General features: G+C 36.9%; 2 protein-coding genes and 1 long non-coding RNA gene across 10 annotated transcripts in view; 2 read left to right on the forward strand and 1 right to left on the reverse strand.

Moving 5' to 3' along the window:
- The first annotated feature begins 11,048 nt into the window (after positions 1-11,048).
- On the forward strand, positions 11,049-78,135 carry ACVR1C (activin A receptor type 1C). 5 transcript variants are annotated; one of them, XM_019636800.1, is made up of 9 exons: positions 11,049-11,357; positions 33,259-33,489; positions 54,424-54,663; positions 59,179-59,409; positions 61,938-62,105; positions 65,303-65,459; positions 67,211-67,335; positions 69,483-69,613; positions 73,829-78,135. In XM_019636800.1, exons 1-9 carry the CDS (start codon positions 11,285-11,287, stop codon positions 73,952-73,954), a joined length of 1,482 nt encoding a protein of 493 aa, XP_019492345.1. In that variant the 5' UTR covers positions 11,049-11,284; the 3' UTR covers positions 73,955-78,135. The 5 variants fall into 5 exon arrangements, with proteins under 5 accessions (XP_019492345.1, XP_019492348.1, XP_019492346.1 ...); XM_019636801.1 differs by lacking the exon at positions 11,049-11,357 and adding an exon at positions 26,122-26,172; XM_019636802.1 differs by lacking the exon at positions 11,049-11,357 and adding an exon at positions 27,376-27,396.
- Positions 78,136-106,096: 27,961 nt separating this feature from the next.
- The window catches only part of CYTIP (cytohesin 1 interacting protein), a 68,624-nt gene continuing 30,541 nt past the window's right edge, over positions 106,097-144,179 (forward strand). For 2 of the 3 annotated variants that reach the window (XM_019636869.1, XM_019636871.1), the window contains exons 1-2: positions 106,097-106,204; positions 107,829-107,944. Coding sequence is in view for 1 of the 3 variants with exons in the window: in XM_019636871.1 (XP_019492416.1) it covers positions 107,942-107,944 (3 nt within the window). In the remaining 2 variants the exon portion in view is untranslated. The other variant, XM_019636870.1, reaches the window with a different exon arrangement.
- Positions 129,693-144,179, reverse strand: part of LOC109379872 (uncharacterized) — a 23,403-nt gene continuing 8,916 nt past the window's right edge. For both annotated transcript variants that reach the window (XR_002123297.1, XR_002123296.1), the window contains 2 exons: positions 130,553-130,888; positions 129,693-129,865 (listed from right to left, as the gene is read on the reverse strand). This is a non-coding gene — a long non-coding RNA (uncharacterized LOC109379872). The remainder of the gene's footprint in view (positions 129,866-130,552; positions 130,889-144,179) is intronic.

Genomic DNA, 144,179 nt, shown 5'->3' on the forward strand with positions numbered 1-144,179 from the left:
AGGTTCCCTTAGGCTATCTCATCTAAAACATTAGAGTCGGGCATCTAGCCATGCCAGATTTTAGCTGTTAATTAAGTCACGCCAACGCAGAGCCACATATTTGGCCACAGTGACAGTCTTCCCTCCACTACTCTCACCTCATGGAATTGCTGTTATCGAGTTATTTTTGGAATCATGTCCTAATCTTAAATTGAAGAATGGTACTAGAAATAGCTGTATAAAATCTATTATTGCATTTACTTTAGGGATATTTTTGAGTGTATTTTTAAATTTCTCTTTCAGTGTCTTCTAAACAAAACCCCAAGCAATAAATTAGTTTTAGAAAGAAGAAAATATCTTTCTTATGTGTAACAAAGAACACAATGGTTTATCCCTTTACTCAAGGGGTAAAATGTCAGATTCAAATCTACACCAACCTTAATACCTGTGGGGGGTCTTTGGGCTACATATTTGCGTTTCACCTTTCCCTAAGTCATAGCCATTTACTCCAATTTGTGTTTTCCCTGATTTGACTCTATTATCTATCTATCTATCTATCTATCTATCTATCTATCTATCTATCTATCATCTATCTATATTCTAGTAAGACATTTCAAATTATTGTGGAACAGAGGTATATAAATTAAAAACCTAACTTTTTCTCCTTCTTTCTTCTCTATCATTCCATGCTTAAAATTAGGAAGCAGAGCTTTGAAATCTTGCAGAAATTTGTTCTTTAATGCCTTAATCTTCAAAGATGCAAGGAAGTGATTTCCAGTTAGGACAATATAGCAGGCTAAAATAATACAAACACCTTTAATGACAAACACTTTTCTTACTGATTAACTTAGTAGAGGACTGTATCTTGCTTTCCCACAAATACTTACCTCAGGCAGAAATGGATTTCTTTCATTCATGATTAGATTTTCTAAGAAGTCCTTGTACTGTAGCTATTTTGTGTTGTGAATTGGATGAAAGTCATGGTTTAACTCCAGATCTGAAGGGGCGAAGTTCTCTTTCAGTTGTGTGCACTTGAGTACATGAATGTGAAGTCTACCCCAGTCAAAAGATCAACATACCATACCAGGAGTTGGCCAATATAGTGGTATTCACACATAAAGTCAACATTTTTCTCAGCAAATAACTTTGTGTTTTCTTAAGCAGTTACAATAAGTAATTGGTTAAGAGCCTTGGTGCCATAGAGCATGACTCTTGAAAACATTTAAAGTCAGGTTGAATCAATTGTGAGCTTTGCTGGCAGACAATAAAAAATCAGGGAAAACCTTAAGACAGCTTCAGTTGATGTCTAGTCTGAAAGCATGTATCCAGAAAATCTCATCCACAGCCTTGGTTTTAATTTACCTCCTGCATACCTACAAAACTCAATGTTTTGCTTCTAGTCAAGACCAGTCATATAATCCCTAGACCTATATAACTACTGCCTCCTCAGCTCTAACTGATGTCTCACAGTCATTCCAAACTTAGTATCTGAAGTGGAATTCATACACACCAACCTGATTCTTCTGTGTTCCCTCTCTAAGTAAATGGTACCTACCTAATCTGAATGCTTCAGACTCATCACTTCCCATATTTTGCCACATTGGCCTTGTTCAGGTTCCTCTAAATCCAAGTGACTTCTTGCCTTGAGACCTTCACACACACACACACACACACACACACACACAACTAATTTATCCTCTATTAATCTTGCAAGCTCTTCTCAACACAGTTCCTAACAGAAACTTTTTTGTTACCTCTTACAGATTCATTCCATTATAATTTTTGTAGTAACATGTATTTGCCCTTTCTAGTACTTATCATACTTTAATTAATTAGGTAGTTGGTTGTTGAAGATCTTTTTCTTTTATTTGACATAAATTCCATGAAAAGTGGATGGTGCTACAGTGAATTGGGTCCCTCACTCCTTTCTCACTTGCTTCCTTTCTCTCTCTCTCTCTCTCTCTCTCTCTCTCTCTCTCTCTCTCTCTCTCTCTCTGCTTTGGATTCTGATGTGGTTTTCCCGTGAAGTGGTAAGGCCACATCTGTGTGGGTGGGAGGAGAGTGACGGTCTCACTTTAAAGAGTTTGATATTCCTGGAGTCAATAAGGTGGTACAGAGGAAGATTCTCGGGGAAAAAGATGAATATTTAGAGGTGGGCTTTAGAAAGATGTAAGAGGGAATGTCTATTGCTCTCATGGGTCAGCCTATCCCTCATTGATGAGGGTTTCTGCCACACGGGCCACAGGGAAATGAGCCTGGAGCTGGGGGAAAATGCCTCTTTAGGAGATAAAACATGAGCAAATGATATTTTAAGAATTATGTTGCCTGGTTGTATGTTCCCATCTGGTTTTGTTTCCCTTTTTATTATATCTGAGCTTTAAGTGGAGTTTGTTTAAATGCTACCGCCCTGTGTCAGCTCTGGTATTAGAAATGTAGAGAACAGTTGTGTTCTATATTTGAGCTGGAGTATTACAGGGTAAACTTTTCCTTCTACTTGTGTCCCTCATGTCCCCACTCTCTAGGCTGTGTGGTGATGGCAGAATTGATTATTGAGAAGTCTGTCCATCTGCCTCTTCTCCATATGACAATATACTCTCCATTGAAACCTTAGAAGATATCAGACTTTATTAAGCTAGACTCTGGTCTCTTTAGAGGAATATCTTGAAAGTCTTCTTTACAGTGAGATTTTGAATTTCTCCATAGCCCTCAGGTTTCTCCCGAATCATATTGCTGTTATCTGAAAGTCATTTAAGAAAAGCATTTGTCTTAAAAAAAAAAAAGCTTAAAGTCACAATATATAAATAGCTGGCTATAGCAGTGACCTGGTAGAATTTCGTTCAGTCTGAAATATAATTTATCAACCAATAAACATATGACTTCATAACCTTTCTTCTTTAAATGGGAGCAATTGATGGGAGACTCGGAGCCCTTTGTGTAGAAGAGAGGGAACATAAGGGTGGGAAATAAGGGAGGCTAGAAACATTGAAGACAAACTGGGGTCACTTTTTCTTTTTGCCTGGAGCAAAGCATATTTACTTTCAACTGGATGTGGGGCTACAGGCCCTGCTCTGAGTCCTTTTGCCCTGTGTAGGAACTGATAAGCTATGAGCTTGGTTTTGAGTGATGGACCAAGTATTGGGTGACTTTTTCCTCCAACTACAGCAAAGTTTCTTAAGAAGAATCTGATACCCAGAGAATTCATAAATAGAGATATCAGTGTATTTTATGTCTCTACAGAGTAGATAAGAAGAAGGGGAGCATCAAGGAAAAAATTTACCCTTTGTGGTTTGCTGTATAGTTAATAATGCTAATGTAGAGGTCATCTAGAAGAAAATGGATTGGTCGATAGTGACTGATTATGAACTTTTAAGAACAGAGACACATTTGGGGGCCCTTATGGCAAGTATCTCATTTGGCAGCGGGAGAGTAAAAGCTATTGGGTCACATTGATAATCCAGCAGGAAACAATTGAATTCAGATTTCATTGAGATTCCCCAGCGTCCTTCTCTTCACTCTAAAGTTGTACGCCTGGAGCTCCCGGCAGTAGTGCTTCCCATTCATTGTGCCCTTCAGTTTCATGTCCTGATAAATTCTAGAAGAACTGACTTCTGAATTTTGGGGCAGGTGGCTTACTCTGAGACAATAGACACTGATTATTTTTGGTAAATGTTTTTTAGGGCTTTTGTCATTTGCAGTCTTTTATTTTGTACATTTTATGTTTTATATTTTGTTTTGAAAAACATGGAGACCAAGGCCCTGCCAGACAAACAGGCAAACACAAAGAAACAAACACAATCATGTGGTCTCTTTCATTTGGAAACAAGTCACCCATGACAACCAATATTTGTACATAAACTTTATTTATTATCATAGCAGAGAAGGAAACAAAGATCCTGTATTTTCCAAAGAATTTCATCAACAATACTAAGTCCTTGTAAGTTGTAATTATATTTAAGTGTTGAATTCCTTTCTTTCTTACACAAGTGATTAAAAATCTTATATTTGTCCTACATTTTTTTTAAATTTAAAAAAACTTCTATGCAATCTTTATCACATTATCAAAGGTTTTGTGCATGGGAAAATATCCCCATTTTCTGATAATAATAGTGTTAAAACATTATATTTCCATAATAGTCTAATAGCATCCCATTCACAAAAATAAGCCTTGAAGATAATTTCCCCATTTTATAGATGAAGAATATAAAATGTGGTCCATTGTGGCTAAATAGGGCTTACAGGAGGTCTGAATTTCTGACTGTAACTTCAGAAAGGTTAAGTAACTTGTCTAAATTCTGGAAAAATGGGATTGGAATCTTGGGCTTCCAGATCCCAGCTTGTTGTTCCTTTTGGACCACCAGCACCTCTGAACATTGATATTATTTGGAGGGAATTCCCTACCTTATGAATTCCTACCTCTCTATATAAAAGCCTGATGCTCTGCTCCCAAGCCTCCCCTGAAGCTGCAGTTAGGCTGAAAAAAGCCAGAGCTAGTGTTCAGATGCAGCAGCTGAGAAGTTCTAGCAGAATTGTAACACTGTCCCACCTCAGGGTGCTGATGGAACCTGGTGTACTGTCTGTGCTCAGTGAAGGGACAGGGGCAGAGCACCTCTGAGGCCAGTTCTGTGGCAGGATGTGGCTGGCAGTTGTCCCTGGCTGTGTAACTTCCACACCTGGTTCATAGGCTTTTCTGGAGAAGTTATGAGCTACTTCATATTCTTTAATATAGTTAATTCCTGCTTAAACTTATTAAGGTAGGTTTCTTTTATTTGCAACTAAAAACCTTGATTGCTAGAGAGCTCAAATTTCTTTTACTGGAATGACTTAGCCCCCAAGCCAGAGAGTTCCCTAATGAAAATTATTTGGCCACTTTTAAGGTTTACTCACTCTGTTTTATCATTCACTCTCACTATCTGTACTGTACCCAAACTACTTTCTCTGGTTTAGCAATGTGAATACAAAAGGGGTGAATCATTAGTTATAAAATTGCTGCTGTGTTGAGCTAACTCATTTATTCAACAAATTTAGTGTTAGTGTGTGGGGCGTGGAGGGAAAGATGGAGATACACTTGGAAAAGGAAGTTTGGGGCAATAGGTTGAGGGTCGTAAATGTCATTTACTCATTCATTCAACAAGCAATTATTGAGTGCTTATTACTTGCCAAGCTGATTTCAGATGCTGATGTCAGAACTGGCAATGTGTTTTAGCTAGCTTTCAGTGAAAGAATCACATTTGAGATATAAAAAGATCACTCTGGCTGAAGGGTTGGAGGGAATAGATTGGAAAGGAGTGAACTTCAGGGAAAGGAGATCAGTTATGTGCCTTTTTGACATTTCAAATAAATGAAGATGGTGGTCTGAATAGGATGGTGGCAGTGAGGTAGAAAATAGTGAAAAAAATGGAGAGATTTTTATAAAAGAATCCACAGACACTGCTGATTAATTAGATGTGAAGAATGAGTGAAAGGGAAGAGATGAGGGAGAAAATTAAGTATCTGGCTTGGGTGGTGACAATTACTGAGATAAGTAAGACAGGAGGAGGAGCAGGTTAGGGGAGTGGGTTCTGTTTTACATGTTGGTTTTGACCACCTTTGGGCTATGTAGGTAGAGATGACAGTAGGACATATGAATCCAGAGTTCAGGAGCAAGGTCAGGGCTACAGACAGAAATTTGGGTGTCTTGAGCACATAACACAGAAATAAACATTGAAATCATGGAGATGGATAATATCGCCTATGGAGAGTGTAGAGAAATGAGCTCAAGGTGTTTCTCAAGGTGTGGTTCAGGGACCCTGTGGGTGCTCAAGACTTTTTCAGGGGCCCACAAGGTGAAAACCACTTCTGTAAGTAATACTAAAATGTAATTTGTCTCTTCCGCTCTCATTCTGGCTCATATGTACAGTGGAGTCTCTCAGAGGCTATATAACATGTGATGATGTCATCACTCTGAAGGCTAATGGAATGTGTGCTTGTGTTTTAAGAATTTCTCAATTTAAATTTCTAATACGGTAAATCTTGATAGATATTAAGTACTTAAACATAAGTTCTATTGGGTCCTTGGAATTTTTGAAGCGTAAAGGGGTCATGATAGCAAAAAGTTTGAAAACCAGTGTGCTAGAGAAGTTAGCCTCGATTCTGTAGGCAAGAGTGGTCATTAAAGCTATGTAGGCAAAGAGAACATAATCAGAGTCATGTTAATGGAAAGTTGTTGTATTGGAAGCCTTGAGGATACACTGTGATGGGGATAACATGAAGTTGTGGAAGTGATTTAGTTGGAATTACAACTCAGGTATGAAGTTACAAGGGGCTTGGACTATGGAAATAACAGTTGAATGACAATGGACAACACAAGAGAAAAGTAAATGTGACTTTATTATTAACTGAATATGAGTTGCTATTAAAGGGGTGCAAGGAGTAAAGATGATTAAAGTTGGACTTGTATAAAAGGAAGAAAGTTCTGCTTCTCTTATCATTTGAAGTACAGGATAAATGATACTTGATACCTAAAAAGAATTCATGAGATGAGTGTTGTCCAATAGCAATACAATGAAGACTACATTTATAATTCTAAATTTTCTACTAGCACTATTAAAAAAGTAAAAAGGTGAAGTTAATTTTAATAACATATTTTATTTAACCCAGTACATCCAAATATTATTTCAACATGTAATTAATATTAAAAAATGGAGATTTTTTTGGTGGGGTTACTAAATCTTTGAAATTCAGTGCATATCTTATATTTATAATACATATCAAATCAGGCTAGTCACATTTCAAGTATTCCATAGCCACAAGTGGCTAGCTTTAGACACAGTAGCTTTAGACTACTCTTTTTCTTGAGTCAAGGTGATCAGAACCCTAATGTCAATTTGTCTGGGGTTGAAAATAACTCTCTCCTTTTTGAGTTATTTACCCAGAAAGGGATGGATTTGTACTGAGTCATTTAACTCTCTTCCTTCTTTGTGATCTCACTGTGGTGTAGTATAATTACCTAAGGAAATGATCCAAGTAGTGGTGGCTTGCTTACTTGGAACTGATTCTCTGACCTGCCTTTTATAGATAGAATCTGGGGCCGGCCGAGTGGCTCAGTTGGTTAAGAGCTCGCTCAAGAGTTTGAGCTCTGAGCAACAGCAGTTCGAGTCCTGGCCCGAGCTGAGCAGCCGCTGAGCTGCCAACAGGTGGCAGGATGGCTCAGCTAAAAACAAAACAATACAGATAGAATCTGTATTGAATGTAGCTAATAAGCCCAGTACACTGATATTTGTCAGAGGAAGAGAAAACAGACAAAGTTTGAATTATGTGCAAAGACCATATTAATAGTTTTAAAAGGTTAGGAAAATCAATGAAAGAGGGCAGCCATTTGGGAAGGTAAGGAAAACAGATAATGTAAGTATTATACTTTTAAAAAGTTTAAGATTTTAGCAGTGGCAGATGAGCTAAGACACTGTTTGATATTCCTCATTATCCATGTCCATGAGGTGTCATTATTTTCCTTGTTTGTGAGACCTGAACTGTTCCATGATGTAAGCACATTGTAGGTACATATTGTGAAATCTCAATAAAGATCCCAAAACATATGACTATTTTTATGGAAAAGAATTAACAATCGAAAGAAGAAGGAGGAGGAACAAAAGGAGAAGCCAAGTTTCGTAATGCAAAGATTTCTGGGATCAAACAATGAGTGGAGATGTGTCATGTATTTCTTTAAGGACAATGTGAGTTTAGGATGGGAAAACATAGTAAAATGAGAAATGATTTGACCTTGATAGTATATAGCAAATTATCATAGTATGCCTCCTAACCATATGCTCATTCCATGATAAGTTCATGTTCCAAGGTGCAATGAGAAATTAAGAATGTATAACATTGGGGATTCTGGAAAGAATAATAACAAAAGAAACCTGTATGATAAAAAAATTTCCAAACAACCACATCCAATGAATAGGCATTTTCAAAGTTCAGTTATGACACACATTTATTTGCCTTATTAATTTGGAAGGTTATTCTGCAAATGTATAAGATCTTTGTAATTTCAAGTCCCTATTCCTGCTGCCCTTGTTATGTAAGAGTTGCTTAAAGTCTTTTTTGCCAATGGGTTATGAATTCCTTGATTATTTGTTGTCGTTGCTTTCTTTTGATTATGAGAATCCAGGAGTCATGATGTAATGTTGCTATGGTAATGAATATGTACAAATAGATGATTAAGGGTGGGGAGAAGGTTAAGTTTTGTGACACATTTGCATTTAAATTTTAGTGAAACAAAAACGTCTTGCATTTAAATGTTTTCCTGTTACGTACAAAAAATATGAAAGATGTGTTATAGCACATCTTGAACAATGTATTTGTATTGCTTATATTAAATAACAGGAGTCAGTCAATGTGCTCCAAAAAGTTATTTTCTCAATACTATTTCATTTAAAAAGATATTGTATAAAGATTGGATTAATTTCCATGTATTTATTTATATATGTATGTATAAATAAAGTATACTTCTTAAGTAGAAATTGGGACATGTTATAAGGATGAGGATCTTTTCTTGATTGCCTTAAAGGTGGCCTTAAAGGCTCGAGCATATAGAACTATTTATAAGTGCCCATAAATATACTTTGTCAGCTATTGAGATTGAATATATTGAGAGTAGTTAACTTCATACTTCAAAATTTCTGTAGTATTGATGCTGGAGGAAAGACATGCATAAGAGGACACAAGGAAATAGTATTTGAAGACCCAGTTTAAACTACTCCTATAAATTAAGAATTTAGATATTTGACATATTAACTTTGTTGTTGTTACACCACAGAACTTTGCACCAAGAATTCAAAAGATCCTGATTCTTTCATTGGCTGACCATAGGTTGACTGGCAAGGTACCTAACAACTCTTTAGGTTTTTTTTTACTGTGCTGAAGACAAAGATCTTTGCTATCTGTTGAGGATTCATTAGACTAGCACTGTCCAATAGAGATATTATTTGAGCCACATAAATAACTTAAAATTTTATAATAGCCATATTAAAGAGTAAAAAGAATTAGGTGAAATTAATTTTAGTAATATATTTTATTTAACCCATTATGTCCAAAACATTATCATTCAACATGTAAGCAATAAAAAAATTAATGACATATTTTACATTCTTATTTTGTATTAAGTTTTTGAATTCCAGCATGTATTTTATACTCACAGCATGTGTCAGTTTGGACTAACACATTTCTAGGGCTTACTATCTACATGTGGCTACTGAGTACCACACCATGTGGACAGTGGATACCATCGTGGGCAATGTACCATTAGACTAAGAGGAAAGCATGGAGTTTGTTAGAATATTGAAGTTATTCAATATCAGACATCTCAGGATAATAACCTGGCTTTCTTAGAAGATGAGAGCTTTCCAACCTGCAGGGATACTACTTACTATATTCAAGAGACACAATAAATATGTGGGGAATAAATACCTGACATTAATGTAATGTCTTATAGTTTGACAGTGTATTCACATTCACTACCTTTTTTAACCCCAGTCATGGGTATGAGAAATAAGAATGAAAGTTCCATTTCCTTTTGAGGAATCAGGCCCATAGAGGACACTGAATCCTGCTTGTTCACCTCCAAATCTCATGATCCAACCGTAGATCCCAACCTAGGGTACAGTTACCAAATAATGAGCATGCCAATGCAAGAAAAATATAATGTGTCCTAGCAATTTGTTGCCTTAAAAAAAAAAGCATCTGTTTTGTGGGTGTGTAGAAGGGCTCAGGCTTGTCCCAAATCTCCTTTTTTTTTAATTGTTTACTTGGATCCAGAATAAAATCAGAACAAAGTATTTTTATGCTTAGGAATGTTTAAATTCATCCAAGGTGGTGGTGGTGTGATCCTTAGGACTGTTTACCATCATGCATCGAAGTCCAACAAGCATTCCCACCCCCGTACTGTGGTCCTCTGTTGGTAAAGTCATTTGTATACCTCATTCCACCATAGGTCTTTCATAGACCTTTTCAGAAAGAACAGTTGCATTATTTAGAGCTGAGCTAGGTGGAAAAGCAAGTAATATTTCTTACTCTAAAGCAATTAATTTCTACGACAATCACTTTTCAAGATGCCCCGTAACAACAGCAATAACACTAGTATTGGTGTCTTGGCTTTTTGTGTCGTTTAGGTTAAAATAATACCATTTACTTTAATGTACGTATAGACTACATACATGGATTAAATTTAGGCTGATTTCTATTAATTGGTAATGTTTCCCTTGTATTTTGAATCACAGTGCACATAGGACGAGCACTCCTTAGGTAATACGCTTCCAGGAATTTAAACACTACACAAATAAGTTTCTAATATATAACTTTAAATCATTCTTCACCTCCCCTTATTTCGTGTGAATGATCTCCCCCTAGCCCCACTATTTTTCAATTGCTGAAACGGTAGCTGATTATCTTCCATAGGATGGGTTCTCATGCTCCAAGTATGAATTACACATTGCAGATGACCACATTACCTGACGCAGGTGGCCTAGCTTTGGTCGTCATTCATAGGGAAGAGGGTCACAGGAAGACATCAGCCAAGAGATGAAGTTTGTTAAACCAAAGCTACGGAGAGCCAACGCAGTCGACCAGTTGGTTATTTTCAGGACTGGACAGAGAGGGCGCCCTTCCACCGACGTGCGCACAGGCAGGACGCGGCAGTGGAAGGAGTCCGGCAGGAGTACCTGGGGGCGTCTCATGTCTCAGTCTAGCTAGAAAAACCTTCAGGGCGCTAGACTACAAATGAATGTCAAGAGACCTGGACCGGTGGATCTTCTGTGGAAGACTACAGAGAGGACCCCAGGAAGCAACTCCTGCAGGGCTTATGTTTTCCTAGTCTTAGTAGGGCTTTCCCTCTCACCCTGACCCCTACCTCCAGTTTTGGGGAGCTCCACGCCACCCAGTCCCTTCCTTTCACTCAGCTCTGGGAGATCTCACTGCCTCGCCATCGGCCGCCTTTTACCCCCCTGCTGGGCAGCACCAAGCCGCAGGCCTCTGCGAGAGGGCACAGGGGGCGGAGGCGCGGCAGGGGCGGGCTCGTCACCCCTCCGCCCCCCTCACAGCCCAGCTGCTGGGGCCAGTGGCAGGAGCGCCGCACGCTGCCAGCCGCAAGGGGCGTGGGATGTGGGAGGCAGAAGAGGGGGCGCCGGCTCGGATCAGAGCCAACCGCACACTTCAAAAGGCTGTGGGGCTGCGCTTCCCTCCTGCGCCCCGGGAACTTCAAAGCAGCTGGCACTGTCCCGGCGCCTAGCTCCGCTCTGTGGCCTCGCAGCGCCAGCGCGGCCGCTTGGTGGCCATGACCCGAGCGCTCTGCGCAGCGCTCTGCCAGGTTCTCCTGCTGCTCGCCGCAGCCGCCGCTCTCTCAGCAGGTACACGGGCACCCCTTCCCACGCGCCCACGAGAGTGGGAGTCGGGGGCAGTCTGCGGGTGGGCACGCGGGCGGAGGAGGAAGGTGCTCGGAGCAAACTGACCTTCCACAGGGCAGAGTGGGAAGCGCAGGTGGACTGAGGGGGCGTGGGATAGGGTGCAGCGTGGGCACCTGACGTCTGGCAGCTGTAGGGATAGACAGGTGTGTCGAAGCCACCAGGAGGAGGGAAAGAGAGACAGGGACATAGGAGTATGGGTTGTAAGCGTGGTGAGGTGGATGACAAATTTGGGGCAGTTTGCAGCGGAGGGAGAGTGTGTGCTTAGAAATGGGAGTTCGGTGGCACCATGAGTTCACTCTGCGAGGGCTTCGGGACGCTCTGTGCTGTGCTCCGGAGAGCTGAACAAGGAGGATGGTTGTGGTGGTGGTGGGAAGGTGGGGAGTGGAGGTGGCGATTCAGCCTGAGTTTGAGGAGGCGAAGGATACCTCCAAAGCCGCTGGTGCCAAGCTATGTGGGCGGGAGTGGGAGCTTAAATCTGCGTGGCTTGCAACGCACGTTGCTTTCGAGGTATGATCTTTACTAAGAGTTGCAGGGGAAAAAAAAATCTGGCAAGAGTCCCAGCGTTTATAACAGGTCTGTTCCTTGATAGGCTAAATAGAACCCTCGCCCAAGCTAGGAACGTTTCTTCATAATGTTTACTAGAAACTGGGGTAAATGTGTCTTTGGTAAAATCATGATATGCTATGACGAAAACCTCTTTGACTCTAAAACTAGTTTCTTTATAACATTGTCCTGGGTTATGGAGACCCAGGAGCAGATTCCTTGCTAAGTCAATTTAGAAACATTTCAAGCAGACATTTGAAACACTTGCATGTAAAAAAACCTGGTGTTTTTCCGTAGAGCTGTGCTTTGTCCGAAGCTGATTTTGATGTATTTTTATTTCAAACAGATGACAATCTGTTTGACATTAATAGCTATACTCCAGGATGGGCAGTCTTCCTCTTAGTGATGTGTGCAGGAGAATGTTTTCAGTAGTATGATTGCTGTCATGTACAGATTTCAGTGTTTCAGATGGCCTGAGCAAATCACTAAAAACATATAAGTGAAATTTTGATTATTGGAAGGGCTTAATTAGGAAAGCAGTTATCCAGACACTGCCAGGAAGATGAGATAAAGTGAAATATTTACATTCAGAGTTATAAATGCATCAGTGGGAAGTAAACTATGTGAAGTCTTTATAAGAAATGGGTGGAAACTCTGCTAACTTGGAATACTCAAAGTGCTCTTGACGAATTGAATAATAAAAATTAAAAAAAAAGTCTCCCAGATATTTTGACTGAGCACCTATGAAATTGCCTCTGCAGGCTGCCCATACAGCTCTATTTATTTTGGGAAGCTAATAACTTACTGCAGACATTTAAAAAAATAGACTCATTTGTCTTTTATCTAGTTTGAAAAGTATATTTTTTAATCTGACAGAATCTTTTAAAAAATTTCAGAGACCCTGGGCATAGCAACATAGCAAAACATGCCCTACTATGTTCTTAAAAAGGCATGGGAAGTTTTGAACATTGAAATGTGCAAATACAAAAGAAAGAAAAGAAAAACAGAAAGAAAAAAGAAAATAGATTTTCCATTCAAATTTGATTGTTTCTTCAAAAATTGAAGGCTAAGAAAAATTCCTAATAGGGCAATAATGTGTCACTATAATGGAGAAGTACTTATCAAAATCAAACATTTACAATGAACTTTTGTATGTGAAATGCAAAAAAAAGCTTTAAGAAACTTGACCCCTCTTTGTAGTCCACAGAAAAAATGTCTATTGTTCTCTACATTTTTTATTCTCAATTTTTGTACAAATCTTTGATTCTTTGGTAGATGGATTCAAGGTAGTTTATTTGTTTACTTATTTATTTCATCTTTTAAATTGTTTTTCTCATGTGGTTACCTACATTATTTTTGACCTGGTCACTTTTACAAATTACAATATTAATCATGTGCCATTTTTGAAAATGTACACACTATTTTTGACATATTATATAGGAAATTGCTGTTGACATGATGACATAGCAAAACTGCATGACAAAAAACACCATCTTCCAATTTGGCTCTGCTGAGGACCAGGCCTAGAACCTTAAATATCTGAAGACATTCGTAAACCAGAATAAAAGCTTTTTGCTTTGGCTGTTTTTTCCAGCATGTCTATCACCTTAGATGTGTCATGTGTTAACAGCAGAGTAGAAACAATTGCTCCTTGATGAGAATCCCAGAGGGTAACCACTGGTGGAAACTTGGAGAAAATATTTTTTGGTCTGGACTGGCTAAAATATTAGGCTACTCTGAGTTGTTTTAATGATCCAGTCTCTGGGTTCCTTGATGTTTGATAAGAAAGACCTGACATGACCTCACCACAGTTATCATGTGTACTAGATGAAGGATTGGCAGGAAATGTCTCAAACATGAAGCTGTGATTTCAATACTATGTAGATTTACTCTACTAATTTTATGAAACTCCTTGTCTTCTGGTTGGGAAAGAATAACCAAGTCTGGAAAACTAGATGTTATTACTCTAAGAGAGGAAAGATAACAGTTTCATTTGATAACCAGGGTGGGAAGGGGAGTTTCAGATAGCCAGATTTTCTTTTCCCTCCTAACAGCAGTTAGTACCTCCCACTATACATTTTAAGCTGTTCTGGAAGTGAAAGTGAAAGCCATGGACTGAGTCACACGATAAATGCAAAAGGTGTTGTCACCTTTGCCCTGCTTTAAGCACAATCATTTATTGGTTGATTGACACAAATGTACAAGCAGCTCCCTGGTTCCGAGGAAGAAATTTCTCTAGTCCAGGAGAAATCCTGTGCAGAAGTCCTTGAGGGCATATTTCTTCACTGACTAGACTGCCTCAACCTGTTTTCTAGCCTCACACTTAGAAAGTATAGAATAGAGAGTTCCTCTGCTTTGCTACAATCATATAAAAATAAAAGATTTGAGATGTGAGAGAAAGAGAAGAGCAAGAGATGACACCGAAGCAATGGAAGAATAGACCATGAAGTGGGGTGAGCCCACCTATAGGAGGAACAAGTCTGGGGAGAAAAAGGGGACAGTGTCAGATAGCTGGAGCCCAGCTAGGAATATGCTGTTTAAAATGCCTGTTAGACACTAAAGTGGAAATGTCAAGTAAGCTATTGGTTTTATGGGTCTGGAGTTCAGAGGATAGGGCTGGCCTGAGGATAAAAAACCGAGAGCCGAGGGCAACTTACAGATCATTTTGATATAGCAATCACAGAACACCCAATTAAATTGCATCTCAGGTAAACAACAAATAAGTTTGAGTGTAAGTATGTTTTAAACATGACAAGGGACATTCATATATTAAACAGTAATTGCTGTTGAATTCTACTTTAACTGAACGTCCTGTATACTTTTTTTTATCTGGCAACGCAACATTAAAGAAATCTTGTGGTGAGATGGCCAGCTTCTGATACAGGTATTCCCAGCTCCTGTATTAGGAAGAGAATCATAGACCTATTTTCTAGCCCTTGCCCCTTTAAACTTCTGTTCTAGCTCTGCTGCCATCCCATCTGCAGCTCCGAATGCTGGATCCCGAAAGAGTGCGGGCCTCTTGGTTCTCTAGAATCTGCATAATCCAAATCACTAAGCCTCTCACACGGGGATCCAGTAAAAAGGAAAAGGGAGGGAGAAGGTGAGTAGGAGTGCAAAACAGACAAGAAAGACTTTATTTCCATAGAAGCCCACACTCGGCTATTTCTCAGGGGACTCTCCCTTGCCTTATCACTTGGCTCTTAAATTCATCTGCTTGACTGGCAAACCAAGCTAACAAGGTTGTGCTCTGTCCCAATTCTTCACTTTTTTCTCCTCTGGAATAACTCTCCTTTTCTGTGGTTCTCTTCTGGGTTTTTTTTTTTTTTTTTTTTTTTTACAGTAAGTATGTGAAGATTCTGTTTCTTTGGAACTGTTTTAAATTAATCCCCTCAAGAATTCATGGGTGAATCATTCAGAATGACTCAAGAGCTTAGCTTATTATTTTTTTTAAACAATTTAAATTTGCCAGTGACTTAAGCATCCCAAATTAGATCAGTCTATTTTATTTTATTAAACTTTTCACATCAAGAAAATGATTAGGTTGCTCTAATTTTGAAAGTGAAACACATACATTTTCTTCCGATCTATTTTATCATCCTTATCTCATGACAAGGTAAAATGACAGGGATAGAGGTAACATTTCTGTACGTTGATTAAGGTTTTTAAAAATTTTTGTTCAAAGCCATGATTGACTGAAATAAATACTCTAGTCAAAAATAGGATTAGAAAACAATGTAATCCATCAGGATCTGGACAATGATCATTTTAATGTAAAATGTTTAGTTTCCTAAAAGCATGCTTACCCAAGAGAAATGAACTCAGAGAGTGGTAATCCAGATTAACACAGCTTTAAGGAACCAGATTGTTTTAAAACAGAGCCGAAATAGATTAAAGAGTATTAACTCATCACATCTCACAATATTATCTGATGACATTTTCCTGGCCTGCTTCCCTAGTAGTGTTTTTTTCTTTTTTTCTTTTCTCTATCCCCATTATTACTGTTCAAGAGTAAAGAACTACTCTGTGAACATTTGCCTGCTTTAATAATCATACTGTGACAGCGTTCTCACTCAACCTCCACTTACATCTGTAGTGTGTATTTCCAGGAAAGAGACAATATACTGTAAATTTGAAACACTGAATACAGGACAATTATGTAATTAGCTGAAGGTTCTTTACAAAATAATAAAATGCATAATTGAATGAACCTCTCTTCCTTTTTTCCTTTCTTCCTACAGCTGTTCTCTAGCTATACTGTATTAGCTAAATTATATTAAAAGGCCATTGCTTTTTTGCACGGAGATGAAATTGACTTTGTTAAAACAACTGTGTACCCCTTTAAAAGTATTGAGACTTATTGTGCCAAACCAAGATGAAGATGTTCCTTTAGGATTGCTTTTCCTGAACTCTGCTTTGGTTATTGCCATTTGTATTGCCATCATAACGTTTTTCATAAAATTTTTTTATTATCTTTTTAATATCTATAGTATTTGTTGTGCTGTTCCCTCTTATATTCCTGACAATGGGAATTTGAATGTTCTCTTTTTACCTTGATTTGTTTTTTTGTTTTTGTTTTTTTTTAGCTGAGCCATCCTGCCACCTGTTGGCAGCTCAGCGACTGCTCAGCTCGGGCTGACTCGAACCGCTGTTGCTCAGAGCTCAAACTCTTGAGCGAGCTCTTAACCAACTGAGCCACTCAGCCGGCCCTTACCTTGATTTGTTTAGTTGGAGGTTTATCAGTTTTATTGATTTCTTTCAAACAAATAACTTTTGGTTTTATTGATTTACTCTGTTGTTTTTTGTCCAGTTGTTTTCTGCTCTTCATTATTTTGTTTCTCTACTTACTTTGAATTTATTTAATTTATTTTTTATTCTAGCTTCTTAAGTTGGTACCTTAGAATAAGAGTTGGCAAACTTTTTCTTAAGGGGTTGGATAGTACATAGTTTAGGCTTGTGGGCCATACAGTCTCTATTGCAACTACTTAATTCTGCCATTGTAATGTAAAAGCAGACATAGATAATACATAAACAGGTGTTGCTGTGTTTCAATAAAACTGTTTTTACAAACGGGCCAACCAGTGGGATGTAGTTTGCTGACTCTTTTTCAAATCATTCATTTAAGACCTTTCTTCTTCTCTAATATAAGCATTTAAAGCTCTAAATATCTTTCTTGGTAACTGCTTCATTCAGCTCATCCATAAATGAGGCTATGTTGTGTTTTCAAATTGAAGATGGAATAATAAAAATTACATTATAATTGTGTGATATACTATTATAAAGTCATTACACTAAAGTGGATGGTGTTAGGAGGTAAAGAGGGGAGAATGAAAAGAACCAAAACAGAGCATGCAAGAGGTGAGAGACAAAATCAAGTGGTATAACATGTAAATGGAAGTCTAGATATGAAAAGACAGAGAAAGGGCTAGAGGAAATACTTGAACAGATATTGGTTGATAATTTTCCAAATATAATGAAAGACATCAAATCACATTAGAGGGAATCAACAGTAGATTAGATGATGCAGATAATCAAATCAGTGATTAAGACAAGTAGCAGAAAACACCCAATCAAAACAGCAAAAAGAAAACAATCCAAAAAATGTAGATAGTTTACCACCAGGATAATATTGTGCGTACAAATATTCACATTAAGGGGTACCAGAAGAATAAGAGAGAGAGCAAGGAATTGAATTTGAAGAAATCATGGAAAACTTCCCTAACCTGGTGAAGGAAATAGACATAGAAGCCCTGGAAGCTCAGAGTCCCAAACAAAATGAACCCAAACAGGCCCACACCAGACATATCATAATTAAAATACCAAAGGTTAAAGATAAAGAGAATGTTAAAAGCAGCAAAAGAAAAGCAGTTAGTTACCTACAAGGGAGCACCCATAAGACCGTCAGCTGATTTAGCAACAGAAACTGCAGGCCAGAAGGGATTGGCACGAAATATTGAAAGTGATGAAAAGTAAGGACCTACAACCAAGATTATTGTGCCCAGCAAAGCTATGATTTAGAATTGAAGGACAGATAAAGAGCTTCCCAGAACAGAAAAAGGTAAAGGAGTTCATCAACGCCAGATCAGTATTACAAGAAATGTTAATGAGACTTTTTAAGAAGAAGAAAAAAGAAAAGGATAAAAAATATGAATAATAAAATGGCAACAACTACATATCTATTAAGAATTACTTTCAATGTAAATGGATTAAGTGTTCTAATGAAAAGACATAAGGAGGCTGAAGGGATAAGAAAACAAAACCTTTACATAGGCTGCCTACAAGAGACACACTTCAGATCAAAGACTGAAAGTGAAGGGATGGAAAAAGATATTTTATGAAAATGGAAATGGTAAAAAAAATCTTGGGTAGCAATACTTATACCAGACAAAGTAGACTTTAACACAAAAGCTATAAAGAGAGAAAGAGAATCCAAGGATTCTACTTCTGGATGTTTACCTGAAGAAACCCAAAACACTAAGTTGAAAAGACATATGTATCTATATGTTCACTGCAGCATTATTTACAATAGCTCAGATACAGAAGCAACCTAAGTGTCCATTAATATATGAATGGGTAAAGAAGAGGTGGTACATATATACAGTGGAATATTACTGAACCATAAAAAGGAATTTTACCATCTGCAACAAAATGGATGGACCTAGTGGGTATTATGCCAAGTGAAATAAGTCAGGTAGATAACTGCATACCATATGATTTCACTTATATGTGGAACCTAAAAAAAAAAAAACAACCAAATGAACAAACATAACAGAAATAAACTCTTAGATACAGAGAACATTTTGAAGGTTGCCAGATAGGAGGGAATTTGGGGGCATGGTTGAAAAAAGAAGGAATTAAGAAGTAGAAATTGGTAGTTAAAAATAGTCATGGGGATGTAAAGTACAGCATAGGGAATATAGTCAATAATATTGTAATAACCATGTTTGGTGTCAGATGGGTCCCAGATTTATCAGGGTGATTGACCACTCTGTAAAGTATATAAATGTCTAATCACTATATTGTACACCTGAAACTAATATAATATTGTATGTCAACTGTAATTGAAAAATAATTATTAAAAAACTTAGAAGGAAAATCTTTTCATCTTGGGTTAGACAACATTTCTTAGATGACAGCATCAAAAGCACCATTTATAAAAGAAAGTATTGATGAATTGGAATTCATCCAAATTAAAAACTTCTATTCCTTGAAAGATGATAAGAGAATGAAAAGACAAGCCAAACTGCATGTTGGCAGATAGTATATGCAGGACACATACTTGATAAAACACTTGAATCAGAACATATAAAGAATTCTCAGAACTCAATTATAAGGAAACAAAAAACCCAATAAGAAGTGGGCATAAGTTTTGAATAGATATAAAGAAGGTATTTGAATGGACAAAAAACACACCAAAAATGCTCAGAATTGTTAGTCATTGAGGAAATGCTTATTAAAACCACAGTTACATGCCACTGAATACCTATTTGGCTAAAACAAAACAAAACATCCCAAAACAAGAAACAAAGATGACAATACCAAGAGCTGGCAGGAATGCTGAGCAACCAGAACTCATACATTACTGGTGATATTTAAAATGGTGCAGCCACTTTGGAAAATACTGGGGAAATTTTATATAAAGTTAAACATATACTTTCTATAAAACATAGTAATCCCACTCCTAGATAATTAAAGAGATATGAAACTTATTTTATATAAATATCTGTATATTAATATTTATTATAAACTTCCTAATCAGCAAAAACTGGAGGAAAAATAATCCTTTAGTGAATGAATCAACTGTTGTACATTCATTCAATGAATTAGTGATATATGCAACAACGTGAATGACTCTCAGATGTCTTCAGACAAATGACTGAAGCCAGAATCAACAGGCCACATTCATTTTTCATTCTAGAGAAGGCAAATATATAGGAACAGAAAACATTGCTTGCCATGGGCTATGGCGGCAGTAGGTGTTGTGTAAAAGGGTATAGGAGGAAATTTGGGAGGAAGGGTGATTGAACTGCCCTTGTCAAATCTGATGAGACTGTGTAACTAAAAAACGATGAATGCTATCATATGTAAATTACACCTTAATAAACTTGACACTCCTCCCCAAATGGGAGGGCATGTGTGTGAACTAAGAAGTCTTATATAAATTAGTAATTCAGCAGATGATGTTTCAAATTGGTTAATCAAGAATAGCAATATATTTTTAGAGTTAATGTCCTAAGATAATGTCTTTAAAGAACAATAACAAAAATAGTTAAAAGTGAGTGCCTCTGGGAAGTGAGACTTGGGTAGGTGTGCGTCACTAGACAGATGACGTACACTTTAATTCTTCCTATACTATTTTTTTTACTATGCATTTATAACATTGATTAAACAAGTAAAATATTTTAACATTAAAATAATTTATTTACTTTTGTTATATAACTTCTATGTAAGTAAGCAATTTCTGTATATATTAAAATGTGTTTTGTGTGTATCATCTCCAGTCTGTAAATGGCATAAAGTAGATAGAAATGAAATCAAAATAGGATAAGGTTATATTATGCTCATTAGCATGGAGTAGTAATTTCTTCTCTTAGCAAAGTAAACTGCAACTGAGGAACATTATCCATACATAGATAAAGCCCTTTGTAAATGCAACATTACTCACCTGCTCTTTTAGGTGAAATCATTTAGTTCAACTTGAAAGGTCATTTATCACCTACACAGGGAACACTTATGGGCTGTTTCGGCTCTTTTAGTTGGTTTACTATAGCATTAAGCTTGCTTATGGAGAATTTTGCTTGCATCTGCAGTCTATACACAGCCTCATTAATGCATTAACACACCTCATTTTGCTAAGTCATGTTAGAGGTACACTTCTTCAGTATAGTGTAATGCACACAGTGGGCAGTCAGCATTTTCTTGATTGTCTTCTACAGTCAGGGAAAGTCACTATGTGGGTTTTGACCCTCTTCCAAGACAAATTAAAGGATGAGATAACAAGTAACAGGAAGATCATCAGGCTAAGCTAGCTTGTTGGTTTATGTCCCAGAGATCAACTAAGTTTCCGGTGTACAGTGGGAGTCATTATGTGATACTCGTGTGTCTGAATTTTCAGAGACAGCCCTGTGTTCAAACATGCTAGCCTGTTTTTAGACCATGAGTTGCATTTTTTGGTCTTGAAAATAGAGCTGCTGTAAGTTGTAGGATAACATGGCAGCCAGCACAGCATGTGGGTGTTCACCAGACTCCACCATCGGTGTTATTTTAAAGTTCTATGCAGAAGAGTTGACTGAAGAGATAGATCCCCGTGATATTCTCAATGATAACCTATTAACTAAATACAGTAATACCTCGGTCTGCGAGCATAATTCGTTCTGGATACCAACTACTCGTATTGCAAGACATCACTTGTTTACAAAGTTAAAATGTATTAAGTTGGTGCAAATGTAATTGCAGTTTTAAGCCGCAATTACTTTTGCACCAACTCAATAGAAATGTTTGCTTGTCTTGTGGAACACTCGCAAACCAAGTTTCTCGCAATCCAAGGTTTTACTGTACTTTGAAGGAGCAAGAAGTGACCTTAACAGAATAATGTTATTGTTAGTTTGTGATTATTTTTATGTGTTTATTATAAGAAGTTAGGGGAAAATATTGAAAATTGTGAAAGTCATCTTTAGTTTGATAACCTCAGATATCATGACTATTAATATTTTAATGTACCTTCTAGTTTTTATTTCTATATGTATACATGTAATTTGAGATTATATCCTGTATGTTTTATGATTCTACTTTTTATTTCATATTCATAATGAGCAATATTTACTCTAATTAAATATAATTAAAAACAGGATATTTTGCCATCATATGTATTATCAAAATTTATTTAAGTGTGTTGATTTGGGGACTTTTAGGTTATTTCCATGTTTTACTTTTGTGAATAATACCTCTACCGTGGAAATTTTAAATAAAACTTAGTTTTTCTGATTGTTTCATATACAGGAAATGGAAATACCACTCAAAGATCATAAGCATTTTTAGGACTCTTGAGACAAATATGTCATGTTGTACTCCCAAAAGTTTGTACCAATTTATACTCTACCAACTGTGTATAGAGATGAAATTTAATTGCTCCCTCCTTGCCATTTCTGGGTACTATAATTTGCAAAATAATTTCCAATTTGGCAAATGAAAATTATGTCTTTGTATTAATTTTCCATTTAGTATTAGTGAGATAAATCCTTTTTTTAGTTTTCGTTTGTGTTCATCTACTTCGTCCATTTTTCTATTGACATATTTGTCTTTTCATGTTGATGTATTTGTTCATCTCCTTTTCCATTTTATTATTAACGTACATTTGTCAATCTCAAGAAATGATTGAGAAATGAAAAGAATTAGTATAGTAACCAATATGAGAGTTCTAGGTGTTCCTTCTGTTTGACAATGCTCAGATGCTGAAGTTTTGTTCGGGTTTTCTAATTTTTTTTTTTTAACGAGAATGTTTATTTTGTTTTGGAGCTGGTGATTTTATCACCTTAGTGTGGCAGTGTCAGTACCAAAGAAAAAGTTCACCAAAGTCAGAAAGGATTGTCAGAAAAACGGACAGTTATTTTTGAGGAGTGTGGTTTAGGTCTTGAATGTTGAGCGCTCAGCAGCTCATAACTTGTAATAACAGGAGCTTAATTTTTATTTTTTTTAACTTTTTGTGTGTCAAAAGTTTTTTCTAAAATATCTTTTAATCACATAAAAACTCTGTGAGATGGGAATTATTATCTGTTCTTCACCAGTGGGTAGTCACCTTTAAGGAGGTGGAGTCACTTTCCAGGTCACGCAAGTGGTTTGCAGAGCTCAGGGTTTCAACTACAGATGCGGAGTCATCCAAAGCACAGGATCCTTGCACTATACCTTGCTGAATTCTAACAATGTTATGCTCAATGAACAGAGCTAAACAGATATGGTTGTTGTTTGTCTCTTTGCTATTGTTTTGTGTTCTGTATTGTTTTATACTGACTTACCACAAGAGAAGCAGCAAAACTCAGACAGGACAACCTACCCTTTTGTTCTGGCTAATATGAATTCTCTCAGACTTCTCTGAGGTCCTCCAATTTTGTTTTATATTTCTTCACTGTTATTTTGTTCAATGACGTTTTGATAAACAAAAAGAAAATATAATTCTAGAAAAAGTCCTGTAAACCACCACCTAATGCAGCTATGAGCTATGATAATCCTGGAAGTTGGAAAATGATATATATCTTTAATAGTATGGATTTAAACATTTTATCTCCTACTTCTCAGCTCCCACCCCCACTCATCTTCTTTGAGCAGAGGAGCAGGCGATGCTGCCCTGTTTTATGTTTGCACAATATGAGTTCTGCAGAGCATCTCAGCTAAACTTTTGAGCCTTGGGGTCAGTGTTGGAAAGAGGCCCAGTTGGAATCAGCTTTAAAAACTTGCCCTACATCACTTGCCCTTCTCTTTGCCTTTCAACTCCTCACTTGCTACTCTATTTTTAGTTAGATCAGCTTCTTACTTTGTATAGTTTCCTTTTATTTCTAGATTAATAGTTACCTAATCCTTCCCATATCTGATCATATAAATGAATAGCTGTGGATTGTGATAGAAATTTCTGACAAGTGAGCCCCTGAGAACTCTTGAGGATTTTAACTTTTCAATTTTCTTTGCTACTTTCATTCTAAACTTGAGACAGTTTTGTCTCTTTTTCTATCAGCATGTGCTCTTAGCCTTGTTCAACAATTCATTATTGATTATTTACTTTTTCCTTTATTGATTATTTTTAATTGCCTCCTTTAAACAACTCAGAGCTTCCTTAGCTTTTAAAACCTTATGTTTTTATCATTGACATTTTTTGTATTTTATTCCTTGTTTCCCAAATAGATTATGTCATATGCTGCTGTCCTCCTTTCATTACCAAATTCTCTGTGATCCTCTTGCATTTGTTTTCTGTCTTCTCTGCTTCACAGATTACAAGTATAAAACTAGACTTCTATGATTTAATGGACCTGCGAAGTATGAACTCAGATTATTCACTCATTCTTTATCAGGCTGATATAGTATTGTCCTGAACAATTTTTGTTGTGAACTCTGACTCTAGGACAGCAACTTCTTTATTCTCTGGGTATGTAATCTCTCAGAAAACTCTTTCTGTTACTGTGTGGTGGCTATTGGTGCATTCATCTCTTAGGGTCACAGGACTTAGAATAGTTAGAGATCACCTTTAAATTCTTTCTTGGGCAGATCAATTGAGGACACAGAAGCCTCAAAGATTACATTAATAGAACCAGGATTAGAACCCCAGGTCTCTGAACGTGGATCCTAAATGTGTCAGACTGGATCAGAACTGCACGTTTATTTTCTTCACTCACGTTCATTTCTGCACACAACAGAGTAGCAATCTCTGCTTATTATTACAAAATGTTTCTGGAAATGGTATCCAGAAGTTTGTTGTAATTGGTTATAATTTCCCATGGAAATGATATTAAAATAATATGGTATGATCCCTGTCAAGAATTAATCAAGTAAATCATAGGTTTGACAAGCAATATATTGAACACAAGCCTATAATAATCTAAAAGTTGTATCTCATCCTCGAAGTCCTGTAAAATAGACCTAAATGTGCAGGTTGATCAAATTAAGCTCTGTGCCCCAGCACTGGTGAAGGCATTGCAAGGTGCATTCCTGGAATATTTGCCTAGTGTGAGCTCATTGAGTTGAGCCCAGAAGGCCCAGCAGTCCATTCCTTAAGCAAGGAAGTCCCTCGTTAGCCAGACAACTAACTGATCTGCCACTGTTAGCATTCTTGGTAGCTTGGAGTGGGTGGCCATTATTATTTGTCTTTTTTCAGCTTCCCAGAATATTTCATATTGAGTAAAAAATGCACTATGGAAGATTGCCTTTTCTATTTTAGAGAACATTCCTATGTGGACAGTGGCCATTGATTGTGAACAAAACAAAGTACAGGAACAGGTTGGGCACTCATGTTCCACTTTCTGGTGTACACTCAGCCCCCAGATTAACAATTTATATCATAAAAAGTCAAAATAAATGTAACATTATAAATACAATTGTTTTTCAACATTTGAAGTTTTAAAAAGGTAACCTTGATCTTGGTAAAATCAGTCCTCATTTCTGCAGAGATTTATGTCCTTCCTTACTTGGTTGGTATTATAATACCCTTCCCAATTTCATTTTTGAAATGATGGTAATAGAGCATTCTTGTTTTTATTTTTTCTCCAATGTTCTTCCTAGAGAAAGCAAACATTTAGGGCTACCCTTGATTGAGTTCCAAAATTATTTTTGAAATTAAACTGATGGGCGAAATCCCCCAATCTGGTAACCACTTCTATCAAGTATGGTTTCATGTGTAGATTAACGTAACAGCTATATGACCAACAGGACCGAAATGAATAGGCAAATTGTAATAAGTAGTAACGGCTTAGTTTTTCATATAATTTGGAAAGACTTCATTAGCTGTTTGTATTACGGCAGTTGGAATCTTTTGGTTCAAGCAAGAGTTTTCTCTGAATAAATTCTGATCTATCAGGCAGTGGCTTTCAAAACCATTCCCCCAGGCTAGAACGGTGGTATTTAAAGGGATCAGAGAGCAGAAGACCACTTTTCAAATGAAAGAGCACATTCAAGTCACCACTGGGTTGATTTGTTTCTAGATAAGCTATAGGTTTTATTTTAAAATCTCAAACGAGAAAACTAAGGGTGTGAAATTTTAATGTTTATTTTAAGGATACACAGGTCTTACAAATGTTTGAGAAATGCTACACTTGAGTTGAGATCATTCTGTAAAAAGTAGCCCGAGTCCTCTTTCTGCTGTGGCTAGATGTTACCTGGGTGCGCAGGCAAAGCATCCAAGGAGTAAGCCTCTTTCATGTGGGCAGGGGACGAAATTAGCCAGGAGCTGATGGTGGTTGGAATTCACTCATGCCAACACCTGGGTGAAAGCCTTCAGGCTCCAGGAACCCCACGGAGGGCCTACAAACTGATCAGGCAAAGAAGAGGTTGAAGCCCCTGGGCCCTGCATGGGGAGAGGACTCTCAGCCCCAACCTGCAACTCCAGGGAAGGTGGCCAAAACTTCCCCGCCAGCTGCAGACTCCAGTGCCCTGGATGCCGAGATGCCGGTTGGGACCTGGAATGGTATTCCATCTGGGGAATGGATGTGAGAAGAACCCATTTGCAAATTGGGAGCAGGTTAGTGCCCATATATTTCAGCCCCACAAAAGGAGATATTTCTCCACTGTCAGATGGGTGAGGACTGCTGTGGTTTTCCCAGGCTGGTGGGGACTGACTAGAGGGTCTTTGAGGCCTGCTGAGAGGGTGAGGTGGGGCTGGTACTGTGAATGGGGGAGGGGAGGGGCCTTGGGGATGATGAAGGACAATTGTGCTCCTGAAAACTCACCTCAAAGACACCTTTCCTACCTACCATTGCCCCCAATCCTAGCTGGATTAAGCAGTGCTCAGACTCTGCCTCCCAACACACCATGTGCACATCCCCGACTTAGTTTGTCCAACTATCATAATATCCTTCAATTCTACAATACCTTTAGGGAATGCTCTTTTGGCTTTCATCCCTACCTTCCTTCCTTAACTCTTACCATAATATTCGACATGTAGTAAATACTTGTAATGGTTTATTTTATGTGTCGACTTGGCCATAGTAGCCAGATATTTGGTCAAACACCAGTCTGGATGTTGCTGTGAAGTTTTTTTTAGTATGAGATTAACATTTAAGTCGGTAGTCTTTGAGTAAGGTAGATTATACTCCATAATAGGATGGGCCTCATCAAATTAGTTGAAGGCCTTAAGAGGAAAACAAACTGAGGTCCCTTGAAACAGAGGGAATTCTGCTGTAAACTGTCTTTCAAACTTGAGTTGCCACATCTGCTCTTCCCTGGGTCTCCAGCCTGCTGGCCTACACTTCAGATTTTGGAATTGTCAGCCTCCATTATTCACTATCTGTGGTGGTGACATTTGAGCTGAGACCAGAAGAATTAGATAGAAAAGAAGAGCATGGTGGGCAAAGGGAACCGCCAGAGCAAAGACTGTGAGGTGGGATAGAACTTGTTATTTAGAGGGATAAAAAGGAGACCAGTATGTCTGGGGGGGTGGTTAGTTATAAGAAACGAGGTTTGAGAAGTGGGAAGAACACAAACCTGCTAGCCTATTAGGTCAATAATGATTGTGGAGTTTGTTTTATTCTCATGTAATCGGGATCCATTGAGTATCACTCTTCTCCTAGGTAAAAGACAGTAAAGTATCTCATGATTGAGGGAACAAACAGTTTGATGAGGAACCACTTTGGGTGTCGATGTAAGAAGATAACATCTCAAATTCAGTAGGAATTGTATAGGAAGGCAGCAGAAGAAATGTGTCCTGTGTTTAGAGACACTGTTTTCTTTGATGTGATGCTTTGAGGTAGGAGACCATAAAAAGGGTTGCTTTCTGCTGTACATGGCTACAGTCCAAGTCTAAAGTTGTGATTGTGTATATACTGTGATTGAGGGATTAGACAAGTCTGGATGTCTAGCCCAACTAAGAAATGCTGTGAACTTTCCTTCGATTTCCCCAAATTATCGTGCTGATATTGGAAACAATATTAAATTCTCATATGATATAGGACAAGGCAAATCATCTTTAATATTGACCAGAGAAGTTTTGTTGGATTATAAACCAGTAGCCTCTTCTCACCCACTGAAATATCAGTGTATGAATTTGGGGTGCAAATCTGACCTTCTGTGATTGCTCATATTTCAACACCAGCTCCCTCTTTTTATCTATCATAGAGAAGTTCACCCTAAATTTGCTTATATTGAGAATTGAGATGCAAGCTCAGAGCACCAGAGGGCTCTAAAATGGGAGAAGTCTTTAGAAGTCTTCTAATCTACATACTGACCTTATGATATTTCAGGTGAAGAATTTAAAATGTGGAGAGGTTGAGACATTTGTCTGAAGTCTTAGGTGATTTATGGTGGAGGTGGTGGGCTGAAACCTCCAGTTTTATTTAGTGCTGCTTTTGGACTGAGGACATTCAGAATGGCTAGTACTATAATTCAGAATGCGCTGGAGTCTGCCTAAATGGGGCCCTGCAGCTAGAAGTGGTAGCCATTCTCCTGGACAGAATCCCTTTAGTTAGGGTGGTTGCATCCCTTCTCAGCCAGAAGGGTGAGGTCCTTTTGAACAGGGAACCTAATTGCTACTTTGCACAAAGAGATGATTTTCCTTTGTGCTGGGTATCTGCCTATATTTTAGGAGTTCTGAATTTCCTTGGATACAGCCTCACAACTAGAATTTTGGGAAAATGCTTTTGAATAACCCCAGGACAAGAAAACAAAGTTTGAAAAGGAATAGAAAAGGAAAAAGATCTTTGCTGATTTCCTTTGCACCTATCTGGCTTTGGCTCACGTGCACTGGTGCAAGTGTCCTGGCTTCTTTCCTGGTGCCATACTTTTCATGTTCAGCACACTGATGAGTTTGAATCGTTCCCTTTGTTAACTCAGAAACCTACAAATGATGCAAAGATTACATATTCAGTAGGTCAAATTTAAGAGTTTACTGAAATTAAAAAAATATTTTGTGTTTAATAGCCTGCTCTAAAATTAGGGAAATTGAATCAACTAATGTCTGGAAAAAAGGAAAGCATCTGTGTCAGAAATTTATGTAACGTACTGGTCCATAGATATTTTATCAGATAGACCCAAAATGTAGGAAACCTAGGAAATATAAAACCAACTTAATTAAAAATCATATCTCATTCAAAACAACTAATATTTCCCAAGCAAATATTTGACTTTTTAATAGAAACATCATGTAAATACAAATTGATAAATTTTCTTTTCTTTTTTTTTTTTCAGTCTGATAGTTTTCACATTTCTGGAACCAGGGTGTGCTTCGTATCACATGTAAATATGGATGAAAATTTATTTTCTGGTTGATTAGGAATGTGCACATCCTTTGGTTTCATGTGGGTAACAGATGTCTTGTGGGTAACAGATGTCTTGGCTTTTAGAGACTAATTGGCAAAATGGGGGAAAGGAGATAATTAAAGGGGTGGGAGGAGACACAGGGAAAGTGCAATCTTCCTTGTGGGGAAAAATCTAATAGACCTCCTTATTACGGGTAATTACCTCTTTCTTCAACTTCATTTGCTATCCCTTTCCATATGACTCAAGTACAGTAAATGGGAAAGTATAAAATAAAGAAGCATAAGGCTGGACTACTGTCTGCTAACAACCAGATTTATCCTGTCGTGGAATATTCTAGTATAATTGACTCATTTAACAGCAGTTTTTAAAGAAACAAAATATGAAATCGTAAGTCTAATCACTAATGGCAACTTATGTTTTAATTGGCAGCACCAGGGTTTATGTTGAGGATGGTTGACATAAATATAGTTTAATTATATGTCAAATGTGGCCATATAGTGGATTGGAGGGAAATGAAAAAAAATGCAAGACTGAATATGCTGTCTGTTAGAGATACATCATAGGCTCTTCTAGTTTGCTGTTTGTTTCCTGTTAGTGCTATAGTACTGCCAATTGACCTGGAATAAATGAGAACATTTAGCAGATGTTTGAAGCCATTATCATCAACAAATTCTCAATTTTGTCACTGTTTTCCATTGTACAACATTTAAAGTAAAGTGTCATTTACTATATCTTAACTGTATTACCTAAGTCCATATTATTTGTCTGATTGATACCTTTTACTTTAAAGTGAAAAACATTTTTATAGCCTGTTAAACAGTGAGTAAGTAGTCATATTGTTCCTTGAGAACTATTACGTAATCATTTTTATAAAGAGCTAGTAGAGAGAACATACCAGGTTAGGTACTTACAAGCTTGCACTTAATACAAAACTCAGACAACCTGAAAGGTAAGATTATTTATGCTTGATACAAGGCACATGCAATTGACTTTTATTGGACCACCTGTCCCCTCAGAAAATAGGGAGGTAGAATTTGTTTAAAAAATATCAACTGTTTTAAAGGATAATTAGGACAATACAGATCAAAATCTCAGTTATGAATTAACTATTACTATCTTTCTGCTGTCTTATAATTCTATTTTATTCACAATTGTTAGAAACTGGAGAGGTGGGAGAATGGTTTCTGTTCCCATTATTTAAAAAAAAAATCAGTTTTGGTAGGATAGAAACCACATTGCTTGAGTAGTCTTATGGCCACATTAATTCAGTCACTTGATGTTTTTGAGTCTTATTTCATTATCAATAAAATGTAGATGGTGACAAGTAACTCCCACAGTGGCACTGGGAATTACACGCAATGCTAAACATACAAGAAGCTAACATATGTTTAGTTGTTGAGTACTTTACGGTTGTCTTCACTCAGTGGGTCCATACTTCTTAGTTGCTTTGGTTTCCAGGCTAGGCTTCCCTTGGAAATAGAAAATTCAAGGAGATTCTGATGAGGAGTCTAGCAACAAATGCTTTTAGATTGTGTGTCAGGAGAATTAGTCTTCATAACTTCAGCCCCTTAAAATATAAGATCGAAGAATAACCACAGTGGGGCCGGCCGAGTGGCGCGTTGGTTAAGAACTGGCTTGGGACGCCAGAGGGCCCCGGTTCGGATCCCCCATATGAGGGCCAGTGACACTGCCCTCCACAGCTAAGATGCTGAACAACAGCTCAACCTGGAGCTGGGCTGCTGTGAGTCGACGGTGACGGTGTAGGCTACAGCCTCTGCTGCAGTGGGTTGCCACGGGCTGCCGTGTGTAGCCAGCAGCCAGCATGAGCAGCCGTCCAGAAGCCGGCGACTGATCTGCCTCGCCCGGGAAGAGCACAATGATGGTGCCAACTTGGGCCAGTGAGGCAACCTCCTCCACAACTAGACTGAAGAACAAAACGACAGCAACTTGTCTGTTCCCCTTTCCCCAATTCCCCAATAAAAATCTTTAAAAAAAAAAGAAGAAAAAAAAAGAATAACCACAGTGGAGTCAATTTCCTGATGTCAAAGAATTTTCCATATTTTTAAATTGTGAAAATCCATAAATTATAAATTCATAGAGTCACAAAATGTTGGCATCACATGAGACTCGAAGACTTCTGGAACCACTACCCCTCCCCCAGCTTATTTCCGGTTTTCAGAGGAAGGCACTGAGACCCTGTAAGGCTAAATATCTTCTTTAAAGTCAATCAGCAAATAAGTGACTGAGCTAGGATTGAGACTTTCATCTTTTCCTGAACTTTACCTGGACTATCACCAGACACCACCCTGCTGTGTGACTGTCTAGGTTTTAGCCTGAACCATGAAAAGAATGAGAATATTGAACTTTCTTGGCAGAGCAGAAAGAAATGTATTTCTTGTAATGCCTTTTAAATAGTCTGGTTCATTCAGCCATTTCTTTACACATTACAAATATATTTCGATTATTTGCATAGGATAACTAGCTTTATCTCCTCCAGTAGGAGAAGACATGGTCACTAATATTTACATAGTACTTCCTAAATACCAGGCATTGTTCCAAGGACTTTACATATGTGTATACTAACTAATTTATTCTCTACAACAAACATTATAAGGAGGTCTATTCTCATATCTTTCATATGAGGAAATGGAGGCACAGAGGGAGCAAGAAATGCCCAAGATTACAGAGCTAGTATAACCATGATTTGAAGGCCTTTGTCAGGTTGGAATTGGAAGATACTAGAGAGAGAGATTTTGCTTTCAGAAGACACCTGGGTGGATGGATCCTTATTATATGAGTTGTCTTTTTTTGCTAGGAAAGTGACCTAAAACTCACATCACCTAGATTTTATATATCTAGTTCTGGTGGATCCCAATCAATCCAGAGTATAAGATTCTACTCTTGCACATAAATATCAGCATCAGAGTATATTTATTTATATTGATCACCATTGAAAAAAATAGAAGAGTGAGCTATTATGCTTGGTCCAATGTTGATAACAAAATAGCATTTTATTTTGGTTGTATTTCTCTTAAACATAGGAATAAAAATGTTTAAGAGGATGATGTTTTGCTGGTCAAGAAAAATTATCAAAAGAAGAGATAATTTCTATTACTATGTAATTTGTTCTTTCTTACTCACTTATATAGGAATATTATCCATATTTGCTCTTATATTGGTATTTGAAGTAGAGTAGAAAAATTCCCATTTATGTATCAGGTATTTTATAGGTATAAAATAAACTCCAATTTGACTAATTAGCTAGTAATTTAAAGACTTTGATTTGAATAAAAATGATTGTATGGTAAAGTTGGACATTCAGGTATTTGTGGTGGGCAGGTATGATTTAAGAAAAAGTTAAAGTAATGCAAAAGGCTCATCAGTATTGTACTATGTAAAAACAATATGATTAAGCAAACTTAAGTAAATTGCTTACAACCACTGGACTTTTCATGCTGACAGATATTTTACATCAGAACAGACGTGCTGCACCACTTTGAATGTGTAAGATAATGTATGGTGTGTGTATGTATGGTAAATGGGGAATGTGGAGAAAACATATGTAGTAAACAGGTTAAATTTAGCAAAGCCTAATTTTTGAAAGTTTCATTGCTGTAGGTATACGAGATTCTACAATCGATGTGTTTTGCTTTTTTGAATAGATGTGTTCATTAAAGAAAATTGCCTGAAGGTCATGGTCTATGTTCAAATAACTCTCATTCTAAGATGTATTGTTTAATGAAGAGGGGGAAGTATAATGGCTTATCAATGCTTTAAAAGTACTATGACAATAACAATAATGTTAAAATATCACAGAATATACAACATGTAAAGAATCACACTATTTTTTTAGAGCTGTAAATATCTATGTTTGGGTTTGTGCTTAGCACATACAGGTTTACAGGAGAAAGAATAAATGAACAGAATACACTGAATTGTTTGGTTACACAGGTGCTGTAACCACACTTTAATATTCTATAAGTGGTGCCAGACAATACCCCTTGGTTGCTGTGTTACTGTATCCTAGTGATTCATAGAAGCTATTGATTTAGGAATGAGCTGACGAAGGTTAAGAAGGAGGGATTTTGACATTGGATGAGAAAATTGTTTTAAAATATAATAGCAACTGTATAAATTCATACAAATACAAGCAAAGTAAATGATGATTGGTCAACCTGTTTTAAGAAAACACACGACTGAGCAGAAGTAACAGCATTAGCATGTGTTTATCTAGTGCTGATTATTTAAACCCTCCCTCCATTTTCATTAAGAGTTAGTGTCTACACTCAAGTATTACGAAACAGATTTGTGTGATGTCTTTTGTATGTTAATCTTTTTGCCTTTCGCTTTCTAGGACTGAAGTGTGTATGTCTTTTGTGCGACTCTTCAAACTTCACCTGCCAAACAGAAGGAGCATGTTGGGCTTCAGTTATGCTAACCAACGGGAAAGAACAGGTGACCAAGTCCTGTGTCTCTCTCCCAGAATTAAATGCTCAAGTCTTTTGTCATAGTTCCAACAATGTCACCAAAACCGAATGCTGCTTCACAGATTTTTGCAACAACATAACACTGCACCTTCCAACAGGTAAGGGTTTTACTTTTGTTTGTTCCAAATTTCATTCTACTCTTGGGAAATCATAAGCATGGTGGAAACTAACCTGTTTTATGTTTCTTTAAATAAGAAAACCAGTTTTACTGTTCTGTAAAACTGTAGAGCCTAGCTGAGGTTGATTTTTTTTAATTGCACAACACTGTCAAAATATTCATAACAACATTACAATTTTGAAGAAATTTGTCCATGTGAATTATATTTTTGGAAGTGATTAGTGGATCTAAAGTGAATGTACACTGTTATGGATTCTTTAAAGGAAATCTATTGAAATATACAATACAGGGGAAAAAGAAAAAATAGCAAACCTAAAAATAGTAGATTTCCAACTTTTATGGAGACAGAATCTGTTGTTTTATGGTTACCTGTGCATAACTTCTTTACCCACACTTAAGTGAGAGCACTCATTAGCAGGAAGAGGTAGAATGGAATTATTGTTCAGGTATATTCCTGCCATTCCCCCAATATCATGGCATTTATCCCAATTTATATGATACTGAAAATCTTAATCTTGCCTTTTATCAGTAATCTGGAATCTGAAAATTTGGGGGATAAACAAAGGGCAAGTAATTGAAATGAAAAACTAACTGATGACATGAAAATATCGTGTTAACTTTTTTCAATATTTATTTATTCATATGTTAATAATTCAGTGCTTATTGATATTTATTTTATGGTAATAATTTAATGCTTATTAATATGTTAATATATTTACTTTTCCTTAAAAATTAACATTTTAATGTACTGTTATCCAGTTTCAGGTGTTCATATATCATCATATCAATATTCCACTATAGTATTTTAAACCTATTTTTAACATAAATTATCTGCCTCCCTTTTTTACTAAAGATCATTTATTTTATGTAGATCCTTGGACTCCCTACCACATATGAAAAATAAGTTTATTTGCCATAAATAGAGGATAACTACATAAACAAACAAACATTTCTATTGTGTTCTAGTTAGATATTTTTTGTATTTTTGTTTTTAAGAGAGAAGTTGGTGTTAAATATATATTTGCATGAAATGGGGCTTTTTGATACATAATCAAAAACTAGGAAAACTAGTGGAGGGGAAGGCAGGGGAACAGGGGAGAAGCGGGAGGGAGCCCCGGCTCGAGGCAGCGGCGCCCCTTCCTCCAGCCCCGCGACGCACAGGCGCCGGCGGGGAGGGCTGTGGACCCCACTTACCTATCTCCAGGACAATAAAGACGACATCTAAGTTTTTCAGTCCGGCCTTAATATCTTTTATAAAAAAAGGTGGGTCATTGACCCCATTCATATTGAGGCAGGTGCGGCTACGGCTGCGGAGACGGGGTGGGAAGGGAGTGGGACAATGCTTCCATCCCTCGTGGGCTAGGGGCGAGGACGGAGGGGCGACCTTGGGCGCGGGTGGCGAGAGAAAGCGGTTAGTCAGGGGCCGAGAATGCCATCCCAGGTGACACTGAGCCTAAAAAAAAAAAGAAAAGAAAGAAAACAAAGGGCTCATAAGTTTAAAAGAAAAGAAAAAAAAAAAGGCGAATCACTCCGCACACCAACCCCGCTCCCAACCCGCAGACAGGAAAGAAAGAAAAAAACAAAAACAAACAAACAAACAAAAACAACCTAGGAAAACTAGAGAAGAAATCATCATGAGATTCAATGTTATTTAATATCATATTTGGTTTACTATTCCTGTTCATCTCAAGAATCCTTAAAATCATGTCATGTACCACTGGTGGTACTTGTCCAACCCTTGGGGAAACACTGTTCTGACCTATATATTGCAACCTGAGAAGTCATACTTGGCATATTTCATCCCTCAAAGCTACTTACAATCTTGCTTATTGAACTACACGTATTCTCTCTGTCTCAGATTCCATAGGTTCCTTGGTTTGGTAGTGACCTGACATCTATTGGGTTGTTGGAAAAGTCATGTTGCATGTTTGCAACAGATGGCACTAGTTCATTTTTGGAAGTACTAGAGTCACTTGCATCTATGTTATTGCTATGTCATTTGACAGTTGACAGTTCTAGCTTCATCCTAAAAAAAAACAAACAGCGTTTGGTTGAGTTTTGGAGATTTTACAACAAGTTGAAAATGGAAGACCAAACTGCATTTTTGCCATATTTTACTGTTTTATTTCCATAAAGGGAAGAATGCGCGTCAAGCTTGTGAAAAGTTGCATAAAGTTTATGGTGGCAATGTGCTATAAGAATGTCAGTGCCAGTGACGGTTCATGAAATTCCGTGCTGGTGATTTTGATTTCAATGACGCTCCTCGGTCAGGGAGGCCCACCGAGGTTGATAACAACAAAATAAAGGCATTGATTGAGTCAAACCCATGTTACACGACACGAGAGATTGCAGAAACAATGAACATCCATCATTCAAGCATACACGACCACCTGAAGATGCTGGGATATGTAAGCAAGTTCAATATTTGGGTTCCGCATGAACTCAAAGAAGTTCATTTGATGGTGCGTATAAAACATCTGCAGTATGCTCATTAAAGTGAGGAAAATGATCCTTTTTTGAAGAGACTGATAACTGGTGATGAGAAGTGGATTGTTTACAACAATGTGGTTTGCAAACGGTCTTGGTCCCAACGTGATGGTTTGCCTCAAATGACATCGAAAGCAGACATTCATCAGAGGAAGGTTATGCTCTCAGTGTGGTGGGGTTTTAAGAGTGTCATGTTTTTCAAGCTCCTACCAAGGAACCAAACAATCAATTCGAATGTGTACTGTAGGCAGTTGGACAATTTGAACAAATCCATCATCCAGGAACGTCCAGAGCTTGTTAATTGTAAAGGAGTTGTGTTCCATCGCAACAACGCGAGACCACACACAAGTTTGATCACCCGTCAAAAATTATTGGAGCTTGGATGGGATGTGTTGCCACACCCACCATACTGGCCCAACCTTGTGCTGTCAGACTTCCACTTGTTTCATTCTCTTCAAAACTCTTTGCGTAGTATAACGTTCAATTCAGATGAGGCTGTAAATCAGCACCTTGTTCAGTTTTTCGCCAATAAAGACAGGTCCTTCTATGAATGAGGAATTATAAAGCTCACTGAAAGATGGCAAAAGGTTATCAAACAGAATGGGCAATATATCATTGATTGATCTTTGTTCTTTATATGAATAAATGACCCTTGAAAAACATAGACAAAATATGTCATGACTTTTCCGACAACCCAATATTCTGGACACTTCTCTTTCTTTACATTTTCTCCCCTAGTTTTCTGTGGACCAGAGACACCCTAAAGTGAAGCCTCCCTATATTTGATGCTTGTCTTACCCATGACCAAGATCTAAAAGATCAAGGAGGGGAATGGAAGGAAGTCTCATGAGTCCGTGGTGGCAGTGGCTCATTTAATGTGTCTTCTCAATAATGAATTATCCACAAGACCGCATTCTGCCAGGCAGTAGGGGTACAGGACAGTACTTTGACTGCAACAAAAGGGCTTTTAGGACAAATTAAATGTTCATATGCATGTGGGCAAATTAAAGGTACTTAATGTAGCAGGAATGTAGGGCCTTCCCATTCCCAACCCAACTGTAAACTCAGCCTAACTACTGAGGAGACAATATTCTACTCTCAAGTCTAGACAGGAACCAGTCTTTCTTATTAAAAACAAATTTTATTGAGATATGATTTAGATATAATGAAACACACACACATTTTAAGTAGACAGTTTGATGGATTTTGACACTTACATACACCCATGTAACCACTACCACATTTCCATTACCTCAAAATGATCTCTCAATCCACACTTTCCTTACAGCTGGATGACTAATCTATTTTTCCATCACTGAAGACTAGATTTATTTTTCCTAGAGTTTCACATAAAAAGAAGTCCTATGGAACATATTATTTTGCATTTGGTTTCTTTCACTCAGCATGTTTTTGAGATTTATTCGTGCTGGGTATATAAGTAGCTTGTTCCTTTTTTAAGTCTCTTGGTAATATTCCACCTCAGTTGTTTTTTATTTATTTTTGTATCCATTCGTTCATTGATGGGCAGTCAGATTGTTTACACTTTGGGACTGTAATTAATAATAAGTTGCTGTGAACATTCTTGTGCAAGTTTTTCTTTTTTATTAGTTTCAGATGTACGAAACAATGCAATAGTTATCCTTTTCACCCCTCACAAAGTGACAACCCCTCAACCCCCATCCACTGCCCTCCCACCCCTAATATCATACATATCTATTACAATTCCATTGACTCCATTCCCACACAATAGTCCACATCCCATGACTATATATGTATTAAATTATAGTTGACATATTATATTATTCAACGGCAGCTTCAGATGTACAGTGCAGTGGTCAGGCCTCTACACAATCCAAGAAGTGGTCTCCCTAACAAGACATGAGACCATCTGGCCCCCTAAAAAATATTTACAACGTTATTGATTATATTCCCCAAACTGTCTTTTCTATCCCTGAGACAATATTGTAGTTACCAATTTATATTGTCTTGTCCCTTCCCCTTCTCCCTCATCCCCACCCCCTCCCAACTAGCAATCATCAGTTTTTCCTGTGTCTCTCAGACTATTTCTGTTTACATTTCTCATTTATTCAGTTCTTTAGATTCCATAGATAAGTGAGATCATATGGTATTTGTCTTTCTCTGACTGACTTATTTCACTTAGCATAATGTTCTCTAGGTCCATCCATATCGTTGCAAATGGTATGATTTTCTTCTTCTTTATAGCTGAATAATACTCCATTGTGTAAATGTACCACAGTATCTTAATCCAGTCATCTACCGATGGGCATTTCGATTGTTTCCAAGTCTTGGCTATTGTAAATAGTGCTGCAATGAACATAGGGATGCATATATTTTTTTGAATTAGAGTCTTGGTTTTTCTGGATAAATACCTAAGAGTGGAATTGTTGGGTTATAAGGTAGTTCCATTTCCAGTTTCTTGAGATACCTCTATACAGATTTCCATAATGGCTGCACCAATCTGTAATCCCACCAACAGTGCACCAGGGTTCCCTTTTTCCCACAACCTCGCCAACACTTGTTGTTTGTCGATTTATTGATGATAGCAATTCTGACTGGGGTAAGGTGATGTGACCCATGCACCAACCTAGTGTTCCTGACTCGTCAGCCAGGAACCCACCAAAAGGGTACCTGAGAGGACTGGGTGGGAGACTGGAAAAGAAAGAGACTAGAGATGAAAGCTGGGGACAGGAGGCCCACCCAATCCTGATGGCAGAGAGTGGCCTCATTTATTATTTGTATACAGCTTTTATAGCATAGGTAACTTTCTTAGGGTAGGGGTTTTTTTGGGGCCTTGAGGGAGTAGCCCCCTCCTCTCAGGGAAAAAATTCCTTGGAAGCAATCTTTCCAAAGCGTGACAAAACAAAGTATAGCAAGCAGAAACTGTTAACAGGATGGCCTTCCACTCTAGCTTTCAAGGCCATTGGTTGTTTTCTCCTCCATGGCCAACCTTCCCACACTGCTCACCCGGGCCTGAGAGCCTGTCAGCCTGCCAGCTTTCAGGCTTAACTCTTACTGCCGACTTCCAGCTCTCAGGCTTAACCCTTATTGCAGAGCTCCAGCTCCCTACATCTCCCCCTTTTTTATTTATTACTTAAAGGCAAACCTCTGATTTACTGAGGCTGCAGTTGGCTTTGCAGCAGCTGTGTCTGCTTTGGGTTGTCCTCCTTGAGGAATGGAATCTTACCCATCATGGGCTAATCAGCCATCTTACGACTGGTGCCTGTCTTAGGTTGTTCCTTCCTGGGGATCTTACCCGTCATTGACTAACCAGCCATCTTATAGCTGGCCCTCTACGACGGCACCTGGCTTGGGTCGTCCCTCTTCCAGGGAACTTACCCGTCTTTGGCTAACCAGCGATTTTGTGGGGCCAAGCTTGTGGAGCCAAACCTGGGGGTGGAAATGGAGCGTGAGCATCAGACACAAAAGAACTTTGTTAGAGGGTGAGCAGTGGAGTCATATGGAGAACTAACAATGTCGCGGATGGGGATATTTAATCTCTATAATGAGTCTTGTGTGATGAGCCTCTAGGCTAAGAGCTTGAAGGTGAGATTTTAAAACTGCTTGGCAAACTGAAATAAAGCATAATATTAGAAGCAAGAGAACCACAATCTCTACTAAGGTCAAGGTGATAAATTGAACAATGGAAATTGGTTTGAACTTGTTGAATGTGTTAATTATATCTTTAACTAGATTCCCTGGGTCAGTAATATCCAATTTACTATTCTGTATGGTAATATTTTTTTTGTGTGAAGCAAGTCGAGGTCGATGCCAAGATTTGTACTATGCCAAATGTCCTGAATTTGATTAGAAATGGTCTTCCAATTTTACTGGGTATTGTTATACTTATAATGAGTGACGCAAATCCCTTGATACTTAGCATGACATCAGAGGGCAAGATGGTGGCGTATGGCCTCAACCTCATTACCTATCTGAAAAACAGCGTCCTCCAACACACTAAGGTGGAGCTCAACTTTTGTATCTATATATTCTTGAGTATGGAGCGCTGAGGAAGCATTTTGAGCAAGCTGCTCAACATAATCCACTGTTTTGATAGAATTAGTTAGGGATACAGTGGCTGTGATTGCCGTAGCTATGATAGAATAACTGCTGCAAGGCTGTTATGAGGAGTCTGACTACCCATCGTTTTCGGCTTAAACCTTTGTTTATTTCCTCGAGGGCTTGTATCCCTGGATCATCATACCAGGATCCCTCAATAATGGTAGGAATTATAATATAAGATGGTTGGCATAGGATTAGAATCCTTTGCCCTTTGTCTTGTGGACCAATACAATTGGTGATATGGCAATTTTGACAAGAAATATTATAGATAGCTTTAGCTATATTGATTTGGAAGTTTCCAACCAATAATCTGAGGCTGCCCACAATACCCAAATTTCTCTTTGTATGACATTGAAGCTTATAATAAGAACAGGAGCAGCAAAATGTCCCGGGAATGAGGCACTTTTGTCTGTATATTTAACAGACCAATCATAGATGTAAAAAAGAGTATTACATAATTGGTGTCTGGTAATGGTGGGCTGTCCACAATCCCTCCATTGTATATTTTTGTGTGTATCTTGGACAGTGTTGTTGCAGGATGGAAGTGGCGGGGGTGAGACATTTCCCCAGCTGAATCCCCGCTCAGGTTTCCTGTTATGTGAATCAGTGAACATCTTTGTTGTTTAAGATATTACTATTAATTTGTTAATACTTTTATTTGATTCTTTTTTTCTCATGTGTGTCTTGTTTTTCTAATAAGAAAAATGTTGGGTTTTGTTATTAGGGATCTCAAGGTTTAAGAAAGACAAAAGTTAAGAAACATGGTTTGTTCAAATAGCATTGTCCAATACAAACCCCCATGTTTAGTAGAGATATCATAGATCTCTTTCCTTATTACAAGTTTAAACCAGATGTAAGCTCTTCTCCTTCAGACCCCAAGGAGGAGGCTTGGGCTTATTACTAAGCAGAGCAGGAGAAAAAGAAAGAAAAACAATAACACCATAAAAAACAAACAAGAAGACTTGTTCCTGAGGAGCTGGAAACATAGCCTGGCCATCATACAGATTTTAGACTTGAGTTCTGATTGCTTGAGTGATATGGGGACTCTCCAGAGGAAAACAAATCTTTAACGTAGTCCCAGACTATTAGTTCCCCCAGATGGTTGCCTGAAGAAAGTACAAACTCTCTAGATGAAAGAACTTTAATATTGTGCCTCAAAAAGACACAACAAACACTTTTGCAAGTACACAGTGAAGAATAAGCACCCTGAGCACACAGAGATGAAAGGCAGCATGAACATTAACCAGAAGAAAAGATCACAGGGTAGAAACAGATCACAAAGTTTCCATATGTTATGATTATCAGATAATAATTATAGAGCAATTAATCTTCTAATTATAAAAAATCACAAGGCAAGTTGGGAAATACTTTTAGAAAAATAAGAAATTGTAAAAAAGTAACCTAGCATATTTGAATAACAGAACAAAACTATTTAACATTATAAATACAATAACAAAATTTAAAAACTTAATGGATAGGTGTAACAACAATTGGTATAACAACTGAAGGGAGAATAAGGATTTAAATACAGGTCAGAAAAAATCATTTTGTGTGCAGCATATAGAGAATACATAATGGAAAATATAGAAAAGAGGATGACAAATAGAGGAAAGCATATGAAGGTTTAACCTGCTTCTTTACATAGTGGTTCATAAGGAGAGAAGAATTGGTCAAAAGTAGTATCTTTAGAGATAACACTCATCATTTTCCAGAATTGAAGACACCAGTCTAAAAATCCAAGAAATTCAGTGAATATGAAGAGGAAAAATAAAAAATCAAAACCTTTACATAACATAGTAAAACTACAAAACACCAAGTACAAATGGAAATGTTAAAATTTGATGAACAAAAGGTAAATGGAATTCAAAGGAATTACAGAAGAATTGAGATTATTTTAATAGCAAAGTGTAAAAAGTGAAAAAGTGGACTTATATCTTCAATATTCTAAAATAAAATAACTGGTCACCCAGAATTCTGTACTCAAGAAAAATATCTTTAAGAACGAGGTAAAGATCTCAGCTGGTCAAGATGGTGGAGTAGAGAAATGTTGTGCTTGTGACCTCCCATAACCACATCAAAATTACAACTAAACTACAGAACAACCATCAATGAGAATCACCTGAAGACTTGCTGAACAGAAGTTCTATAACTAAAGATATACAGAAAAAGTCACATCTTGATTGGTAGGTAGGAGAGGTGGAGATGCAGAATGGGCTGATCCCAGATCCACATGTGGAGGTTAAAACTCAGGAGGGATACCTCAGCTGCAGAGGTCTTCCCTGAGGAGCAAGGGTTCCCAGCCTCACACCAGCTTCCTCAGCCCAGGGTTATAGTACTGGGAAAAGAAGTCCCCATAAATTCTAGCTGTGAAAAACAGCCAGATTGTAGCTGAGTGAGAATGAGGGCTATTGTAGTCCTTGGCTTCCTCTTAAAGGGCCCATAATGGACTTACTTGCTGATGGTCTCACTCACTCTGAGCTCCAGTGCTAGGGCAACAGCTTGAAAGGTGCCAGGGACATATAGGAAGGAACTGAATTGTCTGGCTTCAGAGCAAGGTCTGGAGGGGCAGCTGTCTCCCAGATGGAAGTGCTGGCAAAAGCTGTTGTTTCTTTGTTGAGCCCTCCCTCTCTCAGCCTGCCATATCTGAGTCTTCACCAACCTAGCCAATAGCATTCAAACCAACCTGGTGATTCCCTGAGACTCTGTCCCACCCAACTTGTGGACCCACCTAATCAGCTTCCAGTGGTTTTTCCATACAAATGGCCTTCCTTGGCTCATGCTGCAGACTTTCCTATAATCTCTCAAAGGTTCAAAAGTTCCAAACGAGTGGCACCTGGCCTTGGCTTGCCCACTACCACTTGATAAGCAGCCCCAAGCCCAGAACTAGCAGTAACTGGTCTTGGTTTGCAGCCTAGACTCTCCCAGGCACCTCCAAGCCCAGCACAAGTGGCAACCATGTGCAGATCACATTGTAGCTCATACCAAGTAGCCCTGGGCATGGCACAGGCAGTGGCTGACCTTGATCTGCATTAGAGCCTTCCTGAGAGGCCCAAGAACCAACATATCCAGTGCTCAGCTTCAGACCACACCAGAGCACCCCCAACCACCTCCAAAAACAATGCACCCAAAGGGTATATTCCACATGCAACAGAGCCCTGCTAAAGTGAATCCTGCTCTGTAGGGCCAGTTCCTGCACAACAGCTCCTCCACTGTAATTATGGCCAGTCCTCACAACAAAATAGCCTGAGGGTCATTCCCTCCCATTAATGTGCAAATAGCAACCAAGGCTCAACTACAAAAGAAGTACACACATACCCCACATAAGGGACACACCTGGAGCACCTAGCTCAGGTGATCAAGGAAACTGCCGCTGGGCACCACAGGACACCTAATACATAAAGCCACTCTATTACTACAGAGAGACGTAGCAGCTCTACCTCATACATAGAAATAAACATGAGGGGAGACAGTCAAAATTATGAGACAAAGAAACATGTCCCAAATAAAAGAACAGAATGAAGCTCCAGAAAAAAACTAACAAAATGGAGACAAGCAATCTACCAGCTGCAGGGTTCTATTAGGTTGCCGGAAAAGTCATGACATTTTTTTCTGTTTTTCATTGCAAAAATGTGTCATGACTGATGATCCAATAAACACTGGTTATAAGAATGGACGCTCATTGATCTCAGTGAGAACTACAACAAAGACATAGGAAACATCAAAATGGAGATAGAAAACATAAAAAAATAACCAGTCAGAAGTGAATAATACAATAACTTAAGTGAAGAATACATTAGAGAGGATCAAAGGTAGATGAGAGGAAGCAGAGGATCAAATTAGTGATTTGGAAGATAAGTAGCAATAAACACTCAATCAGAATAGCAAAAAGAAAAAATGTAAAAAAAAATGAGGATATTTTAAGGGGTCTCTGGGACATCACATGTATCAACATTTGCATCACAAGGGTACCAGAAGGAGAAGAGAGAGAGCAGGAATTGAAAACCTATTGGAAGAAATAATGACTGAAAATTTCCCTAACCTGGTGAAGGAAATAGACATAAAAGTCTGGGAAGCTCAGAGAGTCCCAAGCAAGATGAGCCCAAAGAGGCTCACACCAAGACACATCACAATTAAAATGCCAAAAGTTAAAGACAAAGAGAATGTTAAAAGCAGCAAGAGAAAAGCAGTTAGTTACCTACAAGGGAGCTCCCATAAGACTGTCAGCTATTTTCTCATCAGAAATGTTGCAGGCCAGAAGGGATTGGCATAAAATATTCAAAGTGATGAAAAGCAAGGACCTACAACCAAGATTACCTGGCAAAGCTATCATTTATAATCGAAGGACAGGTAAAGAGCTTCCCAGACTAGAAAAAGCTAAAGGAGTTCATCATCACCAAACCAGTATTACAAGAAATGGTACTTCTTTAAGAAGAAGAAAAAATCATCAAACATGTGAATAACAAAATGGCAATAAATACATATCTATCAAGAATTACTTTCAATATAAGTGGATTAAATTCTCCCATCAAAAGACATGGGTAATGGATAAGAAAACAAGACCCTTACATATGCTGCCTATAAGAGACTCACTTCAGATCAAAACACACACACAGAGACTGAAAGTAAAGGGATGGAAAGGTAATTTATAAAAATGGAAATGAAAAAAAAAAGAAGCTGGGATAACAATACTTACACCAGACAAAATAGACTTTAAAACAAAGCCTATAAGAAGAGGCAAAGAAGGACCCAGTAATCCTACTTCTGAGTATTTATCCAAAGGAACCCAAAACACTACTTTGAAGGGATATATGCATCCATATGTTCATCGCAGCATTATTTACAATAGTCAAGACATAAAAGCAACGTGTGTGTCCATCAATAGATGAATGGATAAAGAAGAGGCGGTACATGTATACAATAGACTTATGAGCAATCTAATTTTTAGAAAATTATAACTTGCCAAACCTGAATATTCTTATGACATTAAAGAACTTGAATCAGTAGTTTTTTTTTAAAAGGTAATAAGAAATATTCCCGAAAAGAAAATTTTAAAGCCCAAGAGGCTCTATGAGAAAATTCTGCTAAACTTCCAGGAACACATAATTCGTACACAAACTCTTCCAAAAGATAGACAAAGAGGAAATACTCCTAGCTCATTATATGTATAACCTTGGTATCAAAACCCAACAAAGACAGTATGAAAAAAAAATTACAAGCTATTCTCATTCATGAATATGCATGCAAATGTCCCAACTTCAACCTGGAACCATATAGGACAAGGGGTTCTGGGAACCACAGTACAAGTGTGAGGAAATGTTTATTCTCCAAATCAGGATAAAGGTTACCCTGAGGGGCGGGATAAGGTTGTGCTCATGTGAGAGTGTCTCATATTGGGGAGAATGGGGAAAGGGGGTGAGTGGAGTGGTGATACATGGGAGTTTCTAATTATTTCTATAGTCAACCTATATATTGTTTATACTTTTCTGTATATTCATTATATTTCACAACAAAAGAAGAAAAAAAACATTGTTTCAAAGTAATCTTTGAGTATAATAAATTTATGGAAATTACACATTCTATTAACACCTGGTGTTGGTATTGGAGAGCCAATAGGCTAAGGACATTATTTAACCCTTTTCTTATAAATTCTTATACCGTCTGACTTGTTTTGTTGCACATGGTCTTTTTCTAATAAAATCTAATAGATCATAGTTTACTATGACTATAAATAAGTGTTTCAAAAACATCTAGTTTCCTCTCATACCCATTTAGTAGCATAACCTAGACTTTTAGGTCTTTGTATGGCTGTTTACCTAACAGACAATATTTTCAGGTACTCTTATAGGTTAAGTGTGGCCATGTGACTGAGTTCAGGCTAATGAGATAAGTGGCAATGTTTCGGAGAGCTTCAGAGAAGACTCATTAAAATAGCACTGGCACATTGCTATGCCATCCTTCACCACACTGCCTGGAACTAAATGAAGGATGGAGTTGTAGCAGCGGCCTTGAACCATGAGGATAATGGTGACACCATAAGGGTGGCAACAGGGGAGATGCAAGGAGCCCTAATGAATGCTTCCTGGGCCATGCTGCTAACATTGGACAACCCATCTTCAAATTCCTTTTACATGAAAGAGGAAAAAAATGTTTGAGGTCCTCTGTTATTCGTAGCTAAACCCAATTCTAGTGAACATAGAAACAGCAAAACAAGTCACCCAGAGTTCCACCTGCTTATTTTCGCTGGCCCACAGACAGGTTTTGTTTGATCTACATAGTTTCTGGAAGAGAAAAGTAAATGTACTTATGTTAAAAATCAAGAGTCTTAATATAAAAATCCAGATGTCTGGCTTGTCTTGAAAAATCAGAAGATGAGGCATCCTTGAGGTCTCCCTCTTGTTATCAGCCAACTGACTTCCTTATCGGGCATAGTCTTTCCCTCTTCATTCATTCATTCGATATGTGTTGAGCTTATATCCACTGGCCTAGAGTTTCCACTATAATAGTTTAGTATCTTTTCTATCGAAGTATAGTTGAGTTATTTTGTCTAATGCAATTCTATATCTTCTTGCCCTTATTTTTAAAACATATACCTTTTCCTTTGTGAAGGAATCACATTTTGTTGCTTGATTCTTTCATGGCTACATTACATTTTGGTTTGTAACAGAAATGATTTCTGATGACTCTAGGTGACATCAGAGACATGCTCAGAGAAATAGCAGTGATGTAAAATGGCACTAAGGGAACTCTAGAATTGTCTGTGAAAATTCATCCCAGGTAAGATCTAGAAGCCCGGCTAGTGAAGCTGGTTATTTAGAGGGTTAATTTTGATAGGCATGTCTATTTAGTTCATACTTGCACTAATTACCACCCTTCATATGGAAATAAACTGTTCAACAAGAACATTCAAGTTCAGGCAACTTTGTTCCCACTTTGCTACCAGAACATACAATGCTTGAAAGGGTAAGTGTAGTAATAATTTCTTATTTTCCCTTTCAGATTTCAAAACATTGTTTTAATAATGCTATTATATTTTCAACTAATTGAAATAATTAGTTTCAATAAAGAAAATACATGTACAACATTTAAACGTAGGTGCTTCATTAAACCTCAGTACAATTTCCACCTTCCTGTTCTGTTTTCAGTTGTGGAAAGAGAAAAAGAAAATTGATTATATTAGGGTAGGTGAACAATGCATATTGATTAGGCACATGTCTAAATTAGACTTCAGTATAAACCAAACTGAAGGATTACATCTGAAGGAAGATAACCTGCTAAAACATTAGAATTGAATATATCAAAAATTAATAATTTTAAAGCATGCTATGGTATAATTATAAAAATTGCAGACTCATAGTATTATTCTTTTGGGAATTTAAATGTCTTGTTATTTTTATTTCTTAAAAAAAATATATGGTTGTTTCTTAACTTTTATGGTTTTCTATTTTAAACATAAATTCATTGATCTAGTCTGTGTAAGGTGACATCTACATGCTGAGAAATGCTCATGGGACCCCTTGTGGAATTGTTCTGCTATCACATGAACAAATCCATTTATAGCTCATTCTCTGAGGATTCAGTGCACACCTGACAGGTGTGCCAGATGGGTTTTTTTCCCCCAAAAAAACTGAAAGCTCCTATGATTTTTATGATTTAGAAAGTGCTATGAAATATAAGCATACAAAGGAGTTAAATTTGTGCTTTAAAAGTTTAATATAGGAAGTTAGGAAGCATTTTTTATCTCAAGTACAGTGATTGTGATTATGAAATTTTGTTCACAGGGATATGATAAGAAGTAGAAAGTAAAATTTATAACCAATTCTAAATTGCAGATTTTACATTATGTAAGCCTCTACTTTCCCAGTTGTGTGAATAATATTACCAGTGTATTCAAACATTTTGGGGAATGATTACCATGTACACACATTGAACTGGATCAAAATAGGATTATCTCACATCAATTTCTTGTAAGTGGACCATCTGCTCTATGTGAACGTGTTAACTGTGGGAGAAATTATATTAGCATGAACTTTAGGACAGCGAAGTTTAACTTTTCCTCTTTCATCAATATTTTTAGTGCCTTCTCTGAACAAGGCTCTCTGTTGTGAGCTGGGGAAGCAGAGATAAGAGATACAGGTGCTGCTTCCAAGGAAGTTTCACTTTTCCCATATAAAAATATTAAAGAAAAATGCTAAAATATTCGATCTATTCTATAATTACTATCTCATTTCTTTACACATATGTATCATTTAAGGATATGTGTTTCAATGACAGATTAAGAAGCTAATCTCTGGGTGCATGCCCTGAAATTAAGAAAAATGGTAGAGCCAATTTAACTTCTTCCTATGTTTTATTAATCTCACTTCTGCATGAGTCAAAGTTCTTCATACCCCTCATGCCAAAGATTATAGTCTTCAATCCATCATTCCATTTCCTTACGATATAAAAACATTATTATTCTTAAATTCAAATGCTAGTGGACAAGGGAATATGTGAAGCTTCTTGGTGTTCCCCACACCCTCCCAGAAAACCAGCAGCACAAAGAACAGTTCAGGAAATGTTTTTATGTGTGCTGATCCCTGCCTGCCATACACTCAGGAAATCAGACCAGGTGAAGACAGTGTATGCAAATAGCCGTTTATAGATTGAATACCGAACAGTGAAGTGGCCCCTTGATAGCTCATCTGATTCATTTAAAAGGCAGAAATAATTCCCATGCTATTTCTGTCACTCATGGCTCAGTTGAATCTAGATTAGAATACATAGTCTGCTATCGTTCAGTACTTGAGGTTCATGTTGATCAAAAACAACCCGTTTGACATGATTATTCTCGATCTATGAAAAAGGGAGACATTTTGCTGCTTCCTATAGTGGAGAATGTTGGAAGGATGTAACTGAATTAACTTCTAACTGGGTTATTCCTGGTGACATTTATAAGGGTCACTGTGAAGAAGTAGGCGGCTAGGACAAGCTCGGGGTGGGGACGAGCTGCCTGCCACCAGCGAGTACAGAATTACATGGGAGTGTTAAACAAATAAAACCTGTATTTGTGACTTAGTTCCTTGGGCCTGTTTTGCTTCACGTGTATGTACTTCACACATGTAAGTGTAGTTACATATTCTTTTATATTGGATGAATTTATTATGACTGGAACTCTTCATGATGATCTTTTTCTTATCTCCCACCTCCCTTGCTCTTACATAAAATTTTCTCCATATTTTTACTCATGAAGTTGCTTTGGAATTGTTCCCTAGATGGGTCGTGTATTCCTTAGAAAATTTTAAATTCCACAAGGATGTGGGACATGTCCCATTTCTCTGACCTTCTTCCTAGAGAATTGTTCTTAGTGTAACATTATGCAAATCAATCAACCTGGACCCAGTCTTTGTACCAGCAAGTAAAGCTACAAGAAACTCATTAGAAATGTATTTTCATTACCATCAAGCTAATGTGTGAAATGATGGTACCCCCATTTAAGGATGCTTCGAAATGGCAGGTTAAAGGAAGTTCACCATAAAGATTTGGGAGATTTCTCATTGCTTAGCATGTCACTCTGATTTTGACAAAAGAAATTATTCCTGTTGAGCTAATTAATGATGTCGCTTTGAATGTCTTAGAGATAATGTATTCTCTCTCTTCTGTTTTACCTGCACATATCATTTCCTCCCAGAAACTTGTGAACTGAACAGATGCTCTTTAATTGAAATCACAGGGTTGTGTCATAGAAGGTTTATGAGAGAGGTGGATGAACAGAACATCACTAGGTCATTCAGTTGACCCTGGTAGCATGTCTTCTAGGTGCCAGGACAGAAACAGACCCATCAGAAACATCTCAAGCCACATTCTCTTTTTGGTTAATTTATTAATTGAAAACATTTCAAAGCCACAAGCTGGAGAAAGAAATGCTTCCATTTTTTGAAGGTGTGGGGAACCAGTTGGTGATTTGATATTTATACATTCATAGATGCAACCTCGAAAAATGGTATTTTTTTTTCACTTGGAAAAAACATTTAATAAAAGGAAGAGGAGTGGTTTTAATGCTAAATTTGCCTGTGGTTTGTTTAGGGGTGCTTTGCACACTCTAAAATTTCTGTAGCTGCTTGCCTCAGCAACTTTTGGGAAGAAAGCATTAACCTTGAAATGTTTCACAAAAAAGCATTTTGTTTGGATGAAGATCTCTCTTTTCTTTACCTGAGTGTGTTTTTAAACAGCCATCCAGCCTGTACATGTCTCTTCAGGTACTCTAGCCTCAAAGAGTTTCTATACCTTGCTCCATTGTTATGTCTTAGTTTATAGCCACTTGAATGCCATTCAAAAATAGTGAAGAAATGTGTCCTTAAGTTGAATATAGATATTACACTACAAAATTTTTGTGCCTATGGTCAATGTAAGTTATTTGAAGTCATTTATCAAGTTCATATCTCCACTTAGTACCCCTCCTAAAGGCATATATTAAGGAATTATAAATAGGTAATTAGAAGGTCATGTAAATCTCATAAATAATATCAGTAATTTTTCACACTTTGAATAAAGAAAAAGAGGTCAAGGGGAGGAAACCTGGAGATCATCTTCTCACCTTTGTCTTTTTGTCTTGAGGCGTTTGTGTCCCTCAAACCAGAAATAAGAAGTAACAAGGTGGTAAAGGGAGGAAGGGACTGTCCAGGGAGAAGTTGAGGCGTCTAAACTGGTTCCAGCTTTTTATCTGGGCAGTGGCAACTACCACTGACTTTCATCCTCACCAGTTCCTCTCAGGTCTCTAGAGGAAGTTGCAAAATTCACAGGGACAACTTAAAAAAAAATTATTCTTTCCTTCTTTTCTTCCCTCCTTCCCTCCTTCCTTCTTTTTCTGGTTTTGTGTTTTTTCCCTCATATTACCTTCTTACATTCTTTTCCTTTTACATGACTCTCTCCAGTTGTACCCAAGCTCCCACGCCATTCAGGTCAACATACCCTTCTCCCTGCCTTGTTAGTAGGTCTGTCCTCTGCGTTGTCTTGCTTTCATGTATTGTAGAATTTATATAGAGGAGATATTTGTGAGCTAGGTTCTCATCCATCTGGGCTAGGGCTTTTCTCTTTTTTACCCGCATCCTCTTCTATTTAATTTACTAGGGAGTGACATAACTTGAAATGGCAATGCAGCTCTACCCAGACCTCACTTTCAGGATTCACATATCCCCCCATGAAGCTACTTATTCCACGGAGACTACATCGTGGTTGAAACAGACAATCTCAAAAATTGGAAATTATCAAATAATAAGAGCTCTCTTATGATCAAAAGCATAAAACCTCTTACAAAAATTCATGTGCTCATCAGAGGTATCTTATTAAAATGTCTTCTTAACTGCACTACTATCTCCTTTTATCATGACTCATGGGGGTGTAGACTACAGTTTTTCTTCATTTATCTACTATAGAGATTACAATCAACATGTGGTTTAGAAGATAGTTTTACAAATGTTTGCTTTAAAAATTGCTCAGTGTTTAAGGAGCTCTTTCTGGATGGTGTTCCTAGCCTTTTTCTAGCTGAGTAATCTTTTTTTCTTACTAATTTGTATCAGTAAATTTGTTCACAAGAGAAGAAACATTGCCCATCTGTAGTCAATATCCCTGAGAGCAGTAGTCGTCACTAGAGCAGTGCACTTTTATAGAGATTATTTTCAGGGTTGCTGACCTTTTGTTTCCTTATTGGTTGCCATAGTGATGATCTGAGCTCTGCTTAAGAGAGCTTTACTAAAATGAAGGCAATCAATAAGCTTTTTAAGTGTAATGTTTATTTTGATAGCTCCTAATAACATATATCAAAATAAAACTTAGTTGTATAAATGTATCCAATAGTGGAATCTTATTTTTAAAAACATGTTCTAAATAGATGTTTATATATATTGCAAGTGATTGAGTATACTCTGTGGCTTTCTTAGAATACCTTTGTGAAGACATAAAACTGTAGACATAACTTGAAATGCAGATTTGAAAGATTATTGTGAAATGGATAATAAAACTCATTTATAAGTAAACTTTAGAAGTTGTAAGTACTATGGTTAATGATTCTACTAGCACCTTGTCATAAGAATACTCAAGGTCAAGCTTACCTCATATGCACCTGTACAACTTATAATGATTTCCAAGGAATCCTGCAACACTCACAAGGCAATTTGGTGATCTGCCAAAACTCACTAGGCAAAGTAGAAGGGCATGGGTTATGTTTGTTTCCAGAGTTCACTGAACAGTTTTAAATCTTTTACCCATTGGCTGTAGATAGACGGCCACTTTTAGGATTACAGTGAAACTTCTATGAACACAGTTTTGAGGAATTTGATTCTTTTTCTGTTAGAATTAAATATTTGTTTTCAAATTGTGTTCACATATTTTGGTTGAAACATTGTAGGTAAAATGTAAGTACACTTAATATAGTAAACTATGATTGTTGTTGCATAGAAGGAAGTCTGAGGAATGGTTGAATTCACAAGGTTCATTATCACTGTAACTTGTCCAGATTCTAAGGTGAAGGTATTAGTTTATTGCTTTCTATGCATTGTCTCTAAACCTCTCATAGGCCTCAGCAGAGTCCCCTGGGGGGTGCTGGGGGCAGGTACAGTTTGCCCAAAGCTCAATAGCCACCTGTAACTCTTCTTTCTCCAAAGCCTTCATTCTTCTACTTCTCCTTGATGTTTGAGAATTCTGTTTCCATATTCTAGCAGATACACCCCAGCATTTATTAAAAACAAAAATCAACATCCCCAATGGTAGACCTTGGAGATAAAATTAAATTGACGCTGAGGCTGTCTATAGTGAATGAAAAGAAAATGAACTATGTGCTCATAACAAGTGACAAAATAAGTACTTTGAAGTACACAGGAAATATCCGTCATCATAGTTTTTTTATGTATCACTGTCTTTTTCTAAATTAAAAAGATTTCTTAAATGCAGGATGAACTTTAAAAATTTTGGCTATATGTGTTTTAAAATGAGAGTGACAAATTTAATTATGTCTTTGTGTTATTTGGTTTCAATTATCATATTTTTCCAACAAATTTAATTATATCTTTATGTTATTTGGTTTCAATTATCATTTTTCTAAAACGAAAAATCTTCTCCTTTACTTATAAAGAACAAAACTAGTAAAACTTCTCGTGATTCTGCTACTTAGGAGCTATTTATTGGTCATCGCCCATTGTAAACCCTGGGATGTAGTTGGGAACAAAGCAGGCAGAGTTCTTCCCCTCATGAAGCATATGTTCTTTGGAGGGAATCAGATAATAGATAAAAGAATATATGATGTGCCCGGGGGTGATAAGATCCAGGATTTAAAATAAGACAGGAAAAGCACACAGAGAGTAAATGGGGAATGAGAAGGAAGGGCTATTTTAGATAGCACTGTCAGCCAAGGCCATCGTTTCCTGCCAGGATTGTTACATTTGGTTTCTAATTGGTCTTTGTTTTTACTCTTGTGCCCCTAGTGTCTTCACACAGCAGCCACACCGAAGAGAAGTTAACTTACATCTTTCGCCTGCTCAAAACCCTGTAACAGCTTCTACTTAGAATAACATTCACAGTCCTCCTTTTAGCTTACAAGACCCCATATGATCTTTCTCTTTTTTTATCTCCCTGACCTCATTTCCTTCTATCTTTCTCCTCATTTACTGCACTCTTGGCACAGGTTGTTTCTGAACATGCCAAGTAGGTCTCTATCTCAGGGCCCCTTACCCTTGCTGTCCCTCAGCCAGACACATGGTTGCCTGTGACACCTTCCATTGTTGCTCTCTGACAGCTCCCAGAGTGGCCTTCTGGGACCACGCTATCTAAAATGCCATCCTGCCACCACTCCAGTCTCTTTCCTCTGCTTCATTGTTCTTCATGGCACTTACCACGTTCTGCTTTTGCATTACATACCCACCTATTTAGTTGGTGCCTGAGAACATAAGCGAGGATTGGGCCTCTCTCACTCAACACTGTTATCTCCACACCTGGAATGGTGGTGACATATTGCAAGAACTCAGTAATTATTTGTGGTGGGAATGAATGATCTAAGGATGAACTGCTAAAAAAATACTAGAAAAATGGCAAATGCTTGGAGGTTTTAAAAAGGATCCTCTAGTGCTTTCCATGAGCCTTCCTTCCATTGTCACCTGGCGTAACCATTCCTAGCTGCTGCCTAACCTCAGGTCATTTTCCCCATCTTTGCTTACTACACAGAGAGTCTTTGCCAACTGACCCAGGGTACACTGTGTGGCTGCATTACAGATGTGAAATTTGGGTGATTGTCATTTCCAATTTCTAAAATATATTAAATGGGTTGATTTATGGTCATGTTCTTTCATCCTTCCTTTCTTTCTTTTTTTTTTACCTGAAGCATCAACAAGTGCCCCCAAACTTGGCCTCATGGAGCTGACCGTTGTTATTACAGTGCCAGTTTGCCTCCTGTCCGTAGCTGCAGTGCTGACCATATGGGCGTGCCAAGGTCGACAGTGCACGTACAGGAAGAAAAAGAGACAGAATGTGGAGGAGCCCCTCTCTGAGTGCAACCTGGTCAATGCTGGAAAAACTCTAAAAGATATGATTTACGACGTGACTGCCTCTGGATCTGGATCTGGTATGTGCCATGGTCCATTTTTCAGTAAGAAACCTTGTTTAAAACTAAATAAAAACCATTTTTAACAAAAAAAAACGGCCCCACTATTATGAATTACCTCATTTAAATGCTTGATATGGTACAGGCTAAGTTCTGGTATAGAAACTTGTTTTAAGAGTTGATGAAGAGAAAGAACTGTCATGGCTGAAAAAGTCTTCTCAATTGGCTTGTGTGCCTTTAGGTATTCTGATTCTCATTTTGACATCCCTTCAGAATTGATTTCTGAAGCAAGAAATAAATTCTTTCCCCTCTCTTCCACGACGATTAGTAATAATCATTGTTGCTCTCTTGGTAGTGTTTCATGGGCACAAAGGAGTCACTGTATTTAAGGAGCTGAGTTCTGGGGATACTTAGTTATACAAATCAGTATTCGTAGAGCACCTTTGATTGTGACCATTGAAGGTCTTTGGAATCGGTACACACCCCCTAGGATGTGTGAATGAAGTTACCAGGGAGCTGACCTGAAATTAAAATCAAGGATATGTTTCTTTTAGAGCATAGAAACGAAAGATGAAAGGGAGCAGCACAGCATTCCTGGCTTTCGCTGCTAAGGTTGCATGAAAACTCTCTTCCTTTTTAATGGAACTCTGGAACAACCTGGTGAAACAGCTCAAAGTACCAGGTTGCATTTTGGCCTAAATGAGCTTCTCATAGCACAAAGCTTCTGAGGTTCTTTTTTGGGTTTCTGGTGACGGAGCAGAGTTTCCCCTGTAATAACAAGCTTCTTAAAATGGCAGCAGACTCCCTGCTGTCATGCATACACGTTAGGTCCAGCAATCTTGTCCACATGTGGTGGTGCAGAAATGGGAACTAGAGCAAACCTAGGTGAGCTACTTGAGAAGCCCCTGCATTCCCTCTTGCTTTGGAAGGATCACAGAGGGTGATGATTACCCCAAACAGATTTTAAGGAACTCCCGGCTCATGGCCATTAGGAGCACACAGGCAGGCATGGTTAACAGGGGCAGACGACAGAGAGGCATTCGCATCTATGTGAGATTTCATATTTAACATGATGCACCTGTGGACTCACCAAAGAGTCCAGAAAAGAGAGGTGCAATCAATTCATCCAGAGGGCACAGATAGTTTGCTGCTTCTGGGGTCAAAATTGCCTGCTCTCTTACTGACCAAAATTGCCATGTTTACACCAGCACTGCACCGATTAGGTGGCATGTTTTCAAGGAAGGAATATTGGAAAAATGTCTCCAAACTGCAAAGTTTAGAAAACTGAAATCCAAGTTAAATTTATTGGATAGAAGACTAGCATTATTTCTTAAGAAAAAAAAGATGTACAGATTCAGTGCTCTTTCCTTTCCTGAGTATTACATTTTGGGGCCCTGTGTGCCCTAATTTCTTGAGCACTGGCAACATTCTAGGCACAAAATATGTGCACAGAGAGATCTGATTTGTGCCAGCTCCTTGAAACCTTATGTAACTTTTCAATGAGATTCAAGTCATTAAATAACCATCTGTGTAATTACCACCAAAACAGTTCATCTGAAGATGTTAGGTAGAAATGTGTATTTTGGAGCAACTCCTTGAATATATTTAATATGACCAAGGATTTTCCTTTTCAATAAACATAATAGAGATTTTCATAACTGGAGACTGTATATTTAGTTTAAGAAAGTAGTCATGAGCCAAGGCATAAAATTAAAAAAAAATTAATGTTAAGTTTTTGGTAGTTTTGTGCATCTTTAAATGCAAATCTGGATTTATTGACTGCTGGACTCTCTCCTCTTTAGATTATTCTGAGATTTCTCTTAAAAAGAAAGCTGCAAATGTGCCCAAGCATGGATGATTTTTTTAATGAGCAATTTGAAGGAGTTTTAGACATGTTCCCCTAAAGTTGCATATGCTTGGCAAGGGACCACTGGCTAAAAGTAAGTGACGGCGGCACTGCCTGTGATAATCAGAAATGGGTCTATCTGCAACAAGGCTGTTGCCACAAGAGCACAAGCTTGGGGAGGGGATCAGGCCATCCTGCTTCCCTCCCCTCTGCTTCTCTTATTATTGCCAGTGGCCTTAGAGGAGAGTCAACTTTCAGATGTTGAGAAACAAAAATTGTGAAGCTTATCCTTGACCTGATTGATCATGGACACATTTCAAAGAGATATAATTCCTGAAAGAGAGGAAAATGCACTGATGTTTTACTGGGCTGGCTTTGAGAGTGGAGTGTGTCTCAGGTGGCTTCTAAGAGACTGTATAGCCTGCTGCTTTCCTCTCATGAGATAGTACTTCTGACATTACTGAAAGGTGCCTTTCCATCAGACAGACATCAGCTTCTACTTCCCTGGTAAAAAATGAGTAAAATGAGCCTACAGAGAAAAGCAAAGCCCATGTATCTTCAAATAAAATTTCTTATTGTATAATACAAGAATGAGATTAATTTGGGTGGCTGCTTTGAAAGATACTGAAGCAACTTTTATTGAGTTTTACTGTCTCAACTTAATTGCCGTATTGAGTGCCTTAGATAATGTTGGCTTACTTTGTCTCTGGTCTGTGGTATTGATCGCATGCCTGATCAATTTTCAGTTTGAAAACATTTGCTCATCCAGTTCCCTAGCTAAATATCGTTGCATTGTTGTTGGTAGTAGTGGTTGGTGGTGATGTTTTTGTGAGTGTGTGCGTGCAAGGCAGGGGAGAGAGGAGATAGGTTGAGATTACTATTTGGCCTAATCATTGTTAGTGCAACTTTTGTTGTGAGTGGTCAAGTAGTAAAATTGACTGTAGCCTATCAAAATAACCCATATAGTTAGCTGCTAGAAAGCTTCCCAGTAAGAGAGATCTGCAGCCATATTCATTAAATGGTGAGAGAACAAGGGTTTGGACTGAGACCAGTGTTTTAGTTGTAGGTCTGCCTCCCACGAGCCGCTTATTCCCAGGTAAGTCTTTGATCAACTTGAAAGTGATAAAGTTGAACCACATGATCTCAGAAGAACTTTCTGGCTGTGGGGCTTTGTGACTAATGGTTGAGACCCATAATAGCAAGCTTATAGTCCGTGCTTATTTAGTCTTAGTGGGTGGTTCTCATGATGAGAACATCTGAATAAACCATGGCTCATTTCAGGAGCAGAGGCAGAATCCTGCAAGAGCTTATAGTTGTTGCTATGAGGGTTCCTCAGCCATCTGAGTGCAATGACAGCAACTAAACATGGCTTTGCAGAATAAATCATACTGTAACCCCTTTAACTATTTTCCTCTAATTGTAAGAGTAATAAATACCCATTGTGGAAATTAAAAAAATGTACAAAATTAGAAAGAAGCATGTCTCAGTTCATCTCGAATCCACTCAATAGAAATAACCATCATAGCATTTAGCATGTTTCCTTTTCAGTCTTTTTCCTGTGCATATTTTGAATAGCTAGGATACACTTATTTAGATGGATAGAATTTACAGTGCTATTCCTATTTAACATGATGGTAAAAGTATTTTCTCATGTTATTAAGACACCTCTTCATAAGCAGTATCATTATTATTTACTCTAAGTAATTCATCCTAAGACACAATATAAAGGACTAACCATTATTGAGCATGTAATATGCCCGATACTGGGCTAAGTTCTTAACATGCTTATTAATTCTCATAGTATCCCTATGATAAGTAATATTATACCCTGTTTTTCAGACAAGGAAGCCAAAGCTCAGAGAAATTCATTAATTTGCCTATGGTTTCCACATAGCACAGCTAAAATTTGAACTGAAGCCTTTCTTATCTGTGCTCTTAATCTCTGCACTATATTTAACAATTTCTCTATTATCGTGTTATTTTTTCTATAAGTAATAATAATATCTTAAATATTTTGACTTTTTTTGCATTTTGCATTAAATCATTAGTGTAGAATTCTAGGGGTGAGTTATTGGTTCAAAGAATCTAAACATTTTACATACACTCAGAATATATTTTCATTGACTTTTTGCATTCCACAGAAAATATCCATTGGATATTGTCTATGACTGTACCTTGCTTTTAGTGTAACATGATTACCTCACTTAATTGTTGAATTTGAATCTTCACTTTCCAATTTTAGTTTTTGTTTTACTTCTCCAAGAATTCTTCTGCTTCCCAGTTGTACTAGGGACCATATATTTTATATTAGAGGCTAACATCCTATTTTTTTAAAACCTTTGTATATTTAGTAACCTGACTGGCTTTAATGCACAAATCAGGAAGATTTGCAGCAATTCTGGAAAATCAAATATCTACAGCAGCAGGCTATGTTCAATAAATTTGAACATATGAATGTTGTATTTGTGAATATGGGAAGAGAAATTCACATTAAGAATTTGGAATATTTTTTGAGTATGCTTTGACATTAAATTAAAGTTTGATATAAAAGTGCTTAGTTTTTCAAAATCGGTAAAATTATTGAAGTACTTAAATGTTTGCTTTTTTATGTGAAAATAATGGTTATTCTGACAGTTCTTTTCTGGCACTTACTTGCTTTTAATCATCAATTCCATCTTTTCTTTGGTTAGGTCTACCTCTGTTGGTTCAAAGAACAATTGCCAGGACGATTGTACTTCAGGAGATAGTAGGAAAAGGTAGATTTGGTGAGGTCTGGCATGGAAGATGGTGTGGGGAGGATGTGGCTGTGAAAATATTCTCCTCCAGAGATGAAAGATCTTGGTTTCGAGAGGCAGAAATTTATCAGACGGTTATGCTGAGACATGAAAACATCCTTGGTTTCATTGCTGCTGACAACAAAGGTATTTTCAATTTATATGGTTTCAGCAAATAAAATGTTGTCTCTTATCAGATGAGAATAAACCATCTCATTGTTTTAATAAAATCTAAGTAAAAGTGTCATTTCTTTATTGAGGAAAGAAAATGCTTTCCTCTTTTCCACAGACAAATTTTCATAACTATATAATAAAGCAGGGCAAATGTGTGATATGAAATCATGATGACACTATAGCCAGGTTGATATTTAAAATATCTGATGACTGGTATGGTGCAGGAACCACCCAATTAGAACAAAAACTTCAACTTGAACAGAGTCCTGGGAGGACCCTGCATGCTGGGTTTTCTCTTTAGTTGCTGGGTCACGAAGAGATCTGGGGCCATCTTGGTGGGGGTGTTGCTTTGGGTGTGTAGGCAAAGTAATGTTGCTGGGAGTTTTCAATAGCAGCTGTGAACTAATCAAGACAGAAATATTTCCATAGTTTAATAACTGGTACCGACATGCCAATGAATGCTAGCTGAATATTCATCTTTGGTAGGACTATACTTTTCATCTGTACAACAGGCTTCGATTCTAGGACTCAAGCTTTCTGTGAACATTACTGGAATGGCAGCAAGCAAGACAATTTTGGTGACATGTTCTATTAATGTACTTTGAGTATGATTTGTATCTTGAGGTTTAACAGCCCCAAAGAACATTACTTTTTGAGTTTTGTGGAACATGAGAGAGCACCAACTTTCTGGTATTTAAGTCAATATTCATAAAATATTCTATATATCCCTGAGTAATCAAGGACTGGATATAAAGTTTGTGGATTACCTATGCTCTCTTTTCTCTTTTTGCTTGGCTTTTACTCAATTAATTGTGCATAAGTTCCCTTAGAGAGAGACAGGAAACAAAGGTGAGCAAAATTCCAGTCAGTTTTTGTTTTTAATTTGATTAGTAATACAAAAAAAATTGGAGAGGTAGAGATTGTAACCTCTAGCTAACAAATTACCTGTGGATATCAGGCATCCACCATTACCTATGAAAGTTAAAAATCTATGGTTATTTTTATCTAATATAATCTCAAAACTGTTCATTATTAATTAGATGGCAAAAGAGAAGCTTAATGTTATTGTACATTTTGGCCATAATTACATTTGCTAATGATTTGTCTTATCTAATTTGGTAGGGAGAAACTGAGCATAGCCAAGATAAGCTTACAAAAAAAAAGATTCTTCCCAATTCTCAACTGTATATTTTTTGAAAATATATCCAGCCTTTTGAAAATGAAACATTTCTTACGAAACTGTTAGAAACTACTTTTTTTCCTTCCTAATGTTGAACTAAACTACCTACTGGTTAGATTAATTAGCAATGTTGTGAAAGCAGTAATGACTGTAATTATATGGATCATCTTAATGAGGCTAATTTGACAAAAAAGATCATCCTTGAGTTTCGCTTTTTCAGATAACTGGTCTACCTGTGTCAATGGCTCACTTATCAGTAGCTTTGTGCCTGATTCTAAATGGTCTCTAACATCACTTTCATCTTCATGAATTTCTGGATCTTTTGCATTGCTTACAGTTTCACTTTTTAGTTAACTGTCCAACAAAGACTGATGTGAGAGGCCAAAGATAGCCTGTTCTAGTGTTTAGCTAGGAGAGAGGTGTAAATAAGGGTTAGTTTTATATTTGGTCAGTTTATTAGTGAATTTTATCATGTTATGTTGAATTTTGCATTCCTAGGAAATTTTTATCACTACCCGGATTTGGAAATTAAATATTTGGGTAACAAGGAGCTTTTGTACATAAAACACTAGGTAGAAAAAGTCCTTAGCAAATGTTCATTATAGGTTCCTTTCTCTGAGCATTAGAGCTGGTCAGGACTGCCCAGGGCTATTATAGACACTTCATTCTAAAAACAAAAGCTAACTCTAGGGACTCATACCTAGAGAAATTTTAAGCTAAAAACCTTTTATCAGCTTGATTAGCTTTTGGTTAAATGAGGTAAATTATTTGAAAGTGCCTAGTAATTATCTTTGGCTCTTAATATAAGCTTTTGGGCAAAATCATCGGCTTCATATGTTGAAAAGTAAATAACATGAACATTCTTAGAATGTTAGAGCTTTTGTAATGGTAAGAATACTTTGCATAAATTTGTTATATTTCTGTTTTTTATTGATACAGTCTTTCTTAAAAGCACAAGAGTAATTTATAACGCAACACTGAGCCTAAATGCATCTTTCAGTAGTTTCTCCTGTAATGTGGTTGCTGTTACCAGCAGGTATAGATATAGAGGGAATAAGAAAGGAGTTGTTTGGTTAGAATCACTGCCTCACAGCTTCTTTTAAGCCATGGTGGGTCCATATAACAGGTCCTAGTATATCAGTATCTTCAGGAATTCACTGACGGTTTTTACTTTAATAACTTGGACTGAAAGCATGATCACTGCAGGAGTTAACTTTGCTTTGTAAACAATACAGATTTACCTTAAACCCTGACATTTGTTAAAAGCTGTTGGCTCCTTTCCCATCATATATTCACAGCAATACTTTTTTTTTCCTGTTAGATAATGGAACTTGGACTCAACTTTGGCTTGTCTCGGAATATCATGAACAGGGCTCCTTATATGACTATTTGAATAGAAACGTAGTGACAGTGGCTGGAATGATCAAACTGGCGCTTTCAATAGCTAGTGGCCTGGCTCACCTTCATATGGAGATTGTGGGTACACAAGGTATGTATTTTCTTTCTAACTTTTTTCTACTTAAACATGAGGGTAGAAACATTAAGTTGTATGTTAGTGTTTAGTCATATTCTAGTTTATTACAATTCTCAAATGTAAAGAAACACTAAAGGCATTTTATAAAGCTGAAGATTTTGTCATGATACTGTCAGTTCTCATCTACATACTTGTCATTTTGTGTACTATTCATAATACTATTTTTATTCCTGGTGGCTCCATCTTGGCCATTTAGCATATATACCTGAGAGATCTTGCACTGGTGGCAAATGCTCTATATTCAGAGAATGCAAATAATTTAAATATTTACATTTGATAATTTAAAAAATTGGAAAGGGTGATGTAATCTTTTAAAATTATTTTTATTTTTATTTATTTATTTTTTAAAATTAATTTCCGGTGTACAACACAGTGTAATAGTTATACTTTTTGCCCCTCAAAATGACAACCCCCTCCAATCTGTCGCCCCACTCCCCACCCCCGATATCATACATATTATTACAATTCCATTGACTCCACTCCCACACTATACTCCACATCTTGAAAATGTATTTATATATCATGTACTTCAAGGCCAAATAATACTCTTTTTTTATATTTATTGAAAGTTTATATATTGTACGAAGCCTACATTAAAATATATTTCACTTATACCTGATAATACTTATGAGGGAGGCACTGATTTTTGCACTTATCTTTTCAAAATTCTCAGAAGTATAACTAGGCATATCCATTGCAATGTTCTATGTTCTTAGTTTCCAAGAGCTATTTTACATCTTTTTTGATTCAATGCTACAAACGTGTTAACGTTTAGCATGTACAGGGCACTTTAAGGGATAAAGATATGAATAATAGATGTTCTCTACCCTGTCGTGTGTGATGTTGATGTACGTGTATTGGAAGGGCAGAAGAGGATCCATTTTGTAGTATGATTGCAACTAACTCTTCTAACTAAAGTGAGCTATGTTAAGTGCTAAAAATGAGGTCTAAACAAAGCACCTGGTGGCCTAGGAGCAAGTGATTCTGACCTTGGGTGGGGCAGTGGTCAACTGCAGTCCTTGTTGCCAACAGCTCGAGGTCTATATCATGAAGACCTTTACAGCCTTGTTGAGGAATTTGTGCTTTATTATCAGGTCAGTTGGGAATCTTTGAAGGTTAGTTGTGTGTGTGTGTGTGTGTGTGTGTGTGTGTGTGTGTGTGTGTGTGTGTGTGTGTATGTGTGTATGTGAAGACTTTTATTAGCTATTTTGTTTTGCTTTGGTTTCTCCCCTCAGAATAGTTTCTCAGAGGTGGAACTGCTTGATCCAGAGGAGAAACATTTTAAGATTCTTAAAACACACTGTCAAATTGCTTCCCATAAAATGTAGTGCATTCATAGGGCCTCTCCCGTGTGTGGAAACATTGGCGTCTCTAAAGGTATGAACCAAGGAGGCTTTTCCCACAGCCAGGGCACTTGTGAGGTTCTGCTCCTGAGTGAACCTCTGGTACTCAGTAGATCTAATGTTGACAGGTTCCTCCAGGGTGGAGTTCTCTGGGTTCTACCTCCACAGAGTGATTATGATGATCTATAAACTTTGCTACATCTGGGGATTTCCACATTGATTTTCTAAACATTTTTAGTCTTGTTTTGTAAAATAGAACCATGGACAGCATTCCCCTCTAAAGGAACAATAAATGGATGCAGAGTTCCATTTTTTTCTGCTTTGAAGAAGCTTCTTCATTTTCTCTCCTGATCTCAAAACCTGTCTTGAAGTCAAATAAGTGGTTCACCCCTTTGGAATCCCTCAATCCTTTCATCCATGTCATATTGCTATGCTCCACTGGGAAGCTCAGGCCAGACTGTGGTACTAGATATCTTTTCTTAACTTACTTTTCACCAAAGCCCTAAAGTAGTGGCTCTTAATATTTTTGGTGGTTTTGAGAACTTGATAAAAACCATGGGTCCATTTCCTGCTTGTGTTCTGTGAAGCATCAGAGCCTACCTTTGCCACAATGACTTGTGGACCTGTCTTTTTCCCTGTGAGTGAAGAATTTCTTGGTGAAGTGGAATGTTAACAATTCAGATTTCCAGGCCCACCCTGACACTTTGATGCACTGGATCGCCTGTGGCCTGAGAGTTTGTATCTTAGTAAGCTTTCTAGGGAATTCTGACCAGGTAACCCACTGGTCATAGCCATTTTGGGATTATTTTCCATAAATCGATTTAGGGACCTTGTCCCTGCCTGTGGCCAATCCTAGTGACCCCTATTGTCTTTTCTACTTATTGAGTTAATAAAGAACTGGCTGTAGGAAGTCATTAATCTAGTCAGAGGAGTGGATCTCAAATTGAGATTCATAATTCCTTTAAACTCTTAAAATTTTTAGGACCCCAAAAGTTTTTGTTTATGTGAGTTATATCTATTTACTATATCAGAAAATAAAATTGAGAAATTTAAAAATACTTAATTTACTTAAAATAACTAATTAATTAAATACTAATATAAATAACATATTTTTAAAAATTTTATATAATTTTTATAATACAAACCAATCTAGTAAAAATTATAGTTTTGTTTTATATTTTTGCAAATCTCTTTAATGTCTGGTTTAATGTATTGATTTTTATACTGCTCTTCATTCAATCTCTTCCAATATGTTGTTTTGGTTGAAGTATGTTAAGAAAAGGTGACATCACATAGATTTATAGTTGTGAAACAGTCTCAAGGGCCCTCAGGGATCTTTAGGCCACATTTGAGAACTGTTGGTCTAGGGTAGTAGACGTTTGAAACTTGTTTTGTAAGAGAATATTTGCTATGTTTTTATGTGTACACAGCAATGCTAATTCTGTCCCTATTCATTGAACAAACATATATTAGTGGCTACTAAATGTTAGATACCTAATGATCTAAGTAGTGGAGGCATGGTAATGAGTAATACACAGACTCTGCCCTAATGCAGTTTGCAGTCTAGGGGAGAGAGAGAGATAATTAAACATGCATGGAAATGAACAAGATAATTTAGATATTGATAAGACCTATGAAGAAGGCAACATGGGATACTCCGATGGAGAAAGACTAGGGGTGTGGAATGGGTGGTCAGGGAAGACCTCTCTTAAGAGGTGCCATTTGAACCAACTCCTCAGAATGATTCCTTTTGGAGAGATTCAAACTTCGGGAATGAAAAAGTGAATATGCTCTTCTTATGCTTCGTAGGTAAACCTGCTATTGCTCATCGAGATATAAAATCAAAGAATATCTTAGTGAAGAAATATGAAACTTGTGCCATAGCCGATTTAGGATTAGCTGTGAAGCATGATTCAATACTGAACACTATTGACATACCTCAGAATCCTAAAGTGGGAACCAGAAGGTAAGGTGACTTACTTTGGTAGCACACTAAGACTTATGACTGCCCCATAAACATGAGTGCCTGCAATGTGGGTATGGGGCAGGGGACAGCAGGTCCAAAAGAGAAATCATTAGGCCCAAGAAAGCAAGAAGTCTTCTCTGGGTCACTGAGAAATCAGTGGCACAATGGTTATAGAGCAAGGAGAGTTGGCATATTGGTCATAAAGAAGTAGCCATTTGGGTGGGGAGGTCAATAGAGAGGAGTGGTGGAAGAGATGGTGATATATTGTTTTTAGTGTGCCATATGCTGAGAATACATTTTCCTACGGGGTGTGTGTAGGGGGGAGTGTCAGCCATGTATAGCTTCTCCAAAGCCTTTGTACCCTGTAAATGAACTGAAACTCAAGGCTAGTTCTATATGTTCAGCTTCTAAGCAACAGATACAGAATCAATATAGTGGACTAGATAGGTGAGGGACTCTATATAATACATACATGTATGTGTATAATAGTCTATTAATATTTAAGAATATTATGTAACAATTTATGTTTTTACCTATTGCTGTATTTATCTTTAAGTCTCCCACATTGATGTGTAGTAAGGTACTATGAGTTTGGACACAATTCCCACTTTTAAGGAACAGACTTTCTGAAAGTTAAGAACAAGCATGATAGAAGCATAGCATACCGCACATGTCAGGACAGACCCATGAGTAATGGGATTTCTGGTGTTTTCTTGTTATGGCCAGCCCGTGGCCGTAGGACCAGCATACTTCCATTGCCCTTTATCTGAATTTCAGGCTCTGTGCCACTTTGGCATGATTCCACATTTCTTGACTTCGAAATCAGAAACAACCAAGGCATTTCCTGGAGTAGTTAAAGGCTCTTGAGAGTAGAGAATTTCTAAGTTGGGATAGTTGGCCCCCACGCCGTATTTGAGAGCCCAGGCCAGTCCCTCTGAGTCCTTCACTTGGTTCCCTGGGAGACTTTAATGAGGCCTGAGAATTAACTGTCCTGAAGTGACAGTTTATTCAGACTGGGCAGCCCTAAGGGACCTCTTTTCTTTTCCCTATAAAAAGCAAGGTGTAACTTACCCATCTGACTATCCCCACCTTAGGACGGTCAGGGGAGCCTTGGGTGCCAGATTCCCTTAGAGGGTCTGAAACTTTTACAAGAGTTTGGGAGAGTGTTGCATCCTCACCTCAGTATTCTGAGGAAATCTTCAAATTCTCCCTACGACAACAAGGCTCAGTCAGGTCCCATGGACTGTAATTTTCTTTGATTTAGTCCTTTCAAACAAAGCTGTGATTTTCTTGGAGCCAATGCATAATAAAATTGTTTATTCAGAACAGGTATTCGTGGAATGCTACTGAGTAATGTGTTGGAGTACTGGGCCCACCTTGATGAATAAAACATACTCTTTGCCCTCCAAGTGCTTTCCTTGGCAATCAACTACTGGTGGAAATTGAGTTCCATTTCTCCTATTGAGTGTTTTGCTTACTGAATCTCCTCCGGCTATACTTTTCAAGTATTTGGCTCCTGGCACACATGCTTTCACACAGAGGAGGATGACCTCTGGTTCTATTTAAAATGTTTTTAAATTATGGTTGAGCCATAACTGTATTACTTAATTTTACTCTATTAGTTTCTCAGATCTAACAGTAAAGTTAATGTAAGTTATCATAAATTATATTTTATATCAGGATTTAAGATTGCGTTTTACTGGAGTGCTATAAAGTCATCCATAGCATCTGAAATGTGCATGTTTTTGAAGGTACATGGCCCCTGAAATGCTTGATGATACAATGAATGTGAATATCTTTGAGTCTTTCAAACGAGCTGACATCTATTCTGTTGGTCTGGTGTACTGGGAAATAGCCCGAAGGTGTTCAGTTGGAGGTAAGATTTTTGACATATTCTTTGTGTCTGCCTTTCCTTGATACTCTGAATATGATATATGATATTCTATCTTTTTCCCCCAAGCACTATATTGAATTATTTCTTAATATTTAAAAGAATACCTTTTGGTTATATCTTTTCAGTGGCAAAAATGGAGCGTCCTGCATATAATGGAGATTTTATATTAAGATTACTGCTTAGGTGGGAGTGACAGTTCTGATAATTCTGATTTCCATAATGATAGTTTGCAAAGCACTTGAAAATTTTGAGTTTGTATGCAGTTAGCTGGATCTCTACTTTATACCAGAAATGAAACCCAAAGAAGGTAAATGACTTGCCAAGGCCACAGGACTGGAACTGAAGTCTTCTGGTTCTCAGGCTTTTCTTGTTTTCTTTCCTGTGATGATGAGGAATGTGTGAGGGACAGACAAAGTGGAGAGCGGAGGTGAACTAAGTTTCTCAATCTACTGCTCCCGGCAGCTTGGAAATTAATAGTGACAGGAAGATTTTGAGAGGATGAAATCCTACACATACAGTCTGGTGGACCTGTTGTGTCAGTGGAGAAAGGTTAAACACTGGGAGAAAATGATTTAAAATTTTCTCCTTCAAGTGAGACGAATCTAGTGCTAAGCCTTGGTATAGCGACTTCCTGAACCTCTGACTTTAGGCAAGTTACTTGGTATCACTTTCCTCATTGGTAAAATGAAAAAATAATAAAACTGACCCCTTAGTTTTTGAGGATTTAATGAATTAACTCAATGAGTTCATGTGAAGCTTTTAGTACAGCATGCTCATAGTAAACATTCAATGAGAGAGCTGTCATTATTAAACCACTGTCAGTTTTTGTATTTTGCGTTGATGTCATTTTGCCTTACATCAGTCTCATTTTTTTTTAAATGAAAAACTTACAAGGTTAAAATTATATTTGAATGAGAAAACAGACTGTTTCCCTTTTATTCATAGATGAGATAATAAAGCATTCAGGAAGATAAAACTATTCATAAAAGCAGTAGAAATATAGTGATGTAGAACATGGATGCTGGGATCCCTGAGCCTGGGATTCAGTTCCAGATCTGACACTTACTAGCTGTGTGATGAGCAAATTCACAACACTTTTTTGTGTCTCAGTTTCCTCATTTTGTAAAATAAGGATAATATAGTACCTTTTTTAGTCAGTGGTTTTGAGGAATGACTAGTTAAAACATGTGAAGGACCGGCTTAGGACAGTTTTGGTAAATAGCAAGATTCAAACATATTTGTTACTATTTTTAAAATTTTATATTGATATTTGTCTAGATTTACTTTTAGGATTTTGTCAAATTTTCTTCAACTATTAAATATAAATTTAGTTAACATGATTTGAAGTTAATATTCTAAAATTATGGCACATCTTAAATATTGTAAATTAAAAGGACTGTAGTTAATTCAAATGATTTTTATAAGGAAATTCTTGAATTCAAGTAATATTCTGATAAATAAGGTCAATTCTTTGTCTATGTATTTGAGACTCTTTAAAATATTAATCTTTATGTTGAACCATCCATTTTCAAATACTTTTGGCTGCTTCTTTGGAACATATTCAGGTACAGTAGGTATAAATTCCAAATGTAAGACTCTCAGCTTTTGAAAGATTACCTAACAATTTTAAAAAAGAGAAAGCTATTTTGTTTTGAAAGGTTATTTAATGGAGAAATATACTTCATTCACAGAGCAATACATTTTGCAATGAGGTATTACTTTGGAGTTCCATGGTGGCATTATATGTAAATCAAAATTTATATAATTTTCATAATATAAATTATGTTTTATGTAATTATTAAAATTATATAAATGTAATATATATAAATTATGTATAAATATAGTCATATAATATGTTGTATAAAATAATTACATATAATTTTATTTTATATAACATTTATGTAATTATCAGTATTATATAAACTTTCATTATATAAAATTTTATAAACTTATATAATAACTATTCAACTGAGTGCATTAGATGTGTATCCTGGTTTTATAGTGATACATAATTTTAATAAATGTGACTTTACAGTTTTCCATGGTTCCACTTGTGCCTGATTGGTGTTATTTTGAAAGAAGCATCTTTGTTATTCACATGGAAAATTTATAATGCAAATTTCTTATAGGAACTGTTGAGGAGTACCAGTTGCCTTATTATGACATGGTGCCTTCAGATCCCTCAATAGAGGAAATGAGAAAAGTTGTTTGTGACCAGAAGTTTCGACCAAGTATCCCAAACCAGTGGCAAAGCTGTGAAGTAAGGCTATGTTCTTATGTATTTTTTTCCTATCAGGAAAGATTTTCAGAGACCATATCATTCTTTTCTCTTAATCTAGACAGCCAATTCATTCCATATATGTAGGTATATATATATTTGATTTTATTCCCTTTAGCTGTATGTATCCATAATGCTGAATTATGTGGCAGTAACAATCCCTGACATCCCAATGACTTTACACAATAGAATTTTATTTCTTGCTATGCAAAGTCCCCTAAATGTGGGGACTATGTGCTGCTATCTCAGGATGTAGTTTTTAGGTGTCTAGGTGAGGAGAAGAGAGGAACTGGAGGGTCACACACTGGGTCTTTAATGCTTTGGCTCCAAGTGAATCATATTTTTTTCATTCATCGTTCATAGATTAGAACAAGTCACATTGTCCCATTTAACTTGCAGAGGCTGGGAACTGTGGGGAGAACAGGCATAGTCGGTGGGTATTCAATATCTATTCCACATAGAGTATTACAATTTCAACCATCCTTCTATTCCATAAATTATTCCTAATCCCAAACCCTGCTAAAGTTTGAGTTTATTCTCTCTCATCAGAAAAGCTTCCTTTTCTGGCAGGTACCTTTGTTGTTTATGTCCTCAACCCAACAACGCATGTAGTAACCATCATATAGTAGACACACAATAAATGGTTAGCAATGCTTGTTCTGCCTTACAGGAAGGTAGAGACTTTTTTAGCTCCCACAGGTAGAAAGGAGACAAGGTGGGGGAAAGACTATAAACCATCTAACGAATTACAGAACTATTTTAATGCTATAATCTCCTCAGTCCTTGTTATTACTGTGTATCTTCTGCCATATTTGAATGTAATTCTTGAGGCCTTTTTTAAGTTTTGGCTTTGTCATAGAGATTATTTTATACAGTTGCTTCTCCCCCCTTATCTTTTCCTCTTCTTTATATTTCACTCAACTCTGTTTCTATTTAAGGCAAGATTTATGTCTCAGCATCTCTATTTCGTGCACCTACATACTTATTTTGAAGTATGCAGAATTTGAGGCATTTACAACCAAGTTGAAATTAAATTAATTTTTTTCTAATATTGACAGTTTCATGCATGTAAAGGAATAAATGACAAATGAAAAGTTTAAAGTACAATAATAAAATGAAAAGCAGTGAATTCACTACCAAGTTTAAAAAATGGAACATTTCCTGTGACTTTGAATATTCCTTTCCTCTCTCAGAGGTTACTATTACAATTATTTATTATCATCTTGCTTTTCTTTAGAATTTTGCCATACGTATTGAAAAATGTATTGCTTGCTTTTCTGTATTTGTAAAACTTATATTGAAACTCACTCTAGATATTCTTAAATTGTTTTTACTTTGTCTTATATGTGCATACCTAGAATCTGTTCATTTTCATATCTGTGTAGTATTCCATTGTATGGACGTAGCACAATTTCTTTTTCCATAGTACTGTTTATTGTCATATCTGTGATTTTTATTTTTTAAAAAATAATGCTGATACATATACACACACACACACACACATACTAGGTGTGATCACAAGATACAGTGAGTGTTTAAATTAAAAACAATTTATTACAGTAAAAGACACATTGTCATTAATCCCCCTCAATATCCTCCCCCTCGCTTAGAACACAGTTATCCCATCCTTGCCGCTTTCTGAGGCAGTTCTGGAAGTCGTCTTTCATGAGTGTCTTTAGTTGTGTTGTCATGGCTGCCTCCATGTCCTGAATGGATTCAAAATGTTTACCTTTCATGGTCATTTTGACTTTGGAGAAGAGCCAGAAGTTGCATGGTGCCAGATAAGGTGGACGAGGACACACCGTAATGTTTTTATTTGACAGAAATTGCTGTACCAGAAGCGATGTGTGACACGGAGCCTTTCCGTTATGATCACAAAATATGGTGAATGCTGTTGCCAAGTGCCATCCAACAGAAAGGCAGAGATCTTCAATACGGGAGGTGATACATGGAACCTTAGTAACAGTGTGTGACAAGTTTCAACTTGTTCAGTGCAGCCAGTTGGGTGTGAGCTACAGTTGAGAAAAGGTGTGTTTTAAAGTGTGCTATAAATTATCCCCCATCATGAGAATGCTCTGTGTCACACATCGCTTCTAGTATATGGCAGTTTCTGTCAAATAGAAACATTATAATGTGTCCTCATCCACCTTTTACACTGGATCTGGCACCATGCGACTTCTGGCTCTTCCCCAAAGTCAAATTGATTCAGGACATTGAGGCAGCCAGGACAGCACAACTAAAGACATTCACAAAAGAGGACCTCCAGAACTGCTTCAGAAAGTGTGTTCAGATCGATGTGTTAGAGGTGAGGGCAAAGTATTTTGAGGAGGATTAATGGCAGTCTATCTTTTACTGTAATAATTTTTTTATTTAAACATTCGCTGTATAGTTTGATCACATTGCGTATGAATATATTTGTAATTTTTTTTTTGTTCAACATTCCTTCTTGGCTCTTAGAGCTTCCTTCTAAGATCATTTTCTGACTGTGATGTGCATCCTTTAACTGTATTTTATTTAAATTTTTTTTTAGTGAGCATCTAGTGGTTGTAAGTTCTTTCAGTGTTTGGGTATCTGAAATTGTCTTTTTTGTCCTCAATCTTGAACAAATAGTTTACCTAGGCATAAAAATTGAGGTTCACAGTTATTAAAGGCATTATTCCACTGTCTTCTGGCTTCCATCATTGCTATTGAGATGTCAACTCATTTTTGTTTCTACCAAAAAGTTAATTGATCTTTTTGTAACTACTAAAAAATTAATGTGTATTTTCTTCTTGACTATTTTCAGAACTTTTCTATGTCTTAGTATTCTGTAGTTTCTCTATGATGCATTTGATTAATCTTGCTTGGAATTTTTGGACTTTCCAATTCTAAGGATTTGCGACTTTCCTTAATTCTGGAAAATTCTGACCATATCTCTTCAAATAGTTTCTCCTTTCATTTTCTCTATTGCCCATTTTCAGAGAACTCGCTGAGTGCATGTTAGACCTTTCATTTTACTTTGCTTGTTTCTTATTCTTCCCAATTTTCCATATTTGTGTTTTTATGCAGCATCTTTCACATTTATCTTCCAGTTGATTAATTCTGTTTTCTGATGTAGCAAATCTTCCATTTAACTCATCCATTTAATTTTTTATTTTAATGATTTTTTTATGCCAAGAAATTTTATTGGTACTTTTCTTTTAAAAATACACACTTGTTTTTTACTTATAGTTTGAATTTCCTCTTTGTTTTTTAAAAATGTATTTTATATATTTATTTTATATTTTACATCATTTAGTTTTAGCCTCTCATGTTTTGATGGGTCTGATTTTACTGTTTGTTGTTTCAGTTGACTCTTGCTTATGATACTTTACTTCCTTATGTGCTTGTGAATTTTCATTATGAGCTCAGGCTTACTGCAACATTTTAAGACTTGGGCTTGATTTTTTTTTTTCTTTTACCAAGAACTAAGATTTAGACAATTTTCTTTGCAAATTTCTACTAAGGCTGATTAATCCTTACACTCAGAACTTTGCAAACATCTTGATCTGACACCTTCTGTGTGCTTCAGGCTGTACTTCCTATCTTTCACATGTGGTCCATCAACTCTGAAATTCTAGACTGTGAGATCAGCAGATGCCACCAGAGCAGCCACTTCTTTAGTGATTTCTTATATCTTTCTGGATTCATGCATTCTCATTGTCTTCCCCTCTGAGTATTTACCTTATTTATTTACCAGTTCACTTATACTGATTTTCTTAATTCTGAATTTTTGAAATTTATATTTAATTCACTATTTTATTGTGACATAATTTGCATATGGTAAAATGCACAAATCTTGGTATACAATTTGATGAATTTAAAAAATATATATACATGTATGTACTTACCATCCAGATCAATATATGATGAAATTCCAACCCATCCCATTTTCTTTTTTGTCTTTCATGTCCCTTCTTAGAATATTTTAAATGATAGCCATTTTACTATATTCCCAGAAATCAATGGATTGAACTTTCAATAAAAAATTAGCCTCTTTAAGTAGATGTGTGTATTTTGACTGGATTTTTGAAGGGGTTTGGCCCTAATGTTTTTCGCATATTGTTCTAAATTTACTATTTCTTCCTCAGAGCTTAACATCAATTTCTGGCTTTGTGGTTTTGCTTCTCTGTACTGTGTTTGTGTGAGTCAAGTCTTTGTTATTTTTGTCTCTTAAAGGCACTCCGGGTCATGGGGAGAATAATGCGGGAGTGTTGGTATGCAAATGGAGCCGCCCGCCTAACCGCCCTTCGCATTAAGAAGACTATTTCTCAACTTTGTGTCAAAGAAGACTGCAAAGCCTAATGATGATAATCATGTTAAAAAGAAATCTTTCACAGCTTTCTTTCTCATTTTTCCCTCTTTATGTGAATGTTTTTGCCTTTTTTGTTGTTGTTATTCTACCTCAAACATAATGCAGTACAGTATTTAAGTGCCCAAAGGCAGCATGAAGAAATAACTCTAAAATTAAGCATGGGCAGGAGTTGGCTTCATCAAATTTTCATGCTGTTTTTTATTTTATTTTGAAAAGCAACACATCAACTCACCTGTTTATAAGAAAGATATTGCAAAAGTGTAAAATAAGCTATATAAAAATTATAAAAGTCATTAAAGTTTTATTTTACTTGAATTAAGAGCACATGAATGAATGGGGAAAAGTGTGTTGAAAGAAGTGAGATGGAAACATATTCATTAATAATGTGAACTAGAGTATGTTATATCTAAACCAACCTTTAGATTATGCAATCAATGATATTCTCTATTTTTAAAATTAAGCAGGATCTTTTAAAAAATAAATATTGCTCAAAACTTTAGTATATAAAACATGTAAAAGTGGAGCTGCTCTGTTGGAAGATGGAAGTGAGTCAACTTACTTGGTCCCCTGCCACCCTCCCTTACTCTTCAAAATCCATTGCCATTGCAGCATCTGAGGCCAACAGTTTGAAAGCCACTAAAACTGTTACTTCCCCTCATTTACAAATGGGGTACCTGACATCTTGAAACATTGAGAAATGTTCCAAAGTCACACTGCTAATGGTAGAGCTGCCTCTAGGTCCAAGTCTTGTGACAATCCACACTGTAGTGTTAGCAGGCTTCCTACTGCCATTTAATTCCCATAGTACTTTTCTCCCCGTGTAAAAATAATCTTTTATGATGATATTTGTGGTTTAGTAAAACAGAAGACAAATTGAGTTATTTCTGCAGAATCATCCTGGCACTGCATGAACTCTTAAGACGATATTCATTGATGTTTTCCTTGTAGAAACATCATAGTCACCTTTTTTGTTAGATATGTATTAATGTTTTCTGAACACTTCTAGAGATTAATCAAGCATAAAGATCTGTTGTCAGAAGAAGCCTTTAAGATGCATTTCGGGGGTCCCTGCTACTTTTCTATACACACATTTAGAAAGGAAAGAACAGGAAAGGAAGAGGAAACTAAGAGATTATGAAGAAAAATTAAGAAAATTTTAAATGAAGTATACCAACCAAATTCTACAGAGGGTATCAGTAACTATAAACAGATATTTCCCTACCCTTTCAAAATGATCCAGTGGGTGCAGAAGAAGAAGGCTCATGATAATTTTGTCTTTATTCTACTTCCTGTGGAGACAGAAGTGATGAATTGTGAATAATACATGGAACATTAAATATTTCCTTCAAACCTATAATTCTGCTTTGATGAAGGAGTTTTAAGATGGTATCTTTTATTGATCTAAAATACTGTTCCCTAAACTCTGTCCCTTAGAATACTCTTTTGAGATGATCCAAGACCAAAAGTGTTCTTTGATAGATTCTGAGGTGATACTGCACATTAGTGTGTCATGTTCTCTGAGGAGTCTAGCAGTAAAGAAATATTACATGACCTTTATAATAATGTCACATTTCATATGTATAAATTAGATATGGATGGATCACAGACATTACACTGAAGCAATTTTAACACATTATAGCAGAACTTGGCATATGCATTACAGTTTTAAATAAATTTCCAAAAAAAATGTTATATGAATTTCTTTAGGTTCAATTTCCCAAATTATTTGACCATGGAACCCTTTTATTAAGAGCAAGGGAAACCTTCTACTATCCCAAAAGGTTCTGCAATGCACAACTTAGGTAACAATGTTCTGAAGTATATACCTATGTATTTTCATGTAGAGCACAATTAGTGCTTATACTTCATTTTGCTGTGGAATTCTGTTACTATACCCATTCTCATTTGACTAGAATGAAATATCAAAGGCAAAAAAATATGACAGCTGTGGTTTGCATATACTTTTACTCTCATTCATGAAGTTATCCATTCCTTAAATAATATGGGTCATCCCATATATTCCTTGCCACAATATTGGGCCCAATAGGGAAATTAAAAGATGGATAGGCTCTGCCCTCATGAATTTTAAAGTCTGATTTGGGAATGGGAACGTGGGTGTGTGGGGGGAAGAGAGTAAATTGACAAATAATACAAAGTAGGATGTTTTGCATTCTATATGACAGTGGGTTTCAAAAATTACTTTCAATTTGCAACACATTTAGAAAGCATCTTTATTTGGCTAGTCCAGATAATCTAAATTATATAATCAGTTTTAAAAAGTGCATATGTGAAGGATTTTTAAAAGAGTTAATGAAGGAGCTAATCTTGCTTGTGCTTATTACCTTGGCTTCTCAAAGATTGTTTCTGTATATATGAGAATGAAATTATTTATTTACTATGGTTGTGCTATAGATTCAAATAAACAAGAATAATATTTCCTGTTTATTCACTTATTTTGGGTGAATATACTTATTTAATTTTTAAGAGAGGATGTTTTAACATCACTTTCCTTGTCAATATGATTTATAATTTAGAGCATGTCCAAATATAGTTTTCTATTTTTATTGGTTCAATTTTCACTCTAGAGAAATCTGTACATTTGGAGATATTTTTCTTGTTTTGTGTTGGTTAACTATAATTCCTAACTGAATAGTCTTATATTTCAATTACCAAGTACATTTTTTAAGAAAGGGAATAGATTAACAAAAATGATTACAAAAAGTTAAAAGTTCTACTTTTTTTCTGAATTCTCAACATGATTATAAAAAGTCAATGCTCACTTACAAATATAGGATAAAGTTTAGAGAATTAAGGCAAATTTACTGTATATACCTATGCTGTTAAACTTTATATTATTTGTTTTTGATGGAGTCTTATTGTGTAATATTTCTATTGAATTGTGTTGAAAACAAAAAATATTCTTCGTAAGCTCAAAGTATGAGTGTCCTTTGCTTCTCTCAAATACTTTGGCTTTGGATATGTAATATAAAACTTGGGAAAATGCTATTTAAGAAATATCAGTACTGTATAAAGTAGTGATGGAATACGTGTATTCAGTATCACTTCCTTAAAATAAGGGAAACATTATTTGTTGTCAATATTTAAGCATGAACTGTTGCTTTATAAGTTATGTGTTTAAATGTGTAATTGGTACAGATTCTGTTGTGTGCTTTCTCCTGTGCCTAAAATATTTGCCATGTTACTTCTAGAGTTCTTAATTTATGTTCTAACTTGAAAGTGAAGTGAAACATGACTGCGTGGTGCACTATTTTAGGCGTAGCACTTGCTTTCATCTTTACACTTTCAATTAACTTTGCATTTTAAGTTTCTATGATTGTATGAAAATAGTAACCTGATTGCAGTGTCTGAAGATGTCAAAATCAGCTTTAATTTGGAAACGAAAATCTACAATAGATTTATTAGGTTACAAGTTCCATAATAATTTATTATTTTTTAATACTTCTACTTTAGTGGAATTATTAAACAAAACAAAAGTGAACCTCTTCTACTATGCTGGGATGTTGCCACCATGTGACTTACTGGACAGAGAAATCTCAGGGCTATCTTAGAGTTTACGCAAAAGGACCAGGACACCTGCTAGCAAAGCGTTGGAAAGCAGGGAGCCCAGGTTTGCCATTATACAAAGTTCAATGTAAAATTGCTTGGCAGGGAATAGTTTTTGATTAATTATTTAAAATAAATATGGAAATGTATTTAGTTTAAATAGATTTATTTAAAGTATGGATATTTTATTTCTCATTATGAAATTAAGAAAGTAACAGTAGCAAATCAGTACAGCTGATGGCAGTTGATGTCTTCAATAACCATTCGTTTAAATAAATTTACAAATACAGCATTTTAAGTTACTTGGAAATGTTTGAGAATTAGGATCTTAAAATGGAGTCGTTGTTGGTTTTTAAAGATATTCTAAATATCTTTTCTTTGTGAAACGTACTACTTCTATGTTTGACAATGCTTTGTATTAGCTCCCTCCATAAACTAATACCCACATGGACCTTATGCACTATTTAGTGAAGACAGTAATCCTTTGGCTCCTGAGGGCTTCTTCTAAACAGAAAAACAAGTTATTTGGGTTACAAAATTTTTTTTTAAGTATTAACATTTAGAATTTTTATAATATAGGCAGTTTTTCAAAACATTTCAATGTAAATTTTTGGATATTTGACTTCCTTTCCCTCTAGTTTTTCTTTTACTTTTCATTATTTTTCTCACCTCCTTTTCTCTCACCATCTTCCAAAATTATTTTTAGTCCCTAATTAAAAAAAACCAACAAAACAAAACAAAAAAACAAAGAAAAACTAACAATTGTTTAACTTAATTATTCTAGCACTTAGCCTTCTAATGCAGGAGCATGCCTTGGTGGTCTAAATCATTTCAGATGTGCCACAAACAAAAACAAAAACCAGAATCTGGGAATTGTAAAGGATGTAAGAAATTTTATAATTCAATATGATACTTTAAGCATAAAAAAACAAGGATCAGAGAATAAATGTTTGGTAGTTATTAGCAGAACTGATATGACAACCCAGTGGGGACACCCACCATTGTGCCCTACCGTATTCAACATTTACTAATTAAAAAACAATTAGCATGATTCTAAACCTACCTTGAATGTACACTACATAATGTGCCATTTGATGATGATGATCAAATCCCACTCTTTTTATTTCTGCTACAGTCATGGTGAGGTCAGTGAAAAAAAAAAAAAAACCTAAAATAGACTAAGGAAAAGCTTTAAATAGCTAGGTAGGCAACCACTGGAGTGCTGAATAAAATTTAGACATTGTGAGAACATGGACTTCCTTAGTGCAAGTAATGCTAAGAGATGCTTCATAACTCTTTTTTCCCCTCCTTTGTGTAAGGATTGTTTTTTCTCTTTATGCATTGGAATGGGAGTGAAAGATGAAATGGTAGTTGAATCTGGGACCATGTCTAGTATATTCCTTCTCTCTTTTCTTAGCTTCTCATTAGTTTATCTTTGGCATTCATTTGTTTTTAGTACATTAAAATAAATCTTTTCTGGATTTCATCAATTGTATTCACTCTGTAATTCCTCTTCTAGTGTTCTGGCCCCTGTCAAATGGCTACACACTGAACTTAAGATTTTAGTTTCCCATGCCCATCTATGAGAGGTTTCATCTCATGCCTTGTCCAGTAATTTTTCCTTTGGCACAATGATGAGGGTATTTGTTAATGGCAAAGAAGACTTTCTTTTAAAGTTTAAAAAGACTAGCAGTCTAGTTATATTCTAGCTTTCAGCTAACATGTGAGGAATGTCTACGTTTGCCTTAATGCTAAATTCCACTTAAGAGATGGTGACTTGTACAAAGAATGTGAAGTATATGTCCCATAATGTGATTACTAAATTTATTTCTGCTATGTGTCATACTATTGCTTTGTTTTGCTGTGGCCATCTTTTAAAGTTAAGCCCTTATGCCACATGGTTTGAATATAATATTATGTTGAAATTAGGTAATAATCTGATTTTAATATCCTTCTAGTAAGAACTGCCAGGAGGATTCTTCTTAATTCAGTTGTAGATTTAGTACATGTGGGTGACTATGATGAGCTCTCTCTCATCCTATTGATTTTAATATTTTCAGATATGACTATACTTCCTTATTATTGGTAAACATTATCCTACAAGAAGTTTTTCTCTCCAGATCCAACAGTTTTAACATAAGATGTTTACTGTGGGCTACAGGAACCTTAATGTTAACATAGCCACTAAGAATCTGAATGCATTAGGAAATTGGCCTTATACCGAGTGTCACCAGGTCCAGCTGGGCATGTGTGTTCTTCACAGGTACTCTCAGCTGAGGGACGGGGAGGGTCTGAAATCCAACCTGCAACTGGCTTCTCAACTCAGAAATATTTTTATATTTTGCAAAAAAGTAACTTATGTGCTTATATATCTTCAGAAAAGGGCCCTGCTTATGTTTTCAAGAAATGAGAATTAAAATTTCGAAATGGTTCTTGACATCTGTAAATTGAATAGACAACTTAGAAAAACAAATATGTTATCTGTTCATCTTAGCATTCCCAAGAGAACAAAAGGTATTATATATGTGTACCCTGTTGATTAAAATTTTCAACTAAGACAGTTTGCACCAAAACATGTGAACTCTCATTTTGGTATCTCTGTTGAGTTTTCATTCCATGTGCAAATATATTCATTGACTTTGCCTGTAAAGAGGTGAGTACATGCCTGAATTCTGCCTAATGCACATATAGAATGAGATTTCCAATGTCTCCATTTCCTCCAATTGGCTAAATGCAAGTAATGAACTATTTTTAAAACCCCAACTCTTTTTTTCTCTTTAAGTGAGGGTATTTAGCCAAAATATTAAATTCTAGTTCATTTCACAATGACTAGTGTCAAGCTCTTATACTCCTCTGATCCTAGACTGGAGCAAATTATTCAAGTTTAACCTGTGTTCCAGGTTTTAAAATATCCTAAAAACAGAAAATTAGATTCAGATCTCAAAAAAAGGAATTTTAGATTGACTTTCAAAGTGTTAATACTAATTATACTTTTCTTTTGGTAGTGTGACTTTTCTTATACCTAAGAACATATTACAAATGTCAAAACCGTTGCATTTTGACATTGCAAAACATGCCTTGAACTCTTGAACTACTGTGAAAAGAATCACTATTGTAAAGACTTATTGTAAGCAAGCTGATATTCCTAAGTATGTAAAAAGGTGTCACCTTTCAACAGACAGGCCCAAATGAATGTATGTAAGGAATATGAAGAAATAAATTACATTTGAAAATGAGAATTGGGTAATAAATTGTATCAAAAATATGCAGATGGCAATTTTAGTAGTTGCAATTTAATTGTTGAAGCAGAAGAGAATTCCAAATTTCAAAAAGACATGAATGATATTCAGATATTTCATTAATTTCTAGTCTGTGGAAATGTGAATTTTTTAGTAATATATATACTTATTTTGTTTAGAAATAATAGTATTTTAAAGTTAGTAAGAACTCAGTGATAACCTTCATACCAAAATGTTTAACTTTACCAACAGCAAGTTAAAAAAGTATTTATTTTAAAGCTTTTATAATATAGGATAACTTTCAGCTGCCTCCAGATGTAAATACTTATCTGCTTAAATGTGATATTTTTATGTATGCATTTTCTGAAAATGTATTGTTTTGTAAAGTGGCAAAGATAATAAATTAATCACTCCTTGCACTTGTTTCTGTGAAGCATACAGAGCTCTATTTTAAATAAAAAGAAAATATGTCATATTTTGGTTCCTATACAATTATATTCTATTATTTTAAATTTATATTTATATTTGTATGCAGTGTATGGAAGGGGTTTTGGACATTTAAATGCTGACTTCAGTGGGCAATGGAATTTTGCTTCCCTCCTTCCTGGAAGAGACATTTGCTTCTGTACACAACACTTAGGACAGCAGTCTTAATTTTTTTTTTCCCATAGAGTAACCACTCTTTGCACTTATTCAAGCATTTATTCAGACTACTGGGTATCATGGTGACTAAATCCTTGAGCACTAGAATTAGTGATAATTTTACTTAAGTTTAAAGATATAGTTTTTTTTTAAATGTTATTGGGGTGACAATTGCTAGTAAAGTTACATAGATTTCAGGTGTACAATTCTGTAACACATCATCTATATTTCACATTGTGTGTTCACCACCCAGAGTCAGTTCTCCTTCTATCACCGTATATTTGATCCCTTTTTCTTCTTCTACTATCTTCCCTCCCCCCTTACACTCTGGTAACCACTAAACTATTGTCTATGTCTCTGAGTTTTTGTTTCTTCAATTGTTTGTCTTTTTTTTTTTAAGATATAGTTTTAAAACATTAGGAATAACATATTCTTTTGCACAGTGAGAAATACACTGTGGAACTCATTACCCTCCACCCTCTCCTCTAAAAGGTAGTAAACCTTAGGGGTAGTTATAAACCCAATCAAAACCCCTTTTTTAGTGTGTCTCAAAAGCAAAGCAAAATATATTCACAAGAAAGAGAAAAAAGAAATAAAAGATTATTAAAGCTATGACCCAGGGACTTTTAAAACACACACATGCACGGACAAAGAAATCATTTAAAAAGGTCTACCTCATAATTTCATCTCCGCATGAAGAAATTTCCAGGTGACACTCAACTGTGTGCAGTAAATTTCAAATATAATCAAATTCTGTTTAGAAATACTAATGGTGATTTCATAAAAGAACCCTTGCTTCAGCAACTTAGGAAATTACACTTGATTTTCTTTTGAGTGTTACTCAGTTGTGCTTGAAATTGTTCATTTGATCTCTTCTAAACAAGAAGCAGGTGGTTAAATGAGGGCGCTGTTTAACATTTACACAAAACATTCCAAACACAATGTACTTTTGCCCTTTGAATGTCAACCAGCTTTCACTTCTCGCTCAGCCCGTCCTTCGTTGGCCATTTGATTTGACCTCACTGCGGCCCTGAAAGGAGAATTGGTTCAAAAGTAGTTACCTGCTAAGAAGCATTAGATTATTTTTATAATCTTCCAGCTAAAGCTTTTAATGTGGCAACTGCTGGTTACTAAAGCGTTTTAAGAAAAAGGAACTGCTGAGTTTGCCTTTTATTTTTAAATGGAGAAAGACAAGGTGACACAATCGCATGAGATGTAAGTGAACCGGAACAGGGAAATACAGCTTCGTTTTCTGCACAGAGCAAAAGCAAGACGCTGCAAAACACATTTCAATTCTATGAGTAGACTGCAATCTGGATCTTTGCTTTTACATAATACATGAACTCGTTCATGAAATTCACTTTTCTCTAGGTCAGCCTTTCCTTTACCTGAAATACATGGGTGATATCATGAACCTCTTACTGAGAATCCATTTGCTGCGAAGTACTTATTAAATACTCCAAATTTACAAGCAGGTAGGAAGATGAATTTCAGAAACACACAGACTTGGCTCTTTATTTCTTCTTTCCTTTCTGAAACAAACTTCTGTAGAATTAGGGTACCTTTCTCTGTCCTCACCTACTCTATGCCCATTCATTCCTCTATCCACTGCAACAGGGTTTTGTTCTCATTGCCCCTCTAAAACTGCCTTCTCTACACTCACGGATGATACAGCCTAGTGCAAAGAACATTTTGCCCTTTTCTTTCCTTATCCCTCTAGGGTTTTTGACATAGAATATTCTCTCCCAGAATTATTGCTCTTATTTTCTAAACTATCACTTTCTTCTGGTATTCCTCCTCCTCCCTCTTCTTCTATTTCTCGGTGTCCTTCACCTACTTTCCTTTCTCTGTGTGTCCCTAAAATGCTGATATTTACCCAGGATTTTGGCTTTGACTTTCTTCTTCCTAAACCTTCCTTCTTAGTGATCTCATCTACTCTTTTGCCTTTAATAAACCTACATATTTGTTCGAGATTTCTTTTCTGAGATCCAGTCCTCGTTTCCAGTTGCATCCTGATGTATCCTCTTGGATATACCATAGTTGCTTCAGACTTAAATGTCAAAATGCACTTTTTTGAGTCTGACTTCTTTTGCTTAAGCCAATGTTTTTGAGATTCATTCATGTTGTTAGATGTGTTCGCAGTTTGTTCTTTTGTATTGCTGAGTGCACTTCTATTGTATTAACATATCCCAATTTGTTTTTCCAATTACCTGTTGAACATTTGAATTTTTCTAGTTTGGAGCTATTATGAATAAATCTGCTATGAATATTCATATATAAGTCCATCTATGAATATGTTTTCATTTCTCTTGAGTAAATAGCCTAGGAGTGTAATCTCTGAGTCAAATGGTAAGTGTTAAGTGGAAACTATTGTCCAAAGTCAAAGTATTTGTACCATTCTACACTCTCACTATCAATGTATGAGAGTAATAGTTGTTCCAGACCTTTTCATTTTAGGTTTTCTAGTGGGAATGTAGTATCTCATTGTTATTTTAAAATTGCACTTTTGTGATGAATAATGATATTTAGCTTCTTTTCCTGTGACTATTGATTCATATACTGAAAGAGATGTTAAAATATATTGCCTGTTCTTTATTGGTTGGTTCCTGTGACTATTGACTCATATACTGAAAGAGATGTTAAAATATATTGCCTCTTCTTTATTGGTTGGTTGTTTTCTTATTATTGAACTGTGAGTGTTCTTTATATATTCTAGATACAAAGATTTTGTCAAAATGAACTCATTTCCTTTGCTCTTGCCTATGATCCCTCTTGATCCACTCAACAACCAACTTGTGCTGTTTCTACTTCCTCAGTATATCTATCTCTCCTCTCCATCTTCATGTCACTACTGCTTTCATTTATTTCCACTCCTACATGTTTTCTCCCTTTCAGATAATATTAGGAATTGTTCTTAATAACAAGTATGATGATTTGAAATCATAAAACAATAGTGTGGGGGTGGGGGCAAATCCATCCTCCTTCTTTCTACTTATCAAATAGGGATGAGCAAATTCTATATATTTTGACCAATAGATTTCTGGGAAAAAAAGAACAACTTCCCAGGACTTGGCAGTATTTTCTCTTTGCAATAACATGTTGTCCTTGCTACTGGCATCATCTTCTGAGCCCAAATCTAGTTTTACTGACTGACAGTTTTTTCTGAACTGTCCATACTTCAAATGGTTTCTATCTTCAATTTATTGAGATTTCTTTTATGGTACAGAATATGGTTTATTTTTGGTGAGTGAGTATTCTGTGTGCACTTAAAAAGAATATATATTTTGCAGTTTTTGTGTATAATGTTCTTTCAGTGTAAATAAAGTAAGCAGCTAGAGTTTTCAAGTCTTTTTATCTTATCTGATTTCTCTTTTCTATCATTACTGAGAGAAAAGTAATTATGGATTTGTTGGTTTCTTCTTTACCTCAGTCAGTTTTTGTTTATGTATTTTAAAAGTCTACTTTTAGGTGCATGCACATTTAGATTTTATATCTTTTTCATAATGGATACCTTTATTATTATGAGATGCCTCTTTTTATGTCTGATAATATCCTTATTCTGAAGTCTATTTTGTATAATATAATATAGGCACTGCAATTTTCTTATAATTTACATTTGCTTGATATATATATATATATATATATATATATATATATATATATATTTTTTTTCACATATGAGTCTTTATATTTAAAGTGGATTTCTTGTAGAATGCATATATGCATATAGTTGGGTCTTATATTTTTATCCAGTCTGACTACCTGTAACTTTTAAAAATTAAAGTGTGTACACCATTTATATTTAATGTAATTATTGATATGTTTGATTTTAATTTATTACCTTACTGGGTTTTTTTTTTTCTATTTCATCTGTTCTTTTGTTTTTGCTTTTTTCTTCTTATCTTATTTTGGATTATTATAGTATTTTTAGTATTCTAATTTATTTTCTCTATAACATTTTAGTGGTATTTTTTTTTCTTTAGGGATTGTTCTAGGGTTTACAATATGCATCTTTAATTTATCATAATCTACCTTCAAATACTGCCATATCAGTTTACATATAATGTAAGAAATTTACAAAACCACGTTTTTATTTTCTTTTTCCTGTCCTTTGTGCTGTTGTTGTCATACAATTCACTTTTGTATATGTTATAATTTCACAATGTATTGATTTAGTTTCTTGCCTTAAACTGTCAATTATATTTTAAATAATTAATTTAAACATTTTAAAGGAGGATTATTTTACCATTATATTTACTATATCCAGTGCTCTTCATTTCTTTGTGTGTTTTTGTTTTAATTTGATATTGTTTTCTTCAGTCAGAAGATTTTTCTTTATGCCTTATATAGTACTGAATTTTTCTCAGCTTTTGTTAATCTGAAAATATCTTTCATTTTTGAAGAATATCTTCACTGGACCTATTTTTTTGGTTTTGTTTTTTCTTGGTCAATACTTTAAAGGTGTTGTTATATATTCTTCTAGCTTCAACTGTTTCAGATAAGGTCAGTGGTAGTTTTATCTTGCCTTGTTTGTATTGTATCCTTTCTTTACTGTCCTAAGATTTTCTCTTTTCAAAGGTTTTCAGAAATCTGATTATGATGGGCCTAGGTGTGGTTTTCTTTGTTTATATTCTACTTTTTTTTTTCTCTACAAGGATCATTTGGATTTTTTATGCCATTTCTTTTCTCACTATTTTCATGTGTATTTTTGTCTTTGGGCATATTTATGGTAGCTGTTTAAAGTCTTATGTGTTCCTCTGGGTCAGTTTCTTTTAACTGCTGTTTCTGTTGTTTATAGATCATATTTTCATTCTTTTTTGCATGTCTAGAAATTTTTTATTTTTAATAAACATTTTATTGGGGAATTGGGGGAGGGGAACATCGTTGGAGAATCGGGGAAGGGGAACAGACAAGTTGCTGTCCTTTTGTTCTTCAGTCTAGTTGTGGAGGATCTCACTTCACTGGCCCATGTTGGTATTATCATTGTGCTCTTCCTGGGTGAGGCAGATCGGTCACCGGCCACTGGACGGTTGCTCACGGTGGCTCTTGGCAGCTCACACCGACTGCCAGCCACTCACTGTAGCTTCACTGCATCCTATGCCATTGCTGATGATGCACAGCAGCCCAGCTCCAGGTTGAGCTGTTGTTCACCATTTTAGCTGCAGAGGGCAGTGTCACTGGCCCTCATGTGGGATCCAAACCAGGACCCTGCTGCTCAGAGCTGGCGTCCCAACCAACGTGCCACTCAGCCAGCCCTAGAAATTTTTTATTAGATGCTAGACATTATAAGATTACCTTATTTAATGTATGGATTTTATTGTCATCCTTTTTGAACAGTTGAAGTTTCATTTAGAAGATATTTAAGGGGCTTGAAGAATAGTTTTATCCTCTCAAGTCTTGTTTTTTAACCTCTGTTAGGGTAGGTTTAGAGTAGCCAAACTCTCAGGCTAATTTAACCATATTACAAAGGTGTGACCTTCCTGGAACTTCAACTGAATGCCCCAGGTTTCAATAAGTTTTCTGTACTCTGCCTGTCCAGTACTCAAACACCCCCCAGCCCTGTGTGAGTTCTGAGAATTGTCTAGTTTTCAGCTGCTCAATAATTGTGTTTTACCTTGTCTCATGAAGATTTGCTTAAGTAGCACTACTTAGCATTTAGCAAAATACTCAAGGGTACCTCAGTGCATATTTTTGAAGCTATATCTTTGTAAAACTCCCTCCTGTATTGCAAATATGAGTTATCTTAGCCTTCTCAAAATCCAGTCTCTGTCTCCTAACTCAGCAAGACTTCCATGCTTGGTTTCACCTTTCACCTCACAATTCTCTAAGAAGTACCTCCAGGGAAAGATTCTGGGCAATAGTGGGCATGCTTAATTCATGTATTTCCCTTGACTTAGGGATTATAATCCTGTGCTTCCTATGGTTGTATGTCTGAAATATATATATATATATATATATATATATATATATATATATATTCTATTATATTTAATATTTTATATATACTTGATATATATAATGTAAAATATATAATATTCCATTTGTATTTCATATATCTATTTCACACTTATTATATTGCACAACTGTCATTTATTTCAGAATTTTAGCTATTTATGGAAGGAGGGCAATTATAATACTGATAACCTGTCACGGATGGAAACATCTTTTTATTTTTAAAGTTTTTAATGTATTATATTTGCTTTTCCAATTATTTATCAAAAAGCTGGCCTATTCTGTGGACTAGGTCTTTTGAGACTCAATCAAGTCAAGTGCAACATAATAAGTACCTAAAATAAAATTCTGGACATGTTCAGTTTATTAAAATGTGTTAATAACATAAAGAATGACTGGGAAACAGGGAATGAGAAGATCAAAAGAGCTTCACAATCATTTGTTCATATTGAGGGATTGGTATAGACAGATGGTGGCAGATGGTGAATGATAATAACTTTTGTGGGATGGAATACTTGTAAGCAGTATAAACATCTCCAAAATTGTCCCTGCAATGTTCAGTTTCATTGTAGGCATAGCTTGAACATAATATTTTGTATGGCTCCTAAATTACTTGGATCCTTAGTGTTCTCTATGAAAATTTCAATTTTTACAGAACTCTAGAACAAAACCATTGCTTATTATTCTAAATGGATGTAGGAAATTGTATATACTCTTGACACTTCTTATTTCTGACAGTTACAATTTTTCCTCCTGTGGAATGGTGGGGGTTGGAGTGGCAGGTGACTGACGTGCTTCCTAATATGGCACTTATGCTCCACTTTTTTACTATCACTTTTTCTTCTTTGCATTTCTGATTGTGTGTATTCTTCCATTTCCCACTCTTTGTTACTAAAGAAATGGTAGATAATAGTTATTATAGTGATTAAGATTGGTTTAGAAGGGGAAAAGAGTTTTGCTTCATTGCTTCGTCTCCGCTGAATTATAACCCACAAAAATCTATCTTGAAATCTTTTGAAGCTAGATTCATGGAACCAGAGCTTGTTTATTGAAATGTGAAAAAGAACAACTCTAAGGGCAAGTTGACACAGTCCCAGTCTCTCAGTACTACCATAATGTACCTTCTTTGATGTCTACTCTAGTAAAATAAGAATGCTGAATTACTGCAAATTGATTTGGGTTTCAGTTGAGAGAGTTCATTTAATAACAGCATGGAGCAAAGAGACAACATGTGTTTGCTTAAGAATATACAATGCATATCAATTGGATTATAAAAAAGATATAAATTTTAACGTTTTCGTGTTGATACTCATTTTTCCTTCTGCTAATTTCTCTGAAGGAAACATCTGTAAAATTGCATCGTTATAGAAAATAGGTCACTTTTCTAAAAATATTTTTTAAAAATAGTGTACTCTATGTTACAGACCATAGCAATAGTTCTTAATCACATTTTTCTTGATATACACTCATGAGATTTTACATTTAATCCAAGGTATCCTTAAAGACCATGAATATACCCCATGTTAAGGCAGTATTTTGGATGAGGATAGAAGAGAAATGTGTAATTTTCTTAAGATAGGGAACTGACATGTGTTAAGCATTTATTTTTTTAATGTAAATTATTTCATTTTACTCTTTTGAGGTAGACTTTATTTTCCAAAAATGGTGGCAAAAATATTTTTTGGTCTCACGTGCTCTCTCATAAACTTGCCATCTGTGGAATCTGTTTCTCCTTCACTTGAGCTTATGGGCCCTTTGTGACTGTCTCAGTGAAAAGAATGTAGCGGAAGTGACATACGTGACTTCTGAGGTTAAGTAAAAAAAGGCAATACATCTCCTGGCTCACTATTTCTCTCAAAATCTTCACTTTTGGAATTTAGCCACATGGTGGAAGCTCACGACACTTGGAAAGATCACGTGTAGGTGTTCTAGCCAACAGCCCCAGTATAGATCTCAGCCAACAGCCAGTGTCAACCATGTGAGTCAATAAGCCCTCAGATGACTCCAGGCTCCAGCCTGAGAGTCGTCCATAGGCTTTCTGTCTACCAGCTGAGGTCCAAAACTCATCATGTTGCCGTGTGAATTCAGGCCTCAGACTTTGAGCTGCGTCTGATAAGACCAAGTTGAGCAGAGATGAACAGCCCCACAGAATCTTCCTCAAATTGCAGATTTCTGAGCCAAATAAATATGCTTTTAGGCAATTAAGTTTGGGGGTGATTTTATAGGCAGCCATAGATACCTGGGACACATTTTGATTTCAGGTAGTAAAGCACAGCCAAAACTCAATATGTGTGGTAGCAGCTTTAGGAGCAGGAGGCAGGTGGAAATGGAAAGCATCATTATAAGGGTATTAGTGAAATCTTAAATGGGTCAAGGAGACTATTAGAAGAAACCTCATGGCCCTTGAAAAGGCTGTTGATGAGGACTTAAAGAGACGAAATGGTATTGGAAGCTGGAGGAAAGGGACTCTTGTTACCTAGGGATGGAAAGTTTAGCAACAATGTCTCTTGCAGTAAGGTGGAGAATAAGAAACACTTATTTCTGAGTGAAGAAGATTTGCAGAAAGAAGATTGAAACTGCTATGCCTCATGTCTGCTTCTAGCTGCTTGTAGTAAAAATGTAAAGAAGGGATATGAGCTAAAGAAAGAACTGTTATATATAAAGTCTCCAGGACTTGCTGGGTTGGAAAAGAAAACTGTTTCTCATTCCCAGGCTCTCCAGATGGCAAATGATGCTAAAATTAAGATGTGGCTTCTGAGCAGAGATCAAATCCAGGGTGCTGTCAGGAAAACATGGTCTAAATATAAAACCTTTTGTTAGGGCCTCATAAAGTCTTAAGATAGTGCCTTACAGACTGTTTCAAACCAACAAAAGGCCCTCCAAGGATCTTAAGGGTTGCCTCACAGATTGTTTCCTTCCATAAAACAATAAGGCTTCTAGGAAACTTAAGGTAAGTGGCCTTAAAGGGGGCTCCAGTTAGAAAGGGGCTTATCTCAATGAGATTGGGACATATTGCATTTGTCTAATGTGGTGGATTATAAATTGATTCATAAGAAACCCACAAAGTGTTTAAAGGAATTTTGTCACTTTGTATTGAAAAGGATAGAGACAGTACAAAATTTTAAGAGGCCCTTGTACTCCCAGAAGTCTATGGCCAGGAAGCAAACCACTCAACTGCAAAGATGACCTTCATTTTATGGAATAGAAAAGATAAGTTAATGGGTTGAAAGAGGCCAAAAGAGCAAAGGACCATGGAGAATTCCTAGCTAGTAGGACTGAGCCTTAATCAAGGAATTGGTAATATATACCTGGCTGTGTTTTGGAGTTGTTATGAACCAGTGACTGCTAAATTTCATCTGGTTCCCCCCGACCTTTTTAAAAAAATTTTATTGGGGAACAGTGTGTTTTTCTAGGACCCATCAGCTTCAAGTCAAGTAGTTGTCTTTAATCTAGTTGTGAAGGGCACAGCTCCTTGGCCCATGTGGGAGTCGAACCAGCAACCTTGGTTTTATGAGTCTGCGCTCTAACCACCTGAGCTAACCAGCCACCCCCTGGTTTCTCCTTTTTGAGTGAGTACATTTAATGGTTTTCCTCCATCTATCACATCTTTTTATGTCAGGAGTGTGTGGAGTATTTGACAACTTTCTTTAGTTAACAGATCTGCAGATCAAGCGGGATGGCACTCAAAGTGCAAAACCCAAGAAACCACACACAAAGAAATTTATCTGATGACAATTTCATTGACTCCAATTTCATTGACTCCAAACCTAAGCCTGATGACCTGATGAGGGGTGATGGAGAAGAAATTAGTGTACTTTGCAGGTGGAGGAGATATGAATTGGTGTGGCCTGAAAGTGCATCAAGGCAGATTTTTAGTTCCAAGAAGAGCCTCCACAATACTTTTGGGTCCAAATGCTCTCATGCTGCCACTCCCCTATTAATGGAATATATGTCTCATCCCCTAAAATCTGGCTATACCATAGTAACTACCTGAAAAAATAAAATGCTGCAGAATTAATGCTGTGTGGCTTCTGAGGATAAAGCATAAAAAGAAACAGAGCTTCCGCCTAACAGCTCTTTCTCTTAGAATGTTTACCTTTGGAGCCCCACATTGTAGAGAAGTCCAAGCTACAGGGAGAGGCTATGTGTAGATTCTGGCTGACAGCACCAGCTAAGGTATCAGACAACATCCAGAATAATTGCCAGGCTTGTGAGTAACTAAGCCTTTCCTGACTCTGTCCCCAGCCTTCAAGCTGCCCCGGCTGACATTGAGTGGAGCAAAGATGAGCTCTCCCTACCAGACTTTGATCAGATTACAGAGCTAAGAGCAAAATAAATATCACATTTTGAAGCCATTAGATTATGAGGTGATTTGTTCTGCAGCAATAGATAACTCAAACAACCACCAAAAATACTGTAAGCTAGGCATGTGCATCTATTGTACAAACAAGGAAATGTGCTGATAGCCACATAGCATGTAAGTGGCAGAGCTGAGTGTGGATCTCAGAGTGTCTGAATCCACAGTTTGAGTTCTTTCCATTTCTTGACCCGCTCCTATGAGAGGGTTTAGTTTGATGAAAAGACATTGAGTTGAGCTAGAAAGCCCATTAACCTCTAGCCTGAGAGGTTTGAGTCCAGAAGAAGGGAGATGAGATTTGTAGCCTGCCAAATATAGACGCCTTTCTTAAAAATGAGGCAGAATTTGCATTAAAAAAAATTATGGTCAAATTATGCCCTTATATTTATGAGCTTTGGTGTGACCTTGAGCAAGCTATGTAATTTATCTGTGTGCAAGTTTCCTCAATTGGGAAATGATGATATAATATCTGTCTTGCAAAATTGTTGTAAGGAATATAATTTTTATATGGAAATAAGAGAACCTATTATTTACTAGTCTGAATTTCTTAATATAGTCATCTGAAAGTCCTGCTAGAATATGAGTGGCACACATCCATTGCTCTCTGACCTCTGATCAAAATGTCAACACTGAACTTGGCCATTGTCCCTTTCTCTTTGGAAATCCTGCTGCTACCTGTCATCTTTTCCCCTAGTTTCAGATATCCCCTGCCCTCAAGGCCTCTAACTATCAGGAGGCTTTGATAGCTGGTTCCCCTATTCCTCAATAAGTCTCTTGACATCTTCCCCTACCACAAACTTTTCTGCCTTGAATTTTAGCTAAAATTGATTGTTTAATGACGTTCAGAAACAAATGAAACTTTACCCTATGAGAACTTTGACTTTAAAATAACAGCTTATTAACTACTATGAAATCTCTAATTGATAGAATTAGTGGGAGAGAAAATTTAGTTCACAGAGTTCTTTGCCTACTCTTTTCTTTCCTCCCACAATAAGCAAAACATATTCCCAAAATACTTTGTAACCTCTCTGCACCCCTTTTGGAAAATACTGTATATCCCAATAGGTACCAATAGAAATGAATTTTATGCCTGGGGAGAGAGCTAAGGCTGGCAGCAAAACACAAATGAACTTTATTTTTAAATTGTGACAATGTTTTTCTGCCTCTCATCCTCCTCCAATAGTGGATAGAGTTGAGTGGGGGAGGAGGCTACCATTTAATGACCACCTTGACATAACAAGTGCTTAACATAGCTCTGATTTACTGCCATCACCTGCTTGTGTATTTACTTTCTGAATTAGCCAAACTTTATTTTCTTAAAAATATATTCACTAGTAGTGATTATTTATATATATATATATATATATATATATATATATATATATATATAGAGAGAGAGAGAGAGAGAGAGAGAGAGAGAGAGAGAGAGGAAGAAATGGGTAATTATGTTATCCCTTTGACTATGGCAGTGTGACTTCACTCCATTTTGTCTGACACTGAAGCATTTCTCTATGCTGTGCTGTGGATGCTCAAGAGGTAGAAATTACAGAGCATAAAGTGTATAACTGGAAGGTATTTGAACAGGCATTTGAGTCACGCTTTAGGAAATATGCAAGGGAGATTTTTACAGCTCAAGATAATGAGGAAGATGAAGAAAGGAAATATGAGTAGATTGAACTTGTATCATATCACACATATTTTTATCTACTCATACTGTCCCCAAAACACATAAAATAAAACTTAAAATGCATTATAATTTAATAAGGATTTAAAATATTTTGTAGTGAACAATATTGAACAGCCTCCATTCAAATCTCTGCCTCCATTGCTAGTCAATATAGAGCTGTCCATTGTATGATATTCCCTTTGGATTTATTATTTTGAATTTTCATTTTGCTCAAGTGCTCTGTCTTTTAATAATTAAACCTACAATTTTATCATGGTAGCTTTCCATTTTGTTTAGCCTCGATTTGTTTTCCTTTGACTACTAATTCCTACATCCAGAGCTCATATCTATTAATGTCACTGTATGGTGCCCATACCTCTTCTAAGTCTCAAATTTCTCATGTCTCGCTATGTATCAGAATTTTCTAGGGAGCTTTTGAAAAATTATAGATTTCTAAAGTACATCCAGAACAACTGCATCATAATGTTTTTCATATCTGTCTCTTCCTTTTCATTCTCATTACTACCACCAAAGTCCACGTCTTTATTTGTTGTGTTATTGCAATGATCTATTAATTGGTGTCTCTAGTCTCTTGTCTCCCCCAAAATGCCTTTAATTTTCCTAAAATAGTACAGCACAGAAGTTGTTTCATTGTTTAATAACTGTTAATGGATCCTTATTGCCCTCAGGAAAATAATAAGTAATCTTTAGTTTGACATTTAAGGCTTCCACAATTTATCCTCTGCATGCCTGTTCAACATACGAAGATCTGACAATTAAGTTTGTGAACTTGTTACAACAATGTTGCTAAGCTTTTTGATATCAGAGGGATTATTCATTATTAATTTGTACCAAATGGACAAATATTAGCCAAGTTTACTATTTGTAAGTGCTGAAAAGGCTGCATGAAAAAGTTAGACAATCTGAACTTTTCACCAACAATTCATGACTCTTGCATCACTACAATGCACCAGTTCACACAGCACTGTCTGTGAGGGAGTTTTTAGCCAGTAAACAAATAGCTATATTGGAACACCCCCACTACTCGCCTGATCTGGCCCTCAGTGATTTCTTTCTTTACCTGAAGGTAAAAGAAATACTGAAAGGTAGACATTTTGATGACATTTAGTTCATCAAGGGTAATACAACAACCCTGATGGCCATTCTAGAAAAACAGTTCCAAAATTGCTTTGAAGGGTGGAGTAGGCACTGGTGTTGGTGCATAGCTTCCCAAGGGGAGTGCTTCAAAAATGACCATAGTGATATTCAGCAATGAGGTATGTAGCACTTTTTCTAGGATGAGTTCGCGAACTTAATTGTCTGACCTCGTACTTCAGTCCTTATCTGCCTTGACTTCTTACATGCAAATAAGTCTAATGAATCTTTCTGTTCTAGTATGTGCTGCTATATCAAAATACCATGGAATGAGTGGCTTGAAAAACAAACATGTATTTTTACAGCTCTTGAGGCTGGAAAGTCCAAGAATAAGGTGCCAGCTAATTCAGTGTCTGGCAAGGTCCGTCTTTCTAGTTTGCAGATACCACCTTCTTGCTGTATCTTCACATGATGAAGTGAGGAAGCTCTGGTTTTCCTTCCTCTTCTTATAAGGGCACTAATCCTATCATGGGGGTTCGTTCCACTCTCATGACCTCATCTAGGCCCAATTATCTCCCAAAGGCCCTATGTCCTACAATCACACTGGATGTTAGGGCTTCACCATATGACTTTTGGGGAGACACAAACATTTGGTCCACAACACCTTCCTTCTTATGAAAAGGAATTCTTCCTATGATTTCTTTGAGATTATAAATTCCTTTTAGAAAACTTGATGTTGAAATAATTACAGACTTTAAAAAAGTTGCTAGTACTATAAAGAATTCCTAATTATTCTTCACTTAATTACCTATGTTAACATTTTACCACATTTGTTATATTATTTTCTTTCTTTCTTTCGCGCGCGCATGTGTGTGTGTGTGTGTGTGTGTGTGAGAGAGAGAGAGAGAGAGAGAGAGAGAGAGAGGGAGAGATGGAGCTTTTTTAGTTCTACCTACTTCAGTATATATCTCTAAACACAAGGATATTGTCTTAGATCATCACAGTATAATGTTCAAAATAGGAAATGAATATATACACTATAATCCACAGGAAGTGAAAAGGCAAGACACTAAAGGGAAGAAAATATTGGGGAGATATATATATATATATATATATATATATATATATATATATATATATATATATATATATATATATATAATCTGCAAAAGCCTTGCATTTGGAAAATAAAATTAACTTTTATAATTTAATTATAAGAAGATAAACTTCCCTCCCCACTGAGCCAAAGGCTGGAACACCTCACAAAAGAAGACTGACAAATGGTCAATAAGCACATGAGAAGGAACGCAATATTAAAAATGCAAGTTAAAACTACAATGAGATACTACCACAAACTCAGTGAAATTCCTAAAAGTTCAAAGAAGATATAAAAATCCCAAATGTTGCAAACAATATGGTGTAATTGGAGTTATCTTGTTTATGGAATATGAAATCATACAATCACTTTGAAAAATTGGAAATTTCTTACAAAGATAAACATAGATTTTCCCTATGAGTCATCAATTCCACTCCACTTTAATTATCTAAGAAAGATGAAAATATACGCCCATAAAAAGATTGTACAAGAATACTCATAGCATATTTATACATAAAAGCCAATAACTAGAAACCACCCAAATGTGCATGAATAGGAAAAGAGATCAATTGTAGTATATTCTTGCAGTGGAATAACATTTACAATAAAAGGAGATATACTACAGACACAATTATATGATGAATCTTATAGAAATGAACTTGAGAGCAAAAAGCAAGACACAAAAGAATAAAAACTATGTGATTCCATTTATAGAAATTCAAAATAGACCAAAGTAATCTATGGTGATAGATAGCACAGTGCTTGCCTTGACAGAGAATATACTGACTGGAAAGGGTCATGAGTAAACATTCTGATGCGATGGAAATGTCCTACATCTCGATTGGAAAGTGAGATTTCCAAAGTTACCTGGCTTATGTGCATTTCATTGAACCAGTGATACCTTAATAATAATTGTAAAACAAAAGTTGTGGGTGGGTGCTGTTGGACTACAGGCATATGCAGGAGCCCAGGTCTATTAGAAGTGGAGCTACTTACATCATTAGATGAGAAGCCCTGGTTGTGATTCCCAAAATTTAGTATAATGATTCCCCTACAGCAGCCCAGTGAGCTGACTTCAGTAAGGGACACAGACAAGTTTTGGTGAGTTTTCAGGGATAGAACCAATGAAATAATCGGAATTCAATTATCCTTTGGCCCTTCTATGTCATGCCAGGGCTCTCCATTGGTTGAAATACTGAAAACCAGAGGACTGGGGAGCTCTGTCAATGTAGTTCTTACAAGTCAACTTCCCAGGGCATAAAGGAGGGAGAAGAAGGAAGGAGATTGGAGCTTAAAGTGAAAACAAGAGATATTTGGCCTACACTTTATTTTTACACAACTTCAAAGGACATCACTTAATTGTATAATGGTGGCTTGGGCAAGAGATTCCACAGACTGAGAGGGGCCTAAGCAAGTTGAGGACATATGAAAAAGCATTGAAACTGTTTAGTAATGAAAGTGAGCATTTGATGGGAGAAGAGATAGGGCAATCTTGGTAGAATCAATGGAATACAGGGCCTAGTACAGTCAAAGGATTATTAGGATTCGAGTACAAGAAGGGGATTTTGCAAATGAGACTATGGAGGGATTTCAGTTAACAGTAATGAAAGGTCAAGTATATGACCATGGGTAGGTAATATAGAATACAAAATGATTGAAGGAGAGGAAATCAAGGAACCAAGCAACCAGGATAATGGAAGGATTGTCTGCATATATATTGAGATCATCAAGAATTATCACAGGAGGTCTCAACACGGGAAAGATGGCGTCCACCTGCTGGCTGCACAGCAGGAGGACCTCTCACAAGGAAATGGCAACTGTTCTGTAGCCCTCAACTTGATGCAACAAAACTCAGTCTGCCCCCGTATGTCCAACACACCCCAAGTTACTGTCCCTCTGCTGGAGCCCAAGAAAACATGTTGATGGGGATCATTGATAATGTAGCAGTTAGCACATGATTACACCTTCCAGGAGATCTTAAAAAAGAAAAAAAAAAGAATTATCACAGGATACAGAGAAGGACAGAGAGTTAGGAGTTAAAAGTGCCAAACAATGATGAGAAATAATTAGGGGATTGCAGGCAGAGATGACTGCAGGAAGGAAGAGAAGTGGGTGGTATAGTCTCTTACTTGAGTCATCCTTGATACCTTTCCCTCTCTCAGCTCCCCTGAGTCAACCAATCATTAAGGCCTGTCAATTTATTGCTTTTCTCAGTATTAGCACCACTCCAGTCACCAGCCAGATTTTCCAAAAATCATTTCTCCTTGTTTCAAAGGATTAGTTGTCTAGTTGGTCTTCCAGTAGCTACTCTATCCAGTTTGTTTTCTTTGCTGCAGTCATAGTGAACTTTTCTCAGTAAATATGATCATGTCATGTAATATCCCTTAATTTCCTCTAATTCAGCACTTAAATGTTCTTCAGTGTGTCTCCACTGCTTTTAAGATTAGGAGCAAAATCCTTCAGGCCTAAAAGGACACTGATGATCTGTCCTCAGCAACATATTCCCCCATCACCTCTCTGTGCATCAGTCACGCACGCCTTCCTGCCCTACCCTCATTCAGGGTCTTTGCATATGCTGCTTGCTTTGCCTGGGATGTGCCCTCCTTTAGTTCCCTGTGTTTCACCAAGTTAATTAGTAGTCATCAGTTAAAGCTCAGTTTAAAGATCACCTGCATAAAGAAACTATTTCCAGCGTTTCCCAGACTGAGTCTATGCTAGCTAGACCCTTTATATATGGAAAAGTATGAGTGCTTTTTAATGGAGTCATTCAAAGGACCATCTCTTATGGGGGATATTTAAAATTTATGTTGGCCTCTCCTTTGTCTAGGCTTATGCTCATCTGGTTGCTGGGATAGAAGGGACCAATTCGCATGAATAAGAGAGTACCCTTAAAGTAGTCACAAATGCAGTCTGGTTTAATGACATTGTTTCATCACAAGGGTCTAGTGGAGAAGAATTGGTTTGGACAAGTGTGTGACTTTTCATGGAACTCCCTCAGATGCAGCCTTTATTAGCCCAGTGATTCTGATTCCACTTTGAAAAATCAGGGCTTGATTTTTGAGCTGCATGTTTTTGTTCAACATGAAACAGGTTCCACTGGATCTAAACCAGCAGGGGTGCTGCAGTGTAGGAAAAGCCCAGTGCCTCCAAGTGGCAAATGGGCCTTTAATGGCAACACCATGTGACAGCAAAAAGGACCAACAATAGTGGATCAATTTAATGGCCTTAAACTCTTGATTGTTACTAGAATCACTTAGGGAACTTTGAAAAGATACCAACTCTATAAATTTACTTTAAAAAATTATTGAATTGTACACTCAGGGTATGTGAATTTATACCTTAGTAAAGAAATGGAAAGTATAAAAAAATGATACCAATGCTTGTCCTCACTCTTCAGCCTATTATTTCAGAACCTCTGGAAGTAGGGCTTAGACTTGTGTTAAAAGCTCCCCAGGAAAATTTAGCAATATCTGGCAAAGACACACACACACACACACACACACACACACACATATATATATATATATACACACTTTTACTTTCACCCCAGTAATCCTGTTTCTAGAAAGTTATTCTGAAGACATACCTCCAGCAATACAAATAACATAATCGTATACACAATGCTTTTCATTGGAGCATTGTTTGTAAATGCAAAATATGAAAAACTATCTAAATGCCCATATACAAGACAGTGGTTGAATACTCTATGGTACATCCACACAATAAAGAGCATGATGCAGCTGTAAAAAAGAATGAGGAGACCATTCCAAACGAACATTTTTATTAGTTTCAGGTGTACAATATGGATGGACCTACAGAATATACTTTGATGTGAAAAAGCCAAAGTGCTAAAATATATCTATGATATGGTGCCCTTTAAGTAAACATGTAGGAGATAGAATAAGAAAATATACTTATATCTGCTCATGTATGCAAAAAGGAATATGGCAAGGATAAATTAGAAACCAATGTGATTGGTTATCACATGGGTGGGTGGGAACGGAGTGGAAAGAATGAGGGTGTGAGAATGGGTAGAAGGGATGAATGGTGACACTTCTCTAAGCACACACTGTTGTATCGTTCTGACTTTTAGAATCACGTACTGTTTTAGATATTTGAAAAATAGATAATTCATATTAACCAGGGTATGTTGGAATCCAAACAGAATACAAATGGTAACCAATGAATCTGTACTAGAAATGAATACCAAAACCACAACAAATGGCATAAAAAACAAAATAATGAACCTATGCAATATTGGAAAATAGTATTTTGAATATATTCTACAAGGCCAAAGACAAAAGAACTGCACACAATTATTGCCCTCTTGTGAGTAAATTTGTTTTTCACAGAGATATGCATTAGTAATTTGAAACTATTTTATGTATATTTTAAAATTGAGTGAGTAGATGACTTATGGACGATGAGAGCCATTCTATCACTGTCGGAAAAAAGAGTTGCAACTGAGGAGAGAGGGAAGGCTAGGATGAACTCTATGGATTAGAATTATAGGTATCAGTTTTAACGTCTGTTTTATAATGTGTATATAAATATACATTAAAGGTAATGTAAGTTATTTACATTATAATGTAAATAATAATGTAATGTAATTAAATTTAATGTAAATGTATACATTAACATATACATATGGAGAGAGAGATAAAAATAGATATGGATGTGCATGTATGCATATTTATGTATGTATACATGAATATATTTTCTTGCTCTCTTCACTTTGGAAGGCCTAGAAGCAATGACACCCTAGCAACAATGAGTATACGTAATAACCAGAACCATTTCTAAGTACCAGATTAGATACCAATCTGAAGTATCTCCCAATTGCGAAAGCTGGGACAATTTGGGCAACAAAATAAATAATGATAATATTGAATTATACCCATAGAATGAAATAAATATCTATGAGCCTGTACTGATCAAAATAGATAATTGAACAAATAAATAGAGGAGAAAGGACTGTTCTTTCTTACAGTAGAATTCCAATGAGAAAATTCAGAAGGAATGGCGGAAATATAAAATAGCCATTTTGCAAATGCTACCGTAATATTTGTTTTAGGGAAGACTCAATGGATGCTAAAATTAATGAGTAAAAATATAATTAAAAACAAGATATTTGCATAATCTCAGGATATTTCACCACAAGACACTAATTACAAAAAGAAAGTAATACCTTTATAGTGGAGAAACTTGGCAGACACTAACTTAGTGATCAAGTTATTATTAATATTAATAATATCACCTAAAATGTGACATATTGACATCATGGACTTCCTGATAGGATGCACTGAGAAGAGCACAACATCATTCTTGTGATATTTTTTCTCAAAATGCATGACTTTCATTTAATCATGATGAAACATCAGACAAACCCAAATAGAAGAACGTTCTACAATACAAAACAACTGACCAGTAGTCTTCAAAAGTGTCATGGTCATGAAAAACAAAGTAAAACCGAGAAACAGTCCCAGATTGGAGGAGACTGAGGAGACATGAGGACTACATGCCATGTGGGATCCGGGATTATGTCCTTTTGGGGGGGTCGGGGAAAGCTCTCTGGAGAGCCAGGCACGATTTTATGCTATTAGAATAGGTGATTGCTTGAGTAATTAAAGAGCTGAGGCCAAATGAATACTCCAGGAAGTGGTGTGAGTCATCAAGTTTAAGAACACTCTAGTACCACCATATACTTTTCCAGTGTAGCATTTATTAAATTATAATCATGTCTGTCTCCCCCACTAGAATGTAAACTCCATGAACATAGATAGGTGTCACATCTATCTCACTCTGTCCCAGTGCTCAACACACTGCTTTACACTTAGTTGTTCAATAGATGTGCTGAAAAACATAACCTTCATCTTCTTTTGCTGGTCAAGCCCATGCAAGTGCATTTTGTTTCTCACCTTTGCTCCAGGTAGCTCTGCTGGTTGGAACGCTCTATCCACAGGTGACAGTGTGCTCCATCCCTTTATTTATTTATTTGTTTGTTTGTTTGTTTATAAAGTTTTTCCTTTTTATTGTGAATAAATAACATAAATTTATGTATATCATAACCACTTTTAAATATACAGTTCACTGGTATTAAATACATCCAAAGTTTTGAGCAATCTTTACCACCATCCATGCTCACAGTTCTTTTCAACTGGTAAAACTGAAATTCTATACCCATTAAATATTTTACATTTTTGAGAGAATGCCATACTATTTTCCATCCCTTTATTGAATGCCTCCTCCTCCTTCAGGCTCACTGGAAGCCCCATCGTTTAGTAGAAAGCATCTTGGGCTTTCGAAATTGGATATAAGGATTCAGGTCCCATTTCTCTCACCCTCTAGCCTGCAACCTACCTCACATCTTTCCTCTCCAGGCTTGATTACTTCAACAGTAAAGAAAGGCCTCTGGATTTTTGAGTCACCATTTTCAAATTGCTTTTAAAATTTGTTTATTGATGAGTAGATTGTTTGCCTATTTTTGCAGGCCCCTTTTCTCTACAGGAAATCTGTATATAGTACCCAAAGGTGTATATAAATAATTCAGGGAAAGATGGAATTGCTCTCACCTGATTGTGAGGACCTGAGGGAAGGGGAGTGGTTTGGGAAGTGATGCAGAGCCTGATCAACCAGCCATTCCTTCCCCCAGAAGCCACCCAGTTCTGGATGCTTTTAAGGTACTGGTGAAAAACTACTAGTCCATGGATATGAGTAGTTTCAAACTAAAAGATTGCTACAATTTTTCTGCCATCTTCAGAAGCATGGGTCAGTCTCTCCTGTGAACGGTGGCATTTTTCCTTTCTCCCTTTCATTTTGCATTTATTATGCTGCAATCTGGACTAGAAGGAATGGGCCATAACTTTTTAGATCCAAAACCCTCAACTGGTAGTTTACTTGGTGAAAGTTTAATGACTATCACTAAGGCCGGAGTCTCCAGAAACTTCCTGGAGGATGGGGCCCTCTAATGGGCCTTGGGGAGGGAGAGAGGATTTTAATCAGTGGGCAGGAGGTCGTTATCCCTCATCAGTGGGGGCTGTGCAGTGTTAATAGCCCAAAGAGGCCGTGAATGGAGAGCTGTGAGGAGTCCTGAAGGACACAGACAGTAGGTGCAGGATGGGCTGAGGTGGGGAACTGGGGACAGCGCCTGTGAGTGTAACAGCCCAGCTGTGACTCGAGACAGCCTAAAACCAGAAACAGAAATTATCATGCTATATTTACATTCATTCCCCAGTGTAGCCTCCTCAGCAAGATATTTCAGAAAGATAATTGGAATTGGATAGTTTCCAGATATCATCAAGATCAATTCCAAACCAAATGTAGGCAGCCTCAAAAGCAAAACTTTTCCTGACATTTCCCAGGCCATATCAACACAGCCCTTACCCTCAGCCCACACCCGCACCTCTTCAGATCCAGGTGAGAAGATGATGATGGCTTTTACATAAGAACGCTCTCCACCTGAGAGTTGCACTGGTTTGGTGGGAGGTTCCAGCCAGCTAGCTGTTGGTGGGAGCATCCTGCCCTCTGCTGGATTTGGTAGAAAAAATGAATTTGCATGGCTTGCTAAAGAATTAATTGAAAGGTTGAAAGTGTGGGGTTTTATTTGAAAACAAATATTTGCTTGTGTGTTGACCACAAATGAGTCAGGGAATGCTTCCCCTAAATGAGTTGTGGATGCTTAGGGGATGCCCAGTATCCAGGAAAAAATATTTTTGTGTCTCAAATGTATACCTCTTGTTCGGTAAACAGGGGTGCAAAATATACAGTGCTAGCATTTTTAAAGAAATGTAAAAACCAAAGCTGCATTTCTGATAATTTTTTTAATGTTCACATAGTATGATGTGATAGAAAGAACCTCGGGGGAAACCGCCAGACTGCTTGTATTTATATATTAATTCTGCAAGATACTAAATCTGCCTGAGACTCAGTTTCTTCATCTGTACTGTGTCATGCCCACCCTAAAAGGTTGCTGTGAGGATGAAGTGAGCTAATAATATACATGAAACCACTTTACTGTGCCCACTAAAAGTGTGAAGTTTTAAACATATGTGCTGTGCACAGGTTCACATAAGAGTACACACACACAGTACACACAAGAAGTTCACCCAAAGGTACAGAGCAACATTGTTCGATTATTGAATTCCTGAAATTTATTTTGGGTAAATCTAGGAAATAGCTGTCAATGTTTTAAATTTAGAGAATGAAAGGAAACTTCCTGAACATATTGAAAGAAAGCAGGATGCCCTTAAAATAATTTTTGTAAGATGCTCTAGAGACAGAACAACTCTTTTACTGAGTAGTATTTATCTTCAACTGTCTATTATGTTCTGTACAACCTATAAGAGCATCTATAGTTTTCACTTTGAAATAGATAAAAATGGCAAAAGCGAATACTAAGGATAATTTTTCACAGCAATTCAGTCCTTCCCTTTCCTCTTTTGTTCTGGGTTATTCTCTATCCCCCTCTTCTGTTCTCCTCTTGTTTGATTTGAAACCAGAAATAAGTAGTTTCAATTAGCATTGTTATTGCTGTCAGTGGTTAGCTGTTTCTTGCAGTTCAGTAAATCTACTGTTTGCAGGGCTCTTATAATTGGAGTAGAATATGGTTCCAGCTCTTGGTCACTGGCCGTTTAAGGGGTGAAAAGTTGAACGGCAATGGTGTTGATGTTAATGTAGTAGCTCTTTAATAAAAAAAAAATAGATGTTTTTAACTTAATAATTTAATTGATTTTATTCTCTTCTTTAGCAGCTCTGCTTAATAAAAGGTTTTAAACATACCATTTGTGCTCTCAGCTGCAGAGTAAACCCAAGTGTAATCAATCACCTTGCCGGCCTCAGTAAGAGCTATATTGACGTTTTGTAGAAAACAAAACTCATCTTCAACAAAGATTTAAAACTAATTGTTGAAGATAAAAAGGAATAAGATATGGTCTTTCTACATGAGATATTCAGGCTTTTATTTATGTTAGATACCTATATGAATTAATAGGTGATAAGCTAGTGGTGTGGGAATTGGGAAAGAAATGCCCAGAAGATGTCATCTGACCTTGAAGAATGAATAATTTTCCAGATAGACAAAATGTGTATATGCATGTGCACGCGCATGCACATGTGTGTGTATGTGTGTGTGTGTGTGCGCGCGCACGTGTGCACATGTTGGAATGAGCAGGGAGCAGCCTTGAAGGCGAGGGTACCAGAAAAGTATGATATAGTGAAAATTGTGAAGATCTACCATGGCTAGAGTAAAAGGGAGAGTGAGGCTGAGGCTGAAAAGGTAGTTTCAGGCCAAATGAAGATGTTATTTAACTGATAAGATATGGAACTTAAATTTCACTGGGTATGTGCATTAACCAATACACTTGAGTGGTGGATCAATATTATACCTCTATTGTATTCTGTTTAGTCAGGAAAGTATTTACTAAGGAAAAAAGTTGGGCTTTCGGTGGTATTGTAATTCTCTGCAATTTCTAAAATATGTGCAAATTTCTGAGTGAAAAATTGGAACAGCCTCTATGTTCAGCCCAAAGTGGGTTGGGTTATTAACTCCCAGAACAGACTAGAATTCTTATCTTGCCTCTTGAAAACACAACAGCTTCAATTTCTTCTGATTCATCAGGAAGTCATGCATTTTTGCAAAAGCAGTCACCCGTCTCTCTGTTCCAGTTGGGCGTAAATAAAATATCTGGAGTCCATTGTCTCAGGAGAAGGATTTAGAAATGGCATAAGTCCCTTTCTATATCTGACCTGCCATTTTGTCACATAATATAAAAAGGAGGTCAGGAAAAGACCCCTGGATAAAAGCTCTCTGCTTCACCAGACATGCTTGCTCATCTGATTCATCGCTTTAAAAAAGCCAGATTATTTATATAAACTGCTTGGCGTGTTATTACTGATATTAACTCTCCTTGTCTGCCTAGAGTATTTCCACAAAACATTTCAAGAGACAGGCTTGCTCACAATAAAGCTTTGTTTATGCATCTTAAAAGAAAGCACTTTGAATTGATACTCCCCAATTTCTGTCATCGTAATGAGGGTTACAGGTAATTTAACATTGTTTTCTTTTGTGCGTTTGCTCAGCACTTAGCACATTCTAAAGAACGGAGTGCATTCCATTAAACCATTTGGGCCAAAATAAAGTGTAAATAAGTGTAGTAAATATTGCGGCCAGGTGCCTAGTGCCCTGGCTGAGCAAGCAAGTGGGCGTGGTCTAGGGCGAGGGCCTGTAGGAACACGGACTTTGTCTTGCTTGCTTCTCTATCCAGTATCCAAAACATAATACGTGCTCAATATATATCTGAGGAACAACGAAACAACGAGTAGGCTCTCTTTCCTAGTGACTTTGATTGCAGTAGTTATCTGAAGGGCGTAAAACAGTAAGAATTGCTCAATAACTACTTGGTCTCATGAGTTAATTTTTGCACAGCACTTGGAACTTCTTGGGAAAAAGAATGGTGCTTTTGTTGGCACCGTATCATGTTTGCAGTGGCGCACAAATCACTCCTCCTTTTCTTCCTCCAGCTGCCTGCGCTGTGCCCTCCCCCAGCTCTGTGCTGGGCCAGGATCTCCCAAAGGGCAGCCGCACAACCCTTCCTGCCTTCTTCCAGTCACCTCCAGCCCTGCAAGAGAGAGGTAGGGAAAAAGCAAACGCCGGACAGATTTCTTGAGCGCCCCTCAAGAGACTCTGGGGAAAGGGAATTTGGGTTGAGTTTAATGACTCTAAGAGCAACTGGTGTATAGAGGAATGCAAGTTCTTGGCCAGCGGTGGAAGAAACTATTGGAACAGACAGGCTGATCTGGGAGGACCCATCCGGAAGGGGAGGTAGAGGTTGTCATATAGGCAATTGGGAGTATGTACCAAAGCAGCTGCTTTCCAAAAGGTGTGTGGTTTTACACCCATAACACAAAACCTTGGCTATACCTGGCAGAAACTATTACAGTTTTTTTTTGTTTTTTTCGTTTTTTTAGAAGGAACTCATAAAACAAGCTAGATTTCTTTCATATGGGTAAAAAGTTTAACTACTATGATTACTATCCTCCTAATTTTAAAAAAAATATTTGATGATGGAAAATAAAGGGGTTCTATCTCACAATAGATAATCACAGGCTGCAATATTTTTTATTGTATTTATTACCTTAAAATTGCCTTTATTTTTTAGGAACTCAATAAGTAAGTAGTTCAAACGTGATTTGAAAAACAAAAACTGTTTTCTATTAAGAGTGGCTGTCCTTTATGAAAAAATTCAAGAAAAAAGTAGTTTTCCTCTTGAGGTTATATTAACTTTCAACTGATCGTGCATAGTAAATACCTCAAAGTAATGCACCAAGTGCCTGGTACAGGTGCAGAATAACTAGAGTGACTATCGGTGGCAGATCCTGCCTGTAAGGCAGAAACAGATCCCATTTTCCACAACTTTGAAGTGACTTGTTTTCCAAATCAAATCCTGTGGTTTTCTCTATATGTGGGAATTTTTCATGATGCATATTTATATGCTAGTTGCTGTACATGTGGCAAATGTGCTCTCTCTACAGATTATTTCTAGGGCCTGGAAATGAATGTTATGTGGACAAACGCTACCATGGTTTTCTGTTAAAAAGATAGATATACTTAAAATGTTGAATTGTATACTTTAAATGGGTACATGGTATAATATGTAAATCACATCTCAATAAAGCTGTTATTTTAAAAAGTAAAAAAAAAAAAAAGATAGACCACAGAAATGATGTCTGTTTCACTTCAAAAAAACAAACAAACAAAAAATTTCAAGTAAGTCTGGCTTTAGTTCAACAGTATGAAGTTGAGCAAGTCTTAGGTTTTGTTTAAAAAAAAATTATTGAATGAACCTTCTTCCCAATTAAATTGTACTTATTAATCTGAAAACAAAAGCAAGTAGAATAAAATTTGTAGTTAGATTACATTTGAAACTCTGAAAGCTTCATGTCCCCATAAAAGCCACATGTGAAACATTTATTTGGGAGTGACTACAGATAAGAATGGTTTGTTTTTCCACTTGATTCATGACAGAATAAAGAATCCTGATTTTCCATTTGTACAGGGCTTGAGAGTCACATAGGCATTACTAAATTTTTGTTGTTTTTGTCTCTTTTATTTGCAAGGTATTTGTTACTAGACAGTTTGTCCCTGTCATGCAATAAATAGATGGGAGGGAGCCCCCTTCAAAAAAGAGGAGGGCAGAGTGAATTAAGGCGAGATCGAATTTCCTTTTTAGAAGATCAGTATCCTGTTGCATTGCAGGGGGATGTAAATTCCTTTAGAGTGGAAGAGAAGGAACCTCATATGCTCTGGCTTGGCGACCAGAAATCACTGTCAGCGATTTGCCACCTAGTTCATTTGTGAACTGAAGTTCTATGGTAAGTGTGGGTTTGAAATGTGCAGGTTGATTCTTACTATACGTTATTGTTATTTTCTTTGATGTGGGGGTGGGAAGGACGTGAGCACATTTTAATGTAGTATTATATATGGAGACAAATAAAATAGCGAGGGAATTATTGCTGGGAATTCTTTATTCAAGTGTTATTAATAAGTAAGCTGGTTGGCTCTTAGGGTTTTTTCTGCCTAAATATTCTGGACTTCTATTTGTGGTTTTGTTGCTGTCATTATTGTTACTAGGCCTCTTCTATTTTTTTTTATATCATATGGTTAGTGGATTTGATAAAGGGCATGTCTTTTATCAGGTCAAATGTTGAGAGTTTGTGACATTCAGACAATTTTTGGTAATAACCAGAAAGGTCTAATAATTGCAGGAGTATGATATCATTGCAAGGAAAAGGGAAAAAAAAACTGGTCAAGAAATTTAAAGGTTCTTATCAAAAGGAAAGAAAAGAGGTAGCTGGTGAGAAGCCAAGTTTAAATTGGCTAAGCAGTAGAGCTCAAACATGATATTCTATTGATGAAGATAGACTAAGGCGGCTCATGGAAATTTACTGTGTGTGTGTGTGTGTGTGTGTGTGTGTACGAAAAAGAGAGAAAATTGTTTATTTTCTAATCTATATCCACACTAACCTTTCTAAGAACGGGAATCCTGTTCTTTCAACTCTGTATCATCTGCTAATAGACCGTCGATAAATATTTATTGATTGAAAAGGTATCTTTCTTGTCACTGCTTCCGAAAAGGTCAGCAGACTAGTTGCTTTGATGTGCTTTCTGTGAGATGGGCCCGAATAAAGTAATCAGAGCTCAGCCAGAAGCAGCCGAAACTTAATCAAATAAATTTCAGCCAAAAGGTGAGCTGTGAACATATCACAAAGTATTTCCTCAAATTCCCATCATGGCAGAGTCACACTTTGGGGTTAGACCACCAGGGGTCAGGGCATTAGCTCTAAGGAAGCTTTGCTGAAGAACACTTTTGAAGGTGTCAAAGAAGAAAGACACAAGGGCAGTGGATCTCGAACTTTTAATTATGAACAGCGTTCAAGGACTGATTGTGGGTATTACGTCCAGTGATTCTGATTCAGGAAGTTGGGGAGGAGGGCGGTATCCCTGAAATCTTTATTTTGTAAAAGCTGCAGGTGTTGGAGGACCTCACTTTTGAGAAAAATGCGGGGTTTTTCTCTAACTTGTTTATCTCATTAGAGAATTGTCGGTTCAGAATCAGAAAAGAGCCTGGCTCTGTGACTTTGCACAGAGTGCTTTTCTCCTCTAAGATTCAGGTTCCTCCTTTTAAAAAGAGGACAACCGCATTGTTTGTTTCATGGGATTTAAAGAAACAATGCATACAAAGCACTTAGCAGAGTAGCCAGCACATAATAAAGCAATTAGTAAACGTGAGCTAGTGCTGGGGAAGAAGGGGAATGTTAGTGATAAGCCTTCTCTGGTCAGGAAAATGGTCTGGGACTGACAGCCAGCCAAGGTGTGACCAACTAGGAAGTCAGTTCTAGGATGTAGGGGGTTCAGGGCCAGTGTCTGAAGGTAGATCCTAGACCGAAAGATGAATAAACATGGGGATGGGAGACACGTTTTTTTCACCATTACAAATATTTCCTAAGAAATGGTAATGAACAACCCAGATGGCAGAGTTAATTGAATTATAATTGATCCCCAAATAATATTTAAGTCAATTGTTTAATTAATGTTCCTTGGGAAAACAATGATAAAATCTTCTAAACAGGAACCAAGTGGAATGCACCCAATTGGGTGATTGCTTCATATCTGCCATGTACCCCAAATGGAAGGAGTGATGAATGAAGAGAAACATGGTCGAGGGAAGAAGGGCACAGAGCCCACCAATCAAACAGACTGCAATTCAATGACATCCTTGCCTGGTAACTGAGTGCAATGTCAGGTGGTACTGAGTTGGCTGGCTGGCTCACACGTGGCTGTTGCCGAGCTCTGTCCCAAGAAGGAACAGGAAGAAAGAGCAGGGGAAATGGGACTGACGCCTGAGTTAGGTGCCTTTTCGAAAGACAAAAATGGAACTGAGTGGCCGTTAAATGTATGCTATGACTGAAACAGCCGATAAGTGAATAGATGGGGCAGATGAAGGATGAGTGGGGGTGAGACGGGATCAGATGTTCTCATTTAACTTCTTTGGGCCTTAATGTCCTAAGTCCCCTTCTAGTGCTGACAGACTGTGGTAAGACGTAGGTGAGCTGAATCCCAACTCTTTTATATTTTTTCCCTCCTGGAAAGTAGTCCCTAAACTAGGGTACCTAAGTGATTGTTAAATGCTAGCTATTTAGAGGAATTTTGTTTATCCTGACCTATGAATTTTTCAGCATTTTTTTTTATATATAATCCCAAATTGCCACTTAAATATGGGGTTTTTTTGTTTGGTTTTTGTTTTGTTTTGTTTTGTTTTTGCCAGTGCTGTTACTTCTCTGGATAAATTACCATGATAATAGATGGTAATGATAAATAAATGGTGGAGAAAAGAACTGCTGATAACAATAGCCACCATTTTTGGAGCACCTGTCATCTCCTAGGTGTTATGCTTGTCACCTTTCATCTTTAATCCTTACGCCAACCTTGTTAGGAAGCATTATTGTGGCCCCTTTCCATGAGGATTCTGAGCGGTCGCCCAACTAGTAAATAGCAGAGTCGGGATTTGAATCCAGGTCTTTCTAATTCCAAAACCCGTGCTTCTCTCTCTCTTTATTATACCATCAACCTGCCGTGCTGAGCGCATTCATAGGCTTCCTGTATAGTTTGCTCTTTGATTCAGGGTCTTATAATTATTAATCAAAAATACAATATAAAGTGTATATTTTGTGTCCTACTCCTGCACTTCACTTTTTTAAAGACCACTTTACTGGAGCACTTTTTCCTAACAGCAGTAGCATATTATTTTGTTTACTTTGAGTAATGAGTTTACTGACTAGTTGGAACTTGCCTGGGGCTTGTACATTAAAGTAACAATTTTTTCTACTCCAATTAAGCTTTGTCAAATTTCACTTTTCCTTGGGCAGATACAATGATCTTTTGGTTAGTTTTTTTTTTCTTTCCTATAAAAAAGCAAAAAGAAAAACACAACTGATTCTGTGTTATAAAAACTCAATTTTGACCCATTTAAAACTATCCCCTCCGACATCATAGGTTAGATATAAGTTTTCGATCAGAGGGATAAGGGTGTGGTATGTCTCTGGGACACCATTCCTCTCTCCCTTTTCTAGGCTACTAAGGTTTGGAGAGATTTGGGGCAAGGAGGAAGGAGAAGAAAATGACAAGTCTCTCATATTTAATAGTCCTTCGTGTAAGATTTTGACTCTTTCCTGGTTTAGGAGGACTGGAAAGCTGAGGACCTCTGTGTGGTCGGCATCCACACAAGAGTTTTCAGCGTCCGTGGGGCCTTCCCACGACACAGTCACTGATATGGGAAATCCAGTCCAGGAAGATCTGATCCATCTGAACACCCCAGCCTCCTGCTGTTTGGCCTCCTCATTCAGCAGGAGGCCTCATGCATGGAATATGGCAAGATAACACAAACCTGGTCACTGCCCCTGAGCTCACTTGGCCTTTAGACACAGCTTGCCAGTTGCTCCAGGACTGTGCCTTCTCTCTTCTTCACATTTCCTTTTCTCCTTCAGTTCAGATCTGTACAGGGGGTGGACTAGCAAGGCCACTGCATATGCAGGTGTCCAAGCTGGAAGTGAAATTGTGGCATTGCTTTCCTATAGGCATACCTCCCCAGCTTCAAGAATGGCTCTCTTGACAGCCCCTGCACTTGGTTCAGTGGTGACAAGCAGGTCCTTGGGGGAGCTGATGAAATACCTGAAGCGTCACTCTCTTCTGCCCTCACCAAGGCCGCCTCCCAGTGTTGATGACTTCCCGTGTCTTTTTTTCCCACTCCAGTCTTCCTTTTAGACTCCACTGGGAAAGCGGAGGACACAGTCTGGGTGACAATTGAGAGCAGCAGAGCCAATTACCTGTCCCTTAGTAAGCCTTGAGGGAGACAGTGGCCCTAGTTGTTAGTTCTCCAGCTTCTTAATCCCAATATTGGAGCCCTAATGGCCAATTGGATTTAGTAACCTGTTAACATTTGTGCACTTTTGGGGGCAAAAATTAATTGATATAAAATTAAGATTCTTTATTTGGGAGAGGCACTATAATGATTGTCAGGACAACAAGAAAATAAGCCACAGACTGGAAGAAAACATTTGCAAAAGACATATCTGATAGAAGACTATTATCCAAACTATATTTGTCTAAACTTGGAAGCAACCAAGATGTCCTTCAGTAGGTAGAGTAGATAAACTGTGGTGCCTCCAGACAATGGGATATTATTCAGTGCTAAAAATAAATGTGTTATCAAGCCGTGAAAAGACATGGAAGAAACTTAAATGTGTATTAGTAAATGAAAGCAGTCAATTTGAAAAGGCTACATACTGTATGATTCTAATCATATGGCATTCTAGAAAAGGCAAAACTATGGAGACAGTAAAAATATCAGTGGTTTCTAGGGGGTTGGGAGAGGGAGAAATGAGTAGGTAGAGCACAGAAGATTTTTAGGGCAGTGAAACTAGTCTGTATGATATTACAGTGGTGGATACATGTCATAATATACTTGTCAAAACCCATAGAATGTGCAACACCAAAAGTGAACCCTAATGTAAACTATGGACTTGGGTGCCAATGATGTGTCAGTGTAGGTTCATCAATTGTAACGAATCCCCTGGTGTGGGATGTTGATAGTGGAGGAGGTTGTGTGTTTGTGTGTTTGTGTGTGTGTGTGGGGGGGGGTGGCAAGAGGTGTATGAAAACTTGACACTTTCTGTTCTATTTTGCTGTGAACCTAAAACTGCTTTATAAAATTAAACTCTATTAAAAACTAATTTGCAAAAACATGGATGGATCTTGAGATCACAATGCTAAGCGAAATAAATCAGACAAAAAGTAGAGAACCATATGATTTCACTGATATGTGGTACATAAAACTGAAAACAACAAAAGAACAAGAAAAAAAATAAAGACGCAAAACTCATAGACACAGGCAATAATTTACTGGTTACCAGAGGATAAGGGGGCAGCGGAGTGGTAGATGATGGTAAAAAGGATCAAATATGTGGTAATGGAAAGAGAACTGACTCTGAGCGGTAAACACACAATGTGATATATAGATGATATATTATAGAATTGTACACCTGAAACCTATGTAACTTTACTAACAATTGTTACCCCAATAAACTTCAATTAAAGAAAAAACTAATTTACATTAAAAATAGTATTGTAAAAGTCACAGGTAGCCGACATAGAAAAATCTGCTTTCTAAATGGATAATGTTTTAAGATTTCTTCACTTTTTTATGGGATGGAGTAATGTTCTGTGGTGTGACTTCATTTCTTGGATAGAGAATGTCTAACCAATAATAGAGGTGAGGCGGTTCAGCCTTCTACCTCCTATCTGCTTGTACACTCGTAGATACTGATCCTGCTATGACTAGGCAGCAGCAGTTTGGGGAGTAGAGTCACCTCTTCCTGGAAGCCGCCTCATTGATAGCACAGTTACCTCAGGGCCGCCACAGAACTCTGCATCACAGTTACTGTTCTGAAAGATGTAATTCTGCGGTAACTCATTATTACCTCAAAAACGGCAGTCCCCAAAAATTGTGATTCTGTTTTCTTAGAACACTCTTTTCTGTGTTCACAACTTTAGTTGGTCTTTAAACCAGGACTAAGAAGCAGAAAAAGATAGTATTGTAGCTGGCAAGTTAGACACAGTATAGCTCTGAGAAATTTAGCCACTTGTACAAAATTGGCATTTGCTTGTGATGTCATTCTTTCACATTTAGCTGCAAACACCCATTCTGGGCCTTGATATCTAATAAGAGGTTTTGCACAACTAGCAAAGAGTTAATATTTAGTAATTTTCTAGGTAGGTGTTAAGGACATGTATCACTGGGAGATGGGATTATAAGTGATTTTATATTATATTTATGCAGTTTCTGAAAGTGTTCTTTAATGGACATATACTTTTTATCATCAGAAAAAAATAAACCTATTTTTATTTGAAAAATGAAGGTTACCTGAAAGAAAAACAGATGAAATATCTATGAACATTTTGAAAGATGAGGTTATAAGAAGGACTTACCCTACTAACTGAGAATAATGACAACAACAATAATAGCTACCATTTCTGTGGTACTTTTAATGTGCCAAACACTCTTCTAAACTATTTATTTACTAACCAATTTAATCTTCATAACAACCTCATGATGGAAGTAATATTGGTATACCCATTTGACAGATAAGGAAACTGAGTCACAGAGAGGCCATACTAGCCCATTGTTAGATAGCTGGTAAGGGGTAGTGTGAAAAGGTGAGAACAAGCACCCTGGTTCCAGAGTAGGATTCTTACTCTACTAGGTTGCAAAATGCCACAATTGTAAGAACAACATATAGTACTAGCTTTCTAAAGATCAGAGCTCTTAATGTAATAAAAATAAATAAGCTGGCCATACAAATTAGAATATAGAAAAGTTTAATAGGATAAATGAAGCACCATAAATCAGTGAGACAGGGGATGGGTGATTTTATAATGCTGTTTGGTGAAATTGATTATTCAGATAAAAAAATTCAGATTACTGCGCTCCCCCTTAAAAATAATTACCCATTTGGGGCCGGCCGAGTGGCGCGATGGTTAAGAACTCGCTTGGGATGCCAGAGGGCCCCGGTTCGGATCCCACATATGAGGGCCAGTGACACTGCCCTCCACAGCTAAGATGCTGAGCAACAGCTCAACCTGGAGCTGGGCTGCCGTGAGTCGCCGCGACGGCATAGGCTGCAGCCCCTGTGGCAGTGGGTTGCCATGGGCTACCGTATGTAGCCAGCAGCCAGCGTGAGCGGCCGTCCAGAAGCCGGCGACTGATGTGCCTCGCCCGAGAAGAGCGCAATGATGGTGCCAACTTGGGCCAGTGAAGCAACATCCTCCACAACTAGACTGAAGAACAAAATGACAGCAACTTGTCTGTTCCCCTTCCCCCAATTCCCCAGCACTGTTCCAATTCCCCCAATAAAAATCTTTAAAAATAAATAAATAAAAAAAAATAATTACCCATTTTACTCCAAAAAGGGTTAAATCTAAATAGTTAAACAAAAATAACTTGAATGAAATCAATTAAGGAAATTGCAGAGGAAAAGATTAATGGATAAAATTTACAAGTTCTGTATGTCAAACAAAATGAAAAGATAACAACTAACACATTTAAGAAAATGTGATTTTTAAATACATACCTATAATAAAATCACGAAAGAGGAAACAAAAACAGTTAACAAAATATGAAAAATAATCACCCTCTTTTGTAATACAAGAAAAACAAATTTTCAATAATTCAGATTGACACAAAAATGAGGTGGCACTTTTCATGGAGCACATATTAGCAAAAATTTTAAACTGGTAATTATCAAGGTTGTCAGGAATTCTGTAGGAGCAATGATTTCATGTACAACCTTTCTGTCAATAACTTAGCAATATCCATTGAGAACCTTAAAAACAGCTACATTTTTCAAATAAAAAAATTTTTTTTAAAGATTTTATTGGGGAATTGGGAGAGGGGAACAGAGCTAAGGAAATGGGGAAGGGGAGCAGACAAGTTGCTGTCCTCCTGTTTCTCAGTCTAGCTGTGGAAGACGTCACCCTACTGGCCCATGTTGGTATTGTGATCATTGCGCTCTTCCTGGCTGAAGCAGATGGGTCGCTGGCCCCTGGACGACTGACCACAGTGGCTCTTGGCAGCTCACGCCAACTGCCAGCCACTCATAGCTTATGGCAGTCCACTGCAGCTCCACTGCAGCTTATGCCATCGCCAGTGACCCACCACAGCCCAGCTCCAGGTCAAGCTGTTGCTCACCATCCTAGCTACAGAGGGCGAAGCATCACTGGCCCTAATGTGAGATCCGAACTGGGGCCCTGCTGCTCAGAGCTGGTGTCCCAAGCCAGCTCTTAACCAACGCGCCACTCGGCTGGCCCTCAAATCAAAAATTTTTTTACGTAAAGATTTATCCTATGGAAATGGGTATGGGAACAAAGACTTATGTCCAAATTTTCATCACACCATTATTTCTAATACTGAAATACTAGAAACAACTTAACATATTTAATACAATTGGATTAGTTGGCAATAACTGGAAAATATGGTACATCTATAGGATGGACTATCCAATTAAAATCAGTTGTGAGTGGTTCTTAGTGAGAAGAGAAAATGGTTATTAGATAGCAGTTGAAGTGGGACAAGAGAGGATACATAATTATTTAAGCATAATTATCTCATTAGTTAAAATTGATAACAATAAAAAAGGACCAGAAGGGTCATGACAACTGTTCACAATGGCTATTGGTGTTGCAGGGATCTCTGTATTTTACAAACTGCCTAAAACAAATACAGATAATAATGGGGAAACATATTTTAAATATGAGAAGAAAGAAAGAAATACAGGGAGCAATACAGAAATAAAGTAAAAAAAGGCCCAATCATTGAAAATTGTGAGAAGCACATGCATATGCTCTCATATCTGAAATGATGGCAGAGCTGGGATGGAGCTTAGAGCAAATAAAAATATTAGAACAATTAATGCTTTTGGCTAGTGCCTTCCAAGCATTGGAGTCAAGAGAACAACTGAAATGACAGACCTACTCTCTGTCTACACTTGGGAAGAACGGCCAACCCATCTCATGGGATATGCTGATAAAAGTCAGTGTTTTTCTAAAACAAACCAGCTCCCTGCCAAAATTCACATTTTTTACAGATGTCACATAGATTTTTAGCATTACCTCTAAAATGTCTGGTTAAGACATTTTTTTTTTTTTTTTAGCTGAGCCATCCTGCTACCTGTTGGCAGCTCAGCGGCTGCTCAGCTCAGACTGGACTTGAACTGCTGTTGCTCAGAGCACAAACTCTTGAGCAAGCTCTTAACCAACTGAGCCACTCAGCCAGCCCTTGGTTAAGACATTTTTAAAGGAATGAGTCTTGTGATTCAGTCTCCAGCATTTTCTCTTTAAGTCTGTGAACTTCTCAATTCATGCTATATTATAAATTTTGGGGTGTGGGGGAATGAGTAGCAAAAGCAGATATAATTTGTTAATTAGCTGTGGCTTGTATTTTTCTACAGTCTAAATACACAGAAGTTTACAACTTTCCCTACCCTCATTTGAATTAGACTTTCTAAAATGTTTTAGAGGAGTTTGAAGTTCTAATTATTTTCTTCAGATACTTTTCTCTCCTGGGAAGTTGGATGCATTTATCTCCTGCCTGTATGTGCTACTTCATGGTCAGGAGAATTTATTTCCCCACATTTTTAGTTCTCACCTAGAACTCTTGGTTTTAGTCAAACCCTTGCAGGGTTGGGCAGCCCTTACATGCTTGTTCTTAGCATACTGGATCCCTGGTCCACACACTCAAGTTCATACTTTCAGTTCCCATCTCTTGTAATTACGCTGTGCTCTCTTCCGGGCATCCTTGATATAGTACCTTGACTACCACCTTCTAATCCCATATTCCAACTGAATGACCTCTTAGGTAAGCATGGTAGAAAAAAAAAGTTTTCCTTCATTTTGTTTTAGGAAGTATCAATGTATTTTGGTGAAAACATAAACATGATTTTTTTTATGTCGAAGAAACAAAGTATAATTAAAGCTCTATTTTCCATTGAGTTGTCGTTGAACTGTTTTATATAGAGCATTTTCTTTCCCCTCATCCTCAGTAAGATTCCATGGAGGTTCTCCATCAGCCCAGGAGATGAGATTCTGGTTGTTGGATCCACAAAGCATGATGTCACCTAGTCCCAGGGCATTTATCAGCATGGCATATGCATTGTTTTGCTGCTTGGCTCTGCTGAGCCAAGGAGATGATGTATATGAATTCACACTCCTCCACTCTCATCTTTCGTCTCCCATCTCCACTTTTTCTCTGAAGGCAGTTTTGGCTGCCACCAAGTACTCTATCTCAAATGCCAAATTTTCAATGCAAATGGTATTGTGCCTATTTACAGAAACATCTCGTCACTTGGGCCAGTTCATCTTTCTGTGGACATACACAGACTGGTAGTGCAGCTATGATTTTGGCTGCCACTTTGTGAAAATACAAGCCGCAACCACAATTGTAAACGGCTAATTTAAAACTGGAAGGTTGATAGGGAGGCTCACATGCCCTAGAGTCACTGAGGCTCGTTAGGAGTATGAAGTTGTATCAGCCTGGGATTTTACTCCGTGTCACATTAGCCCTTCTGTTCCCTCTGGGGATCCCTGTTGCTATTAACCTGTGACGTAAACATTGCCACTGTTGCTTCTACCTCTAGCATTCAGTCAGCCATTTAGCAAATAGAGAGAGAACACCAACCGTTGCCACACACTCTGCTAGTTGCTAGAGATGTAAGGGAAAAACAGGAAAGAGTCCCTGCCCTGGGTGAGCTGACATTTATTGGAAATGCAGAAAAGAGAGAGCCAATTACAGTATGGTGTGGTGAGAAAAATCCCCCATTCTGTGGCAGAACGTTGTACGCAAGAGGGACACTCAGATTGGCCTTTGAAGAGGATGGCCAGGGCAAGTTTCCTGGAGAAGCAATCTACCACCTGCAAGAGAGAGGCCTGAAGCTGTGTGGGTGCGATGCTTCCAGGGCCCTCTTCCATGGGGGACATGGGCATGATGCGTGTGACTCAAGCACAGCATGGGATTCCGTAAGCACTGGACTGACAGCAATAAATCACCCAAACCAAGCTTGGACGTCTGGCAAGCAATGGGGAAATGACAATCATGAATCTATGTTTCGGGTGGTGTTTTGGTTCATTAATATTTTTGGGTGTTTTCTCAGTGTTACTTAATATAGGTTAAAAAGTAAAATATATAAACAGTGAGTTCTTTTCATGAACAAAAATCATGACTGTGCCTTGCTGGATCCAAGGATTCTCCCCGTATCTGATTGCAGATCTAACTTTCCTGAAGGTTGGTTGGAGGCCTGCACAGTGACCTCTGACTGAGAATGGACCCACCTGTGAGTAGACTCATTAGAGAGGATTTGCCTGAAGTGATGCTGCCTTCTCTCCAGGGTGCCTTCTGTAGATTCTTCTTTGTTCTGCTCAGAAGCAGACTTCACTGACTCAGATTTCTTGAACCTTAGTATCCTAACACCTGCCACCATCGATTGCTCTTTAACGTGACCAGCCTGTAATGTCCCGGGTCTCAACTTTCTTCTCTCTTCTCGTTATTCTTCCAATAGCCTTCCTCATAGCTTCATTATTGTGATCACTACTACTCCTACTACTCATCCTACTTCTACGCCTACTACAACTTGTAGTATTACTACTACTACTGTCACTACTTCTACTACTACTTCTATTGTTATTGCTCTTACTACTACTAGTTATGCTATTTGTTCCACTACTATTGCTACTTCTACTACTACTTCTATGACTATTGTAACCACTGCTATTACTACTACCACTTCTACTACTGCCACTTTTACCAATACAACTCCCCCCCCACTCCTCCTCTTCCTATCACTACTAGTGTTTTTGTTTTGTTTTGTTTTGAGTGACTATATTCTAGGCACTGTCTTAGGCATTTTTAAAATATCTTCTGAACAACTGTGCAAAAACAAATACATTACTTACATTTTTCATTTGAAGTTATTGAGGCTGAGAGAGTTTCAGAAACTTTGGTTCATTGGATATTATTCTCAACTTATGGAGCACATTAAAAATTAATACAACATTTAGCCCACAGTGGCTACTGAGCTCCATTTATAGTTCCCTTAGTTCTGAGGCCTGTGTGTCCCGGAGTGCTTTCTGCTATGGGACACCCTGGTAGCAACATGACTAGAACAGGCTTTTGGGCCTGATGGTTTGGCAGTTATCAGAGGTTTCAAGACATCTTAGTCTCGGGCTGTGATAAAAAATGCCATTGACTGGGTGGCTTAAACAACACATTTTTATTTGTCACAGTTCTGGATGAGCGCGTGCTTCCTTCTTGCCATATCCTCACATGGTGGACAGAACAGAAAGAGAGACAAACACTCTTATCTTACAAGGGCACTAATCTCATCCTTGGGGCTCCAATTTATGACTTAATTATCTCCAAAAAACCTCATTCCCAAATACCATCACATTAGGTATTAAAGTGTCAATATATGAATTTTTGAGGGAAAAAACATGCAGTCCATAATACAAGGCAAGCAAAGGGTTTCTTGAGAGCAAGTGGGCCCCATCAAAGGAGAAATACAGTCTGTCAGTCTCCAGAGTCGGCAATCAGTGAGGGGGCCTGAATACCTCATCCTGGGGCAGAATTGTCACTAGGCATTCATTTTCTGTTTAATTTTGCTTTTGTTTGTACTATCTGCTGAGTGTTGGTTGTTATGGGCTTAGAGCTGTTAATTCTTGGCAAAAATAATCATAATAATAATAAAATAGCATGAAGTAATGTAGTTGAAATCACCCCTCTTGGGGACAGAGAGAGAGGTGCTTGGGTTATTAGATCAACATCATTAACCTCAGCAATTCCTATGTAACCTTGCAAATATACTGATGCTTTGGCATGATCTAAAAGTTTTATTATTAAAAAAACCTTTTTATGAAAAATTTTTTAACTCATAACACTACATAAAATAAGAAAGAACACATAAACAAATTTAAACTTTTACTCTCTATGCTAAGTATGGGGCTGTGTGTGTGTGTGTGTGTGTGTGTGTGTGTGTGTGTGTGTGCACACTCGCATGTGCACTCAGGCAGATGGATAAGAAAATGTAGACATTCGTTACCTAGAGAGGATGGAGTTAGAACAGGTGTCCATTTATTGGGTTGTCGGGAAAATCATGACACATTTTTGCATTGAAAAACATAGGAAAAACGTCATGACTTTCCTGATGACCCAATAGTTCTAATCAGATCACTGAAGAGGCACTTTCAGTGGTGGAGAAAGAGGTATGGTTCAGGAGGCTAAGAATAGAAGGTGTATTTAGCCACAAGTCATGGATTAGTGGGGCTCTGTATTTTGTTGGTTTGAAGTAAAGTAATATCAACCTCAGTAGAGTTTTTTTTTCTTCTGCTTTATTGAGGTATAATTGACAAATACAATTGTAAGATATTTAAAGTATACAATGCAATGATTTGATATATGTATACGTTGTGAAAGCATCCCCATCACTGAGTTAATTTAACACATCCAGCACCTCAAATATTTAACTTTTTCTTTTTTTTTTTTTATGGCGAGAACATTTAAGTTCTACTCTCCTGGCAAATTTCAGTTATACATTACAGTGTTATCAACTATAGTCATATGTTATACATTAGCTCCACAGTCCTTATTCATTTCATACTGAGTAGCTTTCTTGTTGAAGTGACCTTTTTGCTTAAGGCTTGTAATGAAAGGGTACTTAGAAGATATCAAAGAGAATCATTGGCTCATTTATCTATATATGGACTTCCACTTTTTCCAAAATGTTGCCATAGGCAGAGACAGTGAAAAGGGGGGGGGGATGGTCTGGAAGAGGACTGGGGCTGACAGTTGCATCATACAAATCTACTGTAAATGTTTTTGTTGTTGTTGTTGGTTTGAACCAGCTTTCAGAAGTCCCAGATAAATATTGTCACAAAATCTTTGAAGGTATTTTTTTCTCCTTCAAGAACTTCCTGTAGAGCTCATTAGGAATACTTCATGTCCCTATACAATCCCACCCAATGTATCAGTGAGAATTTTGAGTATCCAATTTGTACAGTTCATGCTTCATAGACATTACGATTCACATACACATTTGTTCATATGCACTACATAGTGATGGAATCAGCAAGATTTTGTTTGTTAGTTAGTCAATCTCTTGGTTTATTCAGTCTCACCCAGTTTGTATCAAAAGGGATTTAAAATGGTTAAATTTTAGTAAAGTTCAGCAGGTTGGCTCTTGACCACATTTAACATGATTTTTCTTTTCTTTGGAAGGATTTTACTTTTTTGTTTGTTTAATTCATTGAGAGTTCTCTTGCATTTGAGAGGCTATCATCTCTAAGTTAAAGAAAGGAAAATGGAGATATAAAATTTTTTCCTGGAATGCTAGAAATTTAGATGAGGTGAAACATCTGATACAAAAACAAACAAACAAAAAAACCAAACCAAAACAAGCAAACAAACAAACAAACAAAACCCCAAACCACCAAAAAACATCATTTCCAGTCACCTACCTTTAAGGAGCTGAAATGATTTCATCTGTTTCTAAGATACTTGGGTGAGTTAAACCAAACAGGAAAAAATAGAAGTTCTTGAGTCATAGAGGAACTGCTCATTACTCATTTGACTTTGCAAGCCAAATAATGATGCCATTACCCTGAAATCTACAGAACTTAAGCTAACTCATTGACAATTATCAAAGTGCTATGGTTATGCTCTCGTGTCATGAGCGCTGTGAGCGCCTTAACTTATCCATTTCCTTTAGACTACTCCAGCCCTTCATACCTCTAGAACTAGATCATGTTTTCACAAACTTTTTAGATTATGGGCACTTTGGGGAAGATAACTCAACACCACTCCATCTTTTGGGTGACCTACCCCATCTTATATAACTTGAATGAGAAAATTATATATGAGAACAAATGGAAAGATCAGTGTTCCTTTACCATAATGGAGACAATGCCCAGTTTCTCAGAATTCAGGGAGAAGCTAAATGATAGATGCAAAAATATTATAAACACTAATCTTCTTGGCCTCTTGTTGATGGCAGTCATCTGTAATAGGTGGACAAGTTGTCACACCCAGTGAAAACCATGAAAGGGAAGCAGAATGGGGAAGTGGAAGGGAAAGTTTTGACTTAGTGGTCTTGTACCATTTTGGAAAATGTAAGTCAGTGTGGTATTTGTAGTTCTCACATTATTATAAAAAACATCATATACCCTCTCTTGCAACTGCACCTAAAAATGCTGGTTTCTTTTAATCCTTTAATCTATAGAAGAGGCAGAATGTTTCTCTCCCTAAAGCAACAGTCAGGTTCTGCCACTAGGGACCCTGAGGTGTCTTCATGCCATGCCAGTGTTCAGCAAGTTAGGATTTCTTAGATATTTTTATTAATATTGGGTTGTCAGAAAAGTCATAATGCATTTTTGCAATGAAAAACATAGAAAAAATACGTCATGACTTTTCCGACAACCCAATATTTATTGAGTGCTTAGTAGTGTGTCAGGTACTATTACAGCTCTGTAATTTTCACGAAAACCCTATGAGGTTGGTACAATTTTTATGTACTGGGGGTGCCAAAAAACGCCCCCAAAATATATACACATTTTGAGAGACGTTATCTCTGTAGATGTGAAAACTGAGGCAGACAGGGAGAAAACGCAGCTATTGGGTTGTCGGAAAAGTCATGACGTATTTTTTGTACGTTTTTCGTTGCAAAAATGTGTCATGACTTTTCCGACAACCCAATATTTCCAATAGGTTTGTTGCATACTGTCCTCATGGGACACCTGCAGCACTTGTTTACCTCTTAATTTACAATTATTTTAGAAACTTAAACTGTTTTTGAAGTTATAGAAGTAAGTACATGTGTAAGGTAAGGATTAAAACATATGAAGGATACACAAAAAGAAACCTTCCTTCCCTTAAATGCAAGAACTACTCACAGAGGTGTAACTATTAAGTTTTAATGTATTTAGAAATAGTCTGTGTATAAACCGGGGTATATTCACACATGCATACATATTTAGTTTAGTTTGTGGATCTTTTAGAGTACTTGTATTATACCTTGACTTATTATAGTCATTTGTGAACATGCTTATTTTCCTGAATTGATGATAAGCCCTCTGAGGTCATGCTATGTATACTGTTCTGGTTATCTACTGTTAAGTAACAAATGAACTTACAACAACATTTGTCTGCTCACAGATCTGCAATGTGGGCAGGGCTCAGAGGGGACATCTCATCTTTGTTCAACTCAGCCTCAGCTGGTGGCTCAGAGGCTGAGTCTGGAGTCATCTCAAGGCCTAACTGCTCACCTGTGCAGTGTTTGTTGCTTCTCTCAGCTGAGTGAGACAGTGGTTAGAACACCTATGCATGGTCTTCCATATAGCTGCTTGGCCTCCTCAGAGCATGGTGGTTGGGTTCTAAACATCCTAAGAGAACTGGGCAGAAGCTGTATTGACTCTTATAACTTATGTTTGGACATCATATGTAGCATTCCTGCTATGGTCACAGGCTTACCCAGACTCAAGGAGGGAGAATGTATAACCCGCCTCTCAAAAATCACACTATAAGGAGAGCATGTGGGATGAGCTATATCAATGAAGCCATCATTGGAAAATGTAATTTGTCACAAGTATCTTTTCATCATAGGCTCATCCTTCTACTGTCTAGACCTTTATCTCACAGCTTTGTATGCAATAGATGCTCGATTAATGTTCAGGAAATTGAATTGTTGAATCAGGGTTAAGAGGAGGCAGCTCTCTGCACTGAGCTAGGCTAACAAGGGAGGGGAGATGGTGGCTCATGTTTGTGAAGATGCCGCCCATTATCTCAAAAGCTGGATTCAGGGTATAAAATCTCATCAGGGACAATTGCTAGGGGTGGCTAGAAAAGGTGCTGATAGAATGATTCTCTTAGGGCAATTAGCAGATGCCTTGAGCTTTCTTCTTTGTCCATGAGGTTTCTTACAAGTGCCATTTTGATTGTGAAGGGGAAACAGGTTAGTGCAATGCTGAGTTTCATGTGAACAGGTGCATCGAAACTGCATCCTCTAGAAACTTCAGTCAGTGCATAAAGCCCTACTGTTGAAGGGCTTTATGTGCATAAAGCCTTTCCGGGGAAGCTCACCTGAATGGCTCAGAAGCCTTTATTGTGTGTTTGACACTGGTTAAATTAGTATGAAGGTGAAACTGTGGGTAGAAAAGATGAGGGCAGAGTGTGAAGGCTGAACCTTGTTTGCTCTTAGATTTTATGGGAATAAATATTATAGGTGCCTATCAGAGCAGGGACTGAACAACTGCTAATATCTATGTTGGTCCTCTGGTATTGATACTAGGTCTGTACCACCAGCAGAGGTCTGATATTGAAGAAACATCTCCTGATCAAGCAAAGCTAAGTAAGCTATGCCTGAGAGATGTGGAGGCAGGATGGAAGGCCCTATTCACAGAATTTGTTTCAGAACCCATTCCTGTTATGTGTTGTCTTTTTTGTTTCTCTTTCTTCTTCTCTATACTGTCCTTCACACTCTCATACTTGGTTTTCACAGTCAGTTCTTAACCTCTTCTGCTCACAGGACGTTGTTTGATACATTTGTTCTCTCTTGATGTCCCATCACTTGAACCTGATAACCCTGAATGAGACCAACCTGGCCCTGGAGATAATCTCCTCCCACCCCCCACCCACCCCCGCAACATTTGCAGGTGCGTCTCCAATGCACATACGTGTGATCTCCCCTCATAGGGGTCTTAATCAGAGCATTCAAGCTCCAATGGGCTCTGCCTTTCTTCCCAGTTTGGCCTTGATAGAGTTAGAGCAAACAATCATTAAGATTCAGTGATGATGTGTTTGTAAGGGTTTAGACCCAGAGATACAATTTAAAAAGAGCTTGTGTGCTCATATTTAAGGGTATTTGGAGAACTTCTATCAGAGAAACTGGGTCAATATCTTTAGATAAATATTTCCGGCTACCTGTAGGAGCTTTCTGTCACATCGCTTACACTGACTTCTCCACCAAGTTGGTATTCACAGTGTTACTTAACTCCATTTTTCCTTTAATTTGTCATTACTTTTAACTTTAAATCATTACTTTTGAGGAGGTCATTAAAGGCCAACCTCTAGGTTTCTACCCATCACTGTCCACATTCTTCCCCTACGGATAAGCTTCACTGATAGAGTGTGACTTCATGGTAACCTTTGGGGGTTGTCTGGTGTAGGAAGAGGAAACAACTGAAACATGAATTTCATGACAGATTTTGATGCTGAGATCACATTATTTTACTGGACCTTGGTCTGAAGGAATGATCAGACACTTAATTATCTAGTTGAGTTTAAGGTGTACATTTCATGTGACTTTTAAAATTACTGTTTTTGGAAAACTACAGAATCTTGAAATTTGTTGACCTGCCATTTCAAATGGCTTCTGTAGTATGAGATAGAGTATAAGATTTCCTTATGTGATTTAATTTTTGGACCTCAGGGGTTGAACACTGTTTGCTGGAGCTTGACTGCAGTCATGGCAAGCAAATTAGGGTCAGAAAATGGATCAAAATCATTTAGACCCCTTGCCATCACTTTCCATGATATCATCATCTTTCCTGTTCCCCAGGATGATTCAGTTATCAACTTCCTTTCCCATTGCCCTTATACGTAGGAGTCACAAAGTCCAATTGCTTATCCTTCTGGATTCTACTCTTTCCCTTTCCTCCTCATTGACATTGCTTTAGTTTAAGCCTTTATTGACTGTTTCTAAGATTATGGCATTAGTCGAACTGGTCATTATCTCTCTCCCCTGCAATTATCTCATAATTCACTGCCAAGTCAATTTTCCTAAATTTTCCATATAGTTAGCTTATGCCTTTGTTCAAAAAATCCCCCTTTGATTATTGAATCAAGTCCAAATTATTTAGCATAGAAGATAATGGCCCTTACCCACCCAATGCCAATAAGGTACTTTATATTGAATAGTTACGTCTTTCCAAGCAGCCCACACTCTTGAAACACCTGCCTCATTATCAATCTCCGATCAATTTTCTCTGTGTTTTCTCCTCTTGATAACTCTCCTTACACTCTCACTCACATGTGAAATGTTGGTTCTTCTCTGATTGCCATATCTAACTGTTGAAAGTATACTGATTCTCCAAACTTGTTTTCCTCCTTCAAAGGCAACTCCTCCCACACCCCAAGGAGAAATAAATCTCTGTGTTCTGTTTTCTTGAAGTACTTTATACCATTCCTTTTGTACTCTGTGGAAGTGGATTTGTTGATCTCTTCTAGACTTTAGTCTCATGCAGGGCAGAAGTGAGGTTTTCATAACTCTGGCATCACTTTCCCTTAGATTAAAGCTAGATATGGGCTGGCCGAGTGGCGCATTGGTTAGGAGTTGACTTGGGATGCCAGCTCTGAGCAGCAGGGCCCTGGTTCAGATCCCACATTAGAGCCAGTGATGCTGCGCCCTCTACAGCTAAGATGGTGAACAACAGCTCAACGTGGAGCTGGGCTGCCAAGAGTCACCTGTGAGGGCGTGGGCAGCCGTGAGTGGCCAGCAGCTGGCATGAGCTTTCGTGCCATGAGCTGCTGTGAGCCACCGTGAGCGGCCTTCCAATGGCTGGCGAGCGACTGCCTGACCTGGGAAGAGCTAATGATAATACCAACTTGGGCCAGTGAAGCAACGTCCTCCACAACTAGACTGAAGAACAACAACAACAAAAAAGAAGCTAGATACTTAGTTGGCCTTTGCTAAGAGTTTTGTTTTGAATTTGATTTTCATAGATTCACTGTGGGGAAAATGGAATTTAATCCAGACCATGAACTCAGTTTTTATGTATATAATGTATATAAAGCTACTGTGGTGAAAATGTATGATTGGCTTGGAGACTGATTACCCTGATTACATTGTTTTAAGTCAAAAGTTTAAATGTGATTTAATAAAGGATGTTTAAGAGATATCATTGTTGAAGGACATTAAGACTGTTTCTTCAAAAATTGGATGTACAAGCAATGCTTTTATGTATTCAAGCTTATCAACTGTAACAACTCTTATAGACACAAACTCTAAATGTATAGTAACACCAATGGTTGTTTGTCCAATATGCTGAAATGGGAAGTCTTTAACTATTTTGGTATATATACCTTATACCTTCATTATCTTCATTTCTTTTTAGAAATGAGCTCTATCGTGTGGTATATTTATGAGAGGTAAGACCACCAATGTGTCTTTCCATCTTCAACTATATTAACACATCTAACTGATGTGTCAGCTAGTCTGAGAACTAGGGTCACAGAAAATTGAGTATTAAAGTCATAAAAGTGCTATATTTAAAGAAAATCTCTTTCTTGTGATGTGTTGTTCCAAATTGTTCTTCTCTTGTTTTAAATGCTATAATGTTCAGAATTGATTCTCTTTGCACCTTGTAACAATATTTAGTTATCCTGTTTTCAGTTTAGAATAATGTGTGTCATTTTTCCATCACTACTTTCAGATAATATATATATATTTTTTTGGTAATGTTATTCATAATGAACCTGCTTTTCAGTCCCCATCACACATTTAACTATTTCTTTTGGGCACAGACCTTCCTTTGAAGCCAGTGGGAGATTTGTTCAAAGATAAATTATGTGGCAGGAAGGGAACCGTTTCCCACCTTCCTCTCTCTCTGACTCTTTCATCATGTGTAACAATGTTTTCCACCTCTGTAGATAAGGTCTTTTTTTTTAAATTTTCTATATTTAACATCAACACTAAATTCTGTTAAGCAGCATCAGCCATTCTTACCACATCCACCCAGATTAAAAGTGAGTCAAAGACAATTAGGTTACTCTGGCAGGAACTGTGACCCCACAAACTGATAATTTTTTATTGTATCTTCTAGTCCCTGTAGATGCAAACAATGTGTTCTCTTCTGCAAATATTAAGAGACAGATTAAGGCAATTTCCTTTTCACCTCCTTTTTTTTTTTTTTGACAATAGGATTTCTTTTCTTCCCCCCCTGCCCTCCTACATTATTTGTCCTTTGCTTGACTTGTTAGGGCTAGACAGCGGCTTGATGATATTCAGTTCTTACATGTAGTCACTGGATTTTATCCAACCCTTTTTTCTAGATGATTTGCCTAAAGTTGTAAAACTTCAGAAAAAGACACTCCGCAAATTCCCTTGATAATACATGCTAAGGTTGAATGGTCTTCCCTTTCGGGAAAGTGCCACCTCCGTTAGTCACTTGAAGAGTAATAACCAGGTTGTTCTTGTCTGGACATCTAAGGATGTCAGCTATGTCCTCCTTTAGATAATCGAAAGACTCACATCAGGTCAGTCCTCATGCTCTAGCCAAACCCTGTCATTCTTCCTGATTTCTTCTCTGAATCTTCTTCCTGATTTTTTCTCTGAATCTTCTTCAGATGTCCACAACCTATGAAAGGATAAATTGGGGCTTTCTTTATGCTAAAGTTATTTTTCATATTTAAGTTTTTTCTACATGAAATAAATCCAGTAAGGGAAGTTTGCTTTTCACCAATCAGTTAGTTCAGCTCTAGCTCCTCTAGGTAAAAAACTCAAGGACCAGGTAGAGATACTCCTGTGACAACTTTTAATAAAAGGACACTTTTAGCCCTTCAACTTGAATGTTTTCATATACATGAGATTGAATACTTGAGGACAGACAATATATCTCTCCTAAGTATTCAATTATAAATTACTGGTAAAGTGATTTAAAGAACCATTCCCTCCACCCTTTGCCAAGAGTAATTTTGTTTTGGAATCAATTTATTTCATTTGATATGTTTTGAATATTTTTTGTGTGTTCTTGAGAAAATCAAATACCCTGATTCTACCTAAATTCCTTCTCTGTAGAATAGAGCAGGTGAAGGGGATTGTCCCAAGTATTCCATGTAGTGTTGTTTTATCTCAGAGTTTTTGTAGATACCTAAATGATAAAATCTTTTTTTTTTTTTTTTGCTTTACACAATTATGTTTTAGTATTGAGGATTTTTTTCTTGTCAGAATATATTTCTAGCAATTTGGTAAAATGTTGTAAATCAGTCAGAGTCTTTAAAAAATTTGTCCTGCCAAGACTGTGAAATCCGTTCCTCCATATTCATTTTGACTTGATGGATGGATGACAAGCAGTAGGCAGCAGGATTGAGTACTAAATGATTCTTGTGTCAGGCTTCAGAAATCTTAGCATTTTAGCATTCTGATCTGTAGCAATGAAAAGGAGTAGGAAAAGAGCAAAAACAGGAATATGTATGAGAATTTGGTCTTAAGTCAGAAAATAGTAGCAAAGAATCATTTTTACTAGGAGGAATAGAAAAATAGTAAGGCTAGAGAGCTGGTATTTTTGATACCACTATGAACAAATAAACTGATTATTTTAAGTTTTATTAAAAAGTTACCTGTTACCTTTTCCTTCTGAAGGTTTTACAATGCATCGTAATCATTAACCAGCCTTTTACCATTACACATAAATGGCCAATTGAGACAAATAGTTCTGAGACCACTACCACTGATTAAGACTGGGGTGGCAGGTATTGGGGATAATACTCACTAGGTAAGAGAGACTTAGAATTGCCCATAACCTATTTCTGGTGTTATATCTGCTGAAACTTTAGAATTTGATAATTTGGGGTTAACGTTATTTTCTGGGTGGGAACTTTGTTTTTTTTTCACCTTGTCTTAAGGGGAAGAATCATCTGTTTATGTAGTAAAAAGCTATGGGAGGGGGTCTGTTGGTGCAACACTTCATAGGTTAGGACAGATAAGCAAAGAGTAACTTTGTTGATGTGTAAGCTAGTTTACAAATGCCAAATTCTGTAATTTTAAAGTCCACATGTTACATGTATAGATAGATAAATAGATAGATAGATATAGATATAGATATATATTTACCTGTTATCTTATGCCATATCGAAATTTTAGAGCTTAGTTGGAAGACCATAAAAATGATTGAAAGTGTAGAAGTCTGAATTTATGAGAAAAGATGAGAAAAAAGCAAAATGGGTTCTGATGGTGATCTTCCAGTAGAAGGTAGTGTGGTGCAGCAGGAAGAGCACTGGTCTGGGAAGTAGAAGGCCTCTGCCTCATTCTGCAGCTCCTCCCAATGATCACATGTCTCCAGGCAAGGTGCCTCAGTTCTTGGTGTCAAATTGTCCATATCAGGAAAATGAAGGCATTATATTGGGTGCTTATTAAGGTTCCTCTGCTCAAGCATTATGATGACTTCTCCTATAGCAGGAATATAGAATGAGAAAAAAAGTACAGAGTTTGTCTTGGTAAGAAAATAAATAAATAAATAAAGCATTTTTGCAACTTGGAATAAAACACAGAATTTAAGGACATTTATTCAATCTACGATGTTGGCATTTGGGTTCAATGCTTATCTTTCTTTCCTTCCCTTTGCAAAGCCCATTGTGTCTTGCTTATTCTTAGCAGTGTTCAAATACCAGCTGTAAAAAGAGAAAAGCAAGAATGTAAATAAAAAAATCAATGCCAAGTACAATTTCTTCTGGGGAGTTCACTGGTTTCCTCTCAGGCTGCCCTACATATATTTTTTTTAAATTTGGTTTGAATGCCAATTTTGTGTGTTTCTTTGTAAATCTTGTTAGGATTTTTGCAAAAAAGTGGAAAAAAGATGAAGAAAAAGTAAAACAGTTATAAGTAAATAAAATTAAGTGACTACCAGTACTTAAAAGCAAAATAACACAGAATTGCATTCCTTTCTGTGCCTAAATCCTTAAGGAGCCCATGGAATCAGGTAAATAATTAACTACTACTCACCTGAAGGATGACCAAAAGGGCCTCAGGGCTTGTTCAGCAAGGACTAGATGATCTTTTAAGTCCCATGACGTCCAAAGATTCCATGACATGATTCCTACCCTCAGGGAAATCACATTTCAAATGTGGAGGAAAAGGGAAATTTACACAAAGCCAAGGTGGTTCACTTGAAAATGACAAAAGCTATTTTTACCTCCCAGTGTGTCCCTAAACATTCCATACAAGTACACTGTTTTCCTGGGGTGTTCACTGATTGAGCTGGTTTTGGTTTTCCAATTGCTTGGGAGAGTGAACCATGTTCCAACAGCTAAACAATTAAGTAAAAGATAGTGATCAGTGAGCAAGGGATACAGTGGAGAGTGACAAATCTATAGTGCCATGCTCTTGTGAACTATTTATTCTTTAAGGGAATTGTTTTTGAAAAATTCAGAGGCACATGTATAATAAAGTCATCGGTTAGTGGTAATTGAAATAGAAATTAAAGTTAACTGTAGTGAACACCATTGCTCGTGTTATCCCTACATTTTAGAAAGACTTATTTTAAGAGCATCTATTTTTTAAAATCTACTTTAAAAGCCAGCTAGTAAACTGACTGTAAGTCAAGGGAAGGTGGGAGTCTATAGCCTGGCAAAAAAAACACCTTGAAGCCCCTGTTTCTGGGAGTCATCCCTTGGGCCTGTTTTCTGGAGTGAAGAGAGAAGGAAACACTCCCTATTTGGTTATGTATCAGTATATAATATGCACAGCATATTTTGCCAGGTGCATGAGTGAGACAAAATATGTGACACAAACACACTTTGCCTTATGATTGCTATTATTCAGGAAGATGAAATACAGTAGCATGAGAAAGACTAGGGAATGTTAACAATCTGCTTCCCAGGCAGTGAAAATATTGTCCTCCATGCTGATAATGGAGTTGAATATTGTATCAGAGACAGGAGCAACAGATCGATACAATCTGGCTTTTCCTTTGTTTAGTTCCTTAGCTTGTGGTTAGATGCCAGTGCTGTATTTTCCTGTCTCTGTTTCTCATTACTCCACACCTGCCCTGGGAAGCAGTTGATGCTTTCCTTCCAGTGCTTAGGCATGATCAGTGGGCTTCTTTAAGTTTGTAGTGAGCATTTTCATCAGTCCTGGCCAGTGATTACTGTCTCTCTCCAGAGACATCTCTCATACAGAAGTCATTTTCATTTTCTCCAGTGTTATGGAGAACACCGGGTGGTGCTGAAATTCTCCTTGTTACAGAGCTTATCTGTTCAAGTTGTACCACCAGAAGGAAAGACATAAAATGTTTCCTGTCCCCTTCCTGTAAAATGGCAGTTTCCCTTCCTTCTCTCTTTCCTGTAAAATGATAATGACTCCTTTCTCCGACACTGCTAACTTAAAGCACAGGTATTTTGGTGATTGTGTGCACTCTAGTGCTCCCCCTCCCCATCCCCAAGAATATTTAACATTTTATCATTTCCACTTTGTACTTGTTCTAGTTATTCTGCACAAAACAAATTGATCAGGGGCAATGGCTAGTTTTCCTTCCAGTGCACCCCTAAACAGGCCCAGTGTTTCTCCACCACCTTGCTGAGTGTCCCAGTGAATGAGCACGTGAAGTAACTTGAAACAAAATTCTTAATATCAGTAATTTTGTCTTCTTTGACTCCCTCTATGTTGCTCAGAAACCTCCATGTGACATCCAATCAATTGAAATATCTGCTCCAAAAATCATATTTATTTATTCGACATATATTTTTTACTAAGCCAACATGTTGTTGAAGCCTATGAGGGTGACAAATACATATATATATATATATATATATATATATATATATATATATATATATACACACACACACACACAAATCAAAGTTAATTGTAATGAACACCATTGCTTGTGTTATCTCTACATTTTAGAAAGACTTATTTTAAAAGCATGTATTTAAAAAAATCTACTCTAAAAGCCAGCTAGTAAACTGAAAACTGACTTTCTCTAAGTCAGGAAGTGGTGGGAGTCATTATATATATATATATATGGGTTGGCATCCTAATAGAAGCGTGGCCATGCAATAAATAACTAGGATATACAGTGATGTGTCAAGGACTGTATGAGTGGGACAAATACTAATTTGTATAGGAGTTTAGTAGAGGTAATGAGACATTCTGGCTGCTGTCATCAAGGAATGCTTCACAAAGGAAGTAGCATCGGAGCTCAAGCTGTTAACAATGAAGGGAATTTCAGTGAATGGAAATGGGAAGGGGGTTTTAGGAAGATGCAACAGTTCAAACAATGATGTAGAGGTATGGCAATGCTAGGTATATTCTCACGAGGAAGGCTATTACATCTTGAGGCCTCTAAATCAATTTATTTAGATTAAAAGTTAAGACTGGAAAGTTTGGTATAAACTAGATTGTGGGTGACGGTGAATGCAAGGCTAAGAAGTTTAAATTTAATTTGGTAGGCATGGAGTATGACATGATTAGATGGAAGAATTAGGCTGGGGAGACTGTATGTAGAGAGACGAGTTCCCTGCTATTGTGCTGTGTTGAGGGCTGAACCCGGGGCCTTAGCTTGGAAGATGCAGGTGGTCGTAGAAAGGAGGAGACAGATGTTGGACATTCTAGAGGCAGAAGTAACAAAACATGAGGTTCGGTTCAATAGAGAAAGAGAAGTCTGAGACAAATGAGATGGGAGGTTGCATTCTGCCTTACATGACTGGGTGTGTGAGTCCAGTTTCATGTGTGTACATGTTGGGGCACGGAGTGGACTAGTTTGGGAGCCGAGAGCCCTAACTGCACTTCTTCAATTCTGACACACATCTTCTTTGCACTTTACATTTCTGAAATTAGAATGCCTCTTACCATCTGTGGGCACATTTAATGTGGAAGTTTTTCTTGAAAAGTAGTTAATAAATTAGTGGTGTATATTGCAACTGATGGCACCTTATCATCAAACAAATAAAGTATAAAATGTAGATTATTATTGTATTAGGCTTTCCTTTCAAGCTTCAAATTATTTCATACTCATTATAATTAAGCCAATAAATCCAGTAAACATAAATTACATTTAAATATTAAAAACACAGTAAATATTATTCATCAAATAGCTACATTGCCCAAAGTTAAGAATCACTGAGAGAATAAATCAACTGCCAGAGCTTTGGGCAGATTATGAATGTATTCATCAAATGCTTACTGAACAGCTTTTATGAGAAAGTCATTCTTCCAAGTGCTAGAGGGATACAAAGACGAATGAGAAAATAATTCTGTCTTGGAGTGGGAGTGGGGTAGGTGAGTTCACAATTTATTAAGAAAAAAAAGACAGGTACACATAATTTTAACAAGGCAAAATGTGATTTATCATAAGAGAGATCCCCCAGATGTACGTTGGATGCTCTGGGGAGGTGACGCTCATATCTGCTTAGGGATATCAGGCAACGCTTCATGAAGGATGTGATATTTAAGTTAGACTGGGGAGAATGTGTATAGATAGATCTATAGATAGATAGATCTATAGACCTATAGATAGAGGTGGAGTAGGTAAATCCAGGGGAACAATGTGTTATGGACAAAGGTAAGAGGTTGGAAAGAACCACGTGTATTCAAGGAACGCAGCAGTCCAGGGTAGCTCGAGAACAGACTATGAGCAATCATAATAATGATTACAAGAAACATTTATTGAGCAATCACTGTGTGCTGAGTACTGTTATGTTTTACTTGATATGTAGTATAGTTGGTCCTGTTTTGCTGCTGAAGACAACGAAGCACAGATAGTTAACTGACTTGCCCAAGCTGAACCAGTTGACCTTACCCCTTTCACAAGCAGTACACATGTAAGGGCGCACACATAGGGATATGAAGGTATAAAAATGCTGGGCACAGGCCAGGGGAGGTGCTGCAAACCATGGGAAGGAGTCTGAAATTTATTCTGTAGCTGAAATTATAGTATTCTCTGGATTTAGAACACTATGTCACCAGTGTTTTCATGTATATAGTGGAATTGGATTATAATGGTCTTTAGAAACATGGCACCAGAAGAGTATAGGTTGTGTGTGTGGGAATTTAAAAACCCTTAAATTTTCATAAGACTTTATATTCTCAAAGACGTTTTTCAATTTCGATGTCATTTATTTTGATCTTCATAATGATGTGGCATTTTTCCCTGCATTGGGTATATTGGGAAACATACCCCAAACTGGCACTGACCTTGTTAAAGCCCTAGGGCTGGTAGGTGGTAGAGCTAGGGAAGGAAACACGACCTTCTGGAGTCTAGATCATTGCTGCTTTTACTCAACCTTCTCTTCTTTTCACTGGTCTTATCTCAACAATCCACTGTTTCCAATCAGAGATGTAAATGGACACATATATGGGAAATGATGGGTTTGCCCAACACTGGAAATCAGTACCCCTAAGTAGGATTTTCATCTAACAAGAGAAATGAGCCATTCTCCAGTTCACAATGGCTGGACCACGTGGTCTGGTGCTTGCCCCAGGGAGGCAGTGGCTTCAGTATTTTTCCACTTGTGAGGAGGGAGCACTTAGCCTAGCTGGCTGCCTCTGGCAACTCAGAGTCCGGACTTTATGGCAATTTCTCCAGGCTTCTGTTTTGGGAACTAGGCCAGCTGTCCAACTATCTTAAATTAAATAATTCATTTCACAACTTTTTGCCCCTCCCCTCCGCTTATTAGTATTAAAGTAGAATGTTCACAGTGCTTGGCTGAAGAGAAAGTATCACTGATTCTAAATCCAGCACAATTGGTTGTCATATATTTGGATATAAAATTTCAATCCTTGTTATTTCAAAGAACTTCCACTGTGTTTTCAGTCATTATCCAGACCAAAGAGGTGCTGAATAATCACTTGTTCTTGAGATTGACAGCACATTCCACTTTTATTATTGTCATAATATCTCTAAATGTAAGGAATAATGCTTTGTGTATGGGTTTCCTAGGGCTGCTGGGACAAATTACCACAAACTTAGTGGCTTAAAACAACAGAATTTTTCTCCTCACAGTTCTAGAGGCCAGAAGTCTGAAATCAAGCATGTTAGCAGGACCCTGCCCCCTCTGAGGTCCTGGGTAGAATCCTTCTTTGCTTGGTGGTGGCCACTGATCTTTGATGTTTCTTGGTTTGCATTAGTAAAGTTTACAATCCCAAATCTGTTCTGTCCTCACATTGTGTTCTTCCTGTGTGTCTGTCTTCAACATGGCACTTTGCACTTCTTATAAGGACACCAGTCATAATGTTGGACTAGGCCCCACTCTAAGACCTCATCTTAACTTGATTACATCTACAAAGGCCCTGTTTCCAAATACAGTTAAGCTCACAGGTACCAGAGGTTAGGACTTCAACATATTTTTGAGGAGACACAATTCAAGCCTTAACAAATAGAAAGCAATAATTGGCATTCTTCTTTTTATTATGGTTAACTTTATGTAGATCATTATCAGTTTTTTCTGGATTGTAAACTTCTTAGGGGTATGAGCTGAGCTACAGAAGAGAAAATACTTTGTCCCTTCTTTGGTAAACCCAGAGTATTTGTTAGAATCTTTGTTTTAATTGTTACTATACTGAGACTTTCTTTTCTCTCTCTCTATCTTCCCTGCTGGATTCTGATCTCTATGAGGGCAGGGTTCATCCATAGTATTAGAACAATTACAGAAATGTTGCACAGTGGTTAAACTTGTCATCCTTGGAGATGGATAATGGGGATTTTAATCTTGGCTGTCCTAGGAATTAGCCGTGTAACGTTAGGCAAATATGTTAGCCTCAGTACCCTCATCTGGAAAACGATGATAAATATAATACTATTCTCATGGTTTTATGAGATTAAATACTTTTAGCACATTGACTACTTGTTACTATGAATATATACTCAGTAAATACTTGTAGAATTTAATTGAAGGAGAACAAGTAGTCTAGTCATAGCTCTGCCATTAAATTACTGTCTCTATGGCAAAACTGTTACAATTTCTAGGCCATAGATAGTTCTTTCACCTGAAAATTAAGGAAGTTAGATGAGAGGACCCTGAGGTTCCTTCTGGCTAAAATTATGTAAATTCAGCTAAGACATTCTTCTGATTTCAAGGATGTTTATATATGCATGGTCAGTTCTACATATAATTTATTCTATTCATTACTGAAGACCCTTACTACTTGTGTTGTATCTTTATTTGACTTTTTAATTTTAATTCAGTAAAGTTAAAAACTATTTATTGAAGCCCAGTGTCAGACAGGTTCTGTGCTAGGTTATGGATATATAGAAATTACCAATGTACTATTTTTATCTGTATTACATTTGAATTAAAAGAAATTGAGATTTCGTGTCTTTTTAAAAATTTTAAGTAGACAGGGATAGAAATACAATAGAGGATTCTGATATTCGAATCAGTTACCTTATTGCTCTTTTATAATGTTTTCTGCTGCACAAGCACATGCGCGCACACATACACACACACACACACACACACACACACACACACACACACACACACTTTTCTAGAATCCAAAAACAAAATTGGAGAAGGTGAGGAGCATTCCACTGGTTGTTTTCCATTGACCATTCTCTGCTGATCCTCTTACTTTGTCAAAGGCAAGTCCCATTACAAGTGGCAGAAACAGCCCAGGCAGCTCTGGGTGATGAGCAAGTTGGAGGGGGACCTATTCCAGGAACTCCAAGGTGAAAGCTCTCTCCAGAGTTGTTCCATGTGGGTGTGGCTAGTTTAACACCTTTATCCATTCAGTTGGGAAGAGTTGGGACGCTCTAGCAGGTAATATTTGAGATGAGATTTGAAGAGAGATAGTGAAAGAGAGGTAGAGGAGAGAGGTAGAGGGGAGAGAGAGAGAGAGAGAGAGAGAGAGAGAGGGAGAGAGAGAGAGGGAGAGAGAGAACAAGACATGGGGGAGCAGTGTTTTGGGCAGAGGGATCAGTGAGTACAAAAGCCCTGAGGAGGAACTGCTTTCTGTTGAAGGGTTAGCAGGAAGGCCAGCATGACCAGGATGTGGTATAATTTGAAGTCATCAGATCTACTGGAACAGTCAGGACCTCAAACAACAGGCTAAAGAGTTTGGATTTGATTCAAAGGCCAGGGGGAAATCACCTAGATCTCACGTGGGTGTTTTGTTGTTCCAAGTATTTACACAAAATTCCAGTCCCAAACAGGTTTCTCGCTTTCTAAGAAGTTACCTTCTAAAGCCCTGAAGCCCTTCCTAATTCTATGAGGTGACACTGCCCAGACCCATTGGGCAAGTTAAGTAAGAGCTGATCACTGAGGGTGACACAGGGTATTAGGTAAGGGAAGTGGAAGGAGTGCCGTCACTTGTTTATCTTAGATTTTGATAAAAGACTTGAATTTTGAAATGGAACTCTGTGTGTGTGTGGTGATGAAGGGTAGGGGTAATAAATGACAAAGGAGAACTGAATTAGGCAGTTGAGAACTGCTTTGAAAAACAGTGGATTTCAATAGGACAAACCAATGCCCTTTACCTCCATAAAAATTAGTGGCCCATGATTGTGTTACTCTCCTTTCCTATATTATTTTGTGGAGACTTTCAGCAGTCCTTTTTCAAGAGGCATTTTACTTGGTTAGAAGAAAATAATTAAGAAATATGAAATAATTACCTACAGGGATGAAAAAAATCCCATTAAAAAAATAAAATCTTACACTGTAAACAAACACCAAACATCCAGTGGATAGACCGACAATTCTCATTAGTAAGCATGAACAGAAGTATGAGGACCTATAAAGTCATAATATATTTTTATCAAAAAAATGTGATTGGCTTTAAAAAATTATCTGTGAATTATTAGTATTTTTTAAGTTAACCAAATAATATATGAATGTGTACTTATAAAAGATTCAAACCATATATGAAATAATTTTTGAATACCTTCCTTCACATCCTTTCCCTCTTTTATCCACAACTCCTTCTTTAAAGGTAATCACCATTATCAGGTTAACATATATTTGTGTAGTCTTTTTTATGTCTATGCATGTTAGTGTATGTATACATACATGATCTTTCTTTCAGAAGAAAGCATAAATGGGATCATATTATCCATTTTGTTCTACCTTTTCCCCTACTTTGTCTTAAAGATCTTTATGCATCTAACTGTTTATTTTATACCTTCTAATGGGTACAGAGTATTATACTGACTTAAATTATCATAAATTATTTAGCCATGTCTCAATTAATATACATTTAAACTCCAATTTTTCACACTTCCAATTAATGCCACAAGAAAAATTCTTGTACTGTTTTCTGTACATGTAAGAGTGCTTCTGTAGGGAAAATTCTTAAAAGTAGAATTCCAAGTATGCATGCAATAAATATCAATTTTTATTTTTTGTTCATTTGGTGGACAAAAATTAGTATCTAACTGTTGGTTCAAGTTTTACTTTCCTGATTGCTAATAAGTTTGAACATCCTTTAATAAATGTATTGATGATTACTATTTCTTCTATAAATAATCTGCTCATAGCCTTTGCTCATTTCAAAATGCTTTTATGAAAAGTATAATTTTAAGAACTCTTTATATATTATGTCCTTTAATCAAGTGTGTATTACAAATAATTTCTTGCTATCTGTCACTGAGCTTTAACCTATGTATATATTGCTTTTATTGAACAGAAGTTTTTAATCTTTAGGTTGTTAATGCTCTCTTGATTTTTATGTATTGTTAAGAAAATCCTTTCCAACCTAATCTTACTAAAATATTCTATGTTTTCTGCAATATATATATATATATATATATATATATATATATACCACACACAAACATTTATATTTAACTCCTTAAGCCATCTGGAATCTGTTATTATATTGTAGTAAGAGATTATAACTTAATTTTTTTCCAAACAAGTACCATGGATTGGACCTAGATATGTTTTGGAATTCTCTATTCATTTGACAATATTCTTTTTATTGACTTATTATACTTGATAATACAGTTCTAAGTCTTATAATATTTTTTGACACCAAAATAGGGTAATTTTCTCAATATTCATCCTCACTTCTATCCTTTACCATTTTTATTTTCAAATTATTCTTGGACAGTCTTGTGCACTTTATTTTTCAGATGAGTGTAAGAATGTATTTCAAATTTTATAAACAAACAAGCAAATGAATAAAACCTGTGGGTATTTTGACTAGCAGTACATTAATAATTTAGAATATTTGGGGATAATAAACATCTTTTAAAAGAAGGACTCTTTTCATGGAAACATGGCATTTTTTTCCCTTAGTCTGGACTTTATAATGTTCTACAAAAATCTTAAAAATGCTAAGTAGGTTCCTTCCTTTTTTATGACTTTTGGGTTATTTTGATAGTGTTCCTTTTCCTCATTATTACAAGTCCTTATCATCTATTGCTGCTGTTTGAGAAATTTAACTTTTTTTATATGTGTCCACTGAATCCTATACTTAGGAAAACTTTCTTACTAAGTCTGTTCTTCAGTGGATTGTCTTGGATATTCTAGGTATGTAACCATATCACCAACAAACCTCACAATTTTGTCTCTTTCTCTACAAATTCTATACCTCCTATCTATGATGTGGAATAAAACAGTGACAAGTGGTGAGGGTTATTGTCAACACCGCCTTCCTTCTCCTATAATGGAAACACATTTCAACTTTAAGGATGATATTTGGTGGGTGTTTCTGGAAGATACCCTTCATTATATTAATAAAGTTTTCCTTCTATCCCTAGCTTACTTGGGATTTTTCAAAGCAAAGATGTCTTCATAGCTTTGGCATCTATTGCATTGAATTTCTTCTTTCATCCCAAAATTTATTAATTTGTGCCAATATTTTATATTCTAATGTTGAACCACCCTGTATTCCTTGGATACACCCTACTTGGTTGAGAGGCATTATTTTTAATATAATCATGGACACAATTTGGTATTTAAATTAAGACATTTGTGTCAGAATTAATAAGTGAGATTGTCTTAATTTCTTCCCTCCTTCTCCTTCCTTCCTTCCTTCCTTCCTTCCTTCCTTCCTTCCTTTTCACCTTCTATATCTAATTTAAGATCAGATTAATTAGCTTCATCTTGTTTTATGCTGTGGATAATTAATATAAGACTTGTCCCTATCTTAAAAATTTGATATAACACCTAAATGTTATAAATCACCTGGATCTCTCATGACTTTTTAAACGATAGACTTTTGACTACTTCCTCCATTTTTTTCTATAATTTTTGGTCTATTCATGATTTCTACTTCATCTGTCTTTGTCTCTTCTCTCTCACACACATACATATAACTTATTGATAAGTATTTTATTTTATTGTCCAAATGTTTAAGATCCTGCTTTTTTACTTAAATGGATTTGAATGAACTCATTTCAATAAGTTCCCCTATATTCAAGTGGAAACAACTTGCTTTATTAAATTTATTTTTAGTAGGCTTGGCTGATATTATTTATTTATTTTATGGCTGTTATAGTAAAAATATATTTCTCGATCTTTATATGGTTGGACATATTCCTAAGTCTTTACTAATCAAGTAACTTTAAAAGAAAATAGCTACTTTCTTTTTTTGTAAGACAATAGTCCTTAAGCAAAGTAAATAAAATACTCTGGTAATAAGTGGCAAACCAATCATATTTCAATTAGAGCCTCAATCTTTCTGTGCAAGTCATCTCCATAACATAAAATAATTATCGTAGAGTGAAAATGTGCTTCAGTTCAGTTAAACTCTTTCCACTTTTGTCTTAATAAATTCATGAAGAAAGGTTGCTTTAAAAGAGTTTTAGACGAATCCAGAATTAGGGATCCTTTGACTACTGATTATACTAGTTACTTTGTGTTTATGCTTAAAGAGAGTTTTTCCTATTAAGGTTTTATCCCTCCAAACGGGAGCCATGTCTGTGGAGACTGGGGAACTCATTGGTGACGCTTTCCTATAGAGGGACTTGGTAGGCTGTTGTTCTTCACACAGTGTTTGTTGATTCTTTTCTCTCTTCTATAAGCCTGTTGTTTTGATTCATCTTTTACCTTGTAGTTCAAGGAAACCATGTGGTATGTGGAGGAATACAATATAATATAAAGCAATTAAAAGCAGAGCTACTGTGGTTCAATCCATGGCTCGAAATCTCAAAATCCTCCTCTCATGCCTTCCTTCTTCTTTCTCCTCCTCTTCCCCAGGTAACTCAAAGGATCTCCTAACATTCTAAGGAGTACAGTTTTTAAATTAGTGCAGGGATTGTCTCCTAAAGACTCAAACAATGCCTCTGTACCTGCAGGGCATTTTGTGTAAATACATTGACAAGTCCACAGACAAAGGCCCTTTTAACAACCTATTCACATCCAGATTGTCTCCAAGGAGCCCACCTATTACTTTAAACCTTCAACATGGACCCTCTTAGAGATCCATCTCTTTCATATGTCTACCAGTACTCTCCCCGAACCCACAGTAGATAAAAAAGTAAGTGAAATTTTTTAAAAATGCAGCTAATGATGTTTCTATGTGATAAGTGCACAAAATGAATGTATCAAAATATTTACTTTCACATTTAAAAAAAGGCTTGAAAATACCATACTAAGCGGATTCATGCAAAACTGCTCTAGATAATCTATTTAAGGCCCCAGATAAATTTAGTAGCTTAATCTCTTGGGTGATATTATAATCTATTCATAGTTTCCTGGTGTGATTGGATTAAACTTTAGTAGTTCAGAAAATTGTTTGCTTGTATTAAAAACATAATGGATATGATTTATTGTTAACTATTAGTTTATTAGGTTTAAAATTTTGTGTGTATGTGTGCTGTTTTAAATATGCATGGCACAACTCTAAGCTAATGTTTAGTTTGCATTCACATTAAGATTTCTAATACAGGGACTTTATGTCCTCTGTTTCTTTGATTTCCCTTTCCTGAGCTGACTAATTTTCAGATCCAGTCCTGATTGTAGAGTTTTACTTTAGCTTTTTCTGAAGGAGACTACTTCTTTTTGGGAAATGCTCTCAGAATCCCAATAACCCACATTGAGTGTTTGGGGAAATGGAGACACCTGTTCACCAGCCCAATCACTCAAATAAGGTAAGAATTGGACAAAGCAGTTGTCACAGGTAGTGGGCTCTCATATGTGAGAGTAACCTTACCAAATTATATTTACTTTCTATAAATTCAAACATAAAATATTCAAATACTATTTACGTGGCTTTAACCTAGGTAATCTCCATCAGTCTAGGTAGCCAAATAAAGGCTCCCTGTGCCAATAAAGGCAAAAGCCAAAATAAAGTGAATAAACAAACCAACAAAACAAAACAAAACAAAACTAAACCCTGTAATATTCCAGGAAGCCAAATAAAGGGTTCTTGTGCAAATAAAGGCAAATAGCCAAAATAAAACAAACAAAAAACTCAACAACTATCTTAAAATCAGAAGGATACAGATGGTTCCTTATTTATTGAGCAACCACTCACTCTGCATCTACCCTAATGAATAGATGAGTTGGGCTAATGGTAATCCAGAAACTTCAGACCATGGCTCTGACAATGCTTTGCAAGCATACCTTGGTACGTTATAGCAAAGATCTTCACATGTATTCTAGCCTTTAGACTACTCTGGGGTGGATGAGAGCATCCTTGTTGCATTTATGAACATATGGTAATAGATAGGGCAGTTCATACAGAATGAAAGTCATTTTCTTTAAAGTTTTTCCTTTTGAATTCTTATTACTTAAAACAAACCCCCATAGTATTAGTTTATTGTACCAAGTGCTATGCGTGGACTATTTTATCTATCCCT

Source organism: Hipposideros armiger, unplaced genomic scaffold (assembly GCF_001890085.2).
Source record: "Hipposideros armiger isolate ML-2016 unplaced genomic scaffold, ASM189008v1 scaffold_30, whole genome shotgun sequence".
Classification (NCBI taxonomy): domain Eukaryota; kingdom Metazoa; phylum Chordata; class Mammalia; order Chiroptera; family Hipposideridae; genus Hipposideros; species Hipposideros armiger.

Bases quoted from the DNA above. Each gene is read 5' to 3' on its own strand.
- ACVR1C (XM_019636800.1), top strand. From the start codon at position 11,285: ATGACCCGAGCGCTCTGCGCAGCGCTCTGCCAGGTTCTCCTGCTGCTC. The intron at 11,358-33,258 runs GTACACGGGCAC...TTCGCTTTCTAG, and splicing joins AGCCGCCGCTCTCTCAGCAG to GACTGAAGTGTGTATGTCTT. The intron at 54,664-59,178 runs GTATGTGCCATG...TTCTTTGGTTAG, and splicing joins TGCCTCTGGATCTGGATCTG to GTCTACCTCTGTTGGTTCAA.